Genomic DNA, 144,179 nt, shown 5'->3' with positions numbered 1-144,179 from the left:
GATAGCTCATAACAAACTGAACATAAATACGGGTGTTTTCAAATTATATCATGCTAACTTGAAATCAAATAAGTCGGAAAAGATGAAGCGCAATCTTTGGTTTTGTTATAAAAAACAAATACTTTTGAACTTCGTTTTAAGAAATCACAGAACTTTTCCCATCTTTTGTAGTGAATGTGTTATGTGATCTATGGGAAAAGCATTGAGGATAGAACTACAAAGAAACTTTGAAATGGGAATTCACAGAAAAGAAAATACTTTTAGAAATTCCCGTTGTGTAGCTCTTCTTTCATGTTCACCACAGTACCCTTATCAAGTCTTCCTTCAAGCTCACACAGAAGTATCTCAGGGAATCAAGGGAAATTCTATTTGCCACCCAAAACTGCCAGGTGAGGCTGTATGCTGCTGGGAATGCATTACATACAGTTAGGTGCATAAATATTTGGACAGAGCCCATTGGTTCTGTACATCACCACAATGAATTTTAAATGAAACAGCTCAGATGCAGTTGAAATACAGACTTTCAACTTTAATTTTGTTCACTGAACAAAAAGGTTGCATAAAAATGTGAGGAACTAAAGCATTTTTCTTTGTGTTAAAGTGTAATGGAAAAGTAGGAATAAAAGTCCCTGTCTATAGGTGACATACATACAGAGGATTTTTTTGTTCATTTTTATGCCTCAGTGGTAATTGAGATTTAACCATAACCAAGCTAACGTCAAAGAAAAATGTATTTTGGATGAACCATTTAATCAAAGAAGTGCTCTGTCCAAGTCCAGGTGGAGGTCAAAGCACCCGGGATGGGTGTTCCTGCCCCCATCCAGCAATAACATTATCTCAAACCACTGAAACACCCTACTGGACTGATTGTAGCGCACATAATGTCCTCTTCCTGACATTGTACAAAGGTACATTACCACAATGAATTTTAAATGAAGTTGAAGTGCAGACTTTCAGCTTTAATTTTGTTCGCTAACAAAAAGATTGCATAAAATTGTGAGGAACTAAAGCATTTTAAACACACACACACAATCCATTCATTTCAGGGGCTCAAAAAAAATTTAATAAGTGAAAAAAATGTTCATTTCTATTACTTGGTTGGAAACCCTTTGCTTGCAATGACAGCCTGAAGTCTTGAACGTCCATCACACTGCCTCCGCCGTGTTTTCCATATGATGTGGTATGATGTGGATCATGAGCTGTTCCACGCCTCCAGGTCTTTTTGCGTTGCCGAGTTCACCGGTGCTTTCTCGCTTTCTTTCTCAGGATGTACCAAACTGTAGATTTTGCCACTCTTAATATTGCAGCAATTTATTTTATGTTTTTCTGTTTTCGCAGCTTAAGGGTGGCCTGTTTCACCTGGATTGAGAGCTCCTTTGACCATAAATCTTCCAAATGAAAGCACCACACCTCACATCAACTCCAGGCCTTTTATCTGCTTAATTGATAATGGCATAACAAAGGAATTGCCCATACCTACCCATGAAATACCCCCTTGAATCATTTGTCCAATTACTTTCAGTCTCTTTCTCTTTCAAAACAAATTTCCCACGTGTGGGACTAATAAAGGTTATCTTATCTTATCTTATCTTTCAAAAAAAGGACTGCACATGTTAAGGACCTGAAACTCCCAAATCCTTTATCCAATTTGAATGTGGATACCCACAAAAGGTGAGTCTACACATTACTTTTTTATATAACTGTAATCAAAATATGTTTCAGTAAACGGGTAAAAAAAAAAAAAAAAGCTTGTGTCAGTGTCCAAATATATATGGTTGAGGAGGAACAATATATGGACTGTAGTGCTCTGAACATGTGTTTGACTATGAAACTCTTGATCTTGTAAGTGAGCCATGGATCTAAAGAACCTTGGTACCCTATCAAGTTTGCCATTAAACTTTATATGATAACAACTACTGAATCATGAGTTGGTTATCGTGGTTACAGTCTGAGGTAACCCATCACTATAACCCTATTTTGTAACACTCGCTCATAACTCCACACACGACATTAAAATTCTACTGAGGCAACATGTTAACTTTGTTACCTGTGGTGTTAACACAAAAGCCTTGACCCAGAGTGTATGCCAATTCTAACCAAGCAGCCAACGCTTGATATTCAAAAGCTATCAAAACAGATGAACATCCATTTATTCGGTCACAATAATCTCGGTTAAGATCACAAACTGAAAAAATAGTCAAAATCAAGTTAATTTATATGGCACGAAGTCAAAACTACAGTCAATTCAAGGAGCTAAAGTGACTTCATCAAAGTTTATTAAAAAAGAAACATGTCTTTTTATTTGATTTGATTTTATATATTTAATTTTAATCACAATTCAACTGATCATTCAATCAATACACTGAATGAAAATGAAGTGAATTGAGATACACTGTCTTTCAAGGAAAAGTAGAGGAAAACAGAATGCAGCAGCATGGCAAAGGACACCTATGAAAGCAGCTTTGGTGAAACTGTAGTAGTTTATGTCCAGTCCCAGGATTGGACCAGTTTTATATAAATTAAAAACAAACAATATTTGCACTGAAGTCTTTCAGATTTGGTTGTTATTAGCTTTGATTTGTTCTTGTATATGTGGACTTAATTCAGCTCAGGGAAAAGTCCTGTACTGTCACATTATGCTGTCTATTCAGCTCGTGGCAGGCCTTTGAACAGCACCTGGGATGAGGCTACACTCAGAGCTATAAAGAAAACACCTGGTATGCCTCTGTCCTGAATAACATCACACACGTAGATGTTGTCATTGGACTGCATCAGGCCAGCTGGTACAATAGTACTGTTGTCACCATATAAAAGGCAGCTTATCTTCTTTCACTTTATTCAATCACAGCAACAAATCTCAGCTGAACCTTAGCTGAACAATCACACCAACAAAGTGGATTAGAGCTGGTCCAGAAACAGTGTGATGGCATTTGAATTAAAGCACATTTCATCTACTCTTTAGTGTTACACAAACATCTTTACACTCCAGAAGAACAAGTGCAAACATCTGCGTGGAAACAGAGAATTTATTGCTCCTTTATTTACACTGTTGCTCATTACATCGACATGTATAGTTTTACAGTACATGGATGTGAGTCACGTGTTTGTCCATGAGGACATCACCTGGTAGCTTGCTTTTCTCTGACAGGACGTGTTCTCACTTGTCGGCTATCCCCTGAGTTTTGGTTACGCCCTTGCAGATCTATCTGGAAGGGTTTCCTCGCTTTGAGCCCTCTGGAAGTAAACACACAAATATGCAGTTTGTGAAAAAATAGAGAGAGAGGGGACATCCAAACACAGCACTGGGAGCTTAATCATATGATGAAAAAAAGAGATGTCAGCCCTTGGGCCTCTCACTCTGGAATATTCAAAAATGGCAAATGCTGCTGCTTGACTACAGAAAATCACACTAAATAGAACATGCTTCTACCTAGCAACAGTCTTAGTCATGATTCAAACTTCAAATCAAAAGGTATTTTGTGGAAGAAAATGTAAATGTTTTAATGTGATTCATTTTTTGCAGAAAAACTGCATGTTTTGATAGTCAAGGGTGAGGTTAAGCACAGATAGTGATAGAGAACTCAAAAAGTCCTTAATCTCCTTTTCTGATCCTTGACTTGGTGTATACGTGCACCAAGTGGCGACAAAATTGAGAGCTAAAGAATGTCAGTGTGATGGTGGAAAAAACTGTAGATGCTGTATTGTCCACTTGAGGCTGTCTCAATCGTCAATCCAGGTCATCGGCGGCCAAATTAGAGTTAGACTGATTAACATCCAGCTTCGTGGGTAAATCAAAGAAAGGTGGATGCCAAAATTTGTGTGACTTCATTTGAAATCTTTCTTTTAGTTACTGAAAATTGTTTATTTTATCTTTAAATGCCCAACTTGCATAGAGATATTAGATATCAGTCTCTGTACCTGTACTGAGTTTTAAAGCAGATTAGTATTTATGGTCACGAAGAAACATTTAATTTTAAATGATCTTAAAGCTTAAAAGTAGCCAGGAGGACTTTAAATCAGAGACTCTTTCATCACTGAAACTGCAGAAGTATTTCTTTGTGTTAAAGTGTAATGGAAAAGTAGGAATAACAACCATTGTCCATAGATGACATTTTCCTAAGAGAAAAGCATCTGTGTTGGATCAAGTTTTTACATACAGAGGATTTTTTCTGTTTATTTTTATGCCTCAGTGGTAATTGAGATTTAACCATAACCAAGCTAACGTCAAAGAAAAATTTATTTTGGATGAACCATTTAATCCAAGAAGTGCTCTGTCCAAGTCCAGGTGGAGGTCAAAGTACCCAGGATGGCTTTAAAGTTCCTGCCCAAATCCAGCAATAACATTATCTCAAACCACTGAAACACTCCACTAGACTGGCTGCAGGGCACATAATGTCCTCTTCCTGACATTGTACAAAGGTATATCCCCAGGTCTGCTGTGCAAACATTTCTTTTGTGTAACATTTCCCTCAACCTTTGCTTTTAGGAGGAAATGTTATCCTGTTAGAAGCAATCTGCAAAAACAATAACATTGGGACAATTATATTGTTTTTAAGATTGTGTGTTTAAGATTCAACTTTATTAATAGGAAGAAATCCCAGTTTTCCAAGAAAAGAGATATGGATTCAAAATAATAATATTTTAAATGTTTGGAAACATTCCCTCAGACCTTTGAGACAGCAAATAAATGATTGCTGGGATATTTCCTGTATAAAAGTCTAATGGGCTAACAGTTCGAAATGAGAACATAAAGACACCAACGGCTATGCTGTAGAATCTAAGAAGTACTGTTTCTATGAAATGTGTACATGCTCGTTAAAATAGCCACAGTGGAAAGCAAATGGAAGAACCAGCTGTCAGAGAGAGCAGGGAGGTGCGGTTAGGTTTATAAAGAGAGCCCAGTGGGTACATATTGAGGAAGACAAAAACCACAGAAACTATTGTGAGCTGCACCACATTTATTCTCAACAGCAACCTCAATCCATCGTGTAACATGGAAGTGTCACATATTGCATTTCCTCTGATGTCCACTTTAGATTGTGGCAGTGAGTCACTCCCCTTAGGCTACCTTTTTAGACTGCCACAAAAAAGTACCAAACAAGTTTTTTTTATTTTCAACACATGCAACTCAATTATTTGGATACTCGTAAAGCTCAGAGACTGCAGTACTAATGGCGGTGGCCTCTTTGACTGACAGGTGGATTTTGACAAAGGCAGCTGTAGCTGCTAACTGTTTCCTAGGCTTCACTTCAACACAACTTTGCCTTGATGTAATTATCTGACCATTAATATGGCTGCTGTGGTGCCTTGTACTAACATTACACATACACAAGATGTTTGGCAGTTTTGGCAGTTTCGAGTGATTCACTTGTTGTATTAGTATTCAGTTGCTTAGCATTACTTAGCTGTTATCGGCCTCTGTCCATGCATGCTGTTTGATAACCAAGATATCCAGTAAGTTAGCACTCTACCCTATCATTCAATTCAATTCAATATATATATTTTATTTATTGCAAATATAAACAGCAGTCTCCGCAAGCTAGCGTAGCTTAACTGTAGATATTTTTTACTTCCCTTAATGAGAATGATCAGAGGGGACTTTTACATTAATCTGTCATTTAGGTGTTAATACATTTCAGCCATTATGGAGGTGACTGAAAGTAGAGATGCATGTTTTTCATTTTGCATGACATCAAAGTTTTAGTTCTGCTGTGGAAGCTTTGCAAACACTGTTTAAACAGCAGGTAGGTATATACTGGGCATCATATCCAAGAGTAAAAAAAGTTTGAATCACTAATACTCAAAAGCTCACTTCGTGTTGAATTGTCAAAGCTGCTGTTTTGCTCTTGTAACTACAAGGTGTCAGATGATCAATGATCAGGTTTGATACTAAAGCTTAAACCCAAGTCACAATCTTTTCTTAATCCTAACCAAGTTATTTTTAGTGCTTAAACCTAACTAGCCAATAAAAGCAAAGACAAAAAAACATGTTATATACTACTTTTGTAGTATATTTGATTTTTAAATTTAGATGCTTTCAATGGAAACATCCCCACTGTAAGGTAAGGTAATGTAAGGTTTGCATAACTAGCCATTATATTATGTAGTATTTATAGTAATGTTCCCTGCTTTAAGTTTTAATATGACTCAGGAGGCTGTGACAACATTGAAGCCTGGTCTGAAGGTCACCGTATGCTGCCATGTGGGCACAGGTAGCACTCTAAAAAATGTATGAAGTAAAGCATGGTGCATTCCCAAACTAAATCTCTTTCTTCTTTTTTTCCTTTTTCCTTTTTTTAACAGCCAAACTCATAAACAAAGTCAGCTCACAGGCATAAATGCCACTGCTGCTGTTCTTCTCACTCAAAGCTCACATTTATGAGCATGCAGTTAATTTCCTCAGAGCAGATTTTCCCTCCGCTTTGAAGTGGAAACAATATAATTTTTTGTGCATTCCTAATAACATCACATCTAGTTTGGTGACTTTACATAAAAGGTGTTTGTGTACACAGCACCGTGCGGCAGGAGGCCCTTTTTATGGCAGAATAAAACAGGCTTGGCCTTCATGGTTTTTACAGCTGAAGGCTGATCCCGAAACCCGGTGTTTCAAAGCTTCTTGAGCCCTCCACAACCCCCCCACCTCAACTACTTCTCCTCTACAGGGCTGATTACAACAGGGCCCCATTTGTGCTATCTTCTTTTAAACACCACTAAAATCTTTTACATTTCCTCAGCAGGTTCTTGAAATTCAGCTGAGTACAGTGCATTCCCCCAGAGTCTCCTTCTGTCAGGTTTTCAGATGGTGACCTCTCTGCTTTCACTTTTTTAGCCTTGCTTTAACGCTAGCTAACCTTGAGGAGATAACCAAAGAGAAAATAAGCTTTGGTTACCTTGTTTGTTTTACTGGGTTCCCTTTTGGCTCTTTTTGACATATAATAAGGGTGCCTTTATGTAGAAACTGTTACGAGCACACGTCCCAGTTGCCTGAAAGTATGTTGAACTACCTCCATCCTATTTCCAACCTCTTATTACCTCCATGTGCCTTCTTCAACATCCCTACATTGCTTCTCTTCTTGCCACTTATAGCTCCATACCACCCTCTCATTCCTTTTCTCAGTCCGTTCCTTCCCTCTCTACTTATTTCCTCTTCTTTTCTACCCTTCACTCATTCCCTACATTCTTCCCTTCTGCCTCTCCCTCTTTCACTCTCTTTTTGCAATTCAGTCAATCTTCAGTCCCCTCCACCCCACAGTACACCACCCTCTTCTGACATACTCCCTCCCCTGCCCTCTGTCCCATTTTCTATATTTTCTCCTCCAGTTCTGGCCTCCGCACCCACATGACCAACATCATGAGAAAACACTCATGACAGTACGCTCTGCCAACTCTGCCATCCTGTTACACCCCAGGAGCAAAGAACAGTTTTTGCACAAAGCTTCACTGGTGAGTATTGTCTAACCTCAGTTCACTCTGAAAGAAAATACAGCTTGCTTCCAGCAGGATCTTTTCAAAGATCATTTTATGGGGATCCAGATCTTCAGCTGCACGTTTTTCCCAAGGAGCTAGAATTCAGTTTCGCAACTACAGGTCAATGAACTGTCCAAAAATTCGCTATTTACTATGACAAATAAAGAGTTTACTGAGCCAGTCTACTGTGTATCAGTTGTGAACAAGGCGTCCATTGCAGCAATGTGCGATGATGTCACTCCCAACTTGTCATTTTTCAGTATGAACAGCCAGCTTTGTGGAAGGGCATATTTTAAGCCAAACTCCAGTCCTTTCCTAACCCTAACCAACTACTTTAGGTCCTTAGTCTTAGTATGAGAACATCACAAAAATCAAAGGCAAGGGAAACCTGGCTAATAAACTTAGCTCATGCTGTCACAATCATTCAACTTCCTACCACAGACTTTGTAGGTCTGTAACACGGACCGTTATCCCTCAGTGGCTAATATGGATACAGCTGGTACTAAGGCACAGACACCAGAATATACCTTGTACACAATGGTGAGATGCCCTGTGTTGAAAAAATGTTGTTTGACTTGATTTGCAGGATATAGATCAGACAGGCAGCAGTGCAGTAGTTAGCAACAAGGTTCCAGGTTTAAACCCTGGGTTCAGATCCAGCCTGGGGCCATTCTGTGCAGAGTTTGCATGATCTGAGATCAGTGTGAGTTCTCTCTTGGTACTGTCATGTCAAGCCATGTATGGAGTTATGTTAGCTGGTGAATTTTAAATTGACCGTAGGTTTGAATGTTTATAGATTTGTGTCCAGATATACCGGTTATATTCCAATATAAAGGTTCTGTTTAGAATCTGAATGTAACTAGTTAATGTGAATTACTGTGCTCATAGATAGCAAGAGATTTGCAAGTTTCACAGATTTATCACAGTTAACTGTTGTATTATCACAAACAGATTGTGTGTAATTGCCTGCTTGCCCTATTTAATCTCAAACTGATAGTGTAGCAATATAAGAATTGCTACATGAAGTGTGAATTTTAAACTCCATAGAGAGAGAGAGAGAGAGAGAGAGAGAGAGAGAGAGAGAGAGAGAGAGAGAGAGAGAGAGAGAGATAGATAGATAGATAGATAGATAGATAGATAGATAGATAGATAGATAGATAGATAGATAGATAGATGAAAAACTTCAAAATGCAATCAAATTACTCAATACTACGCCACACAGAGCTAAAAATAAATCGCCTTTTTTATAGTATTCATCATGATAATAAAAGGCCACCATTCACACATTTTATTGCCTTTTCAGCCCAGTTATTATCATCAGTATTAAGAGTGTTAAGTGCTCCAAGTACAAGGGTGCAAGTTCTGACAACGGTCTCTCAAAAGGTGTGACAGAATTTGATACAGCACTGTTCAGAGGCGTGGGTGTTAACCACTGCACACTGTGAGGCATTTCTAGCATGAATGCAGCCTACCATTAGCCTAGCAGTGAAGATAATACAACTTCCTCTATCCACATGTTAGAACCTGACAGCCAATTGGAGTCATAAAAGTCCAGAAGGTTCCCATAGCCAACAGTTCACACCAGGAAGACTGTTGTTAATGTTAATGAGGTGTGATGGCAGGCTGCTTGGTTGTCAAGGTCAAGGCTAGCGCTGCTAACAACACACAGCAGCAGTAGTATCAGGGTATGAGACAATACACCTCGATATAACAGAGGTCAAACTGATTCCGCTAATGATGACTTTAATAAAAACAATAAAAAGACCAGAAAAAAATGACTGAAGACTATTTTAAATCACTTTCTTTGGTCTTTTATTGTATCAAATGAATGCTTCAAATGACCTGTTTACACCGGCTGTTGCTCACCTTTCTAGATTTCCTTCTTTCTACAACGAGATTAAAATCAGGTTTTTCTTGTAGGACTGAAGGGGAGAACACTAAGGTGAACATGCATAACTTCTGCAGTAAAGGATGAAAGGTCTGCATGCACGTCTTTATTGCTCTGAAGCAGCTTATACCTATATAAATTACTGTATATATACTGTATATAGTATGTATACTGTAAATGTGACTGTGTACTTACTATCCTGCCTGTTTCTATTAGAGTTTTCAACAACTTTAAGAAGAGCTTGTTTATTTTGTCTGTGTTGTAAAATCCAAATCTCACACTTTCACTCTATCATATCATATATGGCAAAGAAATAGTAAGAAAAAAGTAGAGGCAGTCACTGCCTATTTTTTGTAGCATATTTAACGCATGTGTATCCTGGTACATTCTATATTTTTATCCAGTTAATTATTACTGTATTTTGTGGGATTTTTTTGTTTTTGTAACTGAACATCATAAAGTTGTATTTGTGTTTTGTCACTATAAACATTTAAATGAGGGATAAGATTTGGGAATGATCAAAAGCAATAAACTCTATGTGCAGCAGATCATTTTCATGCTCTGTCTAAGACCCAGAAATGATCGGTCTTCTCAACACATCTCCCATGGGGGAGACTTGCTTATGGAAGAACGTTACTAGCGGCTGGTGGCCAACAAGAGTTTCATGCATTGAGTTTGCAGGAAGGTTGCAGTATTGACCAAAAGAGGAAACAGAAGGGACAAGAGTAACTACCCTAAAACCATATGGAGAAAGCTAACTGTGGTTTACATGCTTTTAGACAGACATGTATTCACATATTATCTATATATATGTATATACACTGTGGAGATAAGTGCTGTGGGAGTTCCATAGCAGACTGATGATATTTATATATATACTCAGGAGGCCAACACAGTCCAGGTTCCTGATGTGGCTTCAGAAAAATCACAGGGCCTGGGCAGCAGTGTAGTCTTATCTTTCGTCACGGCAACCCCACGACACATCCTGACAAGGTCAGGTCACATATTTAACCTCTGACCCCTCCACTACTGTTGAGTTTTGCTGAGAACCACTCCAGAAAGGATAGAGGGATACCCAGAGCGGATAGCACAGAGGCAGAGAGTGTGTTTATGTCCGTCCCAGTCCAGTGTAAACTGCTTGGATGCTGTCTGTCACTACAGCCCAGTAACACGGTTGTCCTGTTTTTACTGTGCCATTTGTAGCTGTTATGAAACTGCTTTTAGAGGACGGGGCTATGAAAACTTCCCATATACTGAAGCAGGACCCGGGAGATTTACGGTGCTCTGAAGAGATGGAGGTAGCTTGTGAAATTACATCTGTTTGTAGGAGGAAACAACACTGCATGTTTACTAGAGGCCAGAGATTCTCCAGACTGATAGAACTGATAGGAAGTGTTCTCCTTGCTGACAATGAAGATATCTCTTGCTCTTCCAGATGGACAGTGGAGGCTGCTCTCTAGCAGGTGCTGAAAGGCCAAAACCCTCCTTTTAAGCACTATACAGCCTTGGCTTTCAAACCATTAAAAACTTCATTTATCAGTGCCTTACTCACTGCTAAAACTAGAGTGGTTAATTGATTCAGAGTGCCTTTAAGTAGGCCATCAAGTTTTACAATTAATAGATTGAAATTCTGCAAATCAGCATAAATAATGAGAGCTGAAGAAAAACTATAACGAATCCTGAAAGGGAAAAATTTATTTGAAAGTAAGTGGACAATATAAAGCAATGTTGGATACATGCTCAAAGGTTCAAAAGATACGGTCTCTCAATCACACCACCACACAGTACTGACCCACACATATGGTTCTTACACACACACTGGACTTTCTGGACTTTGGTTTTGCACAACACTGGTCACTATATTCTTCATTTCCGGTTAATACTTGTACAGCTGCTGTTATTGTGTATATATTTATTTATATTTAGATTTCTTCATACATTCTTATATAGTTCTATATTGTGTATTGTGTATTTTGTTGTACAGTTATTTTATTTTCAACTTTAATTTATATATTTATCTTTATCTTATTCTTCCCAGTTAAATTTACCCTTCATTCTAATTTGTGTTGTACAGTTATTTCATTTTTAACCTTAATTTATATTTTATTCCTTCCTAGTTAAATTTACCCTTTTTAATTTTTCATATTTATTTCCTATCTTATTCATAGCCTTTTCCTTTTTGTTTTCTTTAGGTCACGAGCAGTTGTCCAAGCATTTCACTACATATCGTACTGTGTATGACTGTGTACGTGACAAATAAAATTTGAATTTGAATTTAAAATATTCAAGTAGGTGAGTAAGTTGGACACTACCTGAAAGGTCATGACCTCAGGATCAAAAACAAAGCTCTGCTAGTCAGCTGTTTGAAATAAATATTTTATGTATTAAAATGTGCAACAGAGTGTGAAGAAAATGAAACATAAACTGAATTCAATTTATTAAACTTGCACATTAACATTATTTTTCATTTCACAATAAAAGCTAATCATTTAAAATCAAGTATTTATATGATCTAAGAGTTAGGAAAAGTCAGTGATCCACTGTGAATACAAGCGATTTTACTCGTGCATAGAATGAAGTAAAGGTATGAGCAAAACTTGACAGGTATCCTCATCATCGGTACAACAGCTGTATCGCTCCTCAGACTGCACCACTAAATGTGTCAGGGTCATGTCCTATTTTACGCTCCAAACGTCCTCATTGAGCTTGAGAAAATGTTTCATCTAGTTTAGTCTGCTGCTGCGCTGCTTATTGCCGTACGCACATTGTATAAATAAAGTGAAATATCGCTCACGATATCACTTGAGCCTGTCAAAGGTAAAGATTATAAAAGCAATGGGTTTAGCAGACGTCTGTAGCCCACCCCTCATATCTGTGTCCTTGTCAGAGGCCTGAGTCCTGACGTCAAATATCATTGCTTTACATATCTGTAGTTTTTGCAGCCACAATATTATCCATCCCACGAGCTGGCTGACTGAGATAACCCTGCTGACATAATCAGTTATTTTCCCATGCTCAAAGCTGTCCCAAAGCCTCACAAGATATTTACATTAGTTTCCAAATGCTAAATACTTCTGTGAGTTACAACTTATCACACATTTATGAGTAAAATCTGAAACATTAGAATTGTTTATGCAAACGGTTACAGTAAGAAACAGTAACAGTATGATTCCTTCGGTCTTTTCCTCAAACAGTATTAGATGTCATCTCAACTGGAGTCTGAAGCTGACTCCTGATATTAGAGACATTTGCAAGAGTGAGAATCAAGGAACTTGAATGGACTGGTGCACTAAAATTCCAGTTTGTATGCCCACATGCACAGCAACATCAGTTTACAATGACCAACAATAGTGAGAGTGACTGATGGGGAAAGTGAATTCTTTGATGATGCATAGCTGTGTACCATGTGCAGAGCAGTGAAAGTGACTGACAGAGCACTAGTGACCTGTTTAACATTAAAGTTAGGTTCATATGCTGTTGTCACCTATGCATAGCTGTGTACCATGTGCAGAGCAGTGAAAGTGACTGACAGAGCACTAGTGACCTGTTTAACATTAAAGTTAGGTTCATATGCTGTTGTCACCTATGCATAGCTGTGTACCATGTGCAGAGCAGTGAAAGTGACTGACAGAGCACTAGTGACCTGTTTAACATTAAAGTTAGGTTCATATGCTGTTGTCACCTATTTGGCATAAATACCTGAAGTCTTAAAACACACAAAAACATAAAAAAAAACACATGAAAGTTCATTTGGAACGTAGCATCTTGAGCATTTGGTGAAAATACAACCTAACCCTAACCATGGCTAAGCCCTTATGCAACTGCAAGACTATACAACAAGTTCCACTCATCACAGAGAGAGTAATCGATTAAGAGGCACTGAGGTTTATTTTGCACACTATCTGTGTGGAGAGGTGTGTAGATAATAAACATGATTGTCTGACAGGTTTGGTGGAGAGGATCTAATATTGAGGGTAATGTTGGTAATGGTTTTCTGCTATAAAGGCATCTCTGGAACTGAAAAAAAATGATTATTTTTTTTTAAATAAAATCATCTTATGAATGTTTTTCTTAGATTTAGTTTAGGAAATAATTCAAGTCTGACTTAAAAGACTTGAATCGTGGCGATCGTGGCTCAAGAGTTGGGAGTTCACCTTGTAATTGGAAGGTTGCTGGTTCGAGCCCCGGCTCGGACAGTCTCGCTCGTTGTGTCCTTGGGCAAGACATTTCACCCGTTGCCTACTGGTGGCGGTCAGAGGGTCCGGTGGCGCCAGTGTCCGGCAGCCTCGCCTCTGTCAGTGCGCCCCAGGGTGGCTGTGGCTACAATGTAGCTTGCCATCACCAGTGTGTGTGTGAATGGGTGGATGACTGAACGTGTAAAGCACTTTGGGGTCCTTAGGGACTAATAAGGCGCTATACAAATACAGGCCATTTACCATTTAAAAGAAGCCCCATAAAAACATTAACTACACGTTCAAAGTACAAGTATCCCCCCAAAACATCATATGTTCTAATTTTACAATCTTAATGTTAAGAATGATCTGCTGTGGATTTCTACAGTGGACTGAATTCAATTACTGACACTGTGTCGAGTGACTTTCTGTCCACCCTTCAGATGTCTTCAGATTTTCTTTCTGTGAAACACACTTCATGTGTTTCTCATTTCCAAATCACCTCACAGTATACACAGTGCATACCTTCCAACTTACCACAGTCGGTTGCATCATTCATATCCTATGTGTTTTTGCATTCATGTCATCCTGTAACCAGTTTTATTCAGACCTCTGCTACCTACACCTGTCAGCATGTCCAGCTGCCTGGAAGCTTACAACTGCTTATTTCTCCATTTTTTATTCTATTTTTTTAATATATGTATCATACGCTCCCACTCTCACAAAAGTTAAGATGCTCTGTAAAATTTAAATAACAACATAATGCAGTGGTTTACATTGCAAGTCTTTTTTTAAATTCAGAACATAAGAAACACATCAAATGTTTAAACTGAGAAAATGTACCATTTTAACAAAAATATGAGCTAATTTTGTACTTGATGCTAGACATTTTTCCCACTGTCTAGAATCCTTCCGTTAACAACGTCTGGGAACTGAGGAGACCAGCTGCTGGACTTTTGGGAGAAGAATGTTTTCTTATTCCTTTTGAAAATTCCCAACGGAGAATTCAAGCTGCTCAATAGTCTTGGGTCTTCTTTGTCATACGTTTAATTCCATGGTGTTCCAAATGTTTTCCGTTGGTGAAAGGTCTGTACTGCAGGCGGGCCCATTCATGAGCCTTGAGTCTTCTACAAAAGGTATGCTGTTGCAATAGGTCCAGTATGTGATTTAGCATTGTCCTGCTGAAATATCCAAGCTCTTCCCTGAAAAAGACTTCATCTGGAGCGGAGGATATGATGCTCTAAAACCTTTGTATGCCTTTCAGCGCTGATGATGCCCTTCCAGAAGCACAATGTGCGGTTCTCTACTGCATATGGAATTGGTAGGGAACAGTTCTCTACTTTACTCATGAGGTTTAGCACAGAGAAAATGGCAGTTTCATTTTTGCGTGATAGTACGGTGGCCCTGAAGGGCTAAACGGACTACAACTCAAGAAAACACCAGCAATAAGAAAAATGCTGCAAAAGCACACAATACACAGAAATAGGAAAAACAAAAACGGAAAAAGGAAAAAAGAAAACAGAAATAGGAAAAACAGAAATAGGAAAAAACAGATTTTCAAAAGCACAAGGGAAGTGTTTCTGGCGAGACAATAACATGACGGACCAGTTGCAGGAACCAAAATATGCTAAGAATTGCGCTAGGAGACACTTAAACGAAGTGGAGGATCAATGGGTTTTGTGAGGAAAGATAAGATGAGAGGTAAGTGTGTTAGCCTAACTATTAGCCTAAAAATCAGTATTATATGAATCATGAGATTAAAACACACTTACCTAGCATGTTTTGGTTCCTGCAACTGGTCCGTCGGGTTATTGTCTCCCCAGAAACACTTCCCTTGTTCTTTTGGAAATCAGTTTTTTTCTATTTCCATTTTTGTTTTTTCTATTTCTCATTTCTTTTTCTCTATTTACATTTTCTTTTGTCCCATTTCCGTTGTGTTTTGTGTGCTTTTGCAGCGTTTTCCTTATTGCTGGTGTTTTCTTAAGTTGCAGTCCGTTTGGCCTCTCAGGGCCACCGTATGATAGAGCTTTAAACTGTATTTGTGGATAGCAACAGTGTTCACAGACAGTGATTTCATAAGTGTTTCTGGGCCCATGCAATGATTTCCATAACAGAATCATGCCTGTTTTTAATGGAGCGCAGCATTATTCTGAAAATGTTGCACAATTTGTAGACTTGCAAGTCATTGCATTCTGTGTTCATATATATTTTAAACAGCATCTCAACTTATTGGAGTTGGGGTTATACTAGTTCTCTATATTTGACTCCTAATACTTCTACTCTTGATGCAACATTGACTTGAATCTGGGCTGTCTTGTTGATTAGTAGTGCATTACATACATTTGGTTTATAGATGAGCTTCACTTTCTCCCTTTTTCACTTTCTCCCTTTCTCTCCACCAGGTTTTCTTCAGCATCACCTCAAATTTTCATTGTTTGTATCTGCAGCCAGTAGATTTTCCCCCCATTCAATATTTTTATATCTGACAGCTGCCAAAGCCTTTCTAGAACCAAACCCAAAAAAATGAAGTAAAGCAGAGAAACGTCTGAAAACACAAGGTCCGTGCCCATGTCATTCTTCTGAACTCCAGATTAATCGTCCAAAGAAAACACGTTCCACTTCTCTCTTCATCATCTCAAATCTCACAGCCAAAGAATGTTCAGTTGTTTATATCATCATTTCTAAGTGATGAAACTTGTAAACTGGAGCACATTCTTTGCTAACACACTCACATTCAGAAATAATATTATGAGAAGAAATATGCTCTAGGTACTCTCATAACCAAGTACTGGTGGAAAGTAAATTCTTTTGTAGCTTCAAAGGTTCTATGATATGCTGCCTGACAAATAAATTCCCTGTGGTATGCTTCACTTTTTAATCTTTTCAATAATACTCATGAATATTTATTACAGGCATTAGTGCAAAGTGAGACATGTGCTATGATATTATACATAGAGTCAGATTTCTCTATCATGTCTCTCTCACTCTGCGGTAAACTGAGTTTGAGTTTGTAGGCTGTGGGAACAGAAATGAATGTCTGTCTCTATGTGTGTTAGCCATGCTCCACAATACAACCACTTGGCAACCATTTGTTTTGAGTCTTCCTATCACAGACGAGTTATGCTCATTGGTGCAGAATGATTAAGACTGACTGTGACATGTTGACAATTTGTTTGTGTTTATAAATTAGACGACAACTACTTGCAAACCTTCACCAACACCAATCTGTCTACAAATGACCCCAGTTTGTAGACAGTGGTCTGAGGTGGACCACAATTGTTTGGAGACAAGTTGCCTTCAACCAGGCACCTTCTGCATTTGCCTTCAGGTTAAAAGCAGTTGAGGGTGTTGCATGCTGAGCAACCAGGTTGTGACTGCAACTACTTGCAATCGGTTGCTGAATCCAGAAGGATAGTTACAGGGTGGATGCTGTCCTTGTATTACTTTAGTGTGAAAGAGCAAAAAGTGGGAGAAAATTGAAGGTAGGTAAATTTTCTTGAGTATATAGTTATTTAACATGAATATGAAATTACTCCCAGCTCTGCAACCTTTTCCCAAAAAAGTTCCCTTAGAACTAAAAAGTAAAACAGGTTTCTCTGTCAGCACAGAGTGTTTGTGTCTTGGTGCACTTCTAGCAACAATAGTGAGACTGGTGTCACTTTCAAGTCACATACAGAAACTTGACATCACAGTGTATCACACCGGGTACACCTATAAGCATGCTTTTACTGCCTGAATCTAACCACAAACAGCAAGTGAAAGTTAAGTAGCAAAGCATGGCATAAACCGCAGTCTGCAGGTTCTCACTATCAGTTATAATTATTATAATTATCAGTTGCAACTTCATAGTATTCATAGAATATTCATGGATGGTTTTCAAATTAAGTAAACCTACCAGATCATCGGCTTGGTTAATGTCAAGCTTTTTGAAGAAGAAGAAGAATTTTCTACTGAAAAGACGAATGAGACTTTATTTGAAATGTAATGTAATGTAAATGTTATGAAAACGTGTCTATTTAGTATGTCCTAACCCAGTGAAGGAAATTGGCATGCTATTCACGATCGCAGCCTGAGTTGGGTGGGTTTTGTACTTCCTTTTTTACTTCGGTACCATGCAGCACCATCTTCCACATTTTCCTAAAGGGACTTCCAATGTGTCCAAGTGTAACACTATGGGTTCCTTACCAGGCAAAAGAGTTGAAAGATGGTGTGAGTAAGAATGCGTTGGCTCAACATGTCTTGCTCTTCTCTGAAGACATCAGTCTTTCAGCTATGCTAGCCCCCCAAGTCAGGTGCCAGGCAGACTGTTCATCCAGGCCAAGTTACACTCATTGCTCCTCTACTAACACATTCCAGTTTAAAGTCCGGGCAACGTTCAAAGGAACCAGGCAATTACAGTGCAGCCGCCTGCGTCACTTTTTTGTTTACTTCCAAAATGTTCTGAAGTCTTTAAGCCTTTTGAAGTATTTTCCTTGTGCTAGGGGCTCCTCTTTCTCTCAGGGTAGGAAACTAGCTGTGAGCAATGTGCAAAGGTCCAGATGTGTGCCATATTACCAACTCACTCCTGACTGGGCTGCAGTTTCCATTACAGTCACCTTGACAGAGGGATCATACAATGGTCACATGTGTTGAGCGTGTGAGAACTGTTGAAATCTGTTTTCACACAGATTTTATCCCCCAAAAATCACAAAGGTAAGAAAAAAACAATAAAAAGAAAATGCAATTAAGCTGTTGGAGTACTATAGTGATTTATGGTAAGTATAAAAAACAGTGATGTTTGCACTACAAATGTTTCTGTCCTGCAGAGGTGTTTGGCAGTCTACTGAGGTTACCCTACTGTGGATTATTATGTGATCAAACAGTTCTGGGAACAAGTCCATAAAAATAAAAAGCCTTGCCCGATTTAAATTTGGCCAGTCTTCTGTTCAAAGGTCATCTTTATGGAATGTCCAGACAGCTTCCAGCACATCTGTACCTTTAGATCTCTCCCTGGCAGTCCCGTCCTGACCACATGCACCGTGGCCTCTGAGATTTCACCACAGACCTCAAAGTTGTGCAGAAATCAACCAACTTTTCTCTAAGACTAGTCTGAATTTCATGTAGTGGATCATTACTGATGGTGAGAGTTTGCAAATTTTGCAGGTGGTCAACCAAGCACTCTTTAGATAAGGATTTTTCAAGCCAGAACACAGCATGTCACAGGGAAGACTGAGACCAGAAGTATACTCTTCATTATTTTCTTCTCGACGTATATTGGTTGGCGCACTGTGAATCCTTCCTCTTAGGGTCAGGCAGTGCCAAGCTTTCCCACCAACCTAATACATCAGATTTGCTTCTCAGTGACTTTTTTAAACTTTCTCAAAATCAAATTCAAGTTGAAGAACACAAAAGAAGAGATTCACTGCGATATAACACCAGAGAGCAGGACAACCACTACAAATATAAAAATTGTCCAGAGGTCAATGTGAAGATGAGCTTGAATTAGAACGTTAAGTTTTTTTTATTTTTATGGGTTTATTCTTCAAATACTTGTGCAAATGAAATATGAGTCTGTATGAGTTGATTTAGTTGAACTAGATATTTTATTAATTTATTATAAATGAGGTCGGTATACCCAGATAAATCAGCAGATGTACTTTGCAAATTATTACAATTTCAGATTTTTCAGGAATCATTGAGTTACTTCTATTGAATACACACAAAAACTTGCATTTTGCTCCAGCACAGTTATGTACTCAAATACAAGTATAACCAATTTTCTTCTGAATCTCAAATACAGTGCTTTAAGGCTAATAAAGGTAGCCTTAATGTTCCTCCAAATGGCACTATGCATTTATTGGTTTAAGCTTCCTCCCAGCTGGACATGCTTGCGCTACTTCCTCATCAAGGCTGCCAGGAAGGATGCTAATTAGGTGCCCATCCAAACTCAACAGGTTGCTTATTGTAAAAGCAGCATATATTCCTTCCTTGCTCACAACCTTTCCTGTTCTCGGGACAGGCAGACCGTCTGTGAATAAACATCATGATCGAATTCTCACTCCCTAGACCTCATCACCATGACAAAGCTGGAACATACTGTAGACCTGGTGATAAACTAAAGAGGAGCTATTCTACTTTTCTCGATTCTCTTCATAGATCTATTGTTCAAATGATCATATTACACATGATCAAAGCTTTCAGTAAGTTAACAGACTGCTCCAAACATTCAGTTTATCTCAGTTTTTTCTAGTTTTGGATGCATGTGATGTCATAGATAGAGGATATTCCTCGTATGGCCATTTCAGCCACATAAGCAACACCTTCCTGCAATTCTTTTTTTCTTGAGAAAGAGAAAAATATTCACATAGAGCACAGTTCATAGATTGTCTTGAGGCAGAAATTACTAAACACTGAAAGCCACAATCACATCATTTACAAGAGGCAGTCACATCTCTGGTGTTTCTGGTTGTGGGTAACAGTATCAGCAGGCTATGCAAGATAGCCCAGATGCCTTTGTCTGTTATGGGAATGCTTTAGGAACTTATGGCAAATTATATAATCTAGCTATTGTGTTCTACTCCTGTCCCAGGGTCTACAGGTAGTTCCTTTCACCTTAGGTATCCAGGAGCCATCTACAGTGGTTGCTACAAGTATGTTTACCAAATCAAGCATAACATTAGTTCAGACATGCCACAAAGTGAAACTCAACTGTAATTTCAGCAAATCAGCCGATACCCTCCTACACATAAAGTTGTCGCATCTCATTCAGTGTGCGCCATTTAACTTTCCATACCTGCAGTTTCTACACCCCAGGTCATATACAGAGGTCTCAACGATTCTGTCTTGGCCTTAAAAACAAAAAACAAAAACTAATTTTATGTTCCTTTTACATATTTCATGCCCTGCAAAAAAACGAAATAAACAAAAGTGATATGGCTTCTTTGAGTAATTTGATCTAGACGATTACTTTTTGGAAAAACATTGCTATGTCACTTTTTTCCACCAGACACTATTTGTTGTTTGTTTTTTGGTCTTTGCTGAACATTATGTGCAGCAACCCATCCCCACCCTAGCTCTTCCTTTCATCTTGTGTCTGAATCGGTGTCATATCTGTTATCACTGATGCCTGCACATGGAAGGGTGCAGAGGTGTGGTCTGCTCTCCTTTGCTTTCCATGTCTGCACGTGAGAAGGTGGAGAGGTCACCAGAACTGAGTCATAATATCAAACATGAATTACTGCAGAGGGTTTTTTTTTTACTTTTGATCTCAGATATGAAGAAGACAGATGCTTCTTCTGCTGATAAGCAACACAAGCACAAAAGGTTTTACTCTGCTTACAGGTCGCTTCAGCTGAAAGAATTATTCTCTCCCATGATAACTCTTCTTTCTCCTGTGAGGTGACAGACATTTGCTCATAAACACTTTGTTAGCCTATAGGAGGCCCCCCGCCCCTGGCCAGTTCAGGCTAGCTGCTCTCAGCGAATGAAACCAGAGAAATGGCAATGCTCATGGGAGCAGGGTTAGTGACTCAAAGACAACCATTCACGAAGAACACACTCCTCTCAAGGGTGTAAGTCATACAAGTAGCACACATTCTCTGTTGTTACCTACATGGAGTTATTACTATGGACACTTTGATTGATTATTTTAGAAAGCTTAGTAAACAATACCTGACTTTTATTGACTGTTGAGAGGCTGCAGTTTGTTTAAAATGTCATGCATTCATCATTTTTGGACATTGGCTGCATTTTCCCTCATATTCAGTCCAGTCCATTCCTGACCATTTTCAAAGGAATGTTTTTTTGTTCATTAAGCCACTTAACACTGACCTATGAATCATTCATGTATAAAAAAGCCTCGTAACTCAATAGATGAACAAGATAAACTTTTAAATAGCTGCTATCAGCATGTCCTAAAAACACATCATTTGTTCTATTATTTATTTTATTTATTCATATAGCGCCAAACCACAACAACAGTCGCCTCAAGGCACTTAATCCTATAAGGTAGACCCTACAGTAATGCATACAGAGAAAAACACAACAATCATATGACCCCCCATGAGCAAGCACTTTGGCGACAATGGGAAGGAAAAACTTCCTTTTAACAGGAAGAAACCTCCAGTAGAACCAGTTTCAGAGAGGGGCGGCCACCTGCACTCATTACTTTAGTTGAATGGTACCTAAAACTAAACAGTTTGACAGGAATAAAATAATATTTTTGCGCTTACAAGGTGATTCCCAAAGAGCTATTGGCGCAAAACTTGACATATATCAACATGGTGTGCAGTGAGTGCTTGGAAAAATATAAGTTAACTGGAGAAGTGGAGAACAAAAGCTTCAGGTTTTAAAAAAATATCTACAGTGCCGTAAGTTTTCAGCATGACGATGATCCCAAACATACTTCCAATGCTATAAAAGTAACTGTAAACAACACTATCAGTCATGGATTGGCCTCCCCAGAGCCTGGACCTCGACATTATTGAAGCGGTGTGAGATCATCTTGGCAGAGAACAGATCAAAATGCAGCCAACATCAACAGAAAAGCTTTAAATTTCCTTTAAGACACCTGGAAAACTATTCCTGAAGACTACTTACAAAAATTACAGGCTTGGCTGAGAGAGTTCAGTTCATGTTTCAATAAATCACTGCACCCATTTCCCATTTCCTAGGGTATATCAAGACTTTTAAACTGTAATGCATAAAGTTCTGTTATATACCATTTGAGTACCACACACACATATTAGTGAAATACTTAAATTCAATAATTGTATAAAAATAAAAATTATATAGTTAACCATCAGCTGTTCCATAAAATAATTTATTAAAACTGCAAGTCTAAATTTTCCTTTTAAAATCCTCTTTCTCGCCTGTCTATTCAGATAATGGCTCAGCTATTGTTGTGGCTACAGCAAATCATGTAAAGGCCTTAATCTAGCTATTATCATAATCTGGATTTTCACCGCAATCAAGTTGTTTGTGAATGTCCCGTGTGAATACTGCTTTTAAGCAATATTCTCATGTTCGACTGAAATAACCCCGCCGCCTGCTGCCTGTCCCCTGCTGCCCTTCCAAAATAACATCACACACTAATCAATATGAATGCTAAAACACCATAATCTCCACCACCACTCCCTCCCTCCCTCTCTCTCTCTCTGAGTGCTTTCTCTGGGCATCCAGTGCTCACTTGTCAGTGTCCTGCACCTCACGTGGTCGTTTAGCACACATTTAACACATTAAACAATTAGGCTCTAACAGAGGCTGACACCCCCTCACTCCCCCTCCACCCATGTTCAACAGTGGAAAAGCACATATGTCAGAGTGCACGCGGGCAGAAAAGGAAGCAACAGCATGCTGAACATAACCATGGTAGATGGTTAAAGGCAAACATACATGCACAATGCCCACAGTTTATGAGCATTAAATTTACCAAACAAAGTGGGAACAGGCAGGCCTGGGGACAGGTGCAAAGGGGGTGGGGTTGGCTTGGTGGAGGAGAGGGAGGATGAGGAGAAGGGAATAAGCTCTCAAAAAATATTTAAATTGTACATTAGCTTCAAGTCTATTCACTATAATGAGTGGAATTAATTATAGCTGTCATAAAAACACACACTGGCTTCAATAAAATTAGCCAAAGCACAATGTGTGTCGTAAAATGCCAGAGATGTACTGTTTCTGCATATTTTAAACACACAAAAATAAAGTCTTAATGCTTTCATGATACAGTTTCTCATTAATATGCTCCTCTTTTGCAGTGCGGATGGCGTCCGAGCTTCTGGTCCCACCAGCTGCCAGCAGTGTCACAGGGTTAGTGGGCCCTTGAGCCACACAGATAATCAGCTTTATTAGTGCTGCCGCTAAAACCAATTTAAGAGCAGACTAGAGGGATCAGACGGGCCAGCTGTCCACACCAGCGCCTCGGCAGGCACCCTGGCCCCGGCCCACAGAAAACACCAAAACAACAACAACTGCGAGCGCTGCCAATTCAACTGTGTGAACAGGCTTATTACCATATTTGCAACCCTGGCCCAGATCATGAAAATAAAGCCACACACATGACAAATTCTGTTATTCTCGATACATTTTGGTCAATGCTTATTTAAAGTGTGATTATTTTGGTTGATTTTTTTATATTCCAGGTTTTTCTGGTTTCAGTTTGGCCACGATTCAACCCATTTTATTCTCTCACACATCGAGTCAGTGTTCCTGGTATTTCCACACGGCACCTGAGTCGTCAACACAGCAAAACATCCTCACCTCATTAACGACCCTCTGACCCCTACAGGGACCAGCCTCATTACCTCATTGCGTTTCCTGTCTACCTACAGTCTATCTCCCAACTTGCCTTCACTGCTAATTACAGAGTGGCGAAAGGAGGCTAACTCCATATTAGTCAGGCCAACACGCTTTACAACACGCTCCAGGCACGATTTTAGCCTTACATCACGTTTGTGTCTGGGTTGACGAAGAGACAGAGGACGTTAATCTGGCCTGGTCACAGTTTTAGTCACAGTTGCATCCTTTACACAGCCCCAGATCTCGTCTGTTCAGACAGAGGTTTCAAGACCAGATTAGCCGCAAAATAACAAGTGAAAACAGGAAGAAGAAATAGATGGTCTTGCCAATAGCAGGGCACCAGGACAGTAGAGAGACTCTCTCACAAGTGCCTCAGTAATCTGTTTCAGTCAAAATCAATCATGAAAAATTCTTGGTAAATCTGGGATATTAACAGGTTGTCTAGTGTTTAGAAACCTGTGCTGTCTTTCTTAAATTTGTCTTTAGAAATTACCATAACATCACCATTAAACATTAGGTTAAGTGCTTTAGGTTTCAGATTGTGTGTCATAGAAGATGTTCACTAGCTTAAATGAATTCTGTACACTCAGGCAATTAGCATTACTTGTGTTTCTATTCATGAATGAAGCAACCCCTCCCCAGCTAAGCTGAAGGTGACACCTAATTCCTAGTCCTGAAAAGATCTGTTTTGCCAAATGTAAGTGTGTATGGTAAAAAATGTTCTAATGTTTTAATCAGTGGACAGATGCTTTACAATTAATGCTACTCCTGCTTTTGTTAAGGATCTGCAGAAAATAAATGTGAAATTTGCATCTCGGTTCAATGGTAATATAAGCTGCTTTGATATTAGAGTTGAAATTACAATTGATATAAGAGCTGATGTCAGTTTAAAGGCAGTAAAATGTAGGTTTTTTCCAAAGATTTTTGAAAAGGTGTGAAAAATACAGACAATTCCACACCCACTATACACCGTAAAAAAATAAAAAAATCCCAAAAAAACCCAGTAATATTCCGGCAGCTGGGGCGCCAAAATAATACCAGAAAATACCAGAAAATAACTTTCTCATGAAAATACGGTTATTTTCAGTAATGACAATACAGTTTGTTGCCCTAATTTTACATGGGATTTTGTCTTTTTCAAGTGCTTTTAAACATTAAATTAGGAACATTTTAATGTGATTAAACAATGAAATTACCTATAAACAAGGTCAATGAATGCGGCAATATGAATAATAATACTTAAATGTACAGAAATATACAGTTAACAGTTGGTTTAAATGATAATGGATTGCATTCATATAGCGCTTTTCGAGACCCTCAAAGCGCTTTACAATTCCACTTCATAATTCCCCTCTGGCCATCACCAGTAGGTGGTAGGTGAAGTGTCTTGCCCAAGGACACAACGACTGAGAGTGTCCGAGCCGGGGCTCAAACCGGCAACCTTCTGATTACAAGGCGAACTGCCAACTCTTGAGCTACGATCGCCCTAAATAACAATAATAATTATTATTATTTGATGTAAAAAAAAAAGTTATATATTTTTCCATAGCATTACGTTTGAATTTAACAGTTCAATCTTTCAAATAACAGACAAATATTTGTGAAATTATGATACATTTGTGAATGTATTTTAACAATCTAAATATGCATATGTACAGACAAATACATTTAAAAAACAAGAAAATTATGTTTTATTACATTTACAGTGATTTTACATTAATTTACATTTGAAATTTAAAATCACATTCTATTGATGTAAATTTAATGATATTCTAGAAGAACAGTACAAAACTGTAAAATTCACAGTAAAATACTTTTATATTACAATTTTTTTTTACAGTATACCTGAAATCATGCATTTAAACAAAGGAGGAAGAACAAGAATCATTTTTTCCTTCTCTCTCTCTCTAAGTAGGAAGAAATATACTCATGCTTACTATAATAGGTATATCTTATCAACTGCTCATAACTGCAAATATTTAATCGGCCAATCAAATGTCAGCAAGTCAGTGGGATGGGCATGTAGACATAATTATAATGTGGCATGGTTGTTGGTGCTGGATGGGCTGGTCTGAGCATTTCAGTAAATGCTGATATGCTCAGATTTTCCCCAAACAACCATCTCTAAGCTTTGAATGGTCTGAAAGACAGAAAATATCCAGTGAGCAGCAGTTTTCTCGGAGAAATGCCGTGAAAAAAAGTCAGAGAAGAGCGGCCAGACTACTTCAAGCTAATAGGAAGGCAACGATAATTTCAGTAACTACTCATCACAACGAATGTATGCAGAAAAACACCTCTGAATGCAGAACACATCAAACCTTGAAGCAGATGCAGCAGCAGAAGACCAATCCTGGTGACACCCCTAAATCTTAGCTAAGAACAAGAATGAGGCTCCAGTTGACACAAGCTCACCAAAACTGGACAACAGAAGATTGGAAAAATGTTGTCTGGTCTCTAAGCAGCTAAAAAATTCTGATGCTATCATGTCAACATGGATGAAAGTTTCTTAGGAATATTTCCAGCACCTTTTGGTGGCAATTTTTGCCATTAAAAGAATTAAGGTCTGAAAGCCAAAGTGACTCCATCCTGGTACTAGCAAGTTGTACTTAATAAAGTAAGTGTAGCTGACGTTTTACTTTGTTTACTTTGCTTTGTGACAATCCTTCAATATCTGCCAAAGTAAGCACTATGTTACAGTTTTTCTCAGTCGCTTTGGTGCGTTTCTCAGAACACCATTAACATTTGCACAGCAGTTAGTGCATTTCCCAAAACAATTAGTGCAAACTGCAAAACCTAGTGGATAGCCTGCAAAAGCACGTCACATGCACAGAATTGATTATCCATACCTCAAAAGCAAGTATCCATGTCAACGAAACTGTCAGTGCCATCAAAATGAAAAGTCTTGACACCATCTTTATGAACAAGATAGTCAAATGGCATTGTCATGTTTCCACTATGACAGTTTATAATTTCAGTGTTTCCCATTGCAAAAACAATTGGTGACACCTGAAAATGCTGACGACAGCACTATGGCCTACCTGTACAGCCATCTGAAATGTGCAGTAAAGTCACTGTCGATGTTATGGGAGTCTTGGGAGTAACTAAGACACTGAATACGTACGTTTCACATTTCCATTGTGTAGAAGTGTTTGTAATCCTACAGAATTGTGCAAAAGAAAAATATGCTACAGTCACTTGTTCACTGTAGAATACATGTAAACATAAAATCACCCATTTGGTAGAGCCTCCTCATGAGTGACAGCTGTAATTCACCTGAGATCAATTGTTCAATTTCGGAGACATTTCCAGGAAAAATGATACAGAAAGGTATAGGATTTGCTTGACAGATGGCCAATATTTGGCATGTGATAACTAGTTCAACAATTTTGTGTGTGATGACTTAAGCAATGGATGTATGACTATTCGTTTTATTGGGAACGACTATTTAGCATCCATAGGTATGATTACTTTTGACTGACATGACATAAGCAAATGGAAATGTCAGAAAGCAGCAGGGAAATGTATGGAAGCAACTGATTCATGTCCAAAATCATTTGCAGTTTGTTCAGAGAGAGGAGAAATTGCTACTATGATGCGCACAAATGACTGAGTGTTGTGGAGGTTGAACTAATAGTTATGAGAATTTCAATTCTGATCTGAGAAACGCACCAAAGCGACTGAGAAAAACTGTATATGCATATCTGTCAGGAACCCACAGGAATCTACAACTTCAGTTACATATGAACACCTGATAAGTCCCAGGAGGAATGCAGCATTGCATGGCATCATGTGAATGATCTACGTGTGGGTCCATGCACACACACAGAGAAGCCTGTTTTTCAGTGTGTGTCTGTGTGGATGTGTAATTCTGCATGTCCAAGCATGCGGACTTTTCTTCAGCTGCAAGTGTGCATGGCATATATTTAAATATATATATATATATATATATATATATACATACATAGATAGGTGTGTGTGTGTGTGTGTGTGTGTGTGTGTGTGTGTGTGTGTGTGTGTGTGTGTGTGTGTGTGTGTGTGTGTGAGAGAGAGAGAGAGAGAGAGAGAGAGTGATCTGTGTGTGATCAAGAGCATAGATCACACTTAATGTGCAATTAACGGCTGTTTAAACAGCCTCCGTAAATGTTTAATGGTGCAGCCTGTACACGATTGAAAGAGAAGCATTGAAAGAGAATGCAAAAACAGGCCACCAGGGGCCTCAAGGGCCCCCCCTTGACTTACATTTAATGTATGGAAGAAGGCAGTCATTATCAGCCTTACAATGACACAATTCACTCTGGTTGTGTGTCCAATATCCCATTTGGATTGTATCAGGGCCCCAGTCCTGCCGATGGCTATCTAATTGGAAGAGTTAATCAAGAGCTAAAGTCAGAAGAATTGAAGTGTTTGTGCCTTTTCTTTCAAAGACTGATTCCTCTACAAATCCAGTGGAGCAGAGCCAGAAGAAAGGTTATGTTCAGACTGGATCTAACAGAAAAAACAGAAGATGGGGTTTTTGGTTAAATCTTTGGTATGACTCTTTCCATTTTGAGCTAATATTTCTGTGCTTTAGCTTTTCCTCCCCATCATAGCTCAGAAGTAGTCTGATAAATTGTTTCCAGAAAAATTAAGAGAATGCATGTATGATGTGTTTTTTATTTATTTTATTTTTGTTATTTTAATGATCTTGACCTGCAAAGTGTGAAGCACAATGTTTCAAATTTTTATGTTCAGATAAGCTAAGGCTAGAAACAGCTTTAAATGCTTTAAATGTTTAACTTTAAACATGGTTTTGAGGTCAAGACAACTTCTTTCCATATGAGTGTTTTAGACAATTTTCTGAAATAATCTTCATGTATCTTAATACATCAGTAAACATGTAACATTTGTGTTTACTATTTTGTAATCATTTAGTCTATCTAGTAGCCCTTAAATATTTACTGCCAAAAGCTACCAAGAGAACCTGTTTGTCCAAGGCACTACTGATAGCTGGAATTCAAGAAAAGCATGATATTTTTGGAAGTAACCAAGAAGCACTGAGATTTCTCTCCCTTCTCTCCCAGCTCTCACCTCTCTTCCTGTGTCTAAATAAAGGTGAACTTGAATCATACAACTTCGGCTGCATGCAAACAGCAATAACCTTGTCCTTCATTTGTCATTATCACTGGGAATTTGTGTGGCTGTTAAGTCTGACATCATTAGCCATTTACAGCTCCAAACGCTCTTTCAGTTCCCAAAGGTAAACACTGACGTACCATGCATCCATCTATTGACTTTCTTAACTGCTTGGGCAGGAACCTACCCCAGCTGACATAGGTAGCTGCACCCTGAACAGTCTACCGCAGACCCAATACACAAGGACAAATCCCCATTCACACCTACAGCACATTTCACATCAACAGTTAACCTAAGAAGCATGGATTCATATTGTGCAAGGAAGTAAACATACCTGGAGATAACACAAGTGTTTGAGTCACGAGTTTGAGCCATTACACTGCCATCCCATTAAAATAATTTCTGTTCCAATTAAATGATCACTGAGGTCTAAACAAAGACACAAAAGCTAAATAGCAAAGTTGTTTTGTGAAGTTGGGTTGGTTTACAGTATAATGATGTGCTATATTGCTATAAAGGTTACTTTCTGCTGCTCCCTTGACACTAGGGGTCACCACAGCAGGTAGCCCTGCATGTTTATGCTGGAAGACTTTTACATCAGCTAGCCTTGCCGACATGACCCCATGTTTCTGTTTGGAGCAAACCACCAACATTTCACTTGCCGCTTCACTATGGAGCACCATCTACCAAACATACACTTAAGGACATCGCTATGGTAACTCTAATATAAACACATTAGCACAGTTATAAAGGGAATGAGGGTTAAATGCTGAGGATCCCTGATGAACAGAGACAAACGGCATCATGTAACAGAAAGAAGATTCTCAAGAACTGAGCAAACTTCAGCCAAGAAAACATCTGATAGTGAGTAATTTCAGCCACAGAGTGTGACTCAAGATCCTGATGCTAATTTTAATTTTCACAATGAAGCCTTGGTCTGTGGAAGATTTATTTATTTATTTAAAACTGAGCTTATACTATGCACATTAACAGTGCTGATAGAAAGCTGGTGATCCTGAAAATGACCAATCAATAGTTTTAGGGGTATCAAAAAAAGATGAGAGTGCGATCCATCACAGGAGACTGTCAGACCGTAAATGGGTCGATACATCAGCGTGCAGAAACCTTGCTGTGTGCTCAACACGCCACAACTTTCTTATAAGCTGTGAATGCAAATTAAATTAAACAGTCTTGTCATTATTGTCAGATATAGTACAAAAATGTATTTTAATTCAGATTCCCACAGGTGCCAGCGTTCACTCTATGTAAACTTTGTCATCAATACAGGGATACTATTTATACTTCTTAATACCAGTTGTTTCGTACAACATGAAAGTAAAAATAGGCCCTCTGGCCATTGCTTCTGAGCACAAACACACACAGGGCCAGTAGTGTGTGGAGCACAGTGACTGGTGCATTTAAGAGGGCAGGACTCCCTCCACTCAGCGCTCTAGGGGAGCACAGTGATTTACTGTTCCTCTCAGCGGTGCTATAAACGCTGCTCCATTCCTTAATGAGCCACTGACATGCCGCATGTTTCCAGCGTGTTTTCCTTTGGCTCAGTGGGGACGGCTGCCTGATTGCTGGCCCCATTAAGAGGGCATTCCCACTGACACCAGCGCATGCTTTCAGCCATACGCACTCAGGCATTACAAGCAATCAACTAAGGCTGGGTAATAAGGGGTGTCTATACAGCACCTGCTGTGCCACTGGTTGAAAACAGAGCCAGAAGGTGATGCATGCATTCAGACAACTTAGCATTATTAACAGTGTATTCCAGTCATAAGAGGCCAGAAAGGCACTTAGTCTAGCAACAGTAACCAACTTATATCTCCTATAATGACATGATTTGATGGCTCGTTTCAATTTTTTTAATTTATTTTTTTCTGTAGAATCAATGCAGTGGCTCAGGTCTGCATTGGTCAAACCAGCACTTAACACACTATGCATACTGCTATGAAAAGAATTCCACTCACCGGGTATGTGTTGAAACCCTAAGTGCTGCTGCTCCAGTGTTTTTTATAATCCGGTGGAGTTGAAAAATAGCTAAAGGAAAAGAAAAAATCTTCCTTGTGAAACCTGCCTCCAAACACACACAGTCCAAGAACTTGCCACACAGCCACTCTAGAAGCCAATCCAGCAGAAAGACAGGTGGTGACTGACTAGCAGCTGCCAACACAACAGCTGATACCCAATATCTGCTCACCGCAAGTTGCAGCTGGACCAATGGGATGTAGCAACAACCGTTGCTGGGTCAGCTCAGGTTTATGCTAAAGCCCAAGACTTCACTCTGAGGACCACAGATCCCAGTGTGCTCCAGTTTGTCACTCCTGCGTGACCAAATCCTCTCTCTAGGTCTGTCTGGACCTGCCATGCAGAGCCGCCAGTCCCAAGGATGCTGTCCAGACAGCATACGACTCTCGCTCACGCTCTCCTCATAAGGCTGGATTACTCTTTAACCACCTGGCCAGAAGCAAAGCACACTGAGCAAGTTTAAAATCTGTCTACTGTGAATGTAGTCTATTCGAGAAACACATTTTCTATAAATCTGAAAACTAAAGAGCATTCCCTATAAATATATTATGTGTACAGTAATTTGTGTTATATTTATATGTGAATATCTCAGGTTTTCCTAGTATCACACTTGTATCCACTTTATGTATATCAGCTTTTTCTAGCCTATGCAAATAAAAAAGTGTAATTAAATAAAGCTATTAAAAGCAATAACTAAAAAAAAGGAACACAGGGCACATGAATTGTTGTTTACTATGATGCAGAATTGGTAAAATGTAAAAATCAACTGAACAAGCATTAAGAGACAGAGAGCAGGGTTTTTGCCTTTGCGCTCACAGTACATGAGCTAATCCACCCTTTTACAGACGGGCTGCTGCTTTGTCTATTTTACCTTTACATATTTTAGAGTTAAACAGCTCACCACGCAAGCCTGTGACACCTTTTCAAAAGTTCTGAAGCTACATTTTTGTCCCTCAGAGAGATTTAATCACACTTATGATGTCTCTCCCCCAGAAGGACAGATGTTGGATCTCTTCCCACTGTGCATCTTTAGGAACCACATTTAAATTAATAAAACCCAGCAGGAAAACATCTTCTGACTCTGGTCAATAAAATATGATGTGCAGCTGTTTACACTGAAACAAGTACTGTTCAGGTTCAGTAGAAAGCAATAGCAATAATCAGCTGCAACTGGGCATCTGTCACAGACGTTTTAACAAAGTAAACTTTTGTTTGCAACTTGAAATCTTCTGCCCGGTTTGTGTAAATGTAGTTAGTAACATACTCAAAAAGTCAGACTTCACAGAAGTTTTAGATTTTTCCTCTGTTAAACATTTTTTTATGTTTAAATTGGTTAGAATGTATCTAAATGTTAACCAGATGTTAATGTGAACGACTCAAGATGAATTAATTAAAAAGAAAAAAGAAAGAAAGCAAAGAAATCAAAGAATGTGAAGTTGGTGCGCCAAATGCTTCAGTGTCTCCTATCAAGAAAACCGCCAGTATGTCACAAACTACACATACAGACAAATAAGGAAGACTGATATGGCTTCACATATGATTTAAATAGAGACCACATTAGAGAGAAAGCAAAACAAATAATGTGTCTCAATTCGCATGCTTCCGTTGGTATGCTTTCATGTTGTACAGTACATGGCTTTTGGTAGTGTTGCCTTTCATCCAACATTGTCAAGACGACCTGCTGAAGTTCAAAGCAAGCATCAGAATGGGGAATAATGGCGATTTAAGTTACTTTGAACATAGCATGGTTGTTGGAGCCAGATGGACTGGTTTGAGTATTTCAGAAACTGCTGATCTGCTGTGATTTTCCCACACAATCATTTCTACATACATACCTTCTGATGGCTGCTTCCACCAGGATAACATATTTGCTTGGTCTCCCCTGTCTTTCTGCTATGTAGTTAAGATGGCAACCACTGGGAGTGCAAAACGTGTACAGTACTACAGTGTCAGCGTTTTGAGTACACAATCTGGGTGCTTGTAGATCACTTCATGTTATCTTATTTAATAGTGTGAATGTACAGGGTGGGCCATTTATATGGATACACCGTAATAAAATGGGAATGTTTGGTGATATTAAAGTCCTGTTTGTGGCACATTAGTATATGTGAGGGGGCAAACTCCTCAAAATGGGTGGTGACCATGGTGGCCATTTAGAAGTTGGCCATCTTGGATACAACTTTTGTTTTTTCAATAGGAAGAGGGCCATGTGACACATCAAACTTATTGGTAATGTCACAAAAAAAACAATGGTGTGCTTGGTTTCAACGTAACTTTATTCTTTCATGAGTTATTTACAAGTTTCTGACCACTTATAAAATGTGTTCAATGTGCTGCCCATTGTGTTGGATTGTCAATGCAACCCTTTTCTCCCACTCTTCACACACTGATAGCAACACCGCAGGAGAAATGCCAGCACAGGCATCCAGTATCCGTAATTTCAGGTGCTGCACATCTCGTATCGTCACACCATAGACAATTGCCTTCAGATGACCCCAAAGATAAAAGTCTAAGGGGGTCAGATCGGGAGACCTTGGGGGCCATTCAACTGGCCCATGATGACCAATCCACTTTCCAGGAAACTGTTCATCTAGGAATGCTCGGACCTGGCACCCATAATGTGGTGGTCCACCATCTTGCTAGAAAAACTCAGGGAACGTGCCAGCTTCAGTGCATAAAGAGGGAAACACATCATCATGTAGCAATTTCAAATGTCCAGTGGCCTTGAGGTTACCATTGATGAAGAATGGACCCACTATCGTTGTACCTCATATACCACACCAAACCATCACTTTTGTTGTTCCAACAGTCTTGGAGGGATCCATCCAATGTGGGTTAGTGTCAGACCAATAGCGGTGGTTTTGTTTGTTAACTTCACCATTCACATAAAAGTTTGCCTCGTCACTGAACAAAATCTTGTGCGTGAACTGAGGGTCCTGTTCCAATTTTTGTTTTGCCCATTCTGCAAATTCTGTGCGCTGATCTGGGTCATCCTCATTGAGATGCTGCAGTAGCTGGAGTTTGTAAGGGTGCCATTTGTGAGTAGCTAATATCCGCCGAAGGGATGTTCGACTAATGCCACTCTCCAGTGACATGCGGCGAGTGCTACGCTGTGGGCTCTTGCTACGCTGTGGGCTCTTGCTACGCTGTGGGCTCTTGCTGAATGAAGCTGGGACAGCCACTGATGTTTCTTCATTAGTGACAGTTTTCTTGTGTCCACATTTTGGCAAATCCAACACTGAACCAGTTTCACGAAACTTAGCAAGCAGTTTGCTAACTGTAGTATGGGAGATGGGTGGTCTCGTAGAGTGTCTTGCATTGAAATCTGCTGCAATGACCCGGTTACTGCATTCACCAGATATCAACACAATTTCGATCCGCTCCTCACGTGTTAATCTCTTCGATATGTCAATGGCTGTGAACAAAGAGAAACTTGTAAATAACTCATGAAAGAATAAAGTTACGTTGAAACCAAGCACACCATTGTTTTTCTTGTGACATTACCAATAAGTTTGATGTGTCACATGGCCCTCTTCCTATTGAAAAAACAAAAGTTGTATCCAAGATGGCCAACTTCTAAATGGCCACCATGGTCACCACCCATCTTGAGGAGTTTGCCCCCTCACATATACTAATGTGCCACAAACAGGACTTTAATATCACCAGCCATTCCCATTTTATTACGGTGTATCCATATAAATGGCCCACCCTGTATTTATGCTTTCAAATAAGCAAGTATGCAAACTGAGACACAGGAGATGGTTAGCTAGCGAGCTAGCAGCTTTGCTGGATGGCCAGCAACTGGTCTGCATTAAGGATGAGTACCGGTATCGGTTCTGACATAAACGGTAGTAACCAGACCGAAAAGCAGCACACATTTTGGTGCTTTATTTCTGTGCTTTTTTTTTCTTGAGACGTCATACACTTTGGATTCTAGCCAATCATTTTACCTTTCCAAGGATAGTAGGCAGGCCCAGGTACGTACGTTCTTTTAGAGCAGAGCTAAAGATTAAAAATGCCCAAGGCGAAGCAGTCAAAAGTCTGGCTGTACTTCACAGCAAAAGATGTAAACTCAGCAGCCTGCAACAAGTGCTTAAATGTGATACTGTGCAAAGGAGGTAACACCTCAAATTTGATTAAACACCTGGCGACGCATAGTGTTTTTTTAAAAGCCGAGGAATGCACTGTATTTGATAGCTTGCTGCAAGAGCTCATACCGAGCACATCTACTGCAGGTGTGGTGCCTGTTATCGGACCCGGAGTTAGCAACATACCCCAAGAACCCGAAGAGGAGAGTCTTGGCCCCTAGCCCTGCCAGTGTAGCAGAAATGATGACGGATAATGATGGCAGCAGCAGCCGTTCTTCTCGGTGTGAATAGCTTAATGTTGTTCGTGTGTAATTTACATTGAGTAGGCTAACCACATTATTAAATTAAAGAATATTTTTTAATCACAGCCCGAGTGATTTTTTTATTAACCTGAGGACGACAAACTCAATTTTATCTAGTCTGGGCAAACATTAGGTTGACCGATGTTGCAAGTGTAAAACTAGTGTTAAGATTAGCATTCAGGGACCTTTGTTTGGTTTGGGGATCTTATACGAGGTACCACAATTTCATCCTAACCTCTAAACTCTAATTAAATCCGAACCTCTATGAGACAACGAGAAAATAGACACTTATAAAGTTATAGTGTGTGTGTGTGTGTGTGTGTGTGTGTGCATGAGTGCATGTGACCATCCATAAATGTAGTTATATGTGTTTGTACATAATAAAAGTGTGCATGGACTCTCCGTGTGACTGTGTGTGAAAGCTTACACCTGCTGGTCCTCAGGGGGGTAATAAACACTACCATGACACATGAGGAGTTACTGTGTATTGAAATCTGAAATATGTGTCACATCATAACCAAAACACAGAACAATGCCTTTATAATTCACATGTTATGGATACTACAGGGACACAAAGGAACAAGAAGCCAAATAATCACAATATAGGCGATATAAGCTGAGTTCCATTTCACAGCAAGGACCTCTCTGGCCTCTCACACGATTGGAACAAAGAGACAGAATGTATTAAATGAAAAGCACTGTACTCCAAAAAAGGCTGAAAAAATAAGGCCTACATTCATGTTGGATGACATACGTATTTTATTTTTATCAGAGGTGTCACTGACTGTGGAAAGATTAAGAAATTACTGTATAATCTGTAACTACAACAAGTGAGTTTTTCCATGACACCACTGATACCGGGAGGGCCCCCACTCTAATTTTCAACTAAACATCCCAAGGTCCAACACAGTGAAACCAGCCCCAGGCAAAAATGACTGTAGGAGAAACTATTTTCTGTTGCCCTGGTATCACCAGCACAGAGCTAATAGATAGCAGGTGAAGGATGAGAATGAGCAATGTCAACACTGCAATCGGAGCTCCCCTTTGGCATGCCTCCAGACCTGCTTAGCTCTTTAAATCAAGTGGTACTTTAGGGCTCAGCAATGCCAACATGTGCACGTGGGGAGGGACCACTGCAAGATATCCAACTCCATCATTTAGTTTTCATTTAAGCCTCCTCATGTGGAACAGATTGTCGTGTGTACGCGGAATATCTAGAGAAACTCCCTGCAAAGATACAGTGGGGCAAAAAAGTATTTAGTCAGCCACCGATTGTGCAAGTTCCCCCACCTAAAATGATGACAGAGGTCAGTAATTTGCACCAGAGGTACACTTCAACTGTGAGAGACAGAATGTGAAAAAAAAATCCATGAATCCACATGGTAGGATTTGTAAAGAATTTATTCGTAAATCAGGGTGGAAAATAAGTATTTGGTCAATAACAAAAATACAACTCAATACTTTGTAACATAACCTTTGTTGGCAATAATAGAGGTCAAACGTTTACTATAGGTCTTTACCAGGTTTGCACACACAGTAGCTGGTATTTTGGCCCATTCCTCCATGCAGATCTTCTCGAGAGCAGTGATGTTTTGGGGCTGTCGCCGAGCAACACGGACTTTCAACTCCCGCCACAGATTTTCTATGGGGTTGAGGTCTGGAGACTGGCTAGGCCACTCCAGGACTTTCAAATGCTTCTTATGGAGCCACTCCTTTGTTGCCCGGGCGGTGTGTTTTGGATCATTGTCATGTTGGAAGACCCAGCCTCATTTCATCTTCAAAGTTCTCACTGATGGAAGGAGGTTTTGGCTCAAAATCTCACGATACATGGCCCCATTCATTCTGTCCTTAACACGGATCAGTCGTCCTGTCCCCTTGGCAGAAAAACAGCCCCATAGCATGATGTTTCCACCCCCATGCTTCACAGTAGGTATGGTGTTCTTGGGATGCAACTCAGTATTCTTCGTCCTCCAAACACGACGAGTTGAGTTTATACCAAAAAGTTCTACTTTGGTTTCATCTGACCACATGACATTCTCCCAATCCTCTGCTGTATCATCCATGTGCTCTCTGGCAAACTTCAGACGGGCCTGGACATGCACTGGCTTCAGCAGCGGAACACGTCTGGCACTGCGGGATTTGATTCCCTGCCGTTGTAGTGTGTTACTGATGGTGACCTTTGTTACTTTGGTCCCAGCTCTCTGCAGGTCATTCACCAGGTCCCCCCGTGTGGTTCTGGGATCTTTGCTCACCGTTCTCATGATCATTTTGACCCCACGGGATGAGATCTTGCGTGGAGCCCCAGATCGAGGGAGATTATCAGTGGTCTTGTATGTCTTCCATTTTCTGATGATTGCTCCCACAGTTGGTTTTTTCACACCAAGCTGCTTGCCTATTGTAGATTCCCTCTTCCCAGTCTGGTGCAGGTCTACAATGCTTTTCCTGGTGTCCTTCGAAAGCTCTTTGGTCTTGGCCATGGCGGAGTTTGGAGTCTGACTGTTTGAGGCTGTGGACAGGTGTCTTTTATACAGATGATGAGTTCAAACAGGTGCCATTCATACAGGTAACGAGTGGGGGACAGAAAAGCTTCTTACAGAAGACGTTACAGGTCTGTGAGAGCCAGAGATTTTCCTTGTTTGAGGTGACCAAATACTTATTTTCCACCCTGATTTACGAATAAATTCTTTACAAATCCTACCATGTGAATTCATGGATTCTTTTTTCACATTCTGTCTCTCACAGTTGAAGTGTACCTCTGGTGCAAATTACTGACCTCTGTCATCATTTTAAGTGGGGGAACTTGCACAATCGGTGGCTGACTAAATACTTTTTTGCCCCACTGTACACCAAACTCAGCTCAGCAAAGATTGAAGAGTGCGGACCATACTGGATTAGCTGGATGCTGGGACACTGCTGGAGGTTAAACAGCAGAAACAGAGCACAAGTGATTATGAGAGAATTTATGCATTAGTAAATGTTACACTGCAGGCATGCTTGAAAATGACCCATGTCTTTTCCTAATCACTTTTTCCCTATCTCAGTTGAAAACAAAGTGAAGAAAAAGTAGGAAGGAGAATCGGACTTCATTTCATTCAGGTGTTTAATGACGCAGGAGCAGATGTATTTGACGTGAGTCTGTCGTGACTAAATTACAATGCTCCAAAGACTGACTACATTTGGGCTAATGCATGAAGAGTCTAGCTCCATGTTTGAAGAGTCTTTCAGATACATACAAAGGCAAGCCAGTGATAAAGTCACTGGGAGCATGGTGAATGGTAACATTAATTACCACACTGTATGTCCTAGAGTATTTAAAAATAGAATAGGAGGGAGAGCCTTCAGTTTTCAGGCCCCTCTTCTGTGGAACCAGCTTCCAGTTTGGATTCGGGAGACAGACACTATCTCTACTTTTAAGATTAGGCTTAAAACCTTCCTTTTTAGTTAGGGCTGGATCAGGTGACCCTGAATCCTCACTTAGTTATGCTGCAATAGACGTAGGCTGCCGGGGGATTCCCATGATGCATTGAGTTTTTCCTTTGCAGTCACCTTCCTCACTCACTATGTGTTAATAGACCTCTCTGCATTGAATCGTACCTGTTATTAACTTCTGTCTGTCTTCCACAGCATGTCTTTGTCCTGTTTTCCTTCTCTCACCCCAACCGGTTGCAGCAGATGGCCCCACCCCTCCCTGAGCCTGGTTCTGCCGGAGGTTTCTTACTGTCAAAAGGGAGTTTTTCCTTCCCACTGTCGCCAAAGTGCTTGCTCATAGAGGGTCATATGATTGTTGGGTTTTTCTCTGTATCTATTATTATAGGATATACGGTACAATATAAAGCGCCTTGAGGCGACTGTTGTTGTGATTTGGCGCTATATAAATAAAATTGAATTCAAGTCAATTCAATTGAAATTGAATATCTACATTTGGACAACTGGCCTGTTTATAAACAAAACACACCATGACATGAAATCGAATTATTTGCAGATATTAAATATTTCACAGTTAAGTAGCTAAGGTGCTGCTTCATGCTGCCTGAAGGCTATTTACATGTGGAAACATAGCCTGCTGCAGAGTCTGCACTTAGTAAAAAAAAAAAAACATTCCACTTCATTATCAGTGCTGGAATAAAAAAAACAATACAGCAGTTATGCTCCAACCTTCACTTAACTTTGGTGATTTTATTATAGGTTATTATCTTTTTTGTAGTATTTCTGAATCCAAGTTAAAAGCATGTATAAGGTATAAAAGACAGTCATTTTTTTCATGATCTGAGAAGTGAAGGCGACGTGGAATGCCCAAAGCTTGTATTCTTTTTAACAGCCACCAGAGGGTGACTCCAGGCGTACAGAAGTCCAGGGTTACTTGTACAGAAGTCTATTTTGTAAACTATCCTCAGCTCACTTGCTCTGTGACCACACTCAATACTTTACTGATGAATTTACAGCCTCAGCTGCTAGTTTCAGTTCATAATGATTAAAAGATGAAGTTGATTTTCTAAATTATTATCCAGAAGATGCACATGAGCATGCACATTGTGGTGGTTTTTGTGGAGCCATTTCCCACTGTGCTGCGTTTTGCAGATTTGAATTTTGTGAAGGAGACACTCTCATGACTCATCAATTGACCCCAATGACTAGTCAACTGAAACATTTTCGGATCGACTCAGATCGCTTGAAACCCCGGTCAAGTAGGTCTTATAAAAGTACCTGGAATCAGGTCCTCCCACCTACTGGCAAACCCTAAAAACTGAGTCGAGCCAAGCCAAACCAAACCAAGTAGATACTAAAGGAAAAGGGCTAAAAGATGGTCTCCATGCTCACACTGAAGTTTCATAACAGGACTTCAATAATTCATTAGCCAATGGGTGATGTCACAGTGGCCACATCCACCCCCTACTCTGTCAGCAGCAAAAAAAAAAAAGTAGTTATGAGAAGAAAGTGTTACAAAGTAATGCTTGTGAACTTTACAAACTATTTAACATTCAGATCAGGATGTTCTAGTGCAGCGGTCCCCAACCTTTTTTGCACCACGGACCGGTTTATGCCCGACAATATTTTCATGGACCGGCCTTTAAGGTGTCACGGATAAATACAACAAAATAAAACTAGTACCGGTACCGAAAAAAAGAAAATTTATTCATAACACATGTGAAAAGACCCAGGAAAACCGAGTAAACGATACAAACGATAACAAAATAACGCTGAAAAACAATAAAAACCCTGAAATCTATACATTTCACACCTGAGCCTCAACTCTCGCGGCCCGGTACCAAACGACTCACGGACCGGTACCGGTCCGAGGCCCGGGGGTTGGGGACCGCTGTTCTAGTGTATCCCAGATTTAAGGAGTTAATAAGGGCACCACTGAAGCACTTTCATGTAGTGTAACAGATTTCAACCAGCTCCAGCTATGGCTGCAGATACCTATGGGTCACTCCATTCAGTTTTCAGTCAACTGTAACCCTAGTGTTTGTTAAAGGACTTTCAAAAATACAAAGGATGCCAAGAAGTATCATTATGCGGCATTCAGGGAAACATTCAAAAGATCTTGGCATATGACACGAATCCAAATAGTTTAGACTTTAAAAAGCTCTCAAATTTCTTAGAGTTGAAGCTAGTGTAATCTGAAAACATGCCAAGGAGACTAGAATGAATAAGAATCACTAAGGAAAGATTTTATATAATAAAAGGCCCTCTAGCAGAGGCATAAATATTCATGCTGGCTCAAACAGATGATTTAGAGGAACAAAAAGCCTCTTCTGCAGAAGGCTCATGACTGACCTTTAACATCCAGCTTTAGCAAAAAGCAGCTTTGTAGAAAGACTGCAGTTATGACAAGGTGTTTGTTCTGAGTAATATATCACTGTAGCGTGTGATATAAGCTGGATCTTCTCCAATATGTCAAAACTGATAACTGATACTTCAGTTTGAATTTCATTTTAGGGAAAAAAGAAGGGAAGCACAGGCAGCCCAGTGTGGAGGGTTGAACAGGTGATGAACAACAAACGTGCTTGTGTGTTCTGTAAACTACTAATTAATAATTAATATTCATATAATATCCAGTATTCACTAATTAGAGGTATGTCTTGTGGATTTTTTTTTAAATAGTAGCAGCTACACAGATTGTCTTGCAAAGTTTTTGCAAAGATGCAAGTTTGGTCTTGTTTATTTGAATTAAGGTGCAGAGATGACAATGTTTCAGTTAAGCAGCAATTTGTTTTATCCAATAACTGAAGAAAGACAAAGCAACAGACACCAACTCCTGGAATTAGTCATAAGGTGATATAAGAAACAAAACAAAACATCCATTTAATTATACTTAATTGGTAGTGTGAGCTTGTTGTTAGTCCAGTGTTTCTGGTACAGCTGGCATGATGAACATGACAGGATCGCCAGTGGCGACAAGCAGACAAAGAGAGAGACACACACATTAAGACTAAGCAAGCTTGCATGTAGAAAGAAACGTAGAAGTGAAACTGAGACGTGAGTTTATTTTGGATGATGAGTGATTGGGTTTTTTTTTCGTTTTTTTTAATATAACATCAGAAGTGATAGCAGTCAGGAGATCACCTGATCAAATTTCATGGAGCCGGGCCACACTGTGCAGGCAGGCTCATGTGTTTCCTACATCTTCCATTCATTTCTGTCCAAGACCTCCCTCATAATAAGCGGTCCATAATCACCGGGCATAAAGTCACACTGTGAGACAATAAGACTGTGCTATACGTGCTTGCTACACTACACTACACTGCTGCCTGTATTTAGCAAGGGATTATTAATTTTCTTTAAATTCCTCAAGCTTCAGACTGCTCTAAGTGCTGGGTTGGGGTTTTTTTTTGTTTGTTTGTTTGTTTTACTCTGGCTTAACATGATGTCAAAGAGATGGGATGACCCAAGTTTGGTGATCTCAGGCACAGAAACTCCACCCACTGCTTTGACAATGAAGGGCAGCTAGCCAGGAGAAAGTTGCCTAAAAGTGGAAGGAGGTTCCTTCAAACAGGATGAACAGGATAATAGATGGCATCAAGATCTAAAATAAATTATCATTATTTTTTAGCTGTGAATCATACAAAGTTAGAGTTCTAGAATAAAAATATGGAACGAATAGTGAGCAGTAAAAGTCTGTTTCAAATGTTGTGTTTAACAGTGTCCACTAAGCTTATCTTAGATTTGTTCCAGATGAACACCTGATGAATTTCACTCACCAAATTAAAATACAGATTTCAATAAAAAATTGTAATCTTCAAAAATAGAAACTGGCTGCTACATTTAGCTAGAATCACAAACCTTGGTGTTCTTTTCCATCCACTATCAGGGCTTCACATCTAAATTTTCATTTCCATCTTAAAATATGGCTGCTGCACTGCCATTCCTCTCTCTGAGCACAGTTAGACCCAAGTATGTGATACACTGAACATTCCAAGATGAAACAATTTGCTTTAGTGCGTTACATGATGCATATTAAGGACTGGAATAGTTAACACTTGTTTCTCATGGAGTTTCGAATGTGGGAGAGGTGGTTTAAAGACCTGAACTACCTGAAGCAAAACCCGGCAAACAAGACTGCTGACTCAGAGCCTTTCTGATCTGGACTGGTGCAGCATCTGCAGTGATGTGGGTGCTGTACTGATCTGTGGAAGCTGTGGATTATGGTCCATCTATTGCCCTGCTGTATGTCTTTTCCTATGACCACGAGCTAGTGGCTGAAAGAATACATTTGTGTATCTAAGTAGTTGAAATCAGCTTCTCCGGATCCAGACAAGAGGCAAAAAAATTGATGGATGTGTGGATAACTGGAATGGTTAAATCTGAATGGGAGTGTGACTAGGCCAAAGTGTTTGCCGGATGCATTTTTTGACCTTATGACATCACCTGAATTACTATGGATTAGGGATCAACACAGACATTCAATCTGCAGTATTACAGCAGCATTATAAAAGAGTAGCTGAGTCCTGAAATGGACTTAGTCAGATCACATATTTGAACTTCCTTCTGAGGACATTCAACACTCATCATCGTCAGGGTGGTGATGCCCTCAATATAAGAACAGCATCACCGTCATCATCATCATCATCATTAGTGAAAACAGAAGGCCGTGTTCATGAGGACAGTTAACTTCAGCTCGGCGGAGGAAATCCAAAACAACATTTCCATCTGCCTGTGCTCGGGTTACAATGTGTCCTTGTGCTCTCTAATCCACGTGTTTGTCTGGAACATGTCCCGCCTCATAAATCAGACTGTTCAGGCACAATCATTCTACTTTGCTGAAAAAAACAGAAAGCAAAGTGAGAGAAGATGGAAGGTGAAAAGCTGAAGAAAGAAAACAGAGTTGGCAAAATGAAGGCAAAGCATGATCACAGACAAAAGTATAATACAGCTTAGTGCGATGGATTCCCCTCATTCAGCTCAATATTTTTAGAAAGACTGTAAATCCTCTGTCCCTTCTGAATGATATCAGGCAGGGTTACTCTGCAGTTTGATTTAGGTGGATTACTGGACTGGGAGTTGGCGGTGGGTGTGCTGATGGAGGGCCGTCTGTTTGGAAGTGTGTGAGAGATGGTACAGTATTCACTGATGCCATTATGACTGCAGAGTTTAGGACACTGCAGAGATCATGCTGTCTAGACTGGTAGTGCTATAATGGGATTCAGGAAGATTACTGTGATTACACTTGTAGTTGTAAAGCAGGGCAGCTTTCTGGGTAGCCAGAAGGTTCCAGTTTCATTCACTGATGAGCCAGGTTGAATTCCTCAATGGCGAAGGCACATGCTACAAGGAGGACTTCCCTTAAACAATGAAAAAGGTGTTTCTTCAGATAATCAGACTTGTTAGAAAACATTTGATGCATCTTGGCATCTGGTGCCAATGTTTACAGCCTGCTACATAAAACTGTTGTAGCCCCTATAGCTAATCTGCCCCTTCATAATAATTGTACAGTGGGAGAGTATTTTTATTACTCACCTGTATAAACTGTGTTAACACTTAAAGTTTGCATTATTAGGGCTGTAACCTCTTTGAATGGTTCATGGCTGTAGCTGCTAGCTATCTGTTAGGCTTCACCTCAGATAATTAGGACCATGTTTATGCTGTTGGAGCCTTTTGGTGGTGGTTAATTGTTCTAACAGGCCATCAGAATTCTGAGTTCCAGTTTTGCTTAATGAAATTCAAAGATTTTATTTGTATGTTACTTACCAAGTATCTTTGTCTACATGATGCTCTCATACAGTGAATGGATGCACCTTGAAAAATTCATCCAGTTTGCAATTCTAAAATTGTCTATCTTTGATATCATTTATGGTTGCTCCACTTGTGAAAAAATATCAGAATGTCTTTGAAATTGAACTTCTTTAAGCTTCAAATTGTGCTTGTTAAACTTTAATCTTTTTCCTGCATCCTCTATTAGCTGCACATGAATTTTAAGTTCCATGATTGGATCCATAACCACGCCTCCAATATGTTTGAATGTAGATGTTCATTTTTAATACTGCGGTGACCCCTCCCACTCTGTCTACCTTTAATCTTACACCACTGTTTGTTTTCCAGGCACTAGAACTTGAGTTGGAGCTGTGAGGGTCCTCTGCTCACACATCTGAGCAGGGTTCCATAAAGGCATGAAGGACTAAATCTCTGTCTCTGTCTCTCTCAGCCAGGCCTCCTGGATTCCCCTCATTTTATTTTCCATGGTTTGGTTTCCTGCCACAGTCAACGAGCAGCTTGAGGTGGCTCGTGTTTAGATGAATATTGCTACGCAACTAATATTAAGTCAATGTGTTGACATTTTGACTTGCCTCTACGTGTTCTACTGTAACACAATATTCAGTTCCAGCCGGAAAACACAGTGGAAAATATGAGCTCTGGTGAAATATGCTAAGTGTCAATCCAGTCTTCTAAAGCTGTAGGGAAAAAAGTGTCATATAGTTACTTAGGAAACATTTAACAAAGCAATGCAAAAACTTCTTCAGATTATCCACAAAACTTGCTATCAATACCCATTTCATTTGAAATTGTTTCAAAGAGCACCACAGAGGTCCAGTTCCTCAGCGACCCTGAGTCGTTGAGAGGAAGCCTAGCAAACAGCTAGACGCTATAGCTGCCTCTGCCATCATCCAGCTGTTAGCTAAACTTTAAGCTTTAGCAATATCCACAAATAAACTGAGCTGTTATGTCCATAAGCACTAGGTCACTTCTGGACACTGGAGTAATGTCACTGAATTTTCCAGCCCTGGAGGTTGCTGCTTGGATACCATAAGAGGTAAGTGAAATACCCTCTGACCCTTTAAGGCTAAAGTAAACGCAACAGCTAAAGCTAGCGTGAAGCCACTTTCTCACAAACACACACAGACACATGACACTCAGGTGAGCGACTTACAGTGACTCTTGCCAAGCAACGGTCTTAAGATTCCTAAATGAGGTCGTCCAGCTTCCCGTGGCCCTCGTGCATGCTGATTGGACAGCCTGTCGGCAACTACGGCGATGAGGTAAATAGGGTTAGGACAGTGGAAACGGTTAAGTCAGAAATTACATGAAGTTCCAGACGATGCCCCAGACAATGCTCCTGGTCTTAAAGATGTCTGCGGCCCACATGTCAAGTTGTTTGAGGATTTCAAAACTGCCCCTTCACTCTGGCTTCTTGCTTTAAGGGGAATAACTTGCTTGCTTCAAAGCAACTAATTTCTCACTATAAAAGATCTTTTGTTAAAAGAAATACCTGGTAACACACAAAATGCCACATGTAGGTAATGTGATCAGGGGCTTGTGTTTGCTTTGTGTATTCGTATCAGACACCAATACCGCGTGCTTAAGTCACTGCAGGCTGATCTCTCTGCCATCACTCAAAATAATCCCTCAAGATATTTTTTCACCTACATACTTCAAATGGAAATGTTCCCCAAACATCATTAGTTGAATGGCTGTCTGCACAGGTGTACATAAGACTCAAAGCATGGTCATTTGGGCTTTGACTCAGGAGGTTTTAAGTGCGCTCTTGAAGCAAATCCCATTTGTTACTCCATCAGATGCTAAAGGGTGTTTTTACAGTAGACCTGCAACTGTTGACAATACAAGGCCTGTTGTCTGTCATCATCACTCGCCCGTCTGAGAATGATACCAGTCACCCAATACTCTGTCACTTTTAAGCTCATCTAATGGTACTTCAAAGCACCTTTACTTAATCACCAAACCTAAAGCGAGAGCCCACAACAAAAGCAGGAAACAGTGGGGAAACTCCCCAACCTCTGACCTTTTCCCTTATGAGACTCCATATGAGGAATTAAAGCTCTCAGATGTGGCACACATGAACCCCTTATTTCTGTCCCCATCCCCCAAACCCAAGCCTGTGAGCTTTTCTTGAATTTAACTGTAACCTCCCTATATGACAAGGGCTGCAGATGGAACCAAGGAGGGGGCAGTCATGGCAACTGGATCATATCTGAGAGAGAACAAGTGGACCTCTGGAGACCACAAGGCACAGATTTCAGAGAGAAGTCAAAGGCATTAAGTCCAAGTCCAATTTCCTTGTCTGTCTGGACACTCGAGGTTCCCAGACGGTTTGGTCATATGGAAAAAACACACGGGTCTTTGATTTGAGAGGAAGCACCAAGCTAGCTACTCATAGAGGTTTACTATGTAATATATCACAAGCTGGTTATAATAAAGGGGGAAAGACATGTCAAAAAGAATAGCCTTGATCATACGTCTGCAGAGTGTTTAGGTACCGCCATTCGGACAGGTGTCCGAGAGCTCTTGCATGAAGTTCAGATTGGAAAAGTAGAAAACTAACAGCACAACTACAGTTTAATGTCAAAGGCTAGCAGTCCCTGTAACAGGAAGATTTTTCTGTAATATGCACAACTCACAAAACAAATTGAAAATATTATCATGAATGTTGTGTAAAGATACTGTTTAACATTTTCTAATATAAATATAATTGATTACAGAGGCCTTTCCAGCAGTGTGTGATGCTTCTATTGCATCAGAAGTGGCTAGTGTCACAGAGATACAGACAAGGTGTGTGTAGGTATCAGTGCTTCGAAATACTGGGCACAATAATTTTCAGTGCCTAGGTCCTGCCTAGGTTCCACTAGAAGTTGCCTAATTCAACAGACATATGGACATGAATCACCACAGTACTCTCACTTATGGTGAACCTTTGTTATAACAGATTATAACAGATTCTTCACCATTTAAGGACGCCAAGAGCAATTTGAAGTGCTTGGCATCTCCTCAGCCAACAGAATGAATTGGATGACTAAAAAAACAATCTATTTTTAAGTAGTCAAAATATGAAATATCTGGGACAAATCATAAAGATGGGCAGAAGAAGAAAAGTCACGAGGCAACCAGAGAACTGAAAGAGTTACAAAAAGGAAGTCAAAAAGCGGCCGATATGGGAGAGCGATGTAGAGATGAGGGAGAGTTTATTCCTCTCCCCTCCTCTGCTGTCCTTTTATTCTCTGATGCTCAGACCACAGATGTGTATCTGGATCTGATCTGCATCTTTTTGGACTGATCCCTCGCCGGAGTTCCTCAAACCAACCCTCTGTGTTTGGGCAAGCTTGAAAGAGCGCTGATAGTATTCAAAGTGTCATGACAAGAGAGTGACGCACACAGCCACAGAGCGTTATCTCGTCATCGGCAGCTGCAAGTGGAGTCCCAACGCATGCCCGCCGTCTCACATTTCTTCAGCAGCGATCCCAAATGCAAGACAGACCATGAAAGGCCCTTCATAGGTCAATGGCTAGGTGATTTATGAGACAGTGAAGTACTGCACAATGACAACACAGTGTGCCATGTCAGCTGAACAGATGCCTTAGAGGTCCTGAAATATTATCAGTTGCATCTCAGTCATACCCCTGAGCCATGGATACATAGAGAGATAAAATCCCCAAGTCTTGCAGAAAGCCTTAAGAAGCAACCAGCTGATAAATTCATTATGCTAATGTGCCCGTGTGGTTGGTCTAATTTCAAGCAGACTGCTCTAGTCGGAGAACAACAGGATGCAAGTTTAGACCAACCAGGACGTTTTCCTGCTTTATTGTTAGCACAACTATCACCACACAGAATGGAAAAACTCAGCGGATATCTCTGAAAAAAAGGCCTCTGGTAAAGATGTGCCTCACTCATATCAGCACCACAGATCAGTAAGAACTGCAGGGAGGTCTTTCACATACAAGGCAGATGATTGTTCCTTTTACTGCAGTTTTTCTAAGCAGTGTTTGCGCTAGTTAGATACGCACAGAAGTGATTCAGCAATATTATCATTTATTTTGTAATGTTCTATATGTTACTTCTACTTGTTTCTACTTGTATTCTTGGTCATTGTGTATTTTTTAATTCGTTTTGATTCCCTTTTTAATCATTTTTAATTTATCACATTTTAATCACTTTGAATCACTTGGACACTGTTTGTTTTTGGCTTTTTTTGTTTGGTTGGGGTTTTTTTGTTATTTCATGTATTTTTAGTCACTCGATGTGATCATTTTCCATCTCTGCACTTGTTTATTGTCTCTTTGAGCTTATTTTCATCCCCTTTGGGCTGAAAGTGAAGCTGAGCGATCATGTAAGCATTTAGAAATCCATCCATATTAACTTGGGTGCACTCAAAACTAACTTGTTCATACATGTGTAGTCTGACCGTCCCTTAAGGGGGTCAGTGCTGATACCTGTTATGAACAGATGAACAGCCACACTTGACCTCTGTGAGATCAAAGCCATCATTGGTAATAGCTCTTACCCAAACCTAACACTGAAAAAAGACAAGGATCTTTTTGGAAAAACTGTAAAAAGTCATTCAGGGATGTCAGTTACAATTATCATTATGATTAATGCAATCTATCCATCTTTTTTGGCTTATCCAATTCCAGCTGTCCTAAGTCAAGAGGCAGGGTGCATCCTGGACAGGTCACCAGTCAGATGAAGAGAGACATGCTATCCTTCACTGTCATATTCACACCTATACCCACTTTAAACCTAACATGCATGTCTTTAGACTGTGGGAGGAAGTTCAAGTGCCTGCGGAGAACCTACACAGACACAGGGAGAACATACAAACTCCACAAAGAAAGACCCCAGGGGACACTTGGACTCAAACCCAAGATCTTCTTGTTGTGAGGCACCAATATTATTATATTTTTTTGTCCCTGGGATAGCATGTCTTAGGGGAACAATTTCTAAAGATGAAAAAATACATATTTTTTTATTTAGACAATTTTTATTTTCATTTTTTATAGCTAATTTATTATTTTTGTAATTTTAATACATTTGTCTGACACAGATTTCTCTTGTAAACTAGACATTGAGTCTCAATGGGAGTAGCTGTATAAGTAAAAGTTAAATAAATAAAAAAATATTCTGTATAACACAGGGTTAGGGTTAGATCTCACAGAGGTAAAATCAACCAGGTTATTGATGCCCATCTGAGTTAGGGTTGGGTTTAGTTTTAGCTATCTAATGAATGGGCCAATTTTTCAAAACTAGGACATTTTAAATGAAATCTAATAAAGTTTGGCATTACAGTTATGCTGATAAAAGCTTTTTAATTTACAAAGTATGGAAAAATTCTATAAAAAGGGGGAAAAGTTCAAACTACAGAGGCATGCTGGTCTGGTTGTGGATCTTGGAGAGTTGCAGCAGTGCGTCTCAAACTTTCCATGTACGCCCCACTTCAGAACCTAAAAGATGTCAACCGCCCACACCTCATTAATAACAAAAAAGGAGCAAATACCTTCCAAAAATAAAAATTTTTACTTCATATTTCTCTCCCGATTGTCTACAGCCAAAATTTTGGCAATGACTGGGAATAAAAACACTTTGTGTGCATAGAGCAGCAACACAGTTCCAAGATTGGAAAAACAGAAAGTTTTCACACATTCAGAGATGGTGTATAAAAATACTTTTTTAGTAGTTTTATAATTATCTGTTAAAAACCAATAGCATGTTTTTTATGGCCTACAACCATCAAAACATAAAAATCAACTGGCAGATAATTTTCTGAATCAGTGACTGAAACAGCTATTGCAAAAACTGATCACCGATGCCTCCTTGTGTTGACCGCTCATAGTGCAGCTCACACTTGAACACAACCCTTAAGTGAGAACCTAAACCAAGCTACAGCAGTAAAATGACGTTTATTACTTCTATAAAAAACTCTGGCTCCAGCTGTAAACCCTCCTCTAATGTGTGATTTTCCTCTTTACCGTAACAGCAGTGGGACTTTTTACTGGATCATTTGGCGACATCACAGAACTCCCTCACCGATTCCTCCCATGAGAGTGACTGTTCATGTGTGATTAGTGGTCAGCGTGTATGTTGGTGCTCTTTCACAGGCTCTGCACTGCACGCTACCGTGACTCGGGTGGCCAGACCGGGTCGTGATTCACAGAATTAGCTCCACTTACAGTTACAGCTACTGTATCAGCGGCAATCTGTGGTTACCGGTCTGGACCTCAAGTGGCCAGAACTACTTTCTCATGGTGCTCAAAGGGGATGTGAAGGAAAGTCCCAGACAGAGTCATATCCGAAAGTGATTGTTCCTGTGGCAGCTCGCTTAGCATTTGAAGTCTTAAAACATAAAGATGACTTGTCTCCACCTGCTGAACTTGCATGGCCTCAAACAATGACATCTTCTTCACCACTTCTCCCAGTTGAGCCAACAAAATGCCTGGGCCGGATGTTAGAGACCGGGTCCTTTGAGGTTGACCGTGACTCACTGAAATGGGGCAACACCCTCCCTCCCCCGTCTCTCGCTCCCCTCCCACAGCTTTGAAGTGGTGGCAGATTGTGCACAAACAACATAAACCTCCCTGCGACAAACCCTGCGATTTACCACCCAAGGCAAGGAAATGGCCACTAAGACAGATCCATTCAGTTTATAGGGTTGTTTTGTAGCTTTCGTACCTCCGGACGGACTCTCCTTTGTCACAGCCACTTTGAGATCTGTGGTAATGAGGATTCCCAAAGAGGGACTGCGAGAAATGACCTCTCCAGGTGCCTCAATGTAGCTTTGGGACAGTTTTGTCACAGATAAATACACACACTCTCACTGCTGTGCTTGACACCTCCAAAATACTGCAGTTAACTGCTGCTTCTTCAGGTTCAAGGTTCACCCACATGTGAAATCCAGAGCTGATTTACTAACAGTCCCGATAAAGGCTGCAAAGAACTAGATATATTTTCACACCACAATTTTCACTTAAAATTGAGTCAGAAGTATAAACAATTGTGTACCTCTATCAGAAGTATAAGGTGTACTTTGTACTCCACAACAGTTAGTTAACTAACTAAACACTATGGAGTACACCCAAAATAACAAGGACAACATAAACGCTCTAAACTTTACTTCAGCGAAGGAACTGAGTACAGGTAGCGGGTTCCGTCGATCATGCTGTGGCACTGGAAGATTACCAGGTCCGATCCAGCTGTACCTGCGGGTGGGCAATCATTAAGCTCCTGTCTATGCATTCAGGTTTGTGCTTATTGGTTTTTTAAAACAAAAGGAAGAAACACTGACTCGCAAAACTGAAAACATCAGATTTACTTCAAATTTTACAGTGATGATGTATCTCCTGTGCTGGATGACGCACTTGTCTTTTCAGTGTGTTACAGTTCTTTGTTTCTTGTATCTTGCCATGATTCTCAGACCCACTTTTTAACTGCTCTGTTCATGTGCAGCAAGTCTTCAAGCTCAGGTTTTAGAAACCCTCAGTTTAACTACAGCCCATGGGCTCACAAAATATATCAACAATTAGGAAAAGACTATTTTCAGTCTGAATCAGTTGAGACATAGGTTTTGTTTCCAATCTGATGTCAGATTCTACTGATTTTTAACCGAAAACATTGCAACACTTTGGAGGACCACTAGAGGGAAGCACTTTCCTAATTATTCAAGGCACAGTTTCCCTACATATATTGTGACTCACTGAATGCATTACACATTGTGTGTGTGTGTGTGTGTGTGTGTGTGTGTGTGTGTGTGTGTGTGTGTGTGTGTGTGTGTGTGTGTGTGTGATACTGGCCAGCTCTTTTTGCTTCTAAAAACCCATCATCAAATGTTCCAGTAAAAGAAAGAAAACTAAACATCCACATTAAGGGCTGAATATTTAAACATAGGTCAAAAGGTCAAGGTCATGTGATACTGTGTTATATGGTTTTAAAACAGTATTATTTTAATTTAGTCCTACTAATCTAATCTAATTTCTTCTATCATAAGCAAAATGATCAGAGTAAGAAACTATTTTAAAATACATGTTAAATATGTGTTATTTTTAATTTCTTTTTCTCAGCTTATTTGCATCATTAGTGTGTTTATAATAACCTGAATCTTCCGACTGTGCACAGATGACGCTGGAGGAGGTCCAGTGACTGAAGGAGGAGCTCAGCGATGGCAGATAAGAGGACAAAGCAGCCCCTGTACTCCAGCAGAGGGCTGCCTCACTAAAAGCCAGTACCTCATGAAGTCCACCTTGTTTTATGGAGCTGGGAGGATTGAACATGTCACATGTTGCACAGATTTTAATGCCCTCTCTGTTAGTGAAGGCAATAAACTGATTTTAAATGCAACATTAAACTCTGTTCAAAGCAAACCTTTCTATTTGCTTTCATTTTCGTGAACTATGCTGAATATTCTGTACAGATGTGTCTGTTGAAAATGGGCTTCAGTGATAGCAGAAAAGAGAGGAGACCACACTTTAAATATCTGAACAATTACACTTTTTCTGTTCTTCAGATTGCATGTAACACACTTAGTTTGGATGAGACAAATAAGAGACACTTTTGTTATCCCGAAATTTGATAAATTCATTGTTAAAGGAGACAAAACCCCATGTGAAACAGGATAAAGTAGAAGAGTTAAATAAATTAAAACACAATATGACAAAACAAAAGAGCTCATTAACGTAAAATGACTCATTTTATTCTAAAATAAAAGGTGAACAACAAATAAATGCAATAAAATGATTCAGAATAATGTAATATAAAACAATATAGTAGACTATATTGTTTGCCCTATAGGGATTAGATTTTTTAGTATTTTGCCCATGAACTAAAACCAGTTTAGCTCATTGGTTCAGCTACCAGTTTTATCAACTATCAATAAGAAGAGACAACACGTATGATGTTATGTAAAGGTAAGATTTGTGCATTTGGGCTGAATTCAGCCCACAAAACAAGAAACAGACATAAAAAGTGAGTCTATTTGTTCATGTTCAGTGACACAAATTGTCCGTGGACAGATACTTTCTAACTGATGCATTTCAACAACGTATAATGTGCTGTCCAGAGAAAGCACCATGGTTCACGTAACCACGGTAGCCAAGAAAACAGACCTTTAAAAGGAGTGGCAACTGTGATGAATCTCTAAACCTAACCACATTGTTACAGCGCGTAATCCGAACCAAGTAATTTTTAAAGGCTACACCAAGCAACATATGTTTACCATTAAAAAAGTTATTCATCTTTCAAAATTAATAACATATTAAAAAAAATAATAATAAAGGATGAATGAAAATCGGTCAAATGTGTGACTCAACCCCCTACGAACTTTTGGCCATTAAAAAGTGAAAAATATTTTGGGCACATAAACACAAAATAGTTCATATGTGACTGAATAGATGAGAAGTCATGTTCAGGGAGATGAAAAAATGTATGTTCAGAGATACAAATCAATAGATTTAACTATAACTATTTGAAAACTGCTGTGAGACTGCGCTGGTTTGTTGTGTTGCAGAGATGTACTCCCTGTGTCATGCCACTTGGAACCACAGGGTGGTGCAGTGAGTCATGGCAGTGTTAGTCAAGCATCCTTTAACTCAGCACTGGGACAGAATTTATGCTGCTTTAATACTGAGCTGACGGGTAACCATTAGAAACCTTCTTTCAAATAATAATTTTAAAACAATTATTATTATTCTTTAATAATGAAATTTTAACTCTGATACGACATAGATTTCTAAATATTTGTATATTTATCAGACAATGTGTTTTAGCCACAACCTTTACTGTGTATTTAAAAAACATTAACTTGACTTGTTTCACAGATCTTAGGCTTATTACTTCATTATGTAAAACAATGCAGAAAAGTTGACGTAATGATGAATAATCTTAAATATATAATGCTGCAAAACATCTCGGAGTGATTTTTTTCTAACAGTGAAATCAAAATAGCAGCATGATTGAGCAATGGATCACCGACCTGCCAAGTTATCAGTAAGAAGTATGCTATAAAGACAAACGCTGAGTTTCTATTACGCAGACACTGACCGTCAGATCAAACTGAAATCCACCAGATTGGCCAACAATTTCATTTAAAGCAACATGTGACCTATAAACACGGGCAAATAATAAGCTGCACCATCACGGGCTGCAGGGGTCATCACTAAAGAATGCATGAGCTAATACGATCAAACTATGATCTTGTGGTCAGACTTTGAATCCTTTGCATGTCTTCACCTCACCTCCTTCCTTTTATACTTGTTCCCTCTTTGATTCTCTGTCCAAAAGCTTTGGTGTTCGATCTCTGCCGTTACATTCTTCTGCTGTAATCAGGGGAAAAAAACACTCATTAAAATTCCTGCCTGTGAGAGTGTAGTAGCACAGGAGAGAGGCCTGACACTGGCATTCACCCTCTTTTGAGGACACATACAGGCACAGAGGACGCTCATGTGCACAGGCTGGTTTTCACAGTGGCCACTCAGGCATGATGCAGGCGCAAAGAGAGAATGCCACAAAAGGTGGCACCTTGAGCCCCAAAACTAGCTAGGCCTGACAGCCCTCCTGTGACTCCGTCTCTCCTGGTTCTCTTTGCTCTGGAGCTGAACATGTGCGGCCAGGGTTACCTGGGATGTCCATGTTAGTGCTTGTTTCTCTCACACATGAATGGCAGGGCAGGATCACGAAAACATGCTAAAAGGCCTCTTTTATGGACTGTGTGTGTGTGTGTGTGTGTGTGTGTGTGTGTGTGTGTGTGTGTGTGTGTGTGTGTGTGTGTGTGTGTGTGTGTGTGTGTGTGTGTGAGTGTGAGGGGGCTCTGTGATTGACAGGTCCTCAAAAAACAAGAAATCCTCGCAGGGATGAAAAGCCGATGAAGAATGAATGCATCTGTGAGTCGGTGTCTAACATCACCAGTCATTCAGCTTTGAGTCTCTGTTTACTCAACTGCTATATAGTTATAAAACTGAGTTTGTGGCTTATTGTTGGGCAGCACTGCAAGTTTCAGTCATTATGCAGCTGTACTGTTTATAAGGCTGCAGAAACCTGCAGTCAGCTCACAGTCAAGAAGTCACCACGATGAGTGATTGCATCCTGGTATTTAGTTGTTTTTTAATACACAGCAATGGCGGCTCAAAAATCTTGCAATGGCTCCCAGAAGTTAGCACCATATGCAACCCATGCCATAGAGATAGTGACACAGAAGTTTAAAATGCACTTTTAAAAAATGTTTAATGTTAATGTTTAATTAATGAAATCAAATTCACTTGTAGATTTTGGGCATGATAGTTGATGCCAGATTAGGTTAGCAAACATAATAATAACCAGGAGCATATAATTAATTGTGAATTAATTTATGTTAATATTATTTCATCTAACATTTTGGAATCAGTAAAAAAAAAGCTTCAAAATCTGACCTTGTTTTGTTGACCAAGTTAAATATTCGCTTGTAGACACACTTATCATCATGTTAGTTATCACGGGATTACTTAAACCACCATGAAAAAAACTGGCAGGTAGGTAATAAATCATTTTTAAATATTTATTCTGTTATATTAATGAAAGCAGCCGGATTTCTCACTGTAATGATCAGCTCAACTATGTCAAAACTGCAGTTAAAGGTTTGTTAACACTTGCAGTTAATGTTAGAGCTTTAATATTTTATTAATTTATATACAGAGATCTAACTACATGCACTTCACTTTGGCATTACCAACTATTGTATTGCAATGTTTTTATTCACGACTAATTCCTGAAAGAAGAGCTCTGCCTCCCTATATTCACATATTCCAAATCCCTGCACAGCACTTCCGGGAACTATCTGAAATCTATATGAACCACATGACAATCCCGCATTCTGGACCCCACTGAAGTAACTCTTCTCATTTGAGGGTCTCTGTGTGGAACCATTTTGACAGAAAACAGAATAAAAGATAGTCAACAGTGAGATAAAATCGCTTTAGATTTTCTTCGAGAAAACTAGACAACCATTCCTGAAGACCACTTACAGAAATTGCAAGAAAGCTACCTAAGAGAGTTCAGGCTGTGTTGTAAAGGCGGTCATACTAAATATTGACTTTCAGGCTCATTAGGATTGTACACACTCTGTTTTTGCCTCGTATGCTGTGTTTGCACACGTTTCAAAGTGGAAACATATACAAACATATAAGCATGCGATAAACTGCTGGACTTATTTTCCATTTTCTGAGTGAAATATGAAGAAATGAGTGACAGCTCAAGACATTTGTGCAGTGTTGTATGTGACTGTGTCATGAGTGGGGACAGCTCATTGGTAAACTGGTATTTATGTAACACTTTTCTACTCTTACTATCCACTCAGACTTCACACACGCGCTGCACTTCAAGTACTTTTTAACTGCCACTCACATTCTGACGCAAAGCATGCATCAGGAGCTTTGGGGTTCAGTATCTTGCTTGGGGACATTTCCAAATGCAGACTGGTGGAGACAGGGAACAACTCACTTGATGGTCTGCACAGACTGCAGAGAGGACATGAAAACTCAGTTATTATTATATTTTATTTGAAAGGGGAAACTGATGAGTTTATATATATAATTTCTGTTTTCTGTTTTCACACATTCACTGCAACACCCAGCTTTTTAAAAACAGGACTTTTAGTAATGTTGACAAGGCCGATGCTGATGGATCGAGTGTTCTTCAGACTTTAACCTGCAAGATACCTGGTATAAAGTCTGTGCACTGATGTGTGAATAAAGCAGCTAATAACCTGTTTCATTAAGCGCTCCATCAGGCAGCTTCACCTAAACCACACAGGCACTTACTGTAGTAAGACTATGTCCTGCCTGTGAAAAAGGACTACTGATTCTCCTGAAATTTTCCATGCTCCATGTGTGAAAGAGTCAGAATGCACAGAGCTCTGCAGCTTCTGGTAAGCCTGTGTTAAACGCAAATTCACTTAAGACCGGAAGGTGAGGAGGCGAGCTGGAGCACGGTTCTCATTTTCTTTTGCATTATGTTGATGGTCAGGTGCTGCATGGTGTGAACTTGGGGAAAGGATGCCACGTTGGCATCCTTTCCCCAAGTTCCCACTGGGAAGTTCCACTGGGAAGCACTAGGTCCTGCATTCATGTTTCTGTAAATCTAAAATTTTTAGAGACCTTGTGACACCTGCATGGGAGCCATGTTCCTCTTGTTTTAACAAATAAGATGCTGCCTTGGCATTTTGTGGCTGATAAAGTCAGTAAATCAGCTTCACCATGAGGCACTTCAGCATTAAAGTGGTGCTCACATGGAAAAACATCTGCTGGGGTATATATTCTAAGATTGAGGCCTTCAACTTTGGTTACTATGGGTATTTTTTATTTATTTATTTTATCATTAATCTGTACTTAAGCAGGATTTAGAGTTCAGTCTTTTTACTCTTCAGCTAAATTCAGATTTGATTAAAAGTAAACTTCGCGCACTTGTGCAGAGTGGACCTGGCTTCCCTCAGTTTCTGTCTCCTCTTTCCACATCGTCACTTTCCTTAAAAAAGAACATCTAATATTTTGAAAAAAGAACCACAAAATGAGCCTTTGAACGCTCTGCCACTGCCTGGGTTATGTGAGGTGAAATCTACTGTACATGCATCACATCATAAATGCCGTTTGTCCGCACCGTGCTGCCCCCGCTGCACCGCTCAATAAAAGGTTCCAACCAAGATGAAAAAGCCTACATGGAAGTAAACAAAGCATGAATTATGAAGATTGCCTGTTGTCTACTTTTTAAATCAACAAGCTGTGACTGGAACTACAGGCTGTGGATGTATCTGTTGCTGAATGCGCGTTTGGTTTGTTCATGATAAAAGAGCGCTTTGATAATGTGTCCACCCACTCAAAGAAATCACTGCTCCCAAAAGGGAAAATTACCAGGCGCTTATTTCTTTTCCAACATCAGCGCTTCAGCTGATGCAGATTTGCGCATTTTAAGCGTGAAGTCTAAACCCGGCTCAGATAGACACGCTTAAAGATGAAGCCTGTGAAAAACCGGGCAATAACTGAAACTTAAGCTAACTTTTTCCCCCTGCTTTCTGCAACTGCTGGATTGAGTTAGCCCGGCCCATCTGGTGCAGCAAATGGCCCAACTCACCAGGGAGCACGGGGAGTGAGAGGAGGGATGGTGAGGGGGGGAAGAGAGACAGAGAGAGAGAGAGAAGGAGGGGGGTCGGATTGAAAACAGATCAGCAGTCTGAAGATCTCAACAGCACCGCATGTCTCTGCAACAACTGCCGTGAGACGCACACAAACCGCGTTTGCTTCCAAACTTTTACGCGCATCAAGGAAGAAACTTAAGCATGAGGTTAGTTAGCTGAGAGCGCGCACAGCACAGCACGCACGCACAAGCGCACCTCTTCAGGAAGATGGATTGTAAGAAAAAGTTAGACACTGCGCTCTGAATCGGGAGACGAAAGAGAGAGAGCGATCGAGAGAGAGAGAGGAGTGTAATGTCGCGCAAACTTTGCGGCTTTCCAAACTTTTCTTAACTCGGTTCATGGAGTTTTGCGTCCAGCCTGGAGAGCGTCGCTCAGTGCTGGTGCCAGCTCGGTTCTAGTTTACGGGAATCTCGACTCCTGGCACAGTCCTCAACCCCCCACCCCCGGCAAAAACACGGAGCTGGAAGAGCTTCGAGGAGAAAAAGAGACGTCAGTGAAGGTAGGAGAAGTTCGTGCAGATGCTAACTGGAGTCGCTTTAATGTTGCTGGGTTTTTTTTCCCTCTCTTGTGTTAGAAAGTGTTTCACTGCTGTTCCTCCTCCTCCTCCTCTTCTTCCTCTGTTTCGGCTGCCTTGCGTGTCAGCGGCAGATGAAGCTTTTAGGGCAGCTTCACATCTCATTTGCACTTTGAACTTATCTGACACAGGAATCCAAAAAATTTTTGCTCCTGCAACTTGATCCATATGGGAAGAGATGTGATCAGAATACCCGGCGCCAATCCTCCTGCTTCACTTTTCACAGTTTAGCACTAACGTACCCAAAGTCGACTGTATTTTTATCTTCTTTTCATTTGTTTCATTTCAAGCAAAAATAACCTTTGATATATATTTTTTTCCTGCTTCATTGTAGTTATTCTGATGTCAGCCACACGCTCCACTTTTTTAATCCTGTAATGGTACAAAGGAGCAAAAATCAAACAGTGAGCTGAGGAATGGTGGACACATCAGTGCCTTGGACTGTGGGAGATGTGTACTTATTGTTGAAAGATTCAAAGTTTACTGTTTGCTCTGCAGCCTGAGCAGTCAACAAACACTTCACGCCTTTGTGGGGCCCTTTAGCAGCTATATTTGCTGTTGGCTTTCCCTCCTATCTAACAGGCGCTGCTAATGATCTCCAAAGTCATGGGTGGACTTTTATGAGTCCCCCTTTTTTCTTACTTGCTTTGGCCTAAATGTTAGTGGGAAAGAAGCCCCGTCTTTGGTGGGAATTTTTCTAAGTCACATTTGAAAATCTGCTTTATTATTATTATTATTTATTTATTTGTATGTTAATGAGACACAGATTTAGGAAAATTGGGATTTTTTTGGACTTTAAGGCCAAAATGAAGCTTTTTCTAAAGAATTTTTTGATTTTTTTAAAGGTTCAGATGATGGCAGCATTTGTGATCCTTTTTTAAAAACTGAGAAGGTTCATGTGTGTTTTTTTGCTGCACATGATGACACTGGCGGTCAGGGCTGAGGTGATTTGCATGAGAAGAAAAAAGAAAAAGTTTTAGTGCGTTTGGCCATTGTGAGGAATGAAGAGTTCCAACAGTTCAGGCCTATGGAGAGTGAAAGGAGGGAAGAATGGATGAGCCTATTCAGCTCATTCAGCCTCAGTTTGGGGGCTCCGCTCTGTGCCGTTCATAGACCCTATAGTGGCCATGTCACTTTCATCTCTGCAGCCCCCGTGTGCTGCTGAAGCCCCCCATTTCACACAGGCCCTATTTTATTGATCTGCTTCTTGTTTTTTGTTTTGTTTTGTTTTGTTTTGTGTGTGTATGTGTGTGTGTGTGTGTGTGTGTGTGTGTGTGATATCTCCCCCACAGCACATCTATCTAAACACGTGTGTGTGTGTGTGTGTGTGTGTGTGTGTGTGTGTGTGTGTGTGTGTGTGTGTGTGTGTGTGTGTCTGTCTTTTTTGGAGGTCTGCAGAAAATTTAATGAACCACATACTGGTAAAGGAGTCAATGTGTGTGTGTGTGTGTGTGTGTGTGTGTGTGTGTGTGTGTGCGTAGGTGTGTGTGTTGGAAGAAGAAGAAGAGGAGGAGGGGGTACTTTTCTTTTTTCTTTTTTCTTTTTTTTAAAGCAAATACCGATGAAGTCTAGCGTACAGGGGCAGAAAGGAGGGTTTGGAGGGTGAAGTGACTCTGAGGAGGGGGAGGAGCACCCCTATACCACCACCACCCTCCTCCTCCTCCTTCTCCAACACCACAACCGCTCACTCCTGCTGAGTAAACTCAAAAGTTGAAAGACAGAGAGAGAATGCCTCTCACAGTCTGCACTGTACCAATGAAGCCATTCAGCGGCCTGTCACCTCGTGATGGCATAAAGTGCAGCCAGCGTCGGGATGCAGTAGCTGTGGGGGGGGGGGTGTGGGGCTTCTGAGGCCTCTGTGGTTGAGCGGAAAAATGTTTGCACTGGAATTTAGCTGCTGTGGATGAAGGATAGCTGCTGCTTGCTCCCTTAAGTGCCGTGTAAACCCCTGAACTGCTGCAGGGAGCGTCAGACAACACTTTGCAGACATACTGATGAGCACTTGGCCATCAAATCTTTGAATATGTGCCTTCAATCACTTCAGTTAGTTGATTGTAATCCAGATTATAATCCAGAAAGTGTACAGAACCTCCAGAAGATGAATGCGTGGATGCTTGGCTGTTGGTGGTAGATCGGCAGAAGAAAAATAAATAATGAAAAAGCAATTTAGACTGACAATCTGACTCCATTTAGGCTACAATTTTTAGAATAGCCATGGGAATTGGGACATGGAAAAAAAAATAGGTGTCCAATTCATCTTTATGTTTATTATGCCTTTTGTCCCCCCCGATCTGCACTGAAAAAAAACAAGTGCAGGGAGTTCCAGGGAAAGGCTGTATTGTGAGTGTTAATAAATCAATACTTCAATACATGTCACATTTTCTAAAATGACAATATTTCAAAAATGTTGTTTTTCGCTGTTACAGCATATGATATGTAATAACAGTATGCTGATCAAACAGGCACTAGACACCTCTTTTGGAAAGTTATGTGGATTAGAAAACTCAATTCCAAGGCTGTGGAGGCACCAATAAAAAGAGTCAAGAGGAATCTGGCGATATTAGCTAATCGACACAAAACAATTACTTGATTTTATTTTATTTTTAAAAGCAGATGAAAATACAAAAGTGAGCTAAATGATTATATTAAAGGATTATGAAAAATAGTTGAGAACGACACCCATATATTCAGAGTGTGTGTGTGTGTTTTTGCTCCTGTTTTCACTGAGCTGGCCTCAGACTGTCATTTCAGTCTGTAACTGCATCTTTGGGCCTTTTTCATCTTCTTCTTCTTCTTTCCTCTCTCTCCTCCTCCTCCCTTCATTTTCTTTTGAAAAACTTAAACATTACTGGCAGAGGAGCAGAAGCATGTGCACGCCTGAGCGTCGTGGACATGGTAGTGAGAGAGTCTGTGTGCGAGAGTGGGAGTCGATCTTGATGAGTCGGTCGTGAAAGGCCTGTTAACTCCTGCCTGCCTGTTGCTTTATTACCGTTCGAGTTTGTAGCGAGCCAAAATTAGCCTCGGGCTACCGGGAAATGTCCTCCAGGCTCCTGACAGGCAGTCCGTCACCAGCTGCAGCTCTTTTCCCTGACTGATGAACTAAATGTAAATAGAAAACCGTGAGTCATGTTGTCCCTGCTCAGCTTTGCAAAGTTGTTTTTCAGACATTAATTTTGGACCGAGTCAGGGTGAGATAGTTTCAGTTCAAGTTCAAATTTTTAAATTGAACTTTAGGCCCAAGAACCTAAAATTTAAGAGCTGAAGCTAAAACCTAATCTGCTGCAGACAACATCCTTCCTTCTAAAACTTTTATTTCTTGTTGATCTCATTGACCAAAGGGTGTTTTAAACCATCTTGGCTTGAGCTGAACTAAACAGTGATTAGATTTAAGCTTTTAGGGAGAGGTGAAAGCACACTACTGTAGGTGCGCTAAGGTGCACAAAAAAGATTGAATCTTTAAAGAGAAAATTGATTTGATTGATTGATTTTCATTATGATTGGAAGACAAATCTAAGTGAAATTTTAATATTTGAATAATCGACCAGTCTGAGCGTAAAGCAGGAAATACTCAGCTTCAGATGCATTCACACTCCATGTGCTTTAGGTGAGTGATCTGCCTGAACAGAGCGTGGAGGAGGCAGCACGCATGATGCTCTGTAAGGTTCTGGAGAAGCTCGGTTTGAAACCAGCTTTTAGTTATCCTGCTAAAATCTTCTCTGAGCACGCCTTAAAACCTGAAGCGACCGTCTCTGTGAGAGTCCCATAACTGACAACTTAAGATTACTTTCTGTTTTAATTTGTTTTCACTTCAGGCTGTGGTGTCTCAGGATTTTTGTCCATTCTGAGTCTTTAATGGGTTTTTTTTATGCCATTTCTACTTATATATTTTCTTTGAGTTCTTCTGCTTATCATATCGACGTGGCTGTTATGGTTTTATTTCTCCCTCTTTTTCACGCTGTGTGGTGTGCTTTTTAAAAAAAGGGTTTTGACTTGAAATTTGAGGGGTCAAAAAGATCAGGAAACTCACAATTCTGTCTTCACGTCTGTCACGGCCATTGTGCTTTTTTAAAAATATAGAAAACGTGATATCATCAGTTTCATTATCAGTTTCTCTTTCTCTTTTAAAAGACAAAAAAACATAATTGTTAAATATTCACATTATTGAGGGGATGATAAGTGCGATCACACACCCCTTACAGAGCAAGATGTGTGTTTGTGTGTTAGTATAGGTTTGTATGCAGGGATTAAATATATAACGACTGATTTTCACCATCACAAAAAAATGCTGTAAAATAATTAATTTGGTTTGTTTTATTTCAATTTGCTGAACCCGAAGTTAATGATTATGATTTAGAAAATAAAACATAATGAAATGTGTAGCTCAAAGCTGACATGTGGACCAAGTGAGAAATATCTGATATTGTATTAATGAAATCTGTTAGACACTCTGATTTGGTGATGATGAGACTCACTGTGAGACCCGCAGCACACAGACAGACGGGGTGGGGAGGTGTGCTGAGGACTAAAATGTGCAGGGATGAATTGATGAGACTTTAATGGGCGTTTAGAGCGGCAGTAAAAGGCGGCGTGCAACCGCCATCTTTCACAGTCAGCCTGCACTTCAGACGGAGGGGAAAGTGTGCGAGCGAAAGAGAGAGATGGCCGCTTACATTCATGTGTAGAGCCCTTCACTCAATCCCGTCTCCTTTGCTTCTGGCATGGCGGGCGGCGCAGGACAATCCCCGCTTGTTTTAACACTTGTTGTTTCTCTCCCCTCGAGGCGTCCCGTTCAATTCTGACTCAAGTGCGTGAGGTTAAAGAGGCTCACATCATATCCGGGCTGGGCTTCGTCCTCTTTACACTAGAGCGGGTACGAGTGGCCACTCGAATCCCGGCACAGAAACAGAGGTCACGCCACATTCAAAAGGAGCACACATGGCCTGTGAGAACACATGTGAAAATGCAGGATAATGTAGTTTTAACAAGCCGTTTTAAGGGCTGTGCAGTAAAATAACTGACAAGCTCATTACAGGCCGATTGACCTCGTCAATCACTGCAGCCTTTCTCCTTCATCTTCAACACGATTGCGGCGGAAATAAGTTGTTTCAGGGAAACTGAGCCAAACTGAGGGTCTAACGATCGCCTTCCTCTATCATGTAATTCTACCTCAGCCAGCTCGAGACTCTCCAAAGAGGGAGGAAAACTTAAACACATCCACTCTTGTATACACTGTACTTGGTGTGATGCACGATGTGTCATCAGCAGCAGCGGTGGACAAACACACAGCCCGGTCAAACTCTTCACAGACGCTTCTCCACTGACTCATCTCAAGCCTGGTTTCCCAAAAGTGTTTCAGGTCTAACATCATCATTGTCTATCAGCTTACAAAGGAACAATGGTGGTCACAGAGCGGGGGTCTTGCGGGGAAACCCTACCCAGGTCACCACAGGTCAGTTCATTTGCAGGAAGGGAGGGAGGGGGGGTGGGGTGGTGAAACTTATTCTATTATCTCACCGCAAGATAAACTCTGTGGACAAAGGAAAGTGACAGGTTGGATGTTTTTTTTAAGCCGAACACTGAATATTTTTAATTTAGTCCTGTGACTAAGTGATGAAGTGTTTGTCTCTGGCTTGGACCGTTAGAAAAATGGTAGATTACCAGACATTATTAGCCTGTATCAGCTACAAGCAGTAACCTCAAGAGCTGAAAAATAAAACCAACATGGAAACAGCAACAGGTGCAGTTCCTTTAACATCCACTTGAGGCTCCAGCAGTCTGTTAGTGCCCATAGACGTCCATGTGATGTCCAACTTCACATGAGAACAACAAATTATTTTCCGTCTCTATAGCTAATTTTCCCCTTCGCAACAGCTTTAATTGTGTGATATTTTTAACTCACCTGTTTAAATTGTTTTGCATATTTTGCATCATTAGGGGGCGTGGTCTCTTTGACTGACAGATGGCTGTAGTTGATAGCTGTCTGCTAGGCTTCACCTCGTCCCTGACCTGGACCTCTGGATTGTGTTTATGCTGCCTGAGCCTTTTGACGCATTTTTAATGAAATTATCGGACCAATAATATGGCTGCTGTGCGGTTATTTGTACTAACTGATATCAAAGAAGTCCAAGCTCCAGTGAAATTCTAGAATTTTATTAAACTGTGTCTGTATGCTCCCATACAGTCTACAGAGGCAGACTGCAAAGCATTTCAGCGATGATCAGGTGAAAACTTACCACTTCATTCAGATATGGTCACTTCCTGTTGTAGCTAGCATTTATAGATGTAAACAGAAAGTTGGCACCTAAACTGCACTGCACTCTTCTGCACATGTAGCCCTTACAGAGAATCAGCTTCAGATATTGTCCACAGTTGCTTTTTATTAAATGTAGCACACAGCACAGAGAAATAGTCGACCTTTGACCTGTTCACACTTTAGGAAATAGTTTTTTTTACACGGGCACAATCAAATGTTGTCAAGGTGTTTAATATCCAGACTAAAATTGGACATTTGCATTCTCATATTGTGCGTATTGTAAATAAAAAAAGGTTAAAGATTGAACTTCACATCTTTAGACTAAGTCGAACTGTCTTCCCAAAATATTTGAGTCTGTAGAAAGTGATGATGGTGTCCTGTTTATTGTGAACAAATGGAAACCACATGGGAAGGCAGAGTAATGTTTCCAAGCTCATGCATGCTTTCTTCAGTCCATGTTGCCCCCCTGACTGGCTGTGGAATCAGCTGTTAGTGCCATTGATGAGGAGGATTTCTGATTTCCCTTCACTGTATCATTGTCACTTCCTCATTAAACACCCAGCAGGCTTTTTTCTGTGTGGTGGAGAGCTGTGAGATAGACTGACACAGGCTAACAGACAATGCAGTATTGTCTGTGTTGTTTGCCGTTGGCCCTAATCTGATGCAGAGGCAGAGATCGGGGTTTGCGCAGAGGCCACTCGCAGCAAAATGCAGCCATCGTGCTCAAAGAGAGAGAGGAGGGGGATCTGTTTGTGCTCCTAACTCTGGGGTTTGTGTTGGGAAGGGGAGAGGGCAGGGAGTTTGTAAGTTGTGATTTACACTAGGCCCTCCCATAGCTACAAAGTCAACGCAGCCTTAAGGGCAGGGCAGCTGGGCTCCTTTTCTTACATTTCCATATGATGGGAAATATTAGATTCCACATCATGCTGACTCAGTGCCAGGCCACAGTCTCCTCTCAGATAGAAGCCGGAGACAAGAGTCGGAGCTCAGAGTTGAGCTAGGATATAGAGACATGTGGTTGTCTTCAGCAAGTTCCTCCAAACCTTCCCCCTCCTCCCTCATGGCGTTTCTGTTGCTGCCATCCTCTCCTCTCTCTCTGTGGCTTGGGTCCAAAAAGAGGTCTGCTTGTGTTTTGTAATCAGCTCATTAGAGAGAAAGTAGGATGAAAACCTCGCCGTGTTATCTTCAGGGCCCATTTTTGTTCTAATTTGTTTCACATGCAAAACTTCTGTAATGTCAGGCTGCTCTGAGCGTGAACTCGGTAATGCCAAAACATGGTCGCAGGGCAGCAGTGGATTCCAGGGTGAAAAAATTCAGGTGAAGACGGCAGAAAAAGGTTGTTTAACAGCAAAGCGCATGTTACCTTTCATATGGGCCTGACATAAGAAGGTCACGCTCTAGGTTAAAGAATGCAGCTTCATTAAAGTGGTTTTTCTAACACTAAATCTAATCCTTGCATTTAGAGGACAGTGCCATTTGGCTCACCTTGAGCTACACATTTAGTACTTTTAGAGTTTGTAGCAGCCACATAAAAGCACACAGGAAAAGGGACGGTCTACCATTTCTACACATAAGGATCAATCGAGAACCACAGCTCAGCTTCTCAGCTTCTTGGAAAGTTTTGAGGCTCTTTCTGGAGCAGAAGAGATGTCTGAGTAACTAACTGAAAGTCTGCAATACAAACTGGGAGTGTGGAAATTAGCAGCTAATGGTGTAATTATTAGTTTTAGTGAAAAATGTAAAATAAAAAATTAAAATGCACTTTAGGTCCTGATAACTGTTACTGGTCAACTAGGATCTCATCTGAAGATGCGCTTTGACAGCTGCTTTGGATGCCTGCATAAACACACATGCACAGCAAACTTCAATGGGAGTCCCTCTGCTGTGACTAAAGCTTTGACTGTGAATTGGCAGCAGCTGGCATGAGTGGCCGATGCAGACACATGCAGACTGTCAGCTATCAGACACTTCTACTAAACTCACCACAACGACGTGGAAGCTACACCACAGTGAAACCTGAGTGTAGCAAATGCCAACATTGGCTCGTTGGAGCGTCCGAACACAGACGTGCAGAGTGGCAGTTTAGCTGATGTCGTGGTCGAGGTCAGTGACAGCTGGAGTGGTCGAGAGTGAGTGCTAACAGCACGTTTAGGATGAATGGCCCCCGGCCAAATGCTTCAGAGAGGGAGGCACGACTCAGCAGTGTGCATGGTGGCACCAGTGACAGCTGGGACTTAAAACACACATTACATGGATACAGACTCAGCTCAGCTTCATTCAGCTGAGATATGCAAGCAATGAGAACTTTCTAACTCGTCAGCTTATCAGTTAATGGTTTGATTAATGATTTGCATGCTTGTTGTAGACCAGCGTGGTGGGGCCACACTGGCTAAAATAACTTGAAAATGTTAAAAAAAAAAAAAACTTGCTGTGAAGTTTGGCGCGGGCATAGTTGTTCCGTGAATTGTGATAAATTCGGCAGTCCTGTGACATTTCTTCTTGCAAAAAAGTGAATACTTGCAAAAATAAAAGCATTCCCACTTTGCAGCTAAGGTGTAAGGTTACACAGCAGAAGAATGCGTGGCAAATATTTTTTTGTCCCTTTTTCATGTAATCATTCAATAGAGATCAAAACAATTCAATTCAGTTTTTTAATATAGCGCCAAATCACAACAGCAGTCACCTCAAGGTGTTTTACATACTATATATTTTATAAAATAATATGGTGAAAACCCCAGCGATCAAAGGCTGACTTTGAGAATGCATTTGGTGACAGTGGGAAAGAAAAACTCTCTTTTAACAGGAAGAAAATGTAAGAATGTGAGTGACACCTAAATTTGCGCCAAACTCTTTTTTTTTTTTTTTTGTGCCTTTGACAGTGTTAGGACCATTACAAAAAAAAAAAAAAATAATAATCACATTCATATATCTTCCCCTCCAGCTGGTGACCGTGTACTATATAGGCCACGAGCTCCACATCTGTTTTCTGTTGGTTGAGAGAGACAAAGAGATCAACCACAGGATATTGCCTTTACTAGAAGGAAAGGTCAGGTTCAGGGGTGGAGTAAGAACTCATCCACAGGGCTTTTTTCTCTCTGCTGTTTTAGATGCCTTTTATATTACATCAGTTGTTAGCTTCTCATTACTCTGTATGATCTGCAATCCACTGGATACTTGGTCTTTGGTGAGGGATTTGGTTCCCCCAGTGTGTTGTGCACATTGTAAACATTTGGAATGGATAGTAGATTCATACAAACATGGAATGCAATGGAGAAAATAGTTCAGTAATCCCCGATTTACATGCCTGTGATTGAAAACAGGGCTCACACATATGAGCCATAGTGGTTTTAATTGATATAAGAAATTATTTGCAGGCTTCCTTTGATTCACTGCACGTTAAATTGCTCTTAAAGCAAAGATCTTAAAGTAGCTCAGCCAAGTTAAGTGCTTAACCCTTAAAACAACCTTCACCCTGGCAATGAGAAAGCATATTGTGGCAATCGTCTCCTTTCTGCTTGGCTGACCTGAAGCTATACATGTGAGGCAGCCTGTGGTAATTTCGACCTCTGAATCAAACTAATGGATAACGTGCTACTGTCAGGCCTCTCACGTCTCAACTGCTTTCATGATCCTTCAGACCTGAGCTTCAAATCCTCAAAGGGAGACATTTCTCCGCACAGAAGTGATTCACCCATGGAGAATGTGTCCTGTCCTAGTCTAAACTTGTCTTTTCCCAAAGGTCTTTGTAGTCGCCGTCCATTTTGGCATATCATCTGTCAACAAAAACATTCCTAGTCTGATACAGACTGTTTTGCACTGATGGGGTACAGATTTTGCCACAACAACATCAACCACATTAAGTAGTTTTATGGTGTTATGAAAGGAGTTGAGGGTTTGTTTAAAGGTGCCAAGGTCACATCTTCCGTTTTACAAGACATCTGCATTTTGCATGATGTCAAATATTTGTAATATTGTATCCTAAGAGTTTTTTTTTTTCATTTGTAACAGATTTGTAGCTACATAGGGGAAGAATAAAGAAAAAAACAACTCTGACATGTTTTCATATTTTTAATTTTATATGGTGGACTACAGTTGAGCCACGTTACCATTCAGTGGTCATCCCAAAGTTCAGTCTTATCCTGTTTACCTTTGATCTTCGGTCTCCACCAACTCTTAAGGGAAATGTTGGATTTTTAGTTCTTAAATGATGAACTGTTGTTGGGTTTTTAGAGATTTATCACTGAAAACAGCATGCTGCCATGGCTGCAAACCCAGCCAAAACTATAAATTCAAGTGAAATAAACTCTTGGGAGAAAGAGGGCCAACGCAGTTGAGTGACCCGTTTTATTGGTATTGGTTATTATGACTATAAAGGTATAATACCTGGTCAAAAAACTCTAAGTTTTCCACATAATCTCAAGATTTAGTACCTAACAAGCATATCTACGGTGGGTCATTACCCCATGACTTTACTTTCACATGACCATGACCTATGTTCTTTACTCTGGCACCGAAAACAACATGCAGAAATCAAAAAGTTAAAACAATTAAGTAATGGACATTTGCCTGAATACAGTCTCAAATGTGGTGAACCAAAGGTGAAAGTTTTAGAGTGTGGTTTAAAAAGTACTGCCATTTTACTGTTAGGTAGTGTTGCAGCCAAGACCAAAAATGAGCTGAATAGTCTCAGGAAGGAAGCATTTGGTAAGTGAAAAATGCTCTCATGGAGAGAACATCTGGGAAGTTAAATTAAAGGTTACTTATGAAACTGTCACAGAGTCAAGGAGAAAGTCCAGCCAAGGTGGTTAGAGCTGGCCATGAGAGGGGGAAACCATATGTTTTTATGTCCACATTTTGCCGTGAGCTCTCTGAATACGCAGGGGATGCAACAAAAGCACAGTAAAAAAAAAAGAAACTTGCGGTGAACCTGTCACCAGCACTTCCCCTCCGTGCACCGTACACCTGTCTACCTGTAAATTAGATCTGACAGCTGAAGAATTCCTACGTAACCTAAAAATAACATGAAACTTATTCTGTTCCTACGGAGAGTAAATAAGTAAAAATATAAATTATACAATTATCAAGGCATCAGTTAGATGGTTTAGTGGTCATTGTGTGTCACTGCATTTTAAAAGATTGTGAGTTCGATCCAAGCTAGCCAGCCTTATTGAAGCATGCTAGCATACGGTGTGTGTGGTGATCAGATTCCAACAAACCAAATGTGGGTGGGACAATGTGAAACACCCTAATATGGTAAGAGGTTATATGTAATGTAATTAACAAACTATGCAGAATATAGATTGGTCAAAAAGGTAATAATTAAAAAACAAATGGATTCTTTTTTTCCCCCCAGATTGACTATTAAGTAAATACAGTAAGCATACGTGAAAGATTCTTATAAAATAGCCTTCCTTCACCCATGTTTTCCCATTTTGTGTCTCAGTAGTTGTTCAGCCGTTATTTGAGCTGCTGTTCTGTCTGGTAACCATCTTTAGGTTTCAATAGGAATGCATCTGTACATCTGCAGGTCTCTTTTTGAGCGGCATGTTTCTTGTTAGAGCCAAGTATTCTGACTTCTATAAAGTAGAGCAAATACAAATGTGGGACACCGTCCCTGTAACAAGAAATAAAAGTGTTATCCACCGCTGGTCACGCTATAGAGCTGACTTTTAGTTAAGCAAACTTAATGGTTTAGCAGTTTTTTCAGCTTATGTGAATTATCCCTGTCATAGGACAACTTTAATCTAATAGGCTTAGTCACCTAAATGTAACCAAATCTGAACCAAAAAGATGGCAGATCAGGAGGTACTCATAAGGGTTAAAGATGTTAAAGGTGACAAATAAGAAAATATGAAGAGTAGTATACAATCCAAAGTCTACAATACCTCAAAAAAAAGATCAAAAGTCTTTCATCTTAATCATGGCTCCAAAACAAAATGTGTGATGACGATCCAAAAATATGTAAAACAAAACCATATTTTGGCTCATTTTAGTTGTTTTGTTAACCTGCATGAGTGTCACCGTCAGAAACCCGAGCAGAGAGGTCTGCAGGTGGCATAGGGGCTGGAGACCTCAGTTATCCGTCTGTCCCTTGTTTGCCAAGTGAGCAGAGTGTGGGACAGCAGTTGGTGTGAGAAACTGACTGTGTGTGTGTGCGCGCTGCCAGGAAAGAGAGCCTACCAGCATACGGATCGCATTCACTGAAAGATAGGAAGGAAGAAAGTAAGAAGAGCAAAGCCTGGAAATCTTCAGAATGAGAGGGCATCTTTTGATGTGTGTTTGCATTCCTTTCAGTGTTGGTGAAAGGGGAGCTGTTGAACGGTAGTGGAGGAGAGGAACACTTGAAACTGAACGAGGCGCTAAGAAAAACACACACCGGGTCTCATAACAAAAGTCCTGCACGTCTGAGACGAAGGGGGCAGAAGGTAAATTAACAGAGAGCGGAAGAGGAGTTCAGACAAAAGCAGGCGAGACCAGGGGAAAATCAATCCTGACGTGAAGAGCAAATTCATTAAGCAGGCGATTTTTCTCACTACTGCTTTCATCGTTGCTCCCACAACAAATGATTTTGCTCAGAAATAAATGGAATGATATGGCTCTCCTATGATCTTAGGTCACTGGCAGCTCATCTAGGGCTTGGTTTGGTTTTAGCCACATGCTGAATAGCCTTTTTTTTTTAAATATATAAAGTAGAAGATGATACATTTCAAATGAGGTGTTAGACATTTTGGGGTTAGTTTTTTTGTGTTAAAGTTTTCCATTTGATCTTCCAAACAGGCAAAACGTCAATGAAAATGGGGGGACATCAACTGAACACTAATCCTAGGTGACCTGATGGATCTTAAGAGGTTAAGCCTCGAAGCAGAAAACATATCAGTGACAACTCCCCATTACCTCAGTCTTTTTCCGGTGCCTTGTGCGGTTACTGGCACGCCTGGACCGTCCATCGTAGCAAAGTCCTGGGGAAGGAAAATCAAGATGTGCAATCTCTCCTATAAACTACTCCTTTTCTATGAATCATCAAATACAATAATTTATTATAAATCTAGAATATGTTCAGCAGACTGCATGTGACAGGAAAGGAAGGATTTGGGTAATTAAATAAATATAAGATGTTTCTTTGTGTCTGTGCTCACTTCTAAATAGCAGTTTTGAATGTTTGCAAGATAATTCACTAAAGTGGGGAAAATCATCCAGTTTTTTGTGGCAGGAAGGAGCAAGAACAAAGATGAAAGTGAAGCTTAAGGTTTCGGATATGGTTAGTCTGGCCTTAACCACAGGCAAAGAAAAGCAGCTTTGCATTCAGATGAACAAAATAAATCATTTAGAACTGCAATCTGCGTAAGTCTTGTTTTGGGATTTTGTTGTTAGACTGACATTGCTGTGGTGTTTTTAGCTCTGCACTTCCAGGAAATCATTCGATCATCAGAATTTTGAGGCCGTCTGTAGAGCATCGCCTCCAGTGACCGTCCTGTAAGAGACCAGATAAATTTAAAAGCCTGGGTTCTGCTCAGGTGTAACATAAAAAAAGAAGACTCAATCAGATGCCTGCTCTGCCCTCTGAAGTCTCTGAGCCTGTGGTCACATGACACCAGAGGGTGGATGGGGGGGGCGCTGCTCGTCCTGCGACAGGCTGCCCAGCCAACCAGAAGATGAGTAAAGAAGTGCACCCTTGTTGTTTGTTCGCCTTTGGCCCCTGCCATCTGTCCGCTTAGTTCCTGACACCTGTACCAGCCCGTCAGAACTGGGCTCCCCTGTCATTGGGGGCAACAGGGTCTTGCCTGTAGGGAGAGATTGGTTAAGGGGGGTGGAGGGTGTAATGTAACAGCTCCAAGGTATTAAGGAAGGATGAGTGAGGGTGAAGTTGGGGCCACTTTTTCAAAAATGTGCTCAAATTTTCCAGTTATTGACAGTTTTTGCACCTGTTTTTTTATTTATTCGTTTCTTGCTAAACGACCTTTAAAGGTGTTTGCACCCCCAAACCCCTCTTAATCTAAGTATTGGCTCGAGGTTCAGAGGCAACTGGAAACCAAATAGTTGGCTTGCTGTAAAAGCATGGAAACGGCCATTAATGCGATGCCAGATGTTCATCAGGCGGCAATGTTAAGGGGAGGATTCTCAGTCAGGCTGCTTGAAAGGCGAACACGGTTGCTCCGAGCTCTGGTCTGTTCATGGGCACATCTTATCCGAGCCAACAGGGATCACCACCAAAAACTAGTCGGCTTTTTGGCCAACTCTAAATACGATAAAGGCCCATGAAAGAGCAAATTAGATTCTATCACTAAGGTGATGTCAGAGTGACGGACTTCTCAGAGACGAGATGGCTCGCTGGCGAGCTCAGCGACATTTTTGGCAGCAGAAAAAAAGAAACAGATGTAGCCTAAACCTGTTAGTCGCCCACCTCTAATCGGCTTACATTGGCTCACTGACAGGCGACTGGCACCTCCGAAGGGTAACAGACATGGCTGCTAGTACGCACACCTCACAATAAAGCATGACATGTTGGAAATCCACATGAAACCGAAAACAACGCTTCACACGTTTGCCTGGTAGGAACCAGATCACTGAGCAATTAGGTTTCCATTTGAATGACAGTATCATTCTCCACATTCCTAATTGTGTATTTACCTGGTGTCACACCATCCCGTGTTTTAATATGTTACAACATAGGCTCCACTAATGTAATTTATTATCATCAGGCTGCTCTGAAAGCTCCCTGAAAAGCCTTCAGTCGATCCAAAATACACAATGAGACAACTAACTGGGACTAGAAAGAGAGATCCGTGTTCTTCTATATTAACGTCTCTTTTTTGGCGCAATTTAAAATCCAGAATTGAATTTTAAAATACTTCTCCTCTTGATTAGGCCCCATCTTATCTTGAAGACCTCACAGTATCATATAATCCCAACAGAGCACTGGCTTAGTTGTGGTTCCTTGAGATTCTAAAAGTAGAATGGGAGTTAGAGACTTCAGCTATCAGGCCTCTCTTCTGTTGAACCAGCTCCCAGTTTGGATTCAGGAGACAGACACCCTCTCTGCTTTTAAGATTAGACTTCAAACTTTAAGATATAAGCTTTCTAAAAAAGCTTATAGTTTGGGATGGATCAGGTGACCCTCCCTAACACAAAGTGAGCCGGGTGTTGTTGTGGATAGGTGCTGTATAACTGAATTATTTTGTGGTTTCTTTGCAGCCAAAAATCACATTTGTTTCTCGTATATAAGCAACAATTAATATCCTCTGGATGTTGTTTGTGTTCTTTGGGCACATATTAGGTCATAAACACATTTGGTTTATAAGATCTGAGGTTGTTTTAATCAGCTAGCTGCAAACAGGTGTGAGGAGAGGACAGAAACCTGCAGACCCAACACCCCCCTGTGATTACATGCAGTTGTTCATTCTCTTGTCTTTCCAGCATTGTGACAAACGTTTTCTCACCAGTGTCTGAAAGCATGTGGAAGAGCAACGACCACAAGCTAGCCAGAATGACTTTTCCCTTCTAGGCCAGCCCGGTGGTGGGGGGCTGGTGGGGGAGGTGGATGGAGAGACTGGGTCTTATTTGCTCTCAGCAGAGGATGATCTTGTAGGTCCCACCAAGTCAAACAAGTGGCAGGTTGCCAAGTCATCGAGCCTTTCACACAGACATGAGGAGGTATTGACACAGTGCGTGAGGCTAAAACCTCAGCGCTGAGGGCCACTCACATTTACAATTGGAACAGAAGGGGCTCCATGAACTCATTACATCAAACTGAGAAACCTGAGGGTGTGTGTGTGTGTTCAAGGCTTTTCGGTTACACTGGCCCAATAAACACATATGCACACCTAGGGCTGGGCGATATATCGAGTTTTTTAAAAATATCGATATATTTTCATACGAGATATAAGATGTGACAATATCGTTTATATCGATATAGTCTATGTTACATTATAATTATACTTGTGGAGCCGCAGGTTTGCCTCTCTTTCGTCCACTTTTGTCTCTACGCAACGTTACTCGGCCTCGCCTCTCCTTCACTGAACACAACTCCCCCTCCCCCATAGCTTCACCTGCAGGCAATGACAAGATGAAAGCGGAAAATCTCCGTTAGCGAGTTACCGTGCGTGGGGCTGGACGGCGTCAACGTGTTAGCGAGCTAACCGCGCTAACGAGCTAACCGCGCTAACGACATGCAGCCCGGAGGAGCTGCACGGCCTAAAATCCTTTCATTTTCTCAAAAATCGACAGCGCGCCTTATGTATGAATTCTGGTTGTGCTTGCTGACCACAAACCGATTTTATGTGGTACACAGCGCTCAGCAATCTGTCAAAAAATGTTTTAATATGACTTTGCTAAGCTACGGAGCTGCACCGCTTGATGTCGGAGGATTACGGCTACCGGGGAGGAGCCTCGCGGAGTGATACGTACTGTGTGTGTATAAGGACCATAAATGGCACCTGTTCAGAGACGTGGTGCAGCTGTGAAGTCTCTTTGTTATTATGCTCAGCGTCTATTAGTTTACATTTTGACTGCACAATTGTGAGCTTTTTGTTATGCACAAAAACAACATTGTTTTCTTTTATTTATGGACCATGATTATTTAATAAATGCTGATAATTTATTTTTGAGTAATTTCTTCATGTACATCTACGCTGTATGTAAATAAAAGTGCCCGTGTGACAGCTGGGACACAGTGTGACTAAGAACTCTCTTTTTGTTCTTAACTTATGGCTTTAAAAAAAATATCGAGATATATATCTTATATCGCCATCCAGCTAAAAAATATCGAGATATGAATTTTGGGTCATATCGCCCAGCCCTATGCACACCTATGGAGATATGCTACAAACACACTATAGCAAGACAGTTTTTGTTAGTTCAGTATGAAAAAAAATTCACCTCTCTTGCTTCCTGTGCCGTCTGTTATGTCAGCAGTAATTGCTGAGAGTAATTTACTTATTTAATGTTTGGCTTCCTGAAAGCCCAACTGTGCAATTCTACAATCTCCAGATTTTAATGTTGGGTCTTTTTCCAACTTAAATTCTATTTTGTAGCTTAAAGATTGTTGAAATTTGTTTGGCTTGTGAATGGAAACATTTGTGCTCTGTTAAACTTAGCTCTGTTTTTGTTAGTCTAGTGGTTCTCAAACTGTGGGGTGGGACCCTCTGTTGGGGTATTTGACCCACTGTAAGGGGTCAGTTTTTTGTTCTTTGCTTTTATTTTTTTGTTACTATTCATGTTAATAATTGAAGATAAATGTGGACTGTAAAGTGGGAATTAGTCTGAGTTTCTGAAGAGGGGCATGCAAGAAAAAGTTTGAGAACTGGTGTGCTAGATGTGAGAATGATGAGTATCTTTTTCGCTCGTTAGAAGAAAAGGACAATGTTTAAATATTTTTCAATGCAAGAAAAAAAATGTTTTGAGTTGATTTCCCAGAATGACAGAACACTAATACATTACTACAATACATTAATACAACTGTCTGACTTTTCTGTATTATTATTATTATTATTATTATTATTATTATTACGCTGTTTTTGCTTCTGCAGGACTTTGAGTTCAGCACAGTACTTCCTTCACCACATGATGTTTTCCTTGATCAGTTTTTTGACCTTATGTTCTTATGTGTGTCTTGCCTCTGCAGCTTGTGACAGAAATTGAAGAGCAGCATGGAAACTTCAGCTCCAACAGCAACTGACAAGAAGGAGTGTAAGAGTTCTGGTCTGGATGGAAGCAGCTTCTCAGAACTCCCGAAGAAACCCTCGCCCACCACTCTGACCAGAGGTACATCCGTATCCGTTTGCTCTTTCCTCATTGTAAGGTGGAAGTACAGCAGAAGAGATGACAGATTAGAGCTTTGACATAATACTTGTCAAAGTAATTTGTTAAAAAAAAAAAAAAATCAGCTTCTCTTTGGCGCCTTCAAACACCAGAATCTGGACCTTTGTCTTTAGGTTTCTGCACTCTGCACTGCAGTGAACTGCTGCTCACTAAGTAGTTGGGTGGCACATGAAAATGCTCAAAGATGGGGGCTGCGTGTTTCAGAGATGTCAGAGAATGAGTGATGAAAAAATGTTATAATGAGGTCGAAAGACCTTGTTCTCACCTCCCGAGTGTAAATTTCATGAATTACTAAAAAAGGCTGGCACAGCAGTGGACGACATGGTGTATCAGAGGCCGTGGATAAAGAGGAGGGAGGAGGGAAGCACCTTTGAAATGCTAACAAGATGTCGTATGACATTGTGGCGTTAGCGCTATTTCTGCTTAATGATGGGCTTGGTGGCCTGCCACGAGAGGAGCCATGAGCATTAATTGTTTAGGGATGCGTGGTGAGAAACTAGGGCGTTTCAGTGCGTCCTCTCTGGCACCTCCACAAAGGGTCCAAAAGTTTTTCAAACCAGCGATAAGAAAATATTGCACTTGCCATAACATGAATTATTCAGTCGTTTACACAGTTGTGACCATTGTGTGTCACGGAGGCTGTGGGGGTTGAATTTTCATAACCTTGCCCCATTGAAAAGCAGCAGGCTGCAACCATCAGGGGTTATTTGTGCTTGTGAGGTAACAGTGAGGGTGCTGGGTGTCCAAGACTTCGTCTCATAATTAAAAGATGAGAGCTCATGTTTTCATTAGTGAGTGTGTGATGAAAACTCATCATAACGAGGTTGGAGGACCTTGTTGGGGCCTCTGAGGTACAAGTGTTATAAATTACTAACGCCGGCTGGTGGACACTGAACCCCCTCAGAAAGATGCTCTGGCATCAAGTGAGAGGCCACTGCAGCGAATTCAAGTTGTTTTACTGTTTAATGAAGTGCCTGATGCCCTGGCATCACAAAGCTCACATTGTCACACAGGGGAACCTTTAAAGTAGGACATTAGTATGTCATTAGATAGTTTTAAGGCTTTTGCTTTCAATTTGGATTATGCCTCCTTTTCGTTTCTTATATTAGTATGCAGATTCAAACAAAAAATATAGGACGATTGTGAATACATCAAGTAGTTTTGTACTGGTAAACTTTTAGGGCCTTGTTTGTTCTGCTTAGTCGTATTTGAAATGGAATTTTTAAGTACTCAAACTACATTTAAAAGTACCCGCGTCCTACTCCTAACCCTAACCCCAGATGGATTTCCGTTGACCAAGTGGGTGTAAGGTTTAGGTTTAGGTTCAGATCCACTCTTCTTAAAGAATTTCTTCCTCTTAGGAAGACCAAAATGGAAATGCTTTTTAAAGAAAAATTACCGATGTGGTCTCATTACAGGACATAAAATGCTGCCAGTCTTCCACAATACCATGATAGCACATGGTGTGTTTTAGAGTGAGTAGCTTCACTCACTGCCTGTGACGCTATTGGATGCACAAGGATAATAGTTCAATTTTAAAAGAGCTATAGGTTTCTTGTTGTGATAAGTCGCAGGTTTATCAGCCTTCAGACTGTTTAGGAGCCTTGTTTCACTTTAAAACCAATTATCAGAATTGGTTACCTTGGGAGAGTTTAAGTCTGACTTAAAGGAACGAGAGAATAACTCTTTTACTCAGTGTGATTGTTTTAATGTACTTTTAATTTGATCTGTTATTGTATATTTTACACATGTTGGTATGGGATATTGTATTTGTTTTAAATGTTATATACTTATGTGGTATGCGTATTTTGACTTTTGTTGCCATGATGCCAGGTCTCTCTTGAAAATGAGATTTTTAATCTCAATGAGATTTTTTACCTGGATAAAGGACTAATAAAAAAAAAAAAAAACCAGTATCCCTGCAAGTTGAAAAAGGATGACTACTCTGAGCTTTAACGGTGACACCAAATGGTCCCCTGTATAGTCCATATGCAGTGAGGTTATTTTTGAAAATATAACTCCACAATGGAATAGTGTAACTCAAGGAGAAACAACCCGTGAACATCTTGTTCTCCATAATCCCTTCTGTCAGCTGGTCACGAATCTCATCACTTTGCTTGTGTTTCATGGAGACTTGCATTGCCTTGTTGAACTTGTCTGTGTCTCTGAGTGTGGAAACATAATGGAAGTTTGTGTCTGGTTTCTAATAGAGTGTGTTAGGATCCAAGGGGAAAGAAGAAGTAGGATGAGGATAAAGGGAAAGGGGAATGCTGGCACAAACGCCCAGATCAGATTGAGTCCATCTGATAAGAATCAGACTTGTTTCTCAGGGTCTTGTTAATGGTTTTAAATGGGCACCCACATTCTGTGTGACAGCCTGCATCTGTCTCGGTGCAGGGCGTGCTTCCACAGGCTCGCCTCCCGCAACCTGATTCCCAGGCCCAGGGATTTACGAGTGCTTCAGCATGTCAGAATAACATGTGTTCAGATTAGGTGCCCACTTCCAGGACTGTAAAACATCTCACAATTTCAAAGGGAAACCTGTGATTGATACAACCCCCTCCCCACTTTGCACCAAAGTGTACATGCGCTCAGATGTGCTACTCTCCTCTGACCTCGACTGACGAAGAGTGACGGTTTCAAACACAGACCTGCCAGAGTTCTTTTACGACTCCCGTTATATTCAGAAAAAGTTTGCCAGAGAGAATTTTTCCATCATCGCTCATTTTTGTGTTGACTGTACGAGGCCAGTGGAGCAGACAAGCTGGGTAATGCTGATTATTTCTGCCTAACCACAGTGTTGTCTTCATCTTTCTTAGAATTTGCCAGAGGCTTGTGAAGCCTTTGCAAAGATCGATGATCCTCAGCATATAAAACGTAATGTCCACAGATAGTTATTCGTAGCACTGATGTATCTAAGGAGAGTGCCAATAGAAGAAAAATGACTCACTTTCGAGAGACTCACTTTCGAGAGCCCTTACTGCAAAAGCATTAAATCACTTCTTCCAGTCTTTCCTCATGAAAATAGATCAGAAATAAGTCTTACTACTCTAACTCGAAATATCTCTGAAACAGAAATCCAAAAAACGTCTGTTTCTGTTCCTACGGGTATTTGAATGTAACTCCTTGGAGCCTTTTATTAGGGTAACTATGAGTAACTTTCTGAAGGCTAAAAATGGATCATATATTACAATAAGCAGAAAACAAATTGCATCTGCAACTTTTCTTCTAGATTTAAAATGCTGGAATCATCTGATTACTAAGTTTGAGTCCATTTTATTGGACTAAGAAAATTTTATTCTGAATCAGGTACCTGTCAGCAGGTGAATCTCTTGCTTTTTAGCCCTATGCTGAACACAGTTTCAGAAACTAGAAGATACAAAGATCTTTAATGTCAAGATCTAAGATCTTGACATTAAAGTCCAAAATTGTCACCAAAGGTTCAAGACTGGTTTCTGGTCTCCACAAGGGTACAGCTGTAGTACCATAGAGGTTACCACCCATGAGATAAGCTGTTTTACACGTAAAGGTACCGAAAGCGTAGCATAGATGGATGAAGACATGGTGTGTAGTATAATTGGTCTTTCTGGGAGTGGAGGGTGGATTTGCGATAAGGAACTGGGTGTTAATTATGGTTATCATTGGGTAAGTCTCAGAACTTGAGTCTGAGGGTCTCTGCTGAGGTCTCTGCCTTATGCACGGGGCCTTTCTCTGGATGGTGCTCTGGAGTGGGTCACGGCCCTCCCTGGCAGAGAAAAATGTCCCAGAGAAAAATAGACCTCCCCCCATCCCTCCCCGTCCACAGGGCTACTCCAAAGGGACAGCCACTAATCTTCCTGAGAAAGAGATTTCTGCTTTTCTTTCTGTGCTCCTAAATGAGGCTCTTACACTGTTGTGGTTCCACCGAACAGTTCAGAGGTGGAGGAGGGGGTGGGGGCACTCACTGGCCAGAGTTATGCAGGGATGACTCCATTCATGTTATACCCCTGTGCCCCCCTTGGGGTTCAACTCCTTGGCCCTCCACCTTGGTTGAAAGAATCACAGAATTCATCTTGTGATGCCTGAAGAACTCAACTAAAAAAAGAAAAATGCAGTTCCTCACAATTCTTCCTGAATTATTCTTTGAAGGAGGCAAGTTAAGTTGGCAGTAAAAATTCAACCTTATGTTATGTGTCCTGTTTAAAGAGGTGCTGTAGATTGAATTACATGGCTACACACAAAAAAAACCCCCACCTCCCCTGGGTCTGAAAGCCACCAAACATGTCACGGGTTTCATTTTTAACAGTATATATCCCCACTGAGGAGAGGGAATCGACTCTTATCAGTTGTCATTTACAGTAACATTTTGTAACATATCAATAATGCCTTCCCTGATACTTGAGAAGACTTGCAAGCAACAAGCTTACAGGAAGGCCTATTGACCAAGTCCCAGTGTTTATTTTCCTGTCAGGGTCTATAGCAGCACACTATCAGGAACTCACTGCTGTCCTCCAAGGATGACTTCAAGAGATGCCGATATTGTTTCTGTCCCGGAAAGACTTTCAATTTACAGCTTTTATTTCCAGATTTATAGCTTTGTTGTCTGCAGGATCGGCTTATACCTGTTTAGATTTCATACCTGATAGCTCCAGTATGTGTTTCAACCAAGTGACTACAGGCAGAAACAAGTTAAATTCAAGACTTCTGATGCTACTTTACCAAAAGTGCAATGGAAATAGATGAAATTTAAAAAATGTACATTTTTCAAGTAAACAGACTGATGTCAGTTCAACATCAAAACAAGTGATCTGATTGTCTGGAGAGGTCAAAAACACTAGCACTGTGTGCTTTACGTGAAATGACATAAAGCATTTAAACTGAATTTAACATCACTTAGAATCTTTCAAGGCACATTAGAAAGTGTGTATTAAAGAAATATTAGGTTAAGAACCTGTCTTAAGTCTGCGCAAGCTCAAGCTGGAAACATTGAATTTGTCTTTTTACACATGGACATGGACATGAACAGCATCTTCAGAAAGAAGCAAGTCAAAATCTATTTTGCCAATTTCCAGTTCAAGTCATTGATAATATGATATGATCTCATGGTAAACACATTAGAGCGTTACCTAGGCAATGAAGATGTTGGAATGGCCAGAAGCTCCTAGGTGTAAGCTTCAAAGCAATGTGTGACAAGTGGATTGCAACATTTTGAGCCATGAATTCATCCCCTAAGTTGAGACTGTTAGCAGAGCTTTACACTATGTTGTTTCTAAAAAAAAAAATTTGCAGAGGTCATAAAATGACTTCTGTGAAGTGATCTAAACATAGCAGCCACACTGAAAAGGGTCCAGAGGTCGGTGTGAAGATGATCTTGAGCTGGTGATCAGCCAAATTTAAATTTGGTTTATCTTTTGATTTTTAGCAACTTTTTTCAGTAGCTTCTTTGATCGCATCTCATATTCACATCTTCCCACCAGCTAGCATTCTTACAATACTTGAACGGTTGACTGGCTTTCTGGGCGCTTAAGTTAATTCATGTGGCTCTTATGAACAGTTAAGTAATCCTGATGTCTATGTCTGCCTCTCTGTCTTATCTAGTGTTTCACTTTAGGCCTCTGGCTGGCTAAGACAGAATTCAAAGATTAGATATGCTAAGTGAAAGCAGAAGGAGGACATCTTGTTTTGTTTTTTGGCCTTGCTGATTGCTGTGCTGTAGCCAAAAACACTCATTTCTGATCCCTGAGCTTTTGCTGAAGCCTTTATCATTAGTTATTGTAGGCAGTTCTCATCACAAAGTGGCTGGCCTACAAAATAAGTACAAGAGGAGGCAATAAGAAGCAATGGTGTGGCTGTCCTCCAGAGACTGGGATCAATTGGCTACAAGGGTTTCCAGTCTAATTTATGGTATATAATCAAACATTTGGGTATTTTATGTAAAACTGAATTATGAATACATTCCCAGTATTCTTTTTTATGTTTATAGCAAAGAAACCCCAACTTGAGTCCAACCAAGGAGTTCAGAGGAATTCCTAACGAGCTCCAAGCACCACAGAGACATTTCTTTCTACTTTTGAAAAAGAATATCACAAGACAAATGTTTATTTTACAGATTGCTTAGAAGACAGCCGGAGAGAAAAATATTAAACAGCCCAATGTTAACACTGTATTTTCTGAATCTATTGTATGCCAACTCAATGGAGGGCTAACAGCCTTTGGCAGCTCTCTAATGTGGTTAGGAAACATAAATCAGGCTCAAATGAGAGGACAATTCTGATACTGGTTGTTTCTTTGGAGCTCCGCCTCTGCTTCAAAGCCTCCAGAATTAAAAAAGCAATGTGGTATGCTTTGGGCAATGTCTGTGGATATAAATCTCTCTGTACCAGAGGTGTCTACACGCACAAGAACCAAAGACAACATGCTACATTCCTCGCAGTTTACAAGTAGAGAGAGAGGAGGTGGAGGCAATATATGGATGCTTTAGGGGATTAGCCAACACCCCGTCAACCAGCTTTCTCTCCCTATCCTTCAAGTCCCTTCCTTGCACTTCCCTTTTTCTTTTTGTGCTTCATCCTCTCTTAAGCAGAAAGCCCTTTCCCAGCATGCAGAGTGTAATCCATGCCCCCACCTCTCAGACACTTCCTGCCTGTTTTGTTTGTGGACTCATGGAAATCTGCCCAAGAAGGTGCCTATAACTCTTCTCTAAGGTGTCGGCTCAAGCAACTGCTTTTTTTTTTTTTTTGCCATGGGAAGATGCTCCATGTTATCAAAGAACTTGTTGAAAGTCAGCGACTGCGCTTTTCGACCTCTCCGCCCCAGCGTAATCCTCAGTATCCTTCAGACTAGAGTTCCCAGTCTGCCAGCCTCGGCTACTTTCATCCGCTAATGTAGCCCTAACACTCACAGTTCAAGTGAAGCCAAATAAACGTCCGAGGAGTTTAGACGTGGTAAAACAAAAATGTGTGCTAGCTGTAAACACAGGCGGGAGGTGCTTATATAAACAGGCCCAGTTCATATGGCTGAGTTGTTCTCGGGGCGGACAGTTTGTGGTCAGGCTCTTCCGGTTCTTATCCCCTAACCTCCCCCTTGACTGCAGGCACAGCTGTGGTCCGCCCTCGTAGAAACACTGCTGGAGGAAAAGGATTAAGGGGGAAGAAAGCCCACTGACCCATGATGAGACAAGCATGTCTGTGGTTAAGAGAATATAGGACCTCAGAACGTCTGCATCCACATAACAGCTCTCTGGGGATAATGTTCTCAAATGTTTCACACAAGACCCCCTCGACTCCGGCCGCCCAACAGATAAGGTATGTGCCAGCCACAGTAAGCCGCTGGACAAAAGGTGTCTTTAAAATTAATGCCTGGTGTAATTGTGTTGTAGCTGAAAGCAAGAGGAGGAAATTGATTTTTGCCATCAGTGAAATTCCTCCTGGGGGACACACTGGTTCTTTTAATTACAGCTATAAGGTTTCAACACCTCAGTCTCTTGCCTCTGGTAGCGTTTAGCAATTAGCCTAATCACCCACAGCTCTGGGGAACAGTCACACTTGTTCATACACATCACCTGCCAGCCTTTGGTTCAAACTTTTAAATAAAACGGTCATGGATGGAAACAATCTCAGACCATCCTGCCCTGTCAGCAGCAGCTGGGTTTGCAGCGGAGGCGGAGGAATTCCATAAACATTTATGAAAAAATAAACTTTTACAATATTTTTCGTAGTCACATCCCCAGGAGGGAGAAATCTTCCTCCAGACGGAGCGTCCAGCCATGAGTCCGGCCGCCCCCAGTGGCCTCGTTTGGGCAACCAGCAAAATAAGTAGATATCTGAGTCAAGAGTGGATACAATTTTCATAAAATATTTATTTTCACTGATGAATATTCACTGTGTGTGGGATTCAAAGTTCAGAATAAAGACAAGTTTCTAAAGCTATATACCATATAAACAATTTCTTACTTCTGGGCCTGGAAGTAGTAGTCCCATTTTATTTTATTTTATTTTTACCATAGTGCTTTTAACTGTTAACGCTTTGTAAGCTTCTATTACTTTACCAGCAGGAAAAACTTGTGCACTAAACCTTAAACACTCAAGAGAATTATTGGCAGAATTAGTTTTTAATTGATGAAGTTTTCAACTCTAGTGAGAAGTGGATGGGGATTGTCTTTACACTGTATATTACTACCAAACAGACAGCTGTTGAGGTACACATGCACATTTTTGGGGAGGTGTCTGTGAGGCCACAGCATAGATTTAACACAGTGTTATAAATTTAATGACTTTCATATTTTTCTAATTACATAAAAAACAGAGTATCTTGTAATTACATTACATCCAAAGGATACAAGTAATGCCCAAGTCATGAAACCAGCCCATTAGCTTTCAAGTGGAAGTTGTGCCTTACAGCTGAAACCAACATGTCTCAAAAGGCACAACTTTTTCTCTCAAGCCAAAGGATCTCCATTTTTGGTTTGAGCCACTCTCCTCACAGCTTGTTGTTTGGCAAATAGTTGTTGAGAGTTTTCATCCAGTCGGCATCTTACGTACAAACTACAGGGGACTGGTGCAGTGCTGTATTCCTCTTTGCAAACAGTTTATTCTAGTAACAGCAAGAAATGTCCAGCATTCACCAACCAGTCGAGGAGTAAATCTTTTTCCATATTTTTCCATCCAAGCTAGGATACACTTAAAAATCTATCCCCAGTTCCTCACTACCTTCTGTTTTTAAGCTAAGCTAAGCTAAGTTAAGCAAAACAAGTCTCAACTTGAGCCATGAGCTCCATCTTTTCATCCCACACAGGGGAAAAAAGCAAAAGTTTCCCAATTGCCCACCTACTTCTGTAAGATCACTCCACTGATATATCACCATATATCAAATGGAATCATATATAGCCACCTGCTATCATAACATTTGAGTTGTCTTGTCATATGAAACAAAAAAGGCAATAAGCTGAATCTCATACAATTTTTTCATATATAGAATAGAAGATAAATTCCAGTTGGGGACTGGTTTTCCTGTACAGTTCTTTATGTCGCCTTCTTTACTCCAGGATTTAAAAAAAACACAACAACAACAACAAAAAAAACAAAAAACGCTATAATTTGGAAATATATTCTACCAGCCATAAGTATCCATTTGCTACATCCTCTTATTCTTTGTGAGAAAATTCTTCAGGACTTTGTTTCTATTAGTTGCACTGCTCTGTAATCACAGCTAAGCCTGTCATGAGGCCCCTGGATGGTTGTCATGGCCCTTCGAAAAGAAAAAAAGCAAACAAAATGCTACCATATGGAAAACTAATTTGTAATGTCATTCATCATCCAGCTGCAAGAAAAATGCAGGAATAAAGTCAGTCGTTCTAACAGCTGGGTAGCAACACATGATTGAGTGGTATTCCTGGCTAAAAGCATCCACCCTGTTTCTAGAAACAGGATGTCTGAGATCTGAATCGTAAATTCTCCTCATTTTGACTCATCCTAACACGACACATGTCCCTGCTTTTGGTCTGTTAACCTATCACTTTACGCTTGAATTGCCTTAGTGTTCATATGTATAGCAAACAGATCTTAGCTAAGCTGCCATTGTATTGTTTATTGGGTTTCTGAATACACTACACACCAGCGAGGCAGCTGTGCAGATTAGGAATGCAACCTGAGACTCACAAGATATTAAATCTCATTTGGCAAACTCAGAGAACCTAAAGAAATGACCACTATTAAGTTGCACATGAACTTAAAATTGATGGAAAAAGTAGAAAAGTATCTTCCCAAGGCAACACAAGCAGCAAGGACTAAGCAGTACATAGATATTTTAAAATACACTCATATATTTTCAAAAGTGGTTAGAAATTATCCTTCATAATGTTTCTCCTTTCAGTGTTTTGTCAGTAAAGTCGTGCTGGTGGTTTCATTTAATGTTTTGCATTTTATGTGAAGAGCGTGGAGGGGGACACAGTGCTAATACATCACTGAATAACACACGGCTCATAATACCTTAATGTTAAAATTTAGATTTGTCAATGAAATTTGTTCATTTGGGGGAAATAACGCCCTCTTTGTAAAGCCTTTAGACTTTGCTGACAAAAAAAAAAGTAGCTTTTCTACTTTGTGAGCATTGGTGTTTACTGGGTCCATTTGGGTCTGAACTGAAACACTTAAGACACAAAACTAACCATCATTCATGTTCTGTGAGGCAGAATTGCCACTTTTGTCAGTGGAGTCTGGTGGAGTGTAATGGCAGAGGTGCTAGTTGGAGAAAGTAAAGTGAACAGTTCCCCAGTAGCTTCAAGCTAAGCTAAGCTAAACAAGTCTCGACTTGAGCCATGAGCTCAATCTGTGTATCCTGCACAGGGCAAGAAAGCAAATATGCTTCTCAGTGTGTCCACCGAGATATCTCCTCTCATATATAGCCAGCTGTTATCATAAAAGCTAACATGTCTTGTTACATAAAGTGCAATGAAGTGTAAATATAATGGCTTCACTTCCTGTCTGACATCAGGTAAAAACTGTGATATATGTCTAGAGTCTCTGTCCAAGCAGTCCATGGCTTTAGTTTGTGTTTCTGCTTTTTATTACACGTAACATACTGAAAGAAACTCGATCCTCAACCGAGTGAAATTAATCACTGCTGTGACTTCTCACTTGTTGCTTTAGTAGAAAGTACAGAGATAAATGCATCATGTAAATCATCCTAAAAATATTAAGATAGAATTTCTTTCTATACCGTCCAGCCCTATAAGCTGCTTGGGATGCTTTGGTGCATGTACAACACATGAATGGTGTTCAAATTCAGCTTTTACATTCTTAGAAAATACCAAGCATATTCCCAGACTTACCTCTGCCAAGTAAAGATAATGTTTTCTTATGCAAAGCTATAATTACACTTGTACAGTGAAGTTTCCCACTTTTTTCCCCCCTACATCTAATCAATAGTCTGCAAATGAGCGTTTATTTAGCTGAAGGCTGTGTGTGTTAGGCATTTGTGTTAGTATAGTATGTAAGCTTGTTGTGTTTTGCTTGCCAGGTGATTTCCCCTGATGGTGTCAGCTAAGCCTGAGAATTCCTGGTTTGGGCTTCAAAGGATACTGGGGTCATCCCCTGACAGCAACAAATACAGACATGTTCAGGGCAGACACAGATCTGAAAAATATCCCGTCTGTCTGTTTGACCGCTTTCATCGCACTTTGCACGGGCCTGAAGATTTGTATAAACTATTTCACAAAGAAACTGCAATGCTTCAACTGAAAACCAGTCACGAGTCCAGTGCTGCCTCACAAACACAGACTCAGATATTTGCCAAGACCATTTGTTTACACTGGATAATTTTATTCTTTCCTCCTGCTTTAACTTTAGAAATTCATTACTCTTTGAAATCAAACAAACAAGAGAGAGAGGGCTTTTTTTGAAGAGGTCATTCAGTAAATATAGCACATCCACTCTAAACCGGTCTAAACTTTAGCAACACTGCAGAATTACAAAGTAGCACTTTTTGTTTCCATGATCCAGACATCCAGACTTTTATTGTCAAAATCAGAAAATTCATACAGTCAAAGAATTGGGCTTGGTATGTGATGCTTAACTGTTAGCAAAAGAGAAAAACAAAGACATTTAAGAAAGTATAAAGAAGTGTAAACATGAATGGAAAACATTATGTAAAATGTAAAAATGGTATATAAGGTAGTGTTTGGAAGTGGTCATAGTGGTAAGTATTTAGTATATGTTCTGGGGTTTTTGCAGGAATTATAAGAAAGAATTTAATATTCCTGCACATATACTGGCTGCTCAGCTCTGCAACATGTGCTGCACACAGTACTGACACGATTAAACAGAGGAGTTGGAACTGCACTGCTGGGCAAGCTGTGTAATTATAAAATTAAATTGCCTCAGTCATCTTTTCCTTTGTATTATGTTCTGTAAAAGACAAGTTTCCATAACTGGACAGTTATCAGTCATTGATATCCCACATCATTTTTATGTTCTAGTATTAACTCATCTTTGGTAGCTTCTTTGTTCTTGGGTACAAGCTGTCTTGCTGAAAGGCAAGTGTGTGTGATATTGTTGTGCAGACTGAGGCACTTTCTTTCCAGGTGCACAGCAGAAAATACGCACTGCTTTTTGAATGCATACATGATTTAAACTGTTAATTTTGGAATCATGACTATCTTCCTGTCTTTATTAGAAGTGAAAAAGAAGTTTTGGAGAAGATCTAGTTAACCTCAGATAGTTTAAACTGTGTCTATGCTCTTTGCATGAGTGCTGTGCACATTCTTTAAGTGTTAGCTTTGGCGAAACAGGTTTGAGATGCTTAAGCGATAAAGGTACTGTAAATCCTCTTTATTCAACAGAGTTGTAGTCTTAGGGAGAATCTGGCCCATCTGAAATTCCCACGGAACAAAGAAGGAGGGAAGGGGTGAGGGGGGCGACTGAGGGGAAGAGAGAAAGAGAGAGGGAGAGGGTACTCAGCTGAAGAGGGGGTATTGTTTACATATCAAGACACTTCCTCTAACGCCGAGGAAAAGCTGTAATTTGCCTTGCAAGGTTTTACACTTTAATTTCTCCATTGTGCAGGGGGATAACCCCTTATTATAGAGAAGGAAGTAGCCGTAAGCCTCGGACAGAGGCTGAGGGCTCACAGAGAGCCTCAGTGAGTTTTTGACCCCCTCTTCTTCCCTTGCTCTCAATCTGGATTTTTTACTTTTTCATTTCTGTGGCCATTTTGGCTGTTCATTAGCACTCAACGTCGTCTGGGCACTTTCCAATTAACGCTCCGCTCCAGGTAATATTTCCTTCCTGTGAGGCCAGGCGAGCTACATTGGTGCAGACTCATAGGCGTCGTGGCCCAAAGAATGGAGGGGGGGATGGTTCAGGTTGCCAAAACCATGGGGTCCCTTACCATTTACAGACTGGAAATCACTTAATAAAATCATCCCAACTTTTGGAAAATTGAATGCAAAAGCCATTACATGACAAGCAAGCCAATTAACATCCAGACTGGGTGCTTGAACCTTAAGCTGTAATGACAGACGTGAGCAAATATTGACCTAACCTATAAATGTTCCAAGAAGGGTAAAATATATGGATACTGCAGAGCTATCCATCAACACGTCATTAAGTTGTGTATTTAGTCTAAAAAAATCTGCACATGGTTTATGTTTTCATATATTTTCAGTGCTGTTTAAGTTGAAGTGACAAGTGTCCAAACTTTTTATGGAAGCTGATTAATCTCAACACATTTTCACACAAGTTCCAAAGTCCCTGAAAGACAGCAGGGATCACAGACTGGAGCTGAAATAATTAGAACATGACTTAATCAATTGTGTACATCAGTTGAAGTTGGAGTTTCAGGATGGGTTGATTTTAAACTATTAGTTATGAAGGCTAGCTAGCTGAAAAGTGCACTTATAGGCTAGCTCATCCCCTGCTTTAGCGTTTTAATTTATGTTTATTTCAACACGACTTCAAAAGATATCATAAACTCGTCAGAAAAGAAATCACTGACATTATGAAGAAATCAGATTTCAGGCTTTTTCCATCCCTCTCATATAAACTGAGGTTTTGATCGCTGAAACCAAATGAAGCTCCCTCCATGACTAAAACCTGCAGCTGATGCAGACCCTAGTTTTTCCAGTACATCATTCATATTCATGTTTGGGAAAAGGGTTTCACTAATTAACACTGGCTTTCTTTTGATTAACATCAGCTAACATTTTCCTACTGTTAAGATATATACGACTTTCTAGATGTCAAACATAGCACCAAGCTGGCATACTTAGCTAGCCTCCTCACTAGCAAAATCAATTATGAATCCACATTGTTATTTTAGTCCTGACATGTAGTTTAGTCTAGTGTTTGTGATCTGGTTGTTACTGCTACTGATTAGTGGATGAGATTTTTAAGCTACTAGTAGAGCTGGGCGATAGAACGATAACGATATGTATCGCGATATAACTTTTACTCGATAGAGAAATTAAGCTATCGCTCTTGTGCTCTTAAAAAAAAAAAAAAAAATACTAATAATGTCAGCCAATCCAAATTAAGTAGCGCAGAGCCGAACCAATCACAGCCGCAGCGTCACTTCGCGTGACTTGTTAGTACAGCGTGCCAAGCCGCACGTGTGTTTGTTTGGGAAGCAGCCAGCGGGTAATGGAGCCAGCGCGTAATGGAGGAAATGAGTGTGCCGACTAGAAAAATCAACCGAGCGTGACCGAAGAGAAAACAGATGATGGTTCCAATGCTGGAGAGATTGTCGAACGGAAGAGCCATAGAAGTTCCGTAGTGTGAAGGTATTTCGGCTATTTCAAGTCTGACAAAAAAACAGAGTAGCGTGCACTGTAAATTGTGCCGAAAGCAAGTCTGGAAATACAATAAACTGGTGCATGCGTCACACTGCGCCACGTTATTGTTTCGGTGAAATGAATTTCTACAATACTGTTACTGTTAATTCTACTCTCTGCAGTGTTTAAATGCTTACATATACACACAGTTACTGTCCCTCCACACATACGACTCGGTTCTGCTTCTATGCCGCAGCTTTGTTTACTTTTTCCCACCGAGGCTTCTAGACTTCTGATTGGCCAACATTTCTGCACGGTTAGGAATCTAGCGCCACCTGCTGCTTTGGCATGTTCATAGCAGCGTTTTCCTTCATTTCTGCCTTTATGTGTGGACGGGATTATTTTTTAAAACGAAAACGGAAAATCTCCGTTTTCAAAAATACCCGTGTACGTGTGGACGTAGCCTCAGTCTCTGACTGGAAGCGCTAATTCGTCATTCGGCTTTTGTCAGACTAAAGTAACTGTTAAAACTGTTTGAAAAGCTAAGCTATACAACAAGGAGAGATTGAGAATTTCCTTTTAGTTCTCAGTTTATTTGATATTGACAAAAGTTAGTCAGTTTTGTCTGTTCTTCTGTAAAACAAACTAAGATTTATTTTTAGAATTAATATTTTGTTTCTAAGTGGAATTGACAATTTAGTCTGTTTCATTTGTTCTATTTTGAAACTTAAACGCTTTAGCGGCTGTCTTTTGTGTAGTTTGCAATATTTGCCTTTTATTTATCTGAAAAAGTCTCATGTTCCTTAAGTACATCTACCCTGTTGAACTTATTATGGGAAATAAATATTTAAATAAAAACAAGCTGCTGATTATTTCACATTTTACTTGTGAGCAACGGCACATTTAAATCTTACAAATATAGTTATTTGGCTTATATCGTGATAGATATCGTTATCGCCTGAAATGAAAAAAACATATCGTGATATGAAAAAATCTCATATCGCCCAGCTCTAGCTACTAGCTAGTGCTGCTAATCAGGCCATGTTAAACCCATTTGTAAAAGCTTTTCTTAGTATATTTCAAGGTAAATTATGACTTTGTTAGGATACGCTGACTAGCTCATTCACCAGCAGCGAAGCTGTTTGTGCAGGTGTGCATCAATGTACCAGGCTGTTGCTGATTCTGTTCAATGGGTCTTGTGGAAAATTGTGTGTGTGTGTGTGTGTGTGTGTGTGTGTGTGTGTGTGTGTGTGTGTGTGTGTGTGTGTTGTCCTGACTGGTTAAAGTTTAGCTTTGGCAGTTTGTCACAGTAATCGAGACGGTGTAATTGCCCCTGAACTTCTCCACGGGGCAGATGGAGAAAAAAACAATAATACACAGCTTTTATTTTGGGTGACTCTCACGCTCATATAAGGACAGGATATCAGAGCAGCTCACCATACTAACCTGAATATTTATGAATTCTTTTCTGTAATTTTAAAAAATTTGTGAGAGAGTATGGAGCACATTAGCTCAACTCTTCACACTAGAAATTTCATACCTATTACATACAGTGGTTTTTGTTGGCCTCGCTGGGTGTTTTTGTAGTCTCATGTTCACCAAAAATGCTCTGAAAAATATTTTCCTTCAAAAAGTTACAGATAAAAGTAACAACTCAAACCACGCTGAACATCCTCAATGACATGTCAAACACTGACATTTAAGATATTCTTGATGTTCAAAATCTTATTAATATCAAAACTTCTAAACACATGCAGGCTTTATTTCTTTAAGCACCACTAAACTCTGTTTTTTATGAAGACCAACATCTGCATGCACATTAACCTTCATCCTTCTCGTCCACTGTCTAACTAACTTTCTCTCTTTCACTCGGCTGCCACATAGTGACTAGCACTATTAGCCTGTCATAACACGGCACATATAACCGGAGGTGATCCGAGGTCTCACTGAACCAAGTGTCCCTGGGGGCCTAGAGCTGTAGCAGTTGAACCCGATCACTACCTCGTGGTCTGGGGTGATGGGTACCACATGTAAGCAGAGGCAACCGCTAGCCCTAATAGTAGCTGACAAGTGGCGGTCTGATGGGGGGGGGAGATCGCTATAGAAACATAACCCTGTTTCAATAAGACCTGCGGTGGCGGGCTTGCTTAAAATAAAGTCTTTGTATGGTAGAAAAACTGAGCTTATGGATTGCTTGGTCTCCCCAGGTTTGGCAGACAGTGTAAATAAAATGTGTTCCACGACCTGTTGGGTCAGTCAAAATCAAAGTTTATTTGTTCCACTAGTTATCAAAACTATGAGCCCAGTCTCACTGCCAAAGTAGCACATATAGGTGCTTGCTGAGGCTCTATCATATTTTAATTGGTACTCTTTAGCATCCTTAGACTAGATAGAATAAATATAGTGAACGTATATTCTAACCTCTTAAAGTCCACCAAGTCGTCAGGTGCATTCAGGTTATTAGCAGGGTTTGAGTTCAGATAACATACCCAGAGACTTGTGCTTTTTTTTGCAGGACATTACCTTGAAGCACAGTCTGGCTTTCTTACCAGGCTGTGTTGTGTACTGAAAAGTTATCTTCATGCTAACTCTAGTAAATGTTCCTCCTTGTCTGCTGTGTGACTCACAACACCGCACAAGAAGAAGAGCTATCACCAATTCATGGGGGAATATACAAAATTCACAGCTCTGCTGGAGTGTCAAATGGTACTAATGCTAGATGGACAGAAATAGGACAGTGGTGTTTTTCGTGACACGGTACGTCTCAGGAATGAATGCATGCCTCAGCGCCACTGGTGTGCGGGCTCACACTGAAAAAAGCAGAATGGATTTTAGATTTAATGAATACTGTATGCCCCGCAAAGCTGTGAGTGTTTGCTGTAAGACTAACCCTTTAGCTACCAGTCTGGGAGAAGATGACAGAGAAAAACCTAACTAGCTACCTGAGACATACATACAAGTCTAGAAACATTAATGGGTTTAGAGAGAACATGGACAGGAGACAGATTTTTGCTACTTGTACCACTGAGAAGAGTTGTACGGTCAAGATATGCCCCCAAAATTCTCTGTTACACAAATCCAGCAACACAGCTGGCATTTGGCCCATATGAGGTGGATGTATGGCTGAGTTGAAACAGTGAGTCTCTGACTTAGCAGTAAAAACCAAATGTGGTCCAAAAAACTGCAAATATAGGCAACATTTGGGCCAAACACAATCCGGGGTGTGAACTAGTAGGCACTGGAAAGAAAAACACTGGATATTAGTGGAGCTGCCAAATTCACCATCGTCTTTATGGTTTTTTGCCGCAGTCATGATTCATTCCCCAGCACCCAAACCTCAGCATATGGCGTCACTTCTCACAGTGTTTGTTGTGAACTTTAATGTGGAGCCTATAAAAGTAGATTAAGAATAATACAGTGGCAGCATGTGGCACCCTTTTCTCCACAGAAAGAGCATGGGTTGGTTGTTGAACATCACAACTGTGCCACATGTGGATCATTACGAGAGCCAGGCAGGGATTGTTAAAACTTCAATGTGCTTTTAAATTAGTGCTTTGAAGCAGAGCAAAGGAAAAATACTTTCTAATCAAGGGCCCGGAAGAACAAATGCCACAGTGATCAAACTGTAGAAAGACCCATCTCCAGCTCAAGACGCCAGTCATGTTTACTGAAGGAAAACCCAAACTAAATAGTAAAAGATTGATAAAATAGGTCCATCTGTATTTACTATTTGTTTTGTTCAGTAACTCGTTCTGGAAAATTCTTTAAGAAGGCATCAAATAACACTTTCTCATTACGATAAATGGAATTCATATCTGGAAACAGACGGTAAATACAATTTAGCAGGCCCTCCCTTTTTGGATCGAGTCAAGATAAGCATACAAGAGTTTGCCCTGCATTATTTCTGGAGTTTGGCATGAGTCCACACTGTAATTGTTTCACTATGTCGCTAGTCAGTTGCACAATCACTAAGACATTAGGGCGTCTTATTTTAGCCCTCCAAAACATCAAGGTCTGATGAAATGCCACTGTTATCACCACGTTGTGCTCTCAGTAAAAACATTTGACTGCCAGACTCTTAAATTTGTTCTCCAAATGTTTCATTTTCTATGTTGATGGAAGCTCTCCAGCACTGATTCAGTCTACATGTGGGCTCAATGACAGAGTGCGCATACAGTCCAGTCAAGTATGGCTAACCCAATGTTTGTATGCAAAAACATTTGGTTTGCAATTTAACAATGCAGTAGAGATTTTAAATTACAGTATAAAAATGACAGAGTTTTACGATATGATGACACAACTTCAAACATCTGTGTCACAAATAATGATGTCAGGCTTCAACATGGTACACCCAGAATGAAGTATTCCTTCTCAAGAAAAAACACAACAAAAAGTGTCAAAAATTCATGAAGCGGAGGCCAAGTTGTCCTGACTTTGAATCACCAATAGTAATAGGGTGTCTACCATTAAAAGACTGACGATCTTAGTAAGTGTAAAAGTATCACCTAGGAAAACTATTAACTATTAATAAAGCAAAAAGATGGAGCATGGTTTGCAGCCTCCAAGTGAATACACAGTTGGAGATATGATCAGGTCTGCAGTAGCACTGATGATAAAACTAGCAATGTGCACCCAGCTTAGTGGCATAGGATAGCTTGTTAGCTTGAAAAAATACATGAATGGAGACTTCTGCATTTTGTTGTATGGCACTCAACATTCAGCGCAAAATGCCAGGTTTCCACGGCACGACATGCCCAAATCATACTGCTGAGAATCCCTGGAAATTTGTGTGTACAGCTGTTAACTTGGACACTCCACTTCATGGCATTATTAACTTTATAAGTTACCAGCTCGTTGATGAACAAGTAAAGTTTGGGTATTTTTCTGAGGAGCTTGTGGTGGAGACAGTCTTAGAGCTTAAACAAGATCTAAAAACGTTGTATTTTAAATATGTCAGTATTGTGAAGTGCTTGTTTATGAGGTTCATTCCACCAAATTAGCAACGTTAAAAAATGCACACACAGAAAATGAAAATTAGCCAAAAGACATCATATTCTTCCAAATGCCCATCCTCAAACTCTTATATGGGCAAGAGTCCTAAAAGAATACATAAAAGTGTACTTTATAGCCGTCCTGATCGCATGCTCTGTGCACAAATTCTGATGAGTATGACATCGGGGATTAATGTCATAATGAAGTCATTATGCTAACACTGGATGACGAGTTCTTACCACAACCATGAGCTGAAAGAAATGACAAATATGTTATAGACATGGGATCCTTTAAGAGAAAAAATAGTTCAAAACAGAATTTTAAATTAAATGCAGCTCTTTAATTTGGTCCTTTATCCTCAGAATGTAAGGTCTGTCACTCTGAGATGAATTTCCGATACGAGACAAATTTCTGCAATCACTGCTCTGCTGCCTGGATCTCTTGTAGTTTCAAGTTACACACATCAGGGCTTTAGAAAGTTCAGAACACACATGCTTTTTCTTCATTGTCAACTAGCTGATTGTATGGCTGTCGTCACCAGTTCTCCACCAAAGCAGCCTTGAAGTTTCCACTCACTGTGAAAATGCTTATTTTATTTTGACATTTGCATGTTTTGACATATTCACTGAAACACTGTAAGGCTACATATGTCGAGTGTAGAGTCAATGAAACCACAATGGAGTCCAGATGCTGGGTGAAGAATGCCAATAGGAATCTGGTGGATCAATTTAGAAGTCAATTCCTTTTTCCTAGATGGTGCAAACTAGATATCCTCCTTTAAATCCACTTTCCCTTTAAGCCACTTGTGTTCTGAAAGTAATCTGAAGGCTTGAACAGCAAATCAGTGGTATTCTTAGCCTGAGATGACCATATTAAGAAGTTCCTCTCTTGATGACATCATATAGAGTCAAAAATAGGACATTTTATGACATTTTATATATACAGATCTATATAGTATTTTATGATACAGTCTGTGTCATATTAAAGTTCTGTCAAGTTATAAGTTCAGGTGGTGCAAAAGTGTTTCAGACCCATGCGTGATGTTTGTCCAGCCTGCCTTGAATCAATATTTCTCTTTGCCACCATGGCGTTGTGTTTAAAGGAGGTGAGCTGAAGACACGTGTACAGCCCGCTTTGACCCCCTGACATGTTTACTATGCTGTTAAGATTGCTTTGAGGAGTGTGTGAGCAGAATTTAGCGATGGAGTCACAGTTGGCTGTGCTCCAAAAATAGCGCGCAAAGGCCTCGGTGTGCAGTCCTATTGGCAGTTGCAGCTGGGCTTTGGGTGTGGCCGTTGCTTTTCTTATGACGTATTTTTTGTAGAAATACAAATTAACAGGATTATCCCCTATTTTCATATTTGAGTTCTGGGAAAATCTGTTGCAAAGTAAGTCCTCATTCAGCAGCTGGTACTGAAGTGGGTTTGAGCAAGGCATCAGCTGAAGGCTGGTCGCTCGGGTCAGGCGGCTCAGTGGAGGTCTGTGGTTAAACTGGGCAGATTCTCAGTGTTAATATAAACAAGGAAGTGTGAAAAACATTTTTTACACATGCAAAAAAATCTTTAAACGGCACAAAATAAGTGGTCAATTTATCTTCCTGTTTGTTACATTTCATCATTTATTATCATTATCATTATCATTATTATTATTGTTCCATCAAAATAATTTAGACTGAAATAGAATTGATACTTCCCATTCCAAAGGAAAGCTCCTAGTATGTAAAAGTTACAAAACTCTAGAGCCACTTCCTCATGATTGAGAGCCCTTCCTGTCTGTATCCATAAAGGTGTTTGTCAGATAAAGGAGATTCCCCTGCAGGCTCACCCCGCCGTGACTCAACTCTCAGAGTGTCACACAAGGGAAGTATCGTGTTAGCTAATTTTATCACACAATGCACGCTGCTGTCATTGCAGCTCCGGTGACAAATGACGCCTTATCTTGAGGGCTGTTGTTTGTTGTTGCTGAGTAATGTCCTAGCCACTCGCTCCCGTCTCTGGAGCTTTCATCTGCTCGCCTGTCAATTGTCACAAACCGCAGTCACGTGCGCGCACACACACAAACAGCGACACAATCGAAAATGCTCAAGTAGCGCTCTGCAGAAACAACGCAAACTTTCTTTGATATGTACACAAACTCAAGTGTCATTTCCCCCATGGGAGGGTTGCTTTCTATGTTCGCTTTTTCCTCTCTGATTTAAGCTTTCCACCGCTCGGCTTCATGCCCTTCACATTTGCCCGTGTATAATCTACTGAAGACAGACTTGTAGTGTAACACGCATCAACCTCCTCCTCTTTCCTTTGTAAATGGTTCGACCCCGTTGGCAGCGAGGCCCTGATGAAAGGGACATGTGTTACTCATAGGGATTCTTGTTTATTTGGCTTCCATACTTGCATTAAGGCCAAGTAAACTGGCCTTTAGGCTGAAGAACAACTGGAGAGACGTCAAGCACTGTTACGCTGTTTGATCACTTTCACTATGGGGAGGAGATCTGAACCACTGATTGATACAGTATCTAACACTGATAGCATAATGCCTCTTGTGCACTTCTAAAATCCAAAAGTGTTTGCACATGGAGAATGGTTTGCACAAAGAAATGCTTAAGGAAACAAAACACACACACACACATCAGATCTCTAACAGTGCCTGAGGAATGAGGAGGCACCTGCAGGCCCCTTGTCATACAAAGGCAGGTAACCAGTGGCTCATTCTGGGGATGGGGTTGGGTTTTGTTGTAGCCACATGTTACCTGGGCAAATATTCAGAAAGTAGAAGATGTCTAATATTTTAGCATTTCAATTTTCCTTGTAACAGCTTTTTAATTTAGAGGTTCCCAATAGGCATAAACCCCTAACCCTAGCAGGGTTCACTGCTGACCTGATGATTGTTCATTTGATTCTGAGTGTTTATGCTTCGCTGATAAGCCTATCCGGTTACACTTTTTGAGAAATACAATGAATAATCTGCTAAACCATGTCTGCTACATTTTTATGTAAGACTGAAACAAGAGCCGCATCACAAAAAGAGGATGAGAAGGGCAGCATTATCAGACTGTGGATCACCTGCGAGCCGATCCGTTTAGTTGGAGGCCCTCTGACCTCCTTCACAGCTGTTTCTTGTTAGTGCTTTAAAACCAATTCACAGAGTTTCCACGCTGAATCCTGCCCCGAAGAAAGAGGCCAGACAAGAGAGGGGTTTGTGAGATCCGGCTTGTCTGTGTGTATATAAACAGCGCAGTCTTAATGTTTTATCTTATCAGGATAGCTGACCTGAGAGTGCAGGGGCTAGCACTTAAGATGCTCATCCCTGTGTTATGAACCACCAGCAGTCAGCTGTTGCTTTTGAGCTCTTCAAAATCTTTTTGTTTAAACCCTTTAGCATCCACCAGCAACTCATCTAAGGTTAGGTACTGAGGGTTTAAGTTAACATCCTGCCTCTTTGGAACATCTGTGAGACTTCATTTGAAGGAAAACGCCTTACGGCTTCATGAAATTTGTCTATTTAAACATGTGACTAAAACAAAACTTAACCCTAACAAATAAGTACAGTACAGTGAATTCTTTAAACTGTGTAGCTTTCTAATGCAAACATGCATTTAAGCAAAGTGGAAGGATGTTGGCTGTGTCCTGCAGTCGAGGCTGAAATGGCCCACCTGCTTTTAGAGTTGTTGTAAACTTTGCTGCTATTAATGTCTCAATGAAACTAATGGACATCAGTCGTTTATTTAATATAACTTCCACGCTGATGGATATAAACATTTTCAGCAGTGTAAATTATTCTAAACATAAATTATTTTTCCTCTGAAACAATTTACCTCTGGCCTTTCTAAGCCTATGTCTTCAGTAAGGGGAAGTGTGTATCCTTCTGGAAGACCAAAGACAGGCAATCTGATGGAGACCAGGTCCGTCCAAGAGATACTCCCCAGCCTCCTCCCGGGACCTGGGGAGCAGCTTACCCATGGGGGACACCTCACCTCGGGGTGAACCCCAGCTGGGACAGCTTTAGATTGATGTCCGCTGCCTCCTTCTCCCACACATTGTATGCCATTTTGGGCACTTCCTCTGTCTTTCCCCTTCTTTCCTTTAAAGAAAAAAGCCCAGTTTGTAATTCAGGGGGGTCGGATGGCTGCTTTTGGGTAAAGGATGCTGTCATAGAACCGCTGAGGACGCTCTTTGTGTGAACTGGCAGCCTCTTCATCAGCTGTGTATGAGAGGTTAAAGGGCTCATGGGAGACAGACAAAGCTTTCCTGCCAGCTCTTGCCATTTGAGGTTACTTGGCTTGATTGGTGCTTGCTAACACTGTTTGGACCAGACAGAGGTCGTGCATAAACCCAGTTTTTGATAAGTAGGAAAAGCAGAAAATGTGGTCGCGACACCTCATTATGTCAAGTATCACTCCATTGGATGTTAAACACATTTACAGGGGGCCTTCCGGTTTTTCCTTACATCCTCCTGACCTACAGAACGGTGACAAACCCAGTGTGTTAATTACCTGATCTGCCTCACACCTGTGCTCTAAAGTGACCAGGCAATAAATCAGAAGTCTGTACAGGAAGCTGATTATCCCGACACCCCATCAGTCTTCAGAGAGAGGCCTGCTGTAGGCTACCTGAATGTTAGCACAGGATACACCAAATCCTGCTAAATCTCACGATTCAGGCTTAGTGGTGCATATCATATTTGTGTTTTTAGTCCATTATAAGTCTCAGTGGGTGGAGAGCCAAAAATGTAGCCAGTGTTCTTTAGAAAAAGAGCTAAAAATGGAAATTTGGAAAAAATCTGGAGGTAAAACTGACAAAATTGCTCCTGTTTCCCCTCAGCACCTCTTTTACACCAAAGAGAGATATTAGCTCAGTAGCTAATGGCAACCCAGGTGAGGTAAGGTCTTGGTAGAGCTCAGTCTTTAGAACAATTAGGGGAGGCGGTGCAGCACCTTGTAGCCCAGGTGATGGATCATACTGGTGGTGGGTTCGTGGGGTTAAAGCTAAGACTGAGGAGTGATTGGCCGAAGCAGACGTGCTGAACTGACAGAGACTAATCACAGCAGAGAGGAGCCAGCTGGGCCTGAGAGGGATCTGTAAACACGCCGGGACAGGATCGGAGGCAGCAGAGGTCTGGGCGAGTAGATTGAGCATATGTGGGGGTGGGGGTGTCATGGCAATGAGACATAAACACAGGATCAGCAACAGACTTATTAAGATTTTAATCACTCACTGACATGCACACAGTACATCATAAAAAAAATAATATCAATAGATGTCAGCCTATTTACAGAAATTTTAATATAAACAATTATCCAACTGTCTATTGTTTATCTTGGTTTGGGTCATGGGGGCAACAGTATCAACACCGTACCTACACATCTCTCTCCTCAGACCCTTCCTCCAGTTCTTCTTCTGGTGGGATGGACACTGAGGTATTACCAAGGCAGCTGAGAGACATAATCGCCCAGTATGCTTCAGGCCTCCTCCCAGTACCATTGAAATTCCTGGGAGCCATCTAGGAATCATCCTGCTCAGATGCTGCACCACCTCAGTTGGCTCCGTTTGTAGCAGCTCTTCGCTGAGCCTCACCAGCTTTTTCTTGTATCACTATCCTGATCAGCAAAGTTTAGGACCCAGCTCAACCGTTTTTGTCAAGTCTACCTAAGGATCCTTCAGCTTCAACTTTAGAGATTTCTGATGGATGCACATGATTCATATGTAGAGCAGTTCTGGTCAGTACTGCAGTTCCCCTGATTCGGTTCAGTTTCAGTTCAACAAACAGGAACCTATTATAAAAGCCTTGCTATATTTTTAGGACTTGGAGACCCAAACAGAGCTGAAAGCTGATAATGTAATTTGACCAACCTATTATTACATCCCTCCTCTTTTTTTTCTAACCAGCTTTAGGGATTACAAACAAACCATACGATTAGCAGAAGTTTTTAAATGCTGCATATTATCTGATCCCAAGAATCAAAACTGACTAAATTGTCCAACCAAAAAAACTTTAGTCTACAGTACAGAAGTATTAGGATCCAGCAACAAATCTAACCTGTACTGGACATTATTTCGTTTGAAATATCCAATATCCTGATGTTCCATAACATAGTTACACTGATGATTCAAAACCTCTGGAAAACAATTGTGTCAGTGCTTCCAGGCTGCGAGCGTTTTGGTGTGTACACCATAACATCTACAGACTTAGCAGGAGTTCACAGGGACTAATGAATTTCCGCTCAAACCATCTTGTGTCATTACGGAGACCACTGGCCTAATCCACTTACCTTCTGCCCAGAATCCCCCTATCAATAAAAAAGGTATCATTTTACCTTCCCTGAGGGTAGTTAAAAGTAAAGAGCCACCCTGTTAAGACTTCCTTTTAAACATGGCAGTGGTTTTCGTGCTCTCCTGTAAGCCTCTAATCCTTCTGTCGCCATCACTCGCCCATGTACTGCCCTAGAGGAAGCGAAGTCTTGCAAATTAAACCTGCAGGTTTCATGTTGTGTGTGTACTGCAGGATTCCCGGATTAGGCTAAACACACACTTTTTTATTAACCTTGAGCATAGCACTTGCTGCAGTGTGTGTGTTTGAAAAGGGCAGTTCTGTTGAAGCTCCGAGCGGCACGTTTGTCTCAGTCACTTTCTGGACGTCTGCTTACGGAGACCGAACTGCAGAACAAATCAGTGTCTGTGTGTGTAATTGTGAATGTGAGTGTGTATGCAAGCACATGAGCGTTTGTGTATAGCCGTTGGCACGGTGCTGTGTAGTTAGGACTCGGGCCAACTTTTTCTAGTGGAATTTCCTGTCTGAATCGCGCACCCCCACCGCTCCTACTCCTCTGCTTTCTCCCCCCCATCTTTCTCCCCGCCTCTTTCTATCAAAGCACAACAGAAGCCTTTTTCCTGAAAATTATTCCTGGCCTGCTCTGGCCTTTCAGGGTATTATTATTATTATTATTATCATTGAGTACTTCCTCAAAGATATGAACCCACTCCGCTCTCCACTTCAGCGTAGTCCTGATCTGGGACTTCATAATGCAAAAGTGCTTTTCCTTCTTCCTCCCCTGAGTCATGAGACTCGAAGTAGCCTTTGTTGATATCGAACACCTGCCATTGTCTTTAGTGAGAGATCAAACCGAGGATTCAAGATGCAAACTAAAAAGAAGGGATGGATGTGGGGCTCTTCCTGCTGCTTGGCAGGATGTTTAGCATGTCTGGAGCCTTCTTATGGGGGTCATGGGGGAGCAAAGATTTGTTCAGTTTTAAAACAAACATGTTACCAGAGTTCAGAGCAGATGTGAAGACTGAAAACGACTCCAGGTCAAAAGTCCCTGTGGCCGGGTTTGATTCATGAGATAAGACAGCCGGGTCTCACGGCATGAAAATGGATGTTTGTTCACGATAGTTTGTAACGTTAGTATTTTAATAGGAAGTTTGTTTAGTGTTTGTTTGTGAGGGGTTCAGTGGGACATGTAAATCCTGGCAAACAACTCTAAACTGGCAACGATTGCATTTTAACACATATGATCTTTTTGAAACTCAATCATACAATTCTATTAATAAATCATGTGGTCACTCGTGTTACTGTTATATCCTTAACAGTGGAAAACTGTTAAACGGTGAATAAGTAGATATGAGACCGATCTGATAAAAGATCATATTCAGGTGAGTAAAAATAAAAAGGGGAACACAACTTAATATTCCAAATGTCCTAACTATTTTCCAGTCTCCAGTGGGACTGTGTTGCATAAGACTGTGCCAAAACAAAAGTCCCTCAGTGCTCTGTGCACGACACGCTTATTGCATATTGAGAATGATAATGAATGCTATAATAAAAATAGTTGACTCACAATCCTACGGCTATTCCATGGTATGTGCTTTTATATATAATGTTAGATGCTGAGTTCTAAACTGTTTGCAATGACACAGCAGAAGCAAAACACTTGTGATGTCAGAGATCCACTAAATGTGTGTTTGTGCAAACACTCAGAAACCACAATGCAGTTAAAATACACAAAGGCTTCTATCTGAATAAATAAATGTGAATAAATCACATTTTAAGCAGTAAATCCATGGTACAATCTTGCTGTGTAAGCAAATCTAAAGTTGTCACTGTGATTATTTTATCCTCCATGTCTCTGGCACACTGATTGCTTTTGGGACACTGTGCTAATGCCATCCACACAGTTTTGGCTATATGAAGCCCAGGGTGGAGTAACCCCACATGCCAGCACGCCCAAAGGGGACAGACGGACGGTAAATCAAGAAGCTGAGGCGTGTGAATCGTCCCAGCCGTGTACCTGTCGGTAGTTGTCCCTGCAGCCCAGCAAACAATGCAGCTGTCTGGGTGATGGAAGGTCCTGCTCAGCCCTTATAACCCCCACATCCAGCAGCACCATCCTGGGAGGGGGTGGGGAGAGGCTTCATGCAGCCTCTGGAGCTTCTGCTTGGTGCTGGTTCTTTTAGTGTTTGTGCATGTATTTTCTCTAATGTCCTGGGCATTAGTCCTTACAGAAGAAACACCAAGACTTCTTCCTGTAGAATGTGATACATTATCCAAAAAGACTTAATCACTGTACATTAGCTTTGCAGAACCGCACAAAATATAATAAGTAAAGAAAAAGTAAGCTTCATCATCCTCTTCACCAGAGATGTGCCAGGAAGCACAAGCAGGGGGCACCCCTCACACAAATCACCAACTTCTGGCTCCACTTGTGAAACAAAGCTCAAACTTCTTTTCCCCAGCTCTACGTTTCTCTCTCTTACTGGGTGCCTGTTTTGGCTTGTTCACCAGAAGCTGACTTGGATTTGTCTGACCGTCTTGCTCAAAAATAAATAAATAAATAAAATGAAGGCGGGTCAGTGGCTGAGAACCAGCAACTTAGGTCTCAATAGAAACAACAAGCCCTTGGCCTTTACAGTTCAAGGAGGAGAAGAGGCACCAGACAGAGTTTTACAACTCAATTTGTCTTCTAGATCAGGTCTCACTGTTCTGGGCACATTCAGTGATTAATAAAACCTACAGGGGTTTTTTTCACTGCTCTCTGAACTAATAATTTTTATTATTTGCTAATTTTTTACAAATGAAAATCTTGTAGCACAGTATAGAACATGTGTATATGTGTGGCTGCTTTATTTTGACTACATTATTACAATGGCATAGACATCAGGACATTAAAATGTCAGTTGGAACCAGAGGGTAAAGTCTCGTTAGCTTTACTGACTGCCACCATGTTGGTTTCTGGGAGCCAGACTAACTATATTTGGATGACAGATGAGATGAGTTCTGTGTTATCATCTGCTAGCTAGCCTGGATATTAAGCCATATCCATAGACCGTATGGGAGAGATACATATACATGCTAATTGGTGCAAAGTAAGAGCCTAATAAAATCCAAGAATTTAATTCACCAAAAATTGAGCATTTTTTAAAACAATTTCTGAGCCGTAAAATTTGAGATATGGGTGTGCTGCACTGCAGTTAAAAATCTATTTAAATTGTTTTGTACAATTCTTCTCTTAATTTCATGTTTTCAACAGCGTCACTAGGGCAACGCCTCAGTAAAACCGGGCCTGTCTAAAGTCTGTTTTCAAAGGGTAAAATAATCGCTGAGCGTTAATGCGTGGTCTTAAAAAAATTCCACTCCTGTCAAATGTTATACAGTTCAGAGCTGCCTTCAGGGAACCAATCCAAATTAACCAAGAACAAGATGGTGCAACATCACAATGATTGCCTCAGTCACACTAACAAAAGGCTCTATTAGGGTTAATGTCTGTCTTTGTAACTGCCGTCACCTAAAAACAACATCCAGTATTTAGCCATAGCCTGCAGGCACAGAGTCCTGTTACACACCTTGTTTTCACAGTGATGGCTAAAGTGAATTAGCACACCTGAGGCACATCTCATAGAGAAAGGTGTTGTTAACAATGCAAACACTGAATGAAATGATATTATATTTATACACTATACACACAACTGTTGCTCTTTTTCTTAAAAATACAAAAAAACAAAACCCATAAATACTAATTATTCCCAGCTGCTGTAACGGCAAGTTTAAAAAAACCATTTTTCACTAACAGGTGAAACTGCAGAACTAAAAATAAAAAGTTTAGTAAGTTTAAGAAGTGAAACAAAGTGAGGAAGACGTTCTTGCACTGGTTAAATTTGGGCTGAACATGTGTGAATATTGCTTTGCATCCCATTGGTGCTACACCAGTTTCCTCCTGACACTTGATGCCAGTGTTTTTCTTAGGCTGAGATAATGATCTGCTTTGACCTTTAACCCTTCTGGTCTTGGGCTTACTTGTCCTTGTGAGGACAGAACTCTGCTGCACAGCTCTTTGTCTTTTTCCTCTTATAGTGAACAAACAACTGGATTTGCCAGTCAGATTCACAAAAAGTCCCGCTGAGATACGGCATATTTTTCTCCATCAAAGATCTGAGATGTAAACATTTTAAAGTGGAGAGAATTAGCCAGCCTTTATGTGTGATTAGACCTCTCCTCCTCCTTAAATCATGACGGTAAAGTTTCCTATGATCTGCTGCTCTAATGACAGTAATTAATGAAAAACAGCTGTTCTAATGAGACTTCCCTTGAGCCATCAGAGCATTTATGGCAGGAAATGGCAGATTCGTGCATTTTTGGTCTGACACATAAAGCAGCATTCATTGTTGTGTAAAACTTGCTTTGGTCTTATGGGGCGGAGAGGGAGCAGTTAATGAAGGTTCTTCAGGCACATATGGGTCGGTTTTAATTACTCCTGCATTATGGGAACTGTAAAATGGAGCGGCCACTAATCAGTAACTGTATTCCAGTTTTTCGGCGAGCGTTAAGAAATGCTGTTCTCTAACATTTTTCTGTCTTTTGTGTTTGCAGGGGCGCACCACCTTTTCCCCACTTTTCACACACCTATCCCGATTGACATGCGGCACCACGAGGGGCGGTACCATTATGAGCCACACCCACTCCATTCAATGCACGGGTAGGTATCTATTGATGTCCTCTGAAACACTTTATTTCCAGCCAACTATGGGGGTTGGGAGAAATTTAATGTTTAATTCAATGTCTAATAGCCAACACATTCTGTGTGGCATTAGTAGCGGAGTCTTAGTAAGTGAATATCAGCTAAACAGGTAAAATGGGGTAAAGTCATAACATTTTTCTGGCTCTTAATGGTTCACAGTTACAGCTTATGTCCCTGGGCTTGTCATAAAGTTTGGGAATCATGCTGTGTAACAAACCCAAATTAAAAGGACTTGTATTCTATTTATATTCTTTTAAAAAAAGAGAAAAATACAAGACATACATACTATTAAGGAGGGCTGAAAATAAGCAGAGAACAAAAAGAAACAAACACAAACGCTTGCTCATAACAAGGCTCGTTATCTTAGATCACATGAATCATCAAGCCGTAATAACTCTTTACACAGTGCAACTACATTAGCTCAGTAAGTCATCACCTGTGGATGGAGTTCAACATGGAAAACTCACATTCAGAGTTTTCCATGTTGTAAAAGGCTACCAGTCTAAACAAACGACTAGTGTGATTTAGTTGGAGGACTTGGTGATATGTAAAGTTGTCTCAGTGTGACATGTCAGTTGGTTTATCTCACCACCACTCCATCCAGCAGTCTAGCTGTGGCAGTAAAAAATATACCGTAGGTATCTTGGTGTTATGTATGCGTAACACGTGGGACGTCACGAGCAATTTGAAAGTAAAGCCAGCTGCCACTGCAGACACGGTCAAGAGAATCACCCCATCAAAGAATCTAATCCAGTCTACTAGATGGCTTTTAAAATTGTGAATGTGTCATTCTGTATCTGCCCTCGTGGACCATGGTTTAGGACTTAGCTCTACCAAGAAAGTGGTCCAAACATTGAAAGAAAGTGTTTCTGCAACACAGCAACATCTTTGTTGTATCCTTTAAATGAAAATAAGAGCACTGACTGATTGAATGGTTTGTTATAACAGGGTGGAAGTTTTTTTCCCCTCACTTTTACCACATGTATTCTAACCTGACCTAAAAACAAAGATTCATTTATTTTGTGACTTATGAGTGTAGCGTACCATAAAACTCTGGCCTGCTTAACATTACCACGCCTTCATCCTTATCTAAAATATTCGAACCCTAGAAGGGAACCCAGGAATAAGATCAATAGAGGTTTTGTGGGAATTGTGCTGTTACATTTAAATTCAGCCAGATCAGGTGATACACAGTGCAGGCAGAGCTATTCATCACTAGCAAAGCGAGAGAAAGGAGGGGGGCAAGAGTGTGGCTCTGCACCCGGTTTGTTGTGATTAATGTGATGTGACTTTGTCAGATTGCTCCCACTAATTCATCAAGGCCTTGATCTAGCTGTCTTTGCCCGGCCCGCACCAAATTCACCTAATTACCGCGTGTCGTACTGGAGAAATGGAGCAGGCCGTCGGCGCAGGGCACCTGGTGGTGGAACTTCGTCGGTCACGATGGTTCCCGAGTGTCAGCGTTGCGCATCCTTTTTGATGGATCCTTCATTACTGTTTGCATATAACATAATGAGGTCTGAAGGCCTTTCTATAAAAGCTGCCATCCTGCAGTACTTCTTCCATCCTGTGATTCTGTAGGTATCGCAGGGCTGAACACATTACACTGCCTGCTCCTTGCTGCAGTCACTTAGGATATTTGTGCAAGCTGGTATTGTGATCTACATTGGCTACATTGGAATCACACAAGTGATCCTTTGCTCGAATCTCCGGAGAACAAAAGACTGTTATAAAACAGTGTCTAGGCCAAGTATGTATCAACTTTCTATTAATTATGCAGGCTTTCAATGTCATGTGCATTTTTCAGCAAATTTCTAAAGGCTTGGTCCAAAAATTTAAAAGTAGCAACCGTCACACTGTGGTCTCCATGCCATATCCGAGCTGGCTCTGAAACACATTAGGAAGAGCTTCTGGTGGGCGGACAGTAGAACTTGGACTTTGATACAGTACTTGTGTGCTGTTTGCTGCATATGTGCATCTTCTGTGCAAACCCACAAGCCAGGAGAGCCAGCCACCGTGCCAGTACGTTTGACCGAGTAATTAGCATCTGAAATCCAGCCTTCCGTTCCCAGAACCTCAATGACAACGCCATGGATGAGAAAAACAGATCCCCCGCTCATTCCACAGCCTGTATTTATGCTTTTTGGGAAGCAGTTGGGGGCAAATTGCAGCACTGAAAAGTTGAAATATGCCCAAGGTTTTTGTGTGGCAGAGCTGTGGCCTACACCGCCCCTGTACACAAACAGATGTGGTGCTGCTCACCAGGCAATCAGCCTGCTGACGGCCCGCAGCCCCACAGCTCGGAATGTGTTGATTAAATACAGTTTACGCATGAGCCATTTGGGCTGCTGTTGTTTTGGTTTTTTTTGCCCTTCATTGTTTTGGTTTGGGTAACATGGGGCGAGGCGGGGTAGGGTGGACTTTGGATTTTCGACTCCGTCGATTAGTTTTCGGTGGTTTTGACAGACATGTTGGTATCTTGTGTTGTTTCTTGTTGGCTCCAGGACCTACTCATTGTCACGGCTCATGTTTGAATTCGGAGGCTCCCCTGAGTTGCAGCCAGGAATGTGCGGCTGAAAAGACAAGAGAGCCATCAATCAAAAGAGCGGGATGCTGCGAATCAATAGGCTGAAATTTGCACGGTTTATCGCATGGTTTCAGTGTAATTTTCTTACACTCAGAAAAGACTAAATGGTATGTGACAGTAGCGGAGCCGAATAATGGATAATTACCCACTGTAAAATCCCATCTCGTTTTAGTTTATTATCCAATCGTCTGACATAGTTCCACAAGGCCTCTCCTTTGTGTGCACAGTGCATGCTTCTCAGGGAGTGCAGTATCACATCAGCTCCAAATCCTCAGCATCCTGATCAGGGCCCCAAAAACATCCAAGGCAGGATCTCACCACATCCCCTGTGGGGCAGCATGGTGATTTATCTTGATCGCCTTGGCTGCCCAGAAGTACAGAAGGGAGTGTGGTGCATCATAATTCATCCCACCCTGAGCCAGTAGGGAAAATGCCAGAGAGGCAAACACTAACTTGTTGGGCAGCTAAAAGGGCAGGGAGTCAGAAGGGGAGCTGACTCTATGTGACCTCCCCGGGAACACAGAAAGCATCCTTTGGTAAAGAAAACTGATCATTTTCAGAATCTTTATTTGCTCAGACAGTCCAGATGGAGACATTCATTCTTGTTCGAGATTTATCAGATTGGTTGAATGGCTCTTTTTGAGTTCTGGGTCCTCTTAATTAAACAGGGTTTCCCTCAAATCCTTTAACAGTCAGAACAAGTATATTTCTGTTCAGTTTAATCTTTTCACTTTTTACCTCCGCACACTTGACCAATCAGCGCCTGTTGGGTTGTTGGTTTGTGAAAGTCTGACATAATAAATTCATCTGACCCCACAGTCTTAATAAAAACTATAAATTTTTCACATTTGTGTTTAAAGGCTGAAATTGAAGGGAGACCAAAGCAAAAGGAGCATGTTTGCTTAACTTATTGTTTCTGTATGATATTGGACTGGAACTGTTCTGGCCCGTAAAATCGATCCACTTTTCTTTACTTCATAACTAATCGTAGTGAAATCTGCCACCACCAGCGCTGTAATGTACATGCTCTGTGGTATGCACTTACTCATATGCTCAACAAGCCGTACCTTGTCCAAATCACTTTTTCTCACAGCAGCGTTTTAACAATGGAACAACAGAGAGCATGTAATCACACAGTACAGAACACAGAGACAAATAGCAATTACCTGCTTGAAAGCATGTCATCTACCGGCTCACACTGGCTTCCTATCCCTCTGTCTCTTTTTCTCCTCAAGTATCATCATCACCAGGACAAATGACAAGACATCTATATTAGGTCTGTTTTCCATTTCTTAGTCTATTTCCACTGGGTAGCCACCCATAGTGTTCAGGTATGATGGAAATCTCTTTAAGTGGCAGCTCCTGATTAAGACGCAGGGCTCCTCCAGAGCTCAGAGCTCCTCGGAGAGCTTGCTATTAAGCCTCTGTGATTGGAGCCTCGGGAAAACACACAGACTTCAAGTAACATCTTGTCAGAAAAAGGGTGGACTGACAAGGCTTCAATAATGGTACCTGCCAAGCAAGACTATTATTTGCAACCACCTGACAGGCAGGGGCAGTAAATTTCACCTTATTATCATGGCCTCATACACACTCTTTGGCTGTTTGAGTGATTTACTGCAGTTCGAGTATTGTGTGTCAGCACGCGGGTTTGCTGTCAGCCAAGAAACAAATAACTTTGCTGATGGATAAAGGTTTAAAGTAAAATGTGGGAAAATAGGTGAGAATAAAGAGTTTGGCATTTTTATTATAACCGGAATTAAATACATTTATTTTCAAATCAAGTTTGAACTGGATAAGTGGAAGAGGATGGGTTGAAGTTCACACTTGAAACTTTGATTTTGCATTCAGTGAACAACAGTGAAAACACAATGTGGTTACAATTAAAGGCAGCTCATTTGACCTTATGTCTATAAACATAAAGACACACCTACAAATGACTGTGCAGCATCAGTGGCTGAGATATTTAGTACTAAAAAGCTTTGTGCTTTAACTTTATTCGTGTTCTGATCATGTTTGCATTCTTTGGTTGCAGGTAAGTAGGTAAAACAAGTGCTTGAAACCATCAGTTATCATCTTTATGTAGTTTTTAATTTAATGCATTTGTATCCATAAACAAAAACTGTCAGATATCTGCAGATTTTGGCTTGGATATCTGCCCTCTATTGCAGATAGAATATAAACTATTATATTTTAAGATTTAATGAGACCTAAATGAAATTGACTATGTTTCATTATGGACTCAGCTTCGATCCAGGATGGAGGTACAGATGCAACATGCTCAGCAGAGTCCTGTGTTGCATTGAGGCAGGTATTTTTACTGTTCTGTCCATTCAGGACACATTGGATTGCCTTTTTATTTAGCTAAAGGCTGGGATTCCCAGTTACTATGATGGACTTTGAGTCCGCTCTGAGACAGCACCAGTGCCAGCTTACCCAGGTAGTCCTTCAGTGAAGCACCCAGGCACTAATCTGAGGAGGCAGTGCCAGCCTCTCTGTATGCTGTTTACAGGCAGATCGGGCAAAGCGTGTTTTTGTGTATGGAGCGTCTGTTTCTTCTCACTTCTCCCCTCCCGTCCAGAACAGAGGGCTCTTTATGGTTGTTTGTAGGGGACGGCAGAAAGTTGGCCCTCATACAAGGCCGGCAGTCTGCAGGCGCTTACTGGAAATGGAGCGAGGGCCTGGGCAGGGCTGGGCCCGGGTGCAGGTTGGCGGCTGCACAGATACACTGAAAGAAAGACTGAGCAGGGAAATTCTGAAGGGAGGATGGGGTGAGGGGGACGCCTCAGCCTTACCAGGTCCCTGGCCCACCTTTCATAGCCACAGAAAGGAGTTTCAAACAGGAGCAGTCACATTCATTTCATCAAATCCTGCCTGATTTTTGATTTTTTCCTCATTAACTTTGATTTATGCCATAAACTTTTGATAAATTAGGTTATACCTCTATAAAAGATTAACCATTCCTAACACACACACACACGATGTGTACCCAGCCTGCAGTCAATGCTGCCAAAAGTCAAAACCACACATATAAACACTCACTTGTTCACACAACAGCCATGGAGATGCTGAAATGTCAGAGTTTGCTTGCCGTCACTCGTAAAGAGAGCATTTCTGTTATTTTTATTACTTCGAATTGTTCTAGTGAGTGCTGCTGACAGATGCATTTAACTGAAAACGAGAAGATTATGTGAACGAGAGAGCTAACTCGAGGCATTTAGTGTGTAATGTTTGACAGATTTGAACAAGGCCAGCATAAAATCACTTCAATCACACACTTGAACATGTAAAGTAAGGCCTAATATGGGAACAAAATGACCAAATGGGAACATTTCAACATTCAGTTTGAACCTCTTAACATCCAACAGGTCATTGGCAACTCATCTGGGGTTAGTGTTCAGTTACACACCACTCCTTTTTATACACTTGCTTAATCGGACCACCCAAATGGAAAATCTTATATAACATTGTATATTTTATAGCCAACAAAATTTGCTTATTTAGTATGTGGCTAAAACAACAGCAACAAAAAAGCCCAACTCTAACCACAGATAGGTTGCTGAAGACCTGCGGGATGTTAGAAGGTTAAAAGCAGCCTTATGGTGGCCAAAACTTTAATAATTTCTTGCTCCGACTCATTGTGCAAGGCCCTCCTCAAACTCGCTGACAGTTTTAGTGAGTCATTAGTCTGGTCATTTCTAAGAAAGGGAGGACCCCGCTGTCTTCAGGGCTGTCTTACAGTTATTACCCACAGCTTCCTCCCAGTGCCTGTTTCTGTCCTGACTGTAGTATGAATGACTGATGACCTATGGCTGCGATGCTCCCACGTGATCACAGAGAATGAAACTTTTCCAATGCCTTCTTCGGCGTTCACGAAAACAAGTGGATACAGGGTCTCACTTTGATTTCTGCAACATACTGATGGACAATTTACTAGCTAGTAACATAACCACCCTCTTTTATTTAGCATTTTAGTAATCATTGCTTAGGCTTAAGTGTGTTTCTGAGGGCTGGATCTGTGCCAGGTTTTCGTACCACACACTCAGGGGAAAAACAAGCCACTTGTCATGCCTAAAGCAAACTTGGCCGACATAAATACTAGTGCCCCTTCAAAGGGCTGTGTCGTACTGCCAGCGGCTATCAGACAGTTTTATCTAGCTCAGGATTACAACACCTACTTGTCTGCGTTCTTGCTAGCACAGCTGCCAATTACCTGCCACAGGTAACAAATTTACTGTATAGGCCAATTTGACCGGCAGGCTGACGGAGAACTTCAGACAAACTTCGAGCCGAATGTGGAATGTGGCTACAGGGAACCACTTAAGGTTTTAAGCATCTGCTTGTGTCCTCTTATCACACTCCTTGTAATACTTGATTTGAGACACCCAGCAGTTTTGCCCACCCGAACAGATACAACACACTTCATCGTAGCGTTGCAGTTGAAGTCCTGGTCTCAACTTGTCTGTAGCTTTAGGGCTTAATGGGAGAAGGTGAACAAATGGAGATTATTATGTATTAGCTGTGTGACTGGGGAGGGGAAAGGGTGTAAATGGATTTGGACTGAAGACACAAAAGTTAAGGCATGTCTATGAACATACCACTGGAGATCATTCAGGAGATAACAACAATGCTAATATTCAAATGAACGCACTCTATTTTCTCTCCCTTGATCTCTCGCAGTCTGTCTTGCGCCTTCCCTTAATCCACTCTGCCTCTAAATCTTTCTACCGCCATTTATATTTGTCCAATTTTTACTTCCTTTCCACAGGCCTCCTGGACTGACGGGCAGTCCAGTCATCTCAGATATTTCGCTGATTCGCCTGTCTCCTCACGCGGCAGCCGGGACCGGCGAGTCACCATTCAGCCCTCCACATCCGTATGTCAGCCCTCACATGGAGCACTACCTACGCTCAGTACACGGCAGTCCCACCCTCTCTATGATCTCAGCGGCCCGAGGACTGAGCCCTGCTGACGGTAAGATTTTCCCCCCTCAGTGGATCTGATGCACCACCACAAAAATGTCAGTGAGCAGTGGAGCTTAAGCTTGTTGGTATATTTGAATAGAACTTGTGCTTTAAAGTTTATCAGAGTACATTTTTCTCAGCATTACCTTGTGAAGCTGTGTGTCAGGATGCAAATGTGTAATTCTGTAGACTAAGAAGTTAAATGGGATTCCGACAAAGTCTGTGTGATACTTTTTATAACTTGAAGAATATGTGCGAGTAATCAGCCTGCAGACTCAAAGTGGTGTGCTCGTCCCGTGCCCTCCATCACAATCTAACCAGAGTTCTTATAATAGTCAGATTTTTGCTGCTGTGTTTGTAAGAAAGGACACGTTGGACATTGTTTAGAGTTTGTGTCTGAAAATGGCTCAGGTTTCACTGATTGTCCTTCTTGCATTCTGGTACAATTCAGAATTAAGTTTATGGTCCATTTAGAATAAACTTGCATGAGGTGTTTGCTCACCAAGTCAAAAATCTAAAGCACTTATAGTTGTTTCAAGCCATAAAAATCATCATCTTGTAGTTTTCTGCACAATTAGACAGTATGTGTGGTAGGAGAGGGAAAGGATGAGAGCACGTGTGCATCCAAGTGTGTGTGAACACGAAAGGAGGCACGTACACACTTTCTCAAATTAAGATTTGTAACAATAAATATCACCACAATAATAACTTCATTATCCCATGGATGAACTGCACCTCCACTATCTTGCACTGCATCTTGTTGACTTTGTTTTGATCTGCAGCCTTAGCGAGCTACAAGGGGAGCAGCGTCAGCCACCTTGTGCAGGTTCTGGTTAAAGTGGACCTCCAACTTTTAGAGTCTCCAGAGCAGAAAAAGGACTACTCGTACAAGAGATTTGTTTGAAAGTCTCCAGTCACTCTTCTATGTAAATTCAGCGTCTAAGAATGCAAGCTATAATTCTGGCAACTTAAATCAGAAGCTTATAACAATTTCTTTGCACCTTTATTACATTTATATCTAAAATCTGCTCAAGTAAAATAAGATGAGACTACCTTCTGTTGGATTACAGTCACCACCATGCATCTGCAAGATTTAAACACTCAGTCTTCTTTGCTGTACGTAATGACCACAGACTGAAGAGTAAACTGGAAACTCGGCTTTAAGGAGGTGAGACAAGAGTTGAGCGGGTTTAGAATTTATGTATCCTGTGAACTATAAACCAAGTGTTTCTGCTCGGCTGCAGTTTACACAGCTGATTATTTCACCAGCAGTGATAATTAGTCTTACACCTTATACACTCCCCTACATAAGTCCTGACCCACACCTTTCATCAAGCATGCTCTGGTGTTTCTGCATGTGTGCGCATGCTGGTAATTTGTGGTTGTATCAGGCACATGCTTTGCGGTGCCCGCTCGTTTGTATGTGTGTTTGGAAAGGGGGGGACCGTGGAAAATTAGCACAGACACAAACGCTCCGTGCGCCTGAACTATTGAGTTCACACAGTGACAGAGCCATCCTCCACAACCGATCGGAGAGGAGAGGAGCCCAAGGCCTGCAACGAGCTCCAATAAATCACAGAGCACACGCTGCTGGCAAAGCAAAGCCTCCCCACCTTTCAGGAGAAGCAATGCGGAAGAGATGCTGTCACTGATAAACAGGCGGGGAAGTATGGCACCAAATGGAGGGCACTCTGCAGCTCAGCAGAACATAAATAAAGCCTTTGGAAGCATGGAGCTCAGTGGAGCATGTGTAAACTCCAGATACAGTTACCTAGGTGTAATGCATGTGTTAAAGACTGTTTGTAAAACTGCTTTTGGTGTGATACAAAGTCTGTGCTCATAATGCCAAACGCAAATGTAATTAGTAGCTGGTAGTTGCACTGATATGTATCTCTGACATTTCTACAGTATGTGTGGAGAGGTAAAAGGAAGGACGTCCTAACGTCTGACTGCATGTAAAATAGCCTCAGCCGTGTTAGCAGCATTCCTCTAGTATTGGTTGGTCTCCAGAGAATAAAGTAAACTGCCTGTAGACATCCATGGATGTTTGCTCAGCACTGAACTGGAAGACTTTTGCTTTTCACCAGAATATTTCTGAATGTCTGTTGGATATATAGATGGGAAACATGGCAGCTATGTGACAATGACTCGCTGAGCTTTGGAGCGGTTTCCAAAATGACTTTCTACCTTTGACACCTTCTTGAAGTCTGGTTTATTGTAGGGTTTTTACTTGACAATATTGGATTGAACTGGTTATGTGCAGGAAATGTATGATGCCTTTAAAAGTTACCAGAATAAATGATTAATTTGTTTATTTCAGCTGATAATAGTTTGAGTGGTAGCTTTAGTTTTTTTCTGTAGTATTATTATAATTTTCTGTATTATTTGTCAAAAGAAATATATGCGTTTGCAATTTATTCATATAGCACTTTCAGAAAGCTTTCTTAGCACTTTCAACAACAACACAAACAGGTGACTCACACTCATGTAGACACTCAAAATCCTCTCACGCTGATCTGTTGACAAAGACTAAAACAGCAGAATTACAGTTCTTTGTTTTCTACTTTTTCACTTAACTGAAGCTGGAGAAAGCCTGGGTGTGCACGGGTAGAAGCTGAGTTTGGAAAACATTTCAACTTTTGACCAGTGTAACTTTCTGTCTGCTTTCTCTGGGGCTGTGGAGCGTAGCCGCTACCCCTCATCCCTCTGTGTTCATATGTGAGGTCACACACATACACCCAGACACAAAATGCTTCTGTGCGGCGGTGGTAACGTGATCTGGCAGCCGTGGAGAAACCAGGAGTATGCTTGCAGCAGCACAAACATGCTGCCTGTGCGCTGTTACCACAGCTATGGCCTAATAGTTTCTGATGGACCCACAGTTTTGCTTTATGCGTCTGTGCGTGCAGAGGGTACAACCCCAGCTTCCCCCGTGTTTCCATTAGGGTGCATATTAATCCATTTTCAGCCCACACCCCTGTCTCCTCCAAATACCCACACCCACTGGAGGAATAGGGAAAAAGTAAAAGCAATCTGTCCCTCACTCTTATAGTTTATGACATTTTTAAACATTGCTTTACTGGATGCAGGTGTTAACACTTTTTACGTCAATATTACTTTTGTTCATGCAGCGTTTAAGGCTTCCTCAGCATTGCACGGGTCCGTGAGCACCTGCACTCTGTGTATGACTTCAGCCTGTCAGACACAAGAGGTGCAGGAATGTGGTCCCCCCCCTTCCCCCATTTGCCCTGCTCCCCTTCTTCTTCTGCTTCCCTTTAGTCCCCAGAGATTCTTCCCCAAACCCTTCAAGCCTCAAAGACATCAGACTTGTTTCATCAAAAAAAAAAAAAAAAAAAAAAAAAAAAGCAAGCCTCACGAACATGCAGGAACGAATCTTGAGTCTGTGAAGCAGGGCACTCGATTCCTTCGCTGTTCTCCTGTTTGTTTTTGTCATTCTGTCGAGGGATATGTCAAACACTGTCTGTGAACATATCACTTCATTACAGGAAATCCATTTTGCTCAGCCCTTCTGACTTGTCAGAATTACTTTAGCATCACTTCACAGGTTTACAACGACCTCTGCACTGGGGGATGAGCGGGAATTCTAACAATTTCTCTTACTGATTGCGAGTATTTGCTTTGATCTTTATTTCCAGAAAGAGAAGCTGATCTATTCTCCATTTGTCTCTGTTCTCTGCCGCAGTAACCCACGAACACTTGAAGGACCGCGCCCTATTCAGTCTCCCGCCACCGCCTCCGGGAGCGAACCCTGCAGAGTACTACCTGATGGCCAGCGCCAGCCAGAGAAGCCCCTACGGTGACCTGCTGATGCAAAGTGGTGCGGCGGCGGCAGCTGCAGCGGCCGCAGCTCACCTTCCCGATTACATCAGCCCTGTGGATGGTGAGGAGAGAAATGCTGAGTGTACTGACACATTTACTGTACCCATCAATGTATGCATTAATAGTTTAGCTGAGAAAGAATACTTTGAGTTTAAGACAGGGTCATTTTAAGGAAGCTAAATGGTATGTTCAAAAAAATACAATATTTTATTTCAAGTTTCCATAGTGGAAAAAAGTCTAAAAAGGAAAAATGGGGTAAAAAAGAAACCAAACTGTGTAAACCAGTAGACTCAACAGAGACAGGAAGCCACATGAGGAAATAACCTTCAAAATAAAACAGGAAGAAAACTGAAAAGAAAAGACACTGACACATGATCAGAGCCTATTGTCATATATGTACCACTTTAAGGTCATTGTCTAGCATCCAGGGCTGTCATAAATGGACATGATGAGGAAATGAAAGGATGCATGCAAGAATAGGTATACCTGTAACTCAGGAGATGTTGGAGAAGCTTATTATAGATGGTACTAGACTTTTAACAAATTTTACATACAGGTGTATTTTATATCAACCCAGGGTTTCTTCTAATTGTAACTAGAGATGGCACGATACCACTTTTTTATGTCCGATACCAATATCATAAATTTGGATATCTGCCGATACCGATATGAAGCCGATATAGTGTTTTTTAATCAATAAAACTGTTTTTTTAAATATCTTGCTGCATTTTGTATAAGTTCATACTCAAGTTTAAAACAACAACTACACTAAAACTATTCTGTTATACCTGTATGCAAAAAAAAATATTTCATAGTTCAGCAATACTGATCAATCTAATAAACTTAAACCTACACCATCCTCCCTATTCTGGTATTTTAAAGAGTACTTAGCGTAAATATTAAGCAACCTAACTAATAGGGTTCCAACTCCCAGCAACAACAAAAATAAATAAATAAAAAATAGGGAACCACCCCTCACGCTCCACCTCATGATGCTTAATCGACGTAATCAACCTTAATTTGATGCAGTGTGAAAAAAATGCACAGAAATCAATTATTTTTCAAGAAATATTAAATAGATTCAACATCTTTCTTCAACAAAATTGCAGACTGCACAGATGGTACCTTCCCAAAGGAAAAAGTACTATAGCTTACTAGGGTATATATATTATACTTAATAGTTACTATATACAGTAATGGACTTCTATTCATTTTACATCAAATTAAAACTTTGGGTGTCAGATAATTATTTATTAAAAGCTAGACATTTTAAATGAGAATAAGAAAGAAAAGTATGTCTTTGTGCCCCCTTTTCCTTGTTAATGCCCTATCGGCCCCCCTGGCTAAACTTTGCTAAATCCGCCCCTGCACAGTTACCAGCGTCAGCTACGTAGAAAAAGATCCTGGTGTAGAAATTAATATTAAATAAATTCTAACAACAGCTGATCAAGCTTAAACGTGCTGCTGTTGTTCAGCCGCTGGTTTCCTCTTTCTGGTGCAAAGTGGGCCAAAAACAAACAAGAGAGACGGAGTCGCGACAGAAAAGCCGATCAGCTGATCATTAAGCAGTTTCATGATTGAAGTAGCAGCAAGAAGAAGCAGTCGCTCCATATATCGCTTGTTAAGCTTAACGCAGGAATGCTTTACAAACATTCAGAGATGGACTTACACACTTGCTTTACTTCTCTCGGGGATAACTTTGTCGGAGATGAAATGCCGGGTTGCTAGCGAAGCTCCACATCCTCAACCAGACCACCGACAGGTCCCGCATGCCACAGCCGCTCCATCACGTGATGCATACTGCTCCGACGTGCTAACGTTCTGAGGCGAGTTACGGCGTGTTGCAAGTTTTGTGAGGTGCTTTCGTCCAGTAATTTAGGTCAGTATCGGACGAATACCGATACGTAATATCGGATCGGTCCATCTCTAATTGTAACTAAGTCATTTTAGTGCCTAAACTGCTTAATTTAGTGTGTTGACCTAATCAGACATCAATGAAAAAAGGCAAAGACATGTTCAGGACTGGACTTTTGGAGCTCTGTGTGAGCCTCACATTGAAAAGTGACACCATGGGGGTAGCATGGAGAGAAGAAAAAAACCATGATTCCCACTGTGAGGTCAAATTTCAACAGCAATTCGTCAAATTATTGTCCAGATTTTATCTAACAGAATGTTTGGGTTCACTGGGAGATTCTGACATGAAAATCAGTCACTGGAGAAGATAGATCATTCTGTTTGGTTCAGCTGAAAATCAGCCTGCAGACTTTTATTTCATAATTAGGCATTTTTGAAAACCTCAAACCAAATCAAAACCAGAACCTGTGGAAGCTCTCGGCGCTTCCAGCATGATATGTCAAAATATTATCAACCATCTTGATACGGAAACCCAAGCTTGTCTTTTATCACCACTTTAACACTAAGAGGCAAATTTAACAGCCACGTTGTCCTTTGTTCTCAGCACCAGACATGTTGATACGGTCCTCTTGTTCTTCCTCTTGAGGCTTTTTCATGGCAGTGCTTTCAACATCAAAGCTAGTGGTTTTTAGACTTACACGTATGGGGGCCGAGGCTAGTTGAGGGTGTGTAAACACTGAAAGCCCAGAGGCCAGGATCTCATAAAACCACATCACCTTAAAGTCTCTAATTCTGATTGTGTTTCAGGTGTGTTTGTGATGTCGTTATGAGTAACAGCCGACAAAAAAGAAAAACGTCCGGGGTAGCCAATAAAGAGGCAGCATGGAGGTATACCTTCATCTCTGCTCTGTATCAGGCAGGGCTCAATCCTGCATATACTGCTATGTAATAGCAGGGAGGTTATTGCTGACACACACACTCACACTCAGTGGCAGGCAGAAATTTAACCGCCAGGCTAATGCTCACAAACTCGTACACGTGTTTGCACACAAACTCACAGAGGCCAGCCTGTTCTTTGATGCCAGCCAGAACCTCGGCCCTCTATCAAAGTGACAGTCAGGCACCAGAACAGACGTTTGACTTCAGCAAGGAAACGCTTCCAAGAAACCTTCAGCCCTCATGAATGAGAAAGAGAAAGCTCACAGAGAGGAAAGTCGGCCTTTTCGATGCCTGATAATCAAACACCCTGCTTGGCACTGACCCCCTTCAGGAGCCCTCATTCTTCCTTTCATTCCATCCAACCACCCACCCAGAAAAAAAGAAAAAAAACCTGCTGCACTGTCACGCTTCCAGAAGACACTAAAGCTGCCATCCTCACACACAGGTAGGAAAACTCAGCAGAGAGGAGAAAATCAGGTACAGGATGGCTTGAACATTAATCTTTTAAATTACCTCAATCACTTAGTCAAACAGAGCTGAGCTGAGCTGCAGGCTGAGGCGGGGTTTCAGAAACTGTAGACCACCGCCTTCTCCCGCCCTCCTCCTTCCTCTTCCTTCTCCCACCACCTCAGTGACCGCCGCTGTGCTGCCATGCCCACACTTGTTTGGGTGGTTGTTTACTTGTGTAGCCACAACCCCCACCCCAACACCCCCACCGCCTGCTTCACTGCAACGTCCACACTAGCTACCAGCTTTTATTTAGTGTTCTACCATCCTCGGAGTGATGTGGTCAGGTTTGGGTCACTCTGCCAGTCTCGAGGCACAGGGACCACATTGACCGAGGCGGCCAACTAATGGTCATTGCGGGCAGCCTCAGCCTGAATCAATAGCCTTATTTACTGCTAGAACATGGGAGAAGGAGGAGGAGGAGGACGTGGCAAATATGTGCTTCACCCCTGCCGTTAGTTTTGGAAGGCAGCACAGATAAAATCCATATTAAAAATCAATTTATGCACTAATATTCAGCAGACCCACCGCAAGAACTGGGAGCACTCAGTGACCCTATAGTATGGCTCGTCCAGCCCATGTTTTCCCTCTGGATGAGTGAACAGCAAGGCTCAGAGTAGAGCCCCAAACACTGGGTGCTGCTGTGAGAAGGGTGCTGCTGGAAAAGTTGTGAGCACACGGGATTTCTGGCAGGTCTGCAGGTCTTGCTGGTCCACTTAAGAATTTTTAGGATTTGCTGTCGGGTATACCTCAGACGAGAAACTTAAACACACCAATTTCTCCCCGATGAGGATGACAGCATTTGAAAGACACTGCTGTGGCGCTGACTGAAGTGGCACAGACTGTTAAAAACACAAACCTAACCAGCAAAATGATTGCTTTTTTTCCACTGTTAAGACTCTCCCTTCCCTCAGGACTGCCATATGACAGGGTGATGGACAGGTCTCCTAAGCAAACAGTGTTAGCAGTGGCCGTGAAGGCCTCGCTGCAACGCTTAACTGCTTCTGTAAGTTAGTATCTGTGTTTGCGGTATGTTTTTCACGCATCAATCACTGTCGTTATCTGGTGAGAAATCGACTGGGCTGAAATAACAAAAGTACATTCAAGTCCAAAGACACATTCATGAAAAATGTGCATGTTTGGCAGCTTGTTTAATTTAGCATTGTTTCCTAGAGTTTCTTTAATTAAAATAGCTCGGCTGGTTTAGAGTTAAAGAAAAGTTCCTTCAGTTGCTTCTTTAAGTGACAGCTAATCCCACGACTAACCTACTTTCAGTAGATTTTTACACCAGCTCATAAGCCAAAAAGGAAAAAAATGAATAAATCAGAAAACATTTTTGTTGTTACGCTGACCTACACCTGCCAACCTAAAGATGTGTGCAGCTAATTGTCACATCCCATCAGCAGTATGACCTATGTGAGTCAACATAACTGGAAAACTCAGGTACTCAGGTAATCATGGTGCTTCTCTCTTTCTCGTTCTTTCTTGTTATATTCAGTGTAATATTTGTAAGGAAGCTATTTTATTGCATAATAGTAATATACAGTTTTATCAGCTTCCACAAGAACTATTTTCCTTCTCCCGTCTCTTTGTGCTCCACTCTGTGTGTGTGTGGAGGTCCACTTGCAGTGAGGCTGAGACCTGGGAAAGAAGAAACTAATATGAATATGAAGTAATGTGTAACAGTAGGGAAGTAAAGGAGACCAGGGGGACATTAAAATAAAAATAGTACTACATTTAGCATTTTTTAATCTGTACAGATCTGTACAGATGCATCTAGTTGTGTTTGAGGCCTAAGCTTGAATGAGGTTTAAGTGATACTGGGTATATGAATATTATTTTAAATGCCCTTTGCGTATTTTAAGGGTTTGATAATGGTAAAAAAAAATAACAATAATAATAATAATAACAACAACTTAGATCTGTATAACACCTTTCAATAAACCTAAAGACAGTTACAAATAAATATACCAAAAAATAAATACTAATAAATAGGGCAGGACAATATGGACAAAAATATTTATCATGATATATATTTGCAAATTTGCGATAACAATAGAACTGATTACATAATTGATGCGAGACAAAATACTTTACAACTCCACAACTTTATCAGTGCAAAAAAACCCATCAATTTATTTTCACTTAAACAAGCAGCTGTTGCTGAATTCTCTCGCAGCTGCTCTGTTCCCATGTTCTACTGTGTGACTGATAGCCTTGAGTTTAAAATCCGCTTCATACGCATGTCTCTTAACAGGTGTCATTTTGGGCTCCTTATACACACACAATACGGTAATATTATGTTGAAGCGCAGTACGTATTACTCTGCGAGGCTCCTGACTACGGTAGCTGTAATGCTCCGACAATCCATCAAGCGGTGCGGATTCATAGATTACCAAAGTCAAACTAGACACTTTATTGCAGATTTTCGAGCACCGTGTACCACATAAAATCGGTTCGAGGTCAGTAAGCGCAACCAGAATTCATACATAAGGCACACTGGATTATAAGGTGTGCTGTCAATTTTTGAGAAAATTAAAGGCTTTTAAGAGCGCCTTAGCGTCCGAAAAATACAGTAATAACGACGGCCCGCTTGCATGTTCTACAAAAAACTGTGCTTTGGTGCCTATCTGACGGACAAAAACCAAACCAGTTTCACGTCACTGAAGTTGCACCATTTTTACCAACCAATTCTGGTTCATCTGTTTCATTCAACGATCTGCTTATGCCCTTCTCATTCGCCGCCATGTCCGTATGAAAACAAAGGCACTGCGCATGCACATTTTACCCATATTCTATCGCGATATTTGATTTTCTTATCATTGCCTAACATTGTACCGGTATTACTGTGAATGGTATAATATGGCCCAGCCCTACTAATAAATAAATAAATATACAAAATAATAAATATATTAAAATTACAAAAGATAAACTAGGGCCCATAAAACCAGTTGCCCGAGCTGGTCTTAGCCTCTTAATCCCAGTAGGATTAAGACTAAGGAAAGTAAAGTTAGTTAGTGAATAGACTTTAAAGTGTTATTAGCATTGGTACACCGCCACTGCTATGGATGCAAATAAAGTCACATTATGGTATCACATTGGGAGGCTTTCAGAAGGCTGTTTGTATATGAATGCACAGGTATGTGAGGGGTGGGTGGGCAGAGAAATATCAGAGTAGTTTGCTGGAAAACCTTGAAGCTCCCATGACAAAAGCAGCAGCCAAAGTAAATGTCTGCCATCCTGAGGAAAAAGATTTCAGTGTTGATGTAGCGGGGTGGGGGGTGGGGGCCATAGATTTGTGTACCGATGTGGTGGTGAGGGGAGAAGGAGGTGGGGGAGAGGGGGGGGGGGGTTCCCCTCAGACTGCTTACACAAACACTTAACTATATGTTAGTTCATGAGCACATGGGTTGGAAGTGTGTGCATAAACACGATGGCAAACACAACGCTGGCTTTGGGCTGGACACCGGGGGCTCGTAGAGGATACAGTGCGAACCCTCTCGCTAATAAAATTCACAGTGTTCGTATTAGTGCGATTTAACAGGAAAAATAAACAGTCCCCGTCTCAGGCTTGACTGGGGGGTGGATGGAGATGAGGAGGCCGACTGGCAAAACCTTAGCTTTGGTGTAATGGTGGTGTGGGTGGTGTGGTTATATCTCTATTCAAGGTCAAGGTGGGTAAGCTCAAGATTATCTGCTCATTTAAAAGCGCTTGTCAAAGCACAGAAACATTATTAGAAACTCTTATTTGGAAAAACTAGCATGCTTTGGTTCGCAGATTTGTGTTACTTTTGTATCTAGATGTTACTGTTTATACACATTAAATATTGAAAAGTTAAGCCACTCTGCACTGAATGCATTTTATTTTACCAATAACCATTAAAATCCAAGTTTTTACATTGATCTATTTCCCCTAGAAACATAAATATTTACTTGATATTTTCCCCTTGTGTATGTGAATAGATCTTTGCTCTACTTCCATATTCATATGATGGTGCTCACTGTCCAAAGCTGAATATCTGCAGAATACTATGCAAACTAAAATCCCTTAAGAATTGTTTAGAGAACATAAATGTTAGTTCTTAATGAAAACCTTTGATCCACAAAGTTAGTTGCAGTAAAACACAGTGAAGTATGCATGTTCTTGGCTTAGCTTTGCTGTCCTGTACTCAAAACAGATGCTAACCCTTTTTTTCGAAAGCAGAGACAGTTTGTTCACACGTTCAAGGATGTTAGAAGGTTTGCATTTCTTACTACGTGTTTGAGGATTTATTGGCACTGAGCTGAATTTCTTGGCAGTCTTTGTGGGTCCAACTCAGCTGCAATCCTCACCACTCCTCGTTCTGCTGTTGGCTAACTCTGCATTAGCTTAACTGTCTCCATGAACTTATCAAGAGGCCAGTGGATTCTCAGAGAACTGTTTTCACTCACATATTGGCCATGAATACAAATATTTTTCAAACACTGCTGTTTTGTTATCAGTGTTACACAAGGAAAAGCTGCAGACCTATTCTTTGCAGGGCTGCAAAGTGACCCTCCATTGGCTCCGGCTGCAGCGACACCGAGTGCTAGCAACTTCTGGAGATCAGCACAACCCTCCAATTAGAGCATTTTCATTTTCCACAAAACTATTTCGGCAGAAGCAAATGCTTAAAATAATCACGCACACTCCTCACTCGGGTTCTTTTTTAATATTCCTTTTCTTTACTGTATCAGTGTGTGCCTGTAATTATGCCTCTATATAAATCCAGATCCCACAATTACAACCAGCCCGGGATTCAGGCCCACAAAGCACCGATGCACATGCAGACACTCGCATATATGTACGCACAAACACACTCACACACGTTACCACACACTGCTGCGTCGCCACGGCCTGCGCAACATCTGTTTTCTCACTCCCTGCCGGAACCTGTTCACCCTTTCAGTCATAACCACCACCTATAAAACGCTCCTTTACCAAGTGGTGAGAGTTTCAGAGTGAATGAAAGTTGTTCCAGGTAAAATTAGGAAAGATTACTGGGCTAAACAAGAGCTTGCTGACCAAACATTGTTGAAAATTTGTTGCTGGAGGCACTGAGAATTCTTTTGAGCTGAATTAGATGTACAGATTGAAGGCGGCAGTTTAAAGATGGGGGTAGAGGGCGGCACTGTGGGCGCCGTGCCCAGAAGGGTGAGGCTGGCGCCAGCCTACCAGGGCACCAGGCTGTGAGGCCTGTTTCCTGCTTTATAAAGGGGAATATTAATACCTGTATCTCCCATTAAATCTGTTGGCAAGGGTGCAAGTTCACCTTTAAAAAAAAAAAGTCCCCATTCATGATCCCAGTTTTGCTTCAATCCTCCCGCCTCCCTCCTTTACTCCACTCCCACCCCTCTGTGTGGCTGGGAGATGATGACATATTTATTTATTAACCCTACGGAGTCGCATTCCTGAGCAGCGTTTGTTGTTTATGCCAACTCTTTGATACATGTCTATATCATCTCCACCAGCCTTTTTTCTCCTTTTCCAGGCCCCCAACTTCTGTTGTCTGCCATCTGAAGCTCCTGGGAGCCTTTTAACTGAGTGCATATGCCTCTGCTTTACGACTTGCCACCTCCAAACATAATAGCTTTGGAAGTAAGCCCCTTCTTTATGGCTGCAGGTCTGGTGCGGTGATTATGGCGGTGCCTGGATTAATTTCGCTAGAGGGGTTGTGAGTTGTACCAGCAAAGAGTCGCGATTGGCAACATATTGGCAGCAGCGTAGCTGACATGCAGGAAATGTGTGTGTGTGTTAGGTCACTATGCACGTGCTTAGGTGAGCCGTGATGGGGCTATTATGAGTATCCTGCCTCTCACACCTCTGATGATGCCTGTTGTAAGTTGTAATTGAACGCACTCAACTCAGCTCTGTCCCCTCACACTGGGACCAGCACCTGTTGGTCCCCACCAGTGATTTGTCTCCGTCTTATGTGGGAGTGAGAGTTGCATGCCTTTAAAAGAAATAAATACACATCAGTATGTGTGGAAAAACAAATTGCCTTCTTTAAGTTCATGGGAAAGTAGTGAACCCCGTCATTTTCTTGTGCTCTTTTTGAAAAGAATGAGAAAACAGTACAAGAAGCAGGTCTAACAGGAGGCCATTAACTCTACCTTTGTGAGTCAGCCTTGTTTTTTTTTAAATGGGATTCTGAAATCAATTTGTTCAAATTGCCTCTATTTAACTTCCCCAAGTACAGCGGCTGAAAGAGATTCCTATCAAAGTAATTACGGAGAATGATTAGGCCCAGATTCATTATGCATAAGAGGATGCAAATGTTAAATAGGGGAGCTGTGTGTGAGAGAGATGCAGGAGATAGGGTTTAGCTTAGCATGGCTGTGACCTCCACTAGAATGCCCGCGGCTCAGCATTTCCTCGAACATGGTCCAGGATAACTGCTGGTTTCTATTGAGGCCATGCATAGTTTTTACACAAGGAATTTGCACATTAAAGGCATTCAACGTGAAATCCAAAAAAACATATTGGGACAATATGTGTGGAGTGTTAGATACTGTTAGCTAGCTTGGGTGTATTCAGTGCTCTGGCTTTGCAGCATTTATTTTTGCTGCAAAGCCAGAAATTTTAACATTGGCGTGTATGTGGATCCGGTCACTTTAGGAACCAGTATATATTAGGGGAATGGCGGTTTTGTCATTTCCTCACAGTCTGCATTTTGCTGTCCATTTTTCAAGCAGTTAATTTATTGGTGGCAAAAAACTCAAATATCAAAAGGCAAAATTGGTGACATTTCTGCATTTGTGTCTCTTGTTGTCTGTCCCCAGTATCCCGTTTTTCCAGCCCAAGGTTGACACCCCGGCTCAGCAGAAAAAGGGCGCTGTCCATCTCGCCACTGTCAGATGCTAGCATTGACCTGCAGACCATGATTCGTACCTCACCCAACTCCCTGGTGGCCTACATCAACAATTCACGCTCCAGTTCAGCCGCTAGCAGCTCCTATGGGCACCTTTCAGTCGGCGGAATCAGGTATAATTGCGGTTCATACAAGAATACTGTATGAACATTGACAGGCATATTTATAGTTTCCAGCAACTGTAGTCTGCAGGCGTCTGTTGATTCAGATCTACCACAGTTATTAATTAGTCACACTTTTAAAAATCACCATTTTTCTTGAAATATCCATTATAATCAAGTTCCTTTTTTGGGTGGCTAGTAAATGTATATATTTTCTATTCACAGCTATTAAAAACAAATGGAGCGAATTTATTGTATTCATACTGTTACAACAAACCAGTAGACATGCAGGGTGGCTTCAAGTTAAGCAAGATTGCTTTGAAGAAAAGATGACACATTCTTCTCCAAAAACTATTAAAAATACATCAGTGAGCATTTTACAACTATCACTTAAAGTGTAAGGTTGCACTGGAAGTAAAGGTGCAGTGTAAGTGGGGGCTTGTCCGGGATTTGGACTGAAACCACACAAAAAAACAATTCTGTAGTCGTTGACTTGGTCTTTATGAGGCATTTTAGATTCAGAGTAAAATCGACTTTCCTGCAGTGCCAGGTTACACTACATGGTCCTTGCTTCAAAGGAGAATGCTAGCTTATCTATTTTCACTTGGTAGTGAGGGACAATGCGACCATGATTCCAGTTGCTTTAATGTTAGTAGACAAAAGTCTCCAGCCATGTTAGCCTTAAAATATCTTTTTTCCTCTCACCCCCTCACTCAGCCCGACATTCAGCTTCCCCCATCACATCAACCCCGTTGCCTACCAGCAGCTGTTGTCCCAGCAAAGGAGTCTCAACGCCTTTGGCCACACGCCTCCTCTCATTCAACAGTCGCCATCTTCGTTCTCTGCTCGTCAACACCCCCTCACTGCATCACCTATGTCCTCCCACAATAGCACCAACTCCGAAGCAAACCAGGTAACATTCATGTCTTTATATTTTAAAGTTATACCTCAGATTGCATTATACGGATATGTAAGCTTGGGATGAATACAGATTTTCTCTGATTACCAAATTTTCACTTTTTATGTCATGATTCTAATGTTTTGTGATCACTAGGTCACATAAACATTAATAGAATAAACAAAGTTTAAGTCTTGTGGTTCTCCAACAAGCAAAACCTTTATAACATTCACCGGACACTATCCCCTAGACAGTTGCCAGTCTTCCCAGGGAAGGGAACTTCACCCTGAGCTCAGAATGTGCAATGCTCTGCAGCTACACCTCAGATTCTGCAGGCCTCAGTTGTTATGCTAATGTTCATGACAGTACAATTAGAAAAAGACTGAACAAATATGACTTGTTTGGAATTTCTGGGCTGTACTTAGTTTTTACGCTGTTACTAATGCCACGGTCTCATTTTTCACATGTTGTTGTTCATCTAATGTTTTGTCTTTAAATAAATTTAAGACCTAATAAGGAGCAAATGATTATTTTTATTTTGTCCTGATACATAAAACATTGCAAAGAGTTTAAGTGTCTCTTGAACTTGACCGTAGATAAAGGTAAGAGAAATTGTAAAATAATACTTTGAAAAGAATTCTTCAAATGTAATAGCATACACATTTTAATTACAGATGAAAATAAAATGTAAAAAACAAACAAACATAGCAACCATAACAAGTAAAATAAACCAAACACAAGTTGATATCTCTGCAACACGATACGCAGACATCTTGGACAAAATGTCCAAACTGCTGTTTCTCCACATTCTTTTGATATTTTTAGATAATTTTAGAAGCTATAAAACTCCAACAAATAGTCGTAAAAAGAAGATAGTGAACCGAGACATAGATTTGAGGTGCTGGAACAAAGCCTAATTGCATGAGTTATCATGAAGTATTTTTACAAATGATGTCTCAGGTCAGAAAAATGTTTGAGGCTCCTTCCCAGTTCCATCTGTCTTACTTCCCACTGTCTCCTCTGCTCCACTTTATCAGCCCACTGTCAACACCGCAGCCCCTCGTAATGTAAACTTCCCACTTGGTGAATCACTCCATCTCACACTACACGCCACTGCCTCCAGCTCTGTTTCAGCACTGTGTCTGCTGAATCCAAGTGTGCTGGAGTGTACTGTATATTTGCACCTTTCTGCACACACTCACACACACAGCTTTATTTCTGTAGTGATCAGAACCATATTTCCCTCTTGGTTTCCAGCCAACTGAATGAATCATCGAGGCCCCTAGAACTGCACTGTAGTGTTCTGGGTGGGATTAGAAGACCCCCCTCTCCATTGTTGGACTTCCTCCAACGAACCTCAATAAACACACACACACTCATATCCATCCTTTCTTTTCTTCTCCATTAGAGCTTTAACAGGCCTTCGTAGTCTTTGTCTTTTCAGAATCAGTCGGCAGATCAAAGCCCTCTCGTCGCCCCCACATACACTCACATACTCCTCTAGCCCCGACCCTGCCTCCTCCCCCAATCTGTAGCGAGGGTAATAACTCCTCTTCTTTCATATTTCCTTGCGGCTTTGGCGATCATAAAGCAGTCTAAACTGTTTAGTCTCGGCGGCGGGTCCTAGTCTGACTTATGAACCGTGGTGCCTGGTGCAACCAGGACTTGTCACATCTCTTTGCAGCGGCACAGCGTAACTTTGTGACTCCCCTCTGCTCCCTGTGGTGTGGAAAGCAGTAGAGTCTGGTGCTCAGTCGTTGGTTTAATTAAAAGGTGAGGGAGTGGGAAGATTAATAGTTCACAAATGAATGAATGGTTAGGGATGGTTTGTATTACGAGTAATGGAATGGTTGGCTGATAAATTATGAATGAGATATTTCCAGTGTCAAGGGATGGCTGAATATTTAAAGAGACAAACTCAAAATTTTAAAATCAAAACCTGTAAAAATAAGGATTTGGGATTTGTGTTTTTTGTTTTGTTTTGTATTTTGTATTTTAAGCACCAAAAAGTAATCTCCATTATATTCAAGGGAAGGCAAACATCAAAACACCAAAAGCTTGATGTAAACTGGGCATTAGGATTGACAAGCAAAACTAGTGGCCCAAGGATAAACGTGTAAATAAATAAATATTTATATATATTTCTAGGTGTACTGTCCCTTTAAGAACGATAATTCTAACTAATTTTCCTTCAATAAAAAGAAATGTAGGTAATGACAACCAGTTAAAAACACATTCCTCTGTTCCTTCATGTCTTTCAGAACGCCAGTGGAGATCCAGCAGTCAGCAGCACTGTCAACCCACTGACCACGAAGAGGTCAAAGGTGAAGACCGAAGCAGAGGGTCCACTGCCCATTTCACCATCGTCTCAGGTGAGAAAATAATAAGCTCCTTAAAGTGGGAGAGTGGTGCACCTTAAAGTTAGGTTGCTAATTAGTCTCTAATTGATTATAAGTAATGGATACAAATGCAGCTTTAATATGTGACAAGAGGTGTGTTTTTTTACAACTCTTCCTCTGTAATAAAGAGGTTGATAAGATAAGAGAAATGCAAAATAGTGCGGAATGCTTCTTAATGACTTGTGAAAGGTTAAGTCTTGTTTTTTGTTTTGTTTTTTTAACTCATTTAAATTGGATGCACGTATTTGATATCTGAAGTATCATACACTTTGTCTCCAGGACCACGGTGGGGGGATCCTGGACCTGAGTGAAGATCTGGATAAAGATGAGTGTAAACAGGAGCCAGAGGCCATCTATGAAACCAACTGCCACTGGGATGGCTGCTCCAAAGAGTACGATACCCAGGACCAACTCGTTCATGTGAGTTTTTGAGTACTCAGTTGGATTTTTTTGTTTGTTTGTTTTTTAATGACAGCCAGCCAGCAGACAGAGGACATAAATCCAGCGATTCCCACAGGATTAGATTATATTGCAGTGGTGAACGGGGACGTGCAAGCTTTCTTAATTAGATTAATAAGTAATATAGACTTCAGGAACCCGCCCTGCAGCCTCAGTCAGTTTAAACCAGTTGCACCTGCTGCAGGTTCTGGACTGCTCATCCAGAAACAGATTTTAAAAGCAGAACAGGAACTCCAAAGATGGATTTAGAGTCTGTCCCAATACGAGACATCACAGACCACAACAAGAACGACCTTGTTAGCATGTCTTAATGCATCCTCAATCATCAAGGAAAGGAAATCCTAAAAAGCTGATTCTGTTCTCACACTGAAAACACTGTCTAGATGGACAGAATCAACTTTTGGGGACCTTGTTAGCAGTAACCAACTTTTTCAAAATAAGAGCATTGTCTATGAATTTAAAATATATTCTAAAATGGTTGAGAGTTGCAAAAAAAATACTCAGTTAATGTTGGGAAACACCAAAACTGCTAAATTAGAAATTCCTTTAAAGAAATACATACTACCCTCCTTAATCCCTGGTGGTTGTTAGGGTTCTATGTTGTGTTGCTCATTATGTTGTCAGTATCTGCTGTTTTGTTTGCAATGACAGTGGATAGACTACTGTTGTTGTGTAAAAACTCAAAAGTTCAGATTCCTCTTCTGCTCCTAATTAAATCCATGCTGATTGGGTCCACTCAGAAAGCTGAGTAGTGACCGGTCTCTTTCTGTTGGGTCGACACGCGTAATGTTAATGAGCCTGCTGGCTCTTGCCAAATTCAAGCCCAAGCCCTGCAGCTGTGCCCACCCCTCCACAAGCCCAGAGACCCCTAACCCCTAACCTCTTACTCCCAGCAACACCCCCAACCCCCGAAGCCCAAAGGGCCGGCCATAAATCCATCGTCATGCCAGCAACTTTGGGGTTATGCACCCTTGCTTTTTCCAGGCCAACTTCTCTTCTCTACACTTTCTGACTGGCAGTGAGTCACCTCCGAGTAGCAGTAGGAGAGTCATATGTCAGGTCCATAGACCTACAGACCAATGGGAGGAGGTGGACAGGTCGCTATAAGCTGCTACACACAGGACCAGAGTTACCTTTAACAACTTTGCAAACTCTGTGGACCAGTAGAGGACTGTGCTGATAAACAGTGCCAACAGTGCGTTTATGTTCCTGTTTTCTATAAAGTATAAATTACATGGGTGTGACCTCTAACACCACCTCTCTGAGCACATCTGGGGTTTCACATGAGGTTCAAACATCATCAGCGAAAAGAGACCAAAACAAACACACATACACACCACACACACACACCTGTGGGTTTCTTGTGGTTTCTGTTTGACCAGAGTAATCCTGTTTCAAGAGCCTCCAAATTACGGATTCACAGTAGTGTGTAACCTGAAAATAGAGACCTCTGCGTGGGCCACACACTTTTTTCCATTCCTCCTCCTCTTCCTCCTTCCTCCCAGAATAGCCCTCAGTAGAATTGCTAACCACAGACCTTTTCTGCTGGTGAAGAAGTGGCCACATAAGTGGAGCATTGTAGGCTTGGATGTCCTCAGGAAATGAGGTGGTTCCTCTGGGTGTGTGGATATTTGAATGCGGTGGACGGGACAAGTGTTTTGAAATGTGTCTGTTCAGAGAAATCATGTTTGACTGCAGCAGAAGTCATGTGACTAAATATGCTGTAGCTGAGGACATTTTGCCTTGAAGTGCTCTAGGCTGTATGTACGTTGGACTCCAGCATGCCATTCTTTTTTCTCTTCACGCCTTTGATAATTGAGTACTGTCTAATTTCTCTGAAGACTTTCTGCATATTTAAAGTGCAAGTTAAAAAGTCACATAGAAACTGTTTCGATTGACCTCATGATCCATGGAAATGAAGGAAATGAAGGAATGCAGTCGGAAATCCTCTTCTTGATCACTTTTTACAAGGATCCGCTGTAGTTCCTTTTCCAAGAGAAATGTGAACACAAACACAGCCTGAAAAAACACACACACACACACACACACACACACACAGCCTTTGTAGCTTTTGTCTACTATTGACAAAGGCATAATAACTGTCAGCTATAATGGATTGCAGAGTGATGTCAGTGAGTCAAGCATGCATGGACACATGAGGCGGGAGCCTATTCTGGTGGGAAAAAGACAAGAATTTGCTGACTCTTCTTTAGCATTTTGTTACGTTATTTTCATCTTTAGGGAAAAGTATCATAGAACTGTGACAATTTACTGGAATCAATCTGTATGTACAGCATATCAACAATGACCACATCCACGGTGAGAAGAAAGAGTTTGTGTGTCGCTGGGAGGAGTGTTCACGGGAGCAAAAGCCCTTCAAGGCACAGTACATGCTGGTGGTCCATATGAGGCGACACACGGGGGAGAAGCCCCATAAGTGCACGGTAAGCGCCTCGTATTCTTGGTAATTTGCTGACTGGTATCACAAGCCATCATCTCCCATAATGCAGCCAGCACCATTTTCCAGCTCGGATTGCAATGCAAGCTATTTGGCATAGTTGGTGACATCCAGAGAAATACAGACATACAGAGAAAACCTAACGATCCACTATAAGCAGCAAAAGGCAACAGGGGGGAAGAAGAATTCCTTTCATAACATATATGGCATAGGTTATGGCACCCACCTGTTAAGCAATGATGTATTAACTTTGTTTCCAAAACCATAAACCTAGGTGTGATCTGCAAAAATGCTTTTTAACAATGTGTGTGTGCATAACAATGAGAAGGCAGACACAAAATCTCCTCTCACATTCACTAAAGTTCCTGCAGAGCCACAGCAGACATGATACAACTAGTTATACACACTGACTTTAATTCTCACAGTTGGTTCATTGATCTGTGTAAAAACACTGGAGAGGCCCTTTAACCTTCTTGTTAACATGTTAACCAACTAGTTGAAGTTGGAATTTATTCCGCCGCTTTAGCAGTCAAAGAATGTCAGCCCTTTAGTGCGTCAGTTTCGCCTGTGGAAAAAACTCCCTTACAAAAAAACTTGATATGATTTTCTTTGTGCGTACCACCACTATATTTCCCGTGTTTGATAAATCATGGGCTTTCATTGAAGCCTTCATTTGCTGTGTGAAGATCAAATTGAGGGGCCTGTTTGCTTGGCTTCAAAGCTCACTCTGGGCCTCTCATGAATGTATTAAAACAGATGACTTGTGAAGGATAAAGTTAAGAAAGCTGATTGACAGTGTGGGTGTGTAATTAAAATTTGCAGACAAGCAGGGGGCCATGGGTCCTTATTAAGACCAAGCTGTATATTCTGCACACAAATCCCACATGCATCTTCTCCTAACTCCCCTTTAGTCTTTTCTTTTTAAGGATGAGTCTTCGGACTTTTTCATCCCCTTTCTGGGCTGCTCTAATTTGATTCTCTTTTAATTTCAGAGCCAATTACACTCACAATGACTGCTCAGAAGGAATACCAAATTATAGCTTGTACAGTATAAGTGAATACAAAGGCTAAACACAGACTTCTCTTTGTCTCAACAAAGTGCACCAGACAAAGAGCTCTACCACACCTCACACTTAGTTTGGATTTTTTGTGTAATAGCCCTTTTTTTACCAAAAGTGTAGCAGAGCTTTGCTTTTGTGTGGCACACCACAGTAGGTGGGCAAGAGTCCAAGAGTAAATGACATTTAAAAACTGGAACAAAAAGAGCTTTTTCGTGTTGTTTTTGTTGTTGTGTTCCGGCTCTTTTCTCTGGCCAGCTGCAGACAAAACAACAGCACTCAAGCATCAATCTCATTGTCCGTCTGTCCCATTGTCTGTCTCTCTGCAGTTTGAGGGCTGTTCTAAAGCTTACTCCCGCCTGGAGAATCTCAAGACCCATCTCAGGTCCCACACTGGGGAGAAACCCTATGTATGTGAGCACGAAGGCTGCAACAAGGCTTTCTCAAATGCCTCAGACCGAGCGAAGCACCAGAACCGCACACACTCCAATGAGGTAAGTTCACACATGGATCTCATCTGAGCAGCCGGAAAGGTCAGCTAAGATTTAGATTTGCCACAGTAAAAATCATGTTGAATCCATCTTGGCAGAAACCATATGTGTGTAAAATCCCGGGCTGTACCAAGCGCTACACGGACCCAAGCTCTCTCAGGAAGCACGTCAAGACGGTCCATGGACCCGAAGCTCACGTGACCAAGAAACAACGAAGTGACGCTCCCCCAAGGCTACAGCCACCCAAAGGCAATGGGGAGAACGAGGCAAACTCCAAGCACAGCGCAAGAGCCGTAGATGGCAAGGTGGAGGCCAACAGCACCTCTAGGGGAGGGGAAGACTGCCTACAAGTCAAGTCTATTAAGACAGAGAACTCTATGGTGAGTCCTGTTTATCGGTTACACGAGACAGTGGCTCTGGGTGAGCTTTAAAACAGGGGAACAACAGTTATCTTACATTTTTACTAACATTGTTAGTGAGAGGTTCCCTGCTGGACCTGCATGCGTCCTTTCAAACTCACTCTGTTTGTTGTCTGAACCTGCTTCTCTCTTTCCTTTGAAACCCTGCTAATGGACAGACTTCACTGAGGTGAGCACGCAGCCTGTTTCAATGTCTTTTTTTTTTTCAAATTCCTGTATGGTGGAAATGTATGGTGCATGATAATCCATGTTCATATATTTTCTTGCTCCTTTGCATGTAAGACAGTCTTACGCTGCCATTACACTGGATTTTTATATCTATGAGCTCAATATTCAACCAACGATAAAAGTCATTGTCACATTAATACTGAAAGGCAGGGACTTGTGTAGCATGTGTGCTGCTCACAGAACTTTTCTATTATCCACTTGTTTTCTTAAATAAATAAACCTCCTTTATAATTCACAAGAGTATGAAGCTATAGGGCTACATTAGTTATTACAAAACACCATCACAATCAGAATTTTTTAACTGTGGTAATTATTTAATATTGAAGAATATCTAATAGGTTTTTTTTTTAGCTTGGCACAAGGCTGTGTTTTAGTTTTCTTTCATTTATATTCATTTTTAAATTTCACTTTTTAATCATTTTATTTTCTTTTTCATTTACTCAAACAGCAAAGTGAATATTTCTATGATCTACTAACCTCTTGGATTTTGATTCATGACACTTTCGTCTGTCCTCCTCCAGACGTATCAGTCCAGTCCTGGTGGCCACTCGTCATGTAGCAGCGAGCCATCGCCTCTCAGCAGCGCCAACAACAACGACAGTGGGGTAGAGATGGCCGTGCACAGCGGGGGCAGCTTCGGGGACCTCAGCGCACAGGACGAGTGCCCCATGGTTGACTCCACTGTTCCCACTGGGGGCCAGCAGGCTGGGATGGGGCTTCAGTTGAGGAAAGCCACGGGTCACGGTGGTGCAGTCACCATCAAGCTGGAAAACATCAAGAAGGAAAGGCTGAAGACGGTGAGGGACCCCTGCCCCTGGGTTAACTCTGCGCCACAGCCGCTGCAGGGCCAACGCATTAGCATGAAGCTGCCTCCCATACCTGCAGTTGGTAAGGACTACATGTTGAAGAAACACCTCATATTGGGCTGTACTGTCATAGACTGTGAAGTTGGAGATGGAGATGGAATGAACCATTTATACCCATCTTGAAGCCTAAGCTTTAGTTATATGTGCTGCTTAGTTTTTTCTTAAATGAGTGATCATATTTCAATTAAAGGTTGGAGCAGTAAGCTAATGCTAGCACTAATAAGGAACATCCAAAACTTGTCTGTCATACAGAAACCTGCTAATAAATGCTCAGTACATTCCAGTAAAATCCCAGAATTTTACTACCCAAACTGGAGCACAGACTTCTTGGACAGTCTGTCAGTACAGTTAACTACACAACAGCCGTATTATTTGTTCCAAAAGTGATGGTGAGTTTAATCAGGTGAGGTTAAGCCTTGCAGACAGCTAGGAGCTACAGCTCCCTGTACATGTAACAAAGCGGACAGTGCTCTAGCTTTCAGTCCCTGTACAGTTGTTATGAAGGTGGACACTAGCTATAAAGACCAAAAACAGCGATGCTGAGAAATGCTTCCTCTGTAATTATAAACTCATGTGCATATATAATGTTATAATATAATAATATTTATTCTAATCTTTTTATCTGCCAGGGTCCCTGCTGGAGAACTCCAACATGAGTAACTTAAGTGGTTCGTACCCTGGCCAACGCATGGATGACCTGTTGTCATGTGAAGTGACGCTATTGAACCAGCTGAACGAGCGCCGTGACAGCACCACCAGCACCATCAGCTCTGCTTACACCCTAAGCCGGCGCTCCTCTGGTATATCCCCGTGCTATTCCAGCCGTCGCTCCAGTGGGACATCCCAGTTTGGCGCTAATCGCCACAACAATATCAGTTCAGCTGACTCCTATGACCCAATCTCTACTGACCTGTCTCGTCGATCCAGTGAGGCCAGCCACTGCGGAGGTGGCGGTGTCAGCGGAGGAGGTGGAGCAGGCCTTCCAAGCCTTCTCAGTCTTACACCAGCACAACATTATCGGCTAAAGGCAAAGTATGCTGCTGCCATTGGTGGAGCACCACCTACTCCTCTTCCCAACATGGAACGAATGAGCCTAAGGACTCGCATGGCACTCTACAGCGACTCCCAAGAAGGCTCATCGCATCCCTTCCATCAGCCACCCTCTGGAACTGTACCAAGACGGTGCAGTGATATTGGATATGGCACGCAGAGCATGATGCCCCACGAAGTACCCACCAATCTGCCACGCCGTGCAAGTGATCCAGTGCGTCGTACGACACTGGACCCTCTCTCCCTTCCAAGGGTCCAGCGCTACAACAGCATGAGCAGCATGAACCCCATGAATGCTCCACCAGCTGCAGAACGTCACCAGACACTGGCTACACAGGGCTATACTCGCTCTGATGGAAGCCTGCAACGCTACCCATTTGCCCCCAGACCACCAAGCATTTCTGAGAATGTAGCCATGGAGAACATGGCGGTAGATGGAATGATGGTTGGGGGTGAGCAGGGTGGAGAGGATGATATGGTGCTTCCAGACGATGTGGTACAGTACCTCAGGTCACAGAATTCTGGCCCCTCTACTCACAACTTGGGACAAACCGACTATAATTCCCACGGTCAGACTCAGGGCTACCAGACAGGCGTGGCTCCACCAGCATCATTTTTTGCGCAGAGGAGGATGGCCATGGTGGATACCATGATGGCTCAGTCCAATCAGGATGTGCAGTCCTGCCAGATGGGTCCGGGAGGTGCTCAGCAGCCTTTTGCAGCACCATCAGAAAACATGAACAAGAATAACATGCCAGTGCAGTGGAATGAGGTGAGTTCAGGAACAGTGGACACCACAGCCAAGCTTCCCAAACAGCAGCAGCATCCTCTCAGGGGGAATCTAGCTGTTGTACAGCAGAGGCAGAACTTTGGGTCCTTCCAGACGCAAGGTCAGGGCTTGAGCAACAACCAGCAAGTTGTGCCTATGAGTCAGAATATATCTATGCAGGGGTATGCAAACCACAGCAACCAGAGGCTGATGAACATCTCTCTACAGCAGCATCCACAACAGAGACAATGCAACAGCGTGAACTTTAGTAACCAAATGAGTCCTCAGCAAGGGTTTGGCCAAGAAGCAATCCCAAGTTCTATATCTGGAAGCACTAGCATGAGACCTACGCGCAACAGTATGGCAGATCAAGAGGTCCAAAGTTACAGATCAAGGACACAGACTGATGTCTATTCTTATGTCAGCCAAGTGGATCCTCAGCAAAATTACGTTATCTCCCAACAGCAGCACAATGTCCAAAATGGAGGCAGAGGAATGTTACAACCCAGGCCTCCCACAGAGCCCAGGTCTACTGCCAGACCACACGGAGGGTCTAGCATGACACAACCGAGCCGATTGCTCAAGTCATCGGATGTTTGCCCCGGTCAAGGTAATGATACCTCTGAGGCAAGCCCAAAGAGGCCCAGTGGGTCAGTAGCCCATGACAGCAACTCAGAAAATCCAAACTCCGCTGTGTTCTACACAGGTCAGATTCACGTGTTTGAGCCACCTTCTGTCAGCTTTGATGCTCCCATGTCCCCATGTGCCAGTCAGGCTCCTTCCAGCAACAACACTTCTGCAGCCAACATGGCTTCACCAGGCGTCAACCAGGTCTCCAGCAGCACAGTGGATTCTTCCACCAGTGGATCTGGGGCCACAGAGCACGCCCAGATCGACTTTGATACCATGCTTGATGACGGAGACCACTCAAGCCTAATGTCGGGCACCCTGAGTCCAGGCCTTCTGCAGAGCCTCTCTCAGAGTTCCTCACGTCTCACCACCCCCCGCAACTCTGTCACCCTCGCTTCTGTACCGGCAGGGATTGGCAACATGGCCATCGGTGACATGAACTCTATGCTCACAGCCCTGGCTGAGGAAAGCAAGTTCCTCAACATGATTAGCTGAGAGCAATCAAACACCTCATCATCCATCCATTCTTACCATGAATATCAGGAATATAAAGACTATACAAGAAAGCACTGATTGTACAATGCAAAACTGCTCATTACATAAACTTTTTCTACACTGTTCATAGTAATATGCTTATCCTGTAATATTTGTTTCAGATTATATGTTACATTAAAAGGTTAATAGTAAATATAGATACGGTTAAGGACCATTTTCTATCATTTGTTAAAAAGCCATACTTTTTAGCTACAAGTCTATGATAGCCCAGGGTATATAAACAGATCAAGAACAATTGCCATTCAGTATTTGCCAGCGTAATAGGCCTTTAAAAAGTGGTGCACTGATAGCAGTTCACATAGTGCCTTGATGAGGTCATCAAGTGTGAGAATCTGAATATGACACAAAAACCGAATTATCAGGAAATGGACACAATATGTGGATAGACTGTTATGTTTGTAGATGATACTGTATGGTACCTGGTCTAAGATATGTTACACACTTGCTGTTTAAGCTAGAGCTGTCAAACAGTTTATAAATGATAAATTCATTTTGTATTGACTTAACTAAACGATAATAGGCAGTTGCAAAAACTGATTATGGAAGCGTGGAGCAGTTTCTTCAGCCCATGTTATGGTTCTTTACTACAACTAACTGGCAAACCTCACACAGGGTGATCTGATTAAGTAGCTCTACCTTCTACATTTTCAACACATCTGCAAGTTGCTTTTAACCCACCCCAGTCCCAGCTCCTTGCTTTTAATACTTTGTCTGACTTCATCAGTGTCATGCTCAGTGCCTCTTCCTGTTGCTGACATCCATGAATGCGCATAGATGGGAGGGCATGTTGAGCTACCATAGCACCAAATAGGCGGGGCAGGGTCTAGCCTGCAGTACTACTTTGACACAGTGACCAAATAAATTTTTAAAAAAGCCTGAGGCCAAATTATACACCAGGGATGGTCATGATTTTCAATAGTCATTCAATTATTTTTTCTTCTATCATTTTCTTTTCTTTTTTTTAATCAGTTGGTTATGCTAAACTATATTTTCCTTTGGCTTTACCAGAATCTGGGTGGATATATAACACACTAATACTCCCAGAGGTCATAGTAATGTAGCCACAGTAGAAACTGTTTGCTGACAACCATTAAACAACGGAAACAGGTTAAATAAGTTATGAAAAATAACTGGATAACAGAAGCATGTGTAGTACAGCAAGGTTAGACGCTGCTGTACAAACAGGAGAAACATGCCAAGCCAAAGACAACCACAGAAATCCCAAAATTTAAACAAAATAAAAAATAAAAATGAGGTTCGGTGCAGATGTTGTCAGGTAAAGCTAGCATGTTACTACATGTGCGTGCACTCATTCGAGTATTTGAGTCTGGGAGTCGAATAAGTTCCAGTAAATATCAGCGTATCTCTGCTCCCTAATAAATGCCAGTATTGGAAAAAAAATAAACTGCCGTTGTAGTTCATATATGCACTTAACCATCCTGCAGCAGAGGAAATAAAAGCTGTGTTTGCTGGAGCATGTCGTTATGTAATAAATGTTTACCATCTGAAATGTTTTGAAATGTGTTACCAACATGTGTGTGTGTCATAAAATTTCACTGAATGCAGTTTACAAAGTGAACATATTTGACAGCCCTAGTTTAAACACATGGTTGTTAGGCATTGTCATCCACAGAACTGAAGTCATAATCTGAGATTGTGAGGATGTGAAATGTGATTTCCTTCTTTGCCCTCTGGATCAGAGACGTTCATTCTCCATGGTCCCATCTCACAAGGGTAAATGATTGAAAAGGACAAGGATATGCATCAGTGTTAGTCCATCAGGGCACATGAACCCCTGCGCATCTGATGAGGAGCACTCTCTGAAAGAATATACAAGTACCTCTGTGTGTTCTCAGTAGAGATCCAACTCTAATTAACACATTCATACCCCCGTCAGTGCACCCTGTCTCTCCCCTGGGTTCTCAATGAACTGCAGAGTCCAGGAAAGGACTCAGACTTTGATAATGAAATCCTGTTTTCGGACAGGATGGGCAAACTAGGTCTGCAAATTCCTCTGTTTTATTATGTTTGCTGAAATTGCTGAAAGTAGCCTTTTAAATGTTTGTGTGTATGCTACCATCCACTTTTACTATGCTTGGTATGTGTGTGTGTGTGTGTGTGTGCGTGCGTGTGCATGTGTATATAGCTTTTGTACATTTCAAATAAACTATCTCCTCTTTTTCTGTCTAAATCTGCTTGCTGTCTTCTTTGATCTGTGTTCCCTGGAGACAGACCATGAAAGTGAGGCTACACTGCATTCGAAATCTCATTTAATGTGTATTTTCTCAGACTGTTCTTGAGAAAAACTGAAACCAAACACTATCACATATTCATCCATACAAGTTACTGAAAACAGATATATCTTAAATTGGGGGGGGTAAATAAGTCACCTGTATAACTCATACCAAGATTGAATTATTAGGGGTTGCGGCTTATTTCAAAAACAGGAAGACACTAATAAAGGAAAGAGGAGTGAAGCTTGCTAGCAATTTCAACTCATCTCCTGAAACATGAATAAGTACTGGACCTGAATCTGCCTACAAATCACCCCCAGTGCCATACTTACCCTCAGTGCAAAAAGTAACACACATTAGACTCTAATGTGTCTATTTTCTGCGTCTA

At 41.1% G+C, this 144,179-nt stretch overlaps 1 protein-coding gene across 1 annotated transcript; it reads left to right on the top strand.

Annotated features, from left to right (window-relative positions):
* The first annotated feature begins 58,730 nt into the window (after window positions 1-58,730).
* gli2a (GLI family zinc finger 2a) lies at window positions 58,731-143,729 on the top strand. The gene is made up of 14 exons (XM_086266495.1): window positions 58,731-59,208; window positions 77,157-77,296; window positions 107,448-107,553; window positions 114,951-115,156; window positions 118,850-119,047; window positions 129,088-129,289; window positions 129,995-130,190; window positions 132,437-132,547; window positions 132,854-132,994; window positions 135,328-135,477; window positions 136,879-137,043; window positions 137,139-137,420; window positions 138,209-138,575; window positions 139,183-143,729. The coding sequence occupies exons 2-14, from the start codon at window positions 77,182-77,184 to the stop codon at window positions 141,495-141,497; spliced, it is 4,554 nt and encodes a 1,517-aa protein (XP_086122621.1). The 5' UTR covers window positions 58,731-59,208; window positions 77,157-77,181; the 3' UTR covers window positions 141,498-143,729.
* Window positions 143,730-144,179: the final 450 nt, after the last annotated feature.

Source organism: Aulonocara sp. 'chitande type north' Nkhata Bay, linkage group LG16 (genome assembly GCF_057382095.1).
Source record: "Aulonocara sp. 'chitande type north' Nkhata Bay isolate Kocher_YH1m ecotype deep benthic linkage group LG16, A_spYH_male_GT1.1, whole genome shotgun sequence".
NCBI lineage: Eukaryota > Metazoa > Chordata > Actinopteri > Cichliformes > Cichlidae > Aulonocara > Aulonocara sp. 'chitande type north' Nkhata Bay.
Note: the sequence above shows the minus strand (reverse complement) of the source record. Positions and strands in the feature narration are given on the sequence as shown.

Excerpts from the sequence above, each read along its gene's own strand:
- gli2a (XM_086266495.1), top strand. The coding sequence starts at position 77,182 with ATGGAAACTTCAGCTCCAACAGCAACTGACAAGAAGGAGTGTAAGAGT. Across the intron at positions 115,157-118,849 it reads AGGACTGAGCCCTGCTGACG|TAACCCACGAACACTTGAAG; the intron begins GTAAGATTTTCC and ends TCTCTGCCGCAG. Across the intron at positions 130,191-132,436 it reads CCAACTCCGAAGCAAACCAG|AACGCCAGTGGAGATCCAGC; the intron begins GTAACATTCATG and ends CATGTCTTTCAG.